The 102,798-nt window shown below is 43.5% G+C and overlaps 3 protein-coding genes and 1 long non-coding RNA gene across 9 annotated transcripts; 2 read left to right on the top strand and 2 right to left on the bottom strand.

Annotated features, from left to right (window-relative positions):
• Positions 1 to 4,162: 4,162 nt before the first annotated feature.
• ZCCHC4 (zinc finger CCHC-type containing 4) lies at positions 4,163 to 23,976 on the bottom strand. Of its 2 annotated transcripts, none has more exons than XM_079989770.1 (13): positions 23,778 to 23,976; positions 18,542 to 18,660; positions 15,980 to 16,062; positions 12,865 to 13,140; positions 11,820 to 11,900; positions 10,386 to 10,458; positions 8,511 to 8,661; positions 8,131 to 8,231; positions 7,181 to 7,302; positions 6,424 to 6,499; positions 6,056 to 6,107; positions 5,271 to 5,427; positions 4,163 to 4,589 (listed from the first exon to the last, which is right to left on the bottom strand). In XM_079989770.1, exons 1-13 carry the CDS (start codon positions 23,854 to 23,856, stop codon positions 4,442 to 4,444), a joined length of 1,518 nt encoding a protein of 505 aa, XP_079845896.1. In that variant the 5' UTR covers positions 23,857 to 23,976; the 3' UTR covers positions 4,163 to 4,441. The 2 variants fall into 2 exon arrangements, with proteins under 2 accessions (XP_079845896.1, XP_079845897.1); XM_079989771.1 differs by having other exon boundaries at positions 4,163 to 4,538; positions 23,778 to 23,973.
• A 3,271-nt stretch (positions 23,977 to 27,247) lies between these two features.
• PI4K2B (phosphatidylinositol 4-kinase type 2 beta) lies at positions 27,248 to 46,908 on the bottom strand. Of its 5 annotated transcripts, none has more exons than XM_079989763.1 (10): positions 46,521 to 46,908; positions 44,196 to 44,362; positions 40,117 to 40,317; positions 39,426 to 39,557; positions 37,764 to 37,917; positions 33,854 to 33,921; positions 32,582 to 32,681; positions 31,458 to 31,591; positions 31,133 to 31,192; positions 27,248 to 29,329 (listed from the first exon to the last, which is right to left on the bottom strand). In XM_079989763.1, exons 1-10 carry the CDS (start codon positions 46,891 to 46,893, stop codon positions 29,156 to 29,158), a joined length of 1,563 nt encoding a protein of 520 aa, XP_079845889.1. In that variant the 5' UTR covers positions 46,894 to 46,908; the 3' UTR covers positions 27,248 to 29,155. The 5 variants fall into 5 exon arrangements, with proteins under 5 accessions (XP_079845889.1, XP_079845890.1, XP_079845891.1 ...); XM_079989764.1 differs by having other exon boundaries at positions 46,578 to 46,908; XM_079989765.1 differs by having other exon boundaries at positions 44,196 to 44,353; positions 46,578 to 46,908.
• Positions 46,909 to 55,110: 8,202 nt separating this feature from the next.
• Positions 55,111 to 98,182, top strand: SEPSECS (Sep (O-phosphoserine) tRNA:Sec (selenocysteine) tRNA synthase). The gene is made up of 11 exons (XM_079989768.1): positions 55,111 to 55,269; positions 58,462 to 58,616; positions 63,020 to 63,138; positions 66,896 to 67,054; positions 68,214 to 68,367; positions 77,448 to 77,550; positions 84,495 to 84,624; positions 84,746 to 84,837; positions 94,496 to 94,589; positions 95,167 to 95,257; positions 97,823 to 98,182. The coding sequence occupies exons 1-11, from the start codon at positions 55,156 to 55,158 to the stop codon at positions 98,094 to 98,096; spliced, it is 1,485 nt and encodes a 494-aa protein (XP_079845894.1). The 5' UTR covers positions 55,111 to 55,155; the 3' UTR covers positions 98,097 to 98,182.
• On the top strand, positions 92,256 to 93,377 carry LOC307223966. The gene is made up of 2 exons (XR_013842354.1): positions 92,256 to 92,564; positions 92,939 to 93,377. It is a non-coding gene; the product is annotated as an uncharacterized lncRNA (long non-coding RNA).
• Positions 98,183 to 102,798: the final 4,616 nt, after the last annotated feature.

Raw genomic sequence — 102,798 nt, 5'->3', positions numbered from 1 at the left:
AAAATATGGTCTGAAGCTCAACATCAAAAAAACAAAGATCATGGCTACTGGTCCCATCACCTCCTGGCAAATAGAAGGGGAAGAAATGGAGGCAGTGAGAGATTTTACTTTCTTGGGCTCATGATCACTGCAGATGGTGACAGCAGCCACGAAATTAAAAGACGCCTGCTTCTTGGGAGAAGGGCAATGACAGGCCTAGACAGCATCTTGAGAAGTAGAGACATCACCTTGCCAACAAAGGTCCGTATAGTTAAAGCTATGGTTTTCCCAGTAGTGATGTATGGAAGTGAGAGCTGGACCATAAAGAAGGCTGATCGCCGAAGAATTGATGCTTTTGAATTATGGTGCTGGAGGAGACTCTTGAGAGTCCCATAGACTGCAAGAAGATCAAACCTCTCCATTCTGAAGGAAATCAGCCCTGAGTGCTCACTGGAAGGACAGATTGTGAAGCTGAGGCTCCAGTACTTTGGCCACCTCATGAGAAGAGAAGACTCCCTGGAGAAGACCCTGATGTTGGGAAAGATGGAGGGCACAAGGAGAAGGGGGCGACAGAGGACGAGATGGTTGGATAGTGTTTTCGAGGTTACCAGCATGAGTCTGACCAAGCTGCGGGGGGCAGTGTAGGACAGGAGTGCCTGGCGTTCTCTGGTCCATGGGGTCACGAAGAGTCGGACACGACTAAGCGACTAAACAACAACAAAACATTGATGGAAGCAAAGGACAACAAAAACAGCAGGGCAACTGACGGACTCAGCTAATAAAATAGTGCATAATGTTTTATTAGGTTTTTGTATATAGAGTGGCTGGGGCAAGGCAGCCAGATGAGCAGGGTACAAATAAATTATCATTATTATTATTATTAGTCAGATGGGTGGGGTATATAATAATATAATATTATTACTAAAAGGTAAAGGTAAAGGTACCCCTGCCCGTACGGGCCAGTCTTGACAGACTCTGGGGTTGTGCGCCCATCTCACTTAAGAGGCCAGGGGCCAGCGCTGTCCGGAGACACTTCCGGGTCACGTGGCCAGCGTGACATCGCTGCTCTGGCCAGAGCCAGAGCCAGAGCCGCACACGGAAACGCCGTTTACCTTCCCGCTGGTAAGCGGTCCCTATTTATCTACTTGCACCTGGGGGTGCTTTCGAACTGCTAGGTTGGCAGGCACTGGGACCGAGCAGCGGGAGCGCACCCCGCCGCAGGGATTCGAACCGCCGACCTTTCGATCGGCAAGCCCTAGGCGCTGAGGCTTTAACCCACAGCGCCACCTGCGTCCCTAATATTATTACTATTAACTGCTAAAAACATAGGGTGGGAAACAATGACTTAAAAAGCAGTTAAACATTAATAGGATTGATATTCTATGTACAGTCATACATGTGTTTTCTCGGGTTGCGGATCGCCAAAACACGGAAGTACCAGAATGGGTTACTTCCGGGTTTCGGCGGTCACGCATGCGCAGAAGCGCTAAATCGCGCTTTGCGCATGCGCAGATGCACCGCTGTGGGTTGCAGATGCTGTGGGTTGCAGACGTGCATCCCGCACAGATCACGTTCGCAACTCAAGCCTCCACTGTATATATCTAGAAACTATTATAAACATCCAGTTTCCACAGAAACAGCACAGCACTAGGCAAGAAGGTTGTTTACCTGTGGGCAGAACAGCAAGAAGGGAACCAGCCGAACTTCTCCTGGAAGTTGTCAGAGCAGCCACTAAGGACCTCTGCTCCCATCGAGCTACAGTGGTACCTCGGGTTACATACGCTTCAGGTTACAGACTCCGCTAACCCAGAAATATTGCTTCAGGTTAAGAACTTTGCTTCAGGATGAGAACAGAAATTGTGCTCCGGCGGCGCAGCAGCAGCAGGAGACCCCATTAGCTAAAGTGGTGCTTCAGATTAAAAACAGTTTCAGGTTAAGTACGGACCTCCGGAACGAATTAAGTACTTAACCCAAGGTACCACTATATCACTGACTTGCTGTTTTTTATCCCCATAGGTAAATGTAAAGGACCCCTGGACGGTGAAGTCCAGTCAAAGGCGACTATGGGGTTGCGGCGCTCATCTTGCTTTCAGACTGAGGGAGCCAGCATTTGTCCACAGACAGCTTTCCGGGTCATGTGGCCATCATGACTAAACCACTTCTGGCGCAACGGGACACCGTGACGGAAACCAGGGCGCATGGAAACGGCGTTTACCTTCCCACCACAGCAGTACCTATTTATCTGCTTGCACTGACATGCTTTTGAACTGCTAGGTTGGCAGGAGCAGGGACAGAGCAAGGGGAGCTCACTCCGTCACAGGGATTTGAACCGCCAACCTTCTTATCAGCAAGCCCAAGAGACTCAGTGGTTTAGACCACAGTGCCACCCACGCTTGCCACTGCAAGAAGGGTGCAGTGGTAAACAGGATAAATATGTAAGGAACCAGCCTAAATCACATCTAACAACGTGGATCTTGGAGGTAAATCAAGTGGAGGGCAACAAATGAAGGAAATGCAACAGACGCAGGTGGCGCTGTGGGTTAAACTACAGAGCCTAGGGCTTGCCGATCGGAAGGTCGGCGGTTCAAATCCCCGCGATGGGGTGAGCTCCTGTTGTTTGGTCCCAGCTCCTGCCAACCTGGCAGTTCGAAAGCACATCAAAATGCAAGTAGATAAATAGGTACCGCTCCGGCTGGAAGGAAAACGGCGTTTCCGTGCGCTGCTCTGGTTCGCCAGAAGCGGCTGTCATGCTGGCCACATGACCCGGAAGCTGTACGCCAGCTCCCTCAGCCAGTAAAGTGAGATGAGCGCCACAACCCCAGAGTCGGTCACGACTGGACCTAATGGTCAGGGATCCCTTTATCTTTACCTTTACCAGAGGAGAGGAATGCCTTCCCTAAATGGTTCCTTATTCCATGTTTATCCATGTAAATATGCTGTGTGAATAGACCATTTCAGATCTGCATTTGTCCAGTCCTGTAAAGTGCTTCTGTCTTGTTAATAAGACTGAAAGTTGACTAGCTTACCATGTTCATACAATCGTGGGAAATTAGTTCTGGAGCCATTCTGACTACAAAACTTTCTATTTTAAATGAATAATCCTTAGGAGAATTTTAGTGTTCTGTTATCTCTGGTTGATTGGAGGCACCAAGTTCCATATCCATGGATACCGAATACTTGAATGGAATTCCTTGCTTAAGCAATTATGTTTGTTTTTAAAAAAATATTTTATTTTGACAAAGTAATAATAATAAATAAATACGAATAAAAATGTGCACCCCACCGTCGAGACCATTCCATTGTAACTACCCAACCTCCCAAAATTTCAATACCTCTTGCGATGATTTGCCCCCTTTCTGTTTTAACAGTAGAAATTCTACAAACACCTTCCATATCTCCTCAAAATCATTTCTTCTGCATATTCCCCGTCTTACCTTAATGGCCCATGTTAATTTATCATTAATAGCTATATCCCACACCTCTTTATACCATTCTTCCATTTTGTATTGTACTTGCCGCTTCCAATTCCTAGCTATCATAATGCGTGCAGCTGTCAATAAATTTGTGAGCAAGTCCTTCATAGTCTGTGAACCTTCCACCCCATCGTAAATTGATAATAAAGCTACCTCTGGACTTTTGGTCAGCTTTAAACCAGTGATTGCCGTAATCTCCTTAAAAACCCTTTGCCAAAAAATTGTACATATATACACCCCCACCATATGTGAACATAATTCCCGGTTTCCTGACATCCCCTCCAACATAACACCAAATATTCATTGTTTATTTGATTTAATCTGACTGGTGTTAAATACCATCTCCAAACTAATTTATATTTTTTTTATTCTATGCAAGTAGATAAATAGGTACTGCTGCGGCGGGAAGGTAAATGGCGTTTCCATGCACTTTGGTTTCCGTCACAGTATCCCGTTGTGCCAGAATCGGTTTTGTCATGCTGGCCACGACCCGTAAAGCTCTCTGTGGACAAACGCCAGCTCCCTCGGCCTGAAAGCGAGATGAGCGCCTCAAATCCCATAGTCGCCTTTGACTGGATCCTTTACCCTTTACCTCTTGCAATTCTTGATGTGCATCCTACTGCCTTGCTAGCTGCTTTGAAATATACTTTTTAGTAAGACATGAGCACAATCATCGAAGTCTCCAGAAAGGTAAGGAAACAAAGACAAAGTTTCATTTTGCAAAAATATATTAATATTTATAAAATATTAACTCAGTTACATTGTTGTGCATTGTTGAAAGTGTATATACACAGTGTGCTAAAAAGACTGTAATATTGAGATATATATATATATATATGTTTCCACACATTTAGCGCATCAGCAAGAGTTGGTGTTTTGGTGACATTTGCAGAGTTGCAAAATATAGCCTCCAATTCAGTCATATTCAGTATCCAGATTAATATTTGGAGAACACTGAATGAAGGACTCGTGCAAACATAGCCCATAATTTATACTGCACTTCTCATCTTCTTTCCACCTATCGTTTTCGTAGCATTCGCATCCACCAACTTCTTCTTCTTCTTTTGCCTTGACTTTTTCCTGCCTCTGCAAAGCAAGGCAAATAATCTTGAGCACTGCATTTTCAGATCTATAGAACTGGTAATGTGAATTGCAATAAATAGCTGCCGGAGGGAAGATATTAAGAGGGGAGGTTTAGAATCCCTCCCCTTAAAAATATATATATTCAGAACCTTTATGGATGTTGACACTGTAAGTACACATTAGATAATGGTAGGATGTCCGAGACCTGGGAGAAGAAGCGATGGAAGAGAACTGGAAGAAGTTCAAGAATCATCTGCAGAAACACTGTAAAGTGTATGAATGCTAAGATGATGTTTGGATATGAAACAACAGGGCATCAGTGGTACAGTGTTAAAAAATATGCAAAAAATGTAATAGAAAAAGGGCGAAAAAATTAGGTTATATTATGTAAAAGTAAATAATATGTTAAAGGTGTTTAATTATAAGGAGGAAAGATTGGAGACATAATAGAAGTGATTACAATAATTAGAAATGAGTTTTGAAGAAAGGTAAGGATTTGCCGTATCTGATTGGACAAAGAGGAACACAAAAAAGGGAGGCGTGAGGAGGTCAAGAAAGAAGGTTCTGTAAACATGAGGCTGAAAACTGGAGTTTTTGTTTTTAACTTTCTCTTCTTATTTTTTTAATTTGGTGTACTGTTTTTGCTGCGTTGGGTTGTTTTGATGTTTCTTTTGTTCTTGGAAAAACAAATAAATATATTTTTTTTAAAAAAAGATAATGGTAGGATAAACTTACTGGTGTATTCTCCTAACCACATGTAAATTAGGGCATGTGGCGCGTTTATGGTCTGTCGCTCCACAAATGAAGCATCCCGTCTCAGATCCAGCGTCAGCATTCTTACAAGAGTGACTTGGCAGGGCACAGCGACCACAAACGCTGCAATGAATCCAAGCTGTGAAGGGCGAGAAAAGTAACAATGAAAATGGGTAAGTTGTTAAATTCTGTGAGAATTCTAGCCGCTGGGATCATTTCCTGCAACCCTTAAGGGGAATACAGTGGTACCTCGGGTTACATATGCTTCAGGTTACGTACGCTTCAGGTTACAGACTCCGCTAACCCAGAAATAGTGCTTCAGGTTAAGAACTTTGCTTCAGGATGAGAACAGAAATTGTGCACTGGCAGCGCGGTGGCAGCGGGAGGCCCCATGAGCTAAAGTGGTGCTTCAGGTTAAGAACAGTTTCAGGTTAAGTATGGACCTCTGGAAAGAATTAAGTACTTAACCCGAGGTACCACTGTACCCTGTTCAGGTCTCTAGTCAGGCTAGGAAAGAGTGGGCAACAAAATTCAAAAGGAGCCATGTTCTTCCACAACACAGAAGAAAACTCTGGGCTGTAGAATCTTAAATTTGGAAGGGACCCCAGGGTCATCTGGTCCAACCCCTTGTCAAAGTCCCTTATTGATTAAGGGTATTTGTTTAGAGTCTGTCTTGTTGAGTATAGCTGCTTAACATTTTTAATAGTTTGAGCTTGATCTTTTTATTGCAAATTTTATGGTAAAAAGTGATCATTTGTAATACTTACAGGGTTTTACACATTTTTTGCAAAGGGAACAATGCGTCCATCGTCTCCCATCCTATTTGGAAAAAATAAAAGTTGTATAGTTTAAAAATGGAAAAATTTAGCCCTCCAGTTTTTAATTCCCCCCCTCCTGCTTTAATACAAATGTCCCCTTTTCCTTGCACACATGGCATATCTTCCTTGACTAGAAGAGCAAAATTTTATTTTCTTTCTCGATATTCCTCTTACAGGCCACATCATTAGAAAGAAATGTGCTAACCCAAAGTGGGCAAGTCTGTATCCTCTTGCAGTCCCACAAAAATGCTATTCTGCAAGATACGTACTAAAGTTTGGGACCAAGTCTTGCTAAAACTCTTTCTAAACACACTTACTTTTGATGTGCATGAATCACAGATTTCACAGTGCTGGTTGTCTGAACTAACGTACCGCTGGCAGATGGAGCAAAACCTGGCAGACCCAGAAAAAACAATTAAAATTCTTAGGCGGCTGTAAGGAATATTCACGATACAGCGCTACAAGTACCGTATTTTTCATCCCATAGGACGCTCCGTCCCATAGGACGCACCTACTTTTTTTTGGGGGGGGGGGAAATAAAGGAAAAAAAATTTTCCTTTATTTCCCCCCAAAAAACCAGGTCGGGGAACAGTGGGATGGCGGCGCTGCGCCTCCCCGCTGTCCCCCGAGCTTGTGGGGCTGGCCGATGTCTGTCCGGCGTGCGGGGCGCTCTGCTTCAGGGCGCCCTGCCCGCTGGGCAGCAGGCTGCGGACACCTGCGCGAAGCACGGGGCGTCCTCCAAAGGGCGCCCCGTGCTCCCGGCTGCCGCCCGCAAGTTCCCCCGGGCACACAAGGCTTGCAGATAGCTTCCTGGAGCCTGGAGAGCGAGAGGGGTCGGTGTGCACCGACGCCTCTCGCTCTCCAGGCTTCAGCGAAAGCCTGCATTCGCCCCATAGGACGCACACACATTTCCCCTTCATTTTTGGAGGGGGAAAAGTGCGTCCTATAGGGCGAAAAATACCGTAAGTAAAGAGATTTCTCAATAGGCCACACAAACACTTTGTAAACACTATTTTTTAATAAAGTAAAATTCAAAAACCTTTTAGCTCCACTCAGGTTAAACAAAAGCTGTACCTGTATCCTTCTTCCACAGGAAGCACTATCAAATGTGGTGAAATGTTGGTAAATATACGAACTGGGGACTGTTTACGACCTGTTTTTCCGTGCTTATAAAGGGCATGATTATCATAGTCCACCTAGAAAATAAAAGACAACAGAGTTGAAACACACTGAATAGCTTTTATCAGCTAAATTCCAAGTCAGGAAAGAGTCCTCGTGTACATTTTCAATCTGTTCTCTACCTATGCTTATAATATTTAGAAGTCCAGTTCCCCAAACACAAGAAAAGAGCAAGATTAGAGTGCAGCTGTTTTCATATTTCAGTCCATCAGTAGCTCCACTGAAAAGCCTGTCCAGAATGATAACGTGTGTGACTTTGGAGAGAGTGAAATATTCTGTATACCAGTAGTCTCCAGCCTTTTCAGAGGCTGGATCCACCTTTACCCCAAAATAGATGGTGGGACAAATTATTTTTTAAAAAATTACAATGCATTTTTATAGTGGGTTCTTAAAGACCATTGCTCTACAGTGGTACCTCGGGTTACAGACACTTCAGGTTACAGACGCTTCAGGTTACAGACTCCGCTAACCCAGAAATAGTACCTCGGGTTAAGAACTTTGCTTCAGGATGAGAACAGAAATCGTGCTCCGGTGGCACGGTAGTAGCAGGAGGCCCCATTAGCTAAAGTGGTGCTTCAGGTTTAGAACAGTTTCAGGTTAAGAACGGACCTCCGGAACGAATTAAGTACTGAACCTGAGGTACCACTGTACATTGCCTCCCATTGCAGCACAAAAAGCATCATTCAGAACAGGAAATTCAAAGTGCCCTGACAATGGGTTTCATCTCAACCTAGCCAACACAAAGTAAATTACCAGATTCCATATCCACCAGGAAATGACTAGCTTTAGAAAAAAGAATCCTTTTTTTTTTTTAACTTCACAATACTACTTCTCTGGGCCCATACCTGATAATCCAGCATACTGAAATTTGGAAAAAATTCAAGAATGCGTGACTCAAAGAAGTATGGAAATATCCAAAGTATGGGTAAGTTGTTGTCAGCAAGATCTAGGAAAGCAAAAGAAATAAAAAATGTACTTTTCATCACATAAAGGAACAGGTAATAAAAATCTACAAGCGCTGCCTGACAGCACATAAACCTGTAAACAGTTTTGTAATGGCTGTTGTCCCTTGTTCTTCAGATAAAGCTTTAACGGATGAGTACAAATGGCAAATATCGCCTGCATTGCTGCATTCTATTTGTCCAGCAAAGATATACCATTTGGAATTAGAAAAGCTGCCTTCATTTTTCTAATATCAAATTGATCGGAATTCAGAAATAGTTACCTGCACCTCCTGTTTGTCTCCACATTGCAATCAGCTTTTTGAAACTAAAAGCCAAAGCTTCAACCAAGCCTCCAAAGGGAGGATCAGCGACCATGATGACGTCTTTCCCATTGTCCTCCTGCAAGAACTTCTCACATATCTTATAAGCAGCCTGCAAGAGATCAGAGACAACTTCCATTTCAAACTAAGTGGTGATCTGTCAGTTAACCTATAGGCATCACTTTGTAATCTCAGAAGTAGTGAAAAATGTTTCTAAGGCATGAATTTAAACGTATGATATCCCTATACATTCTATTTACATGCAATTATGGCTGATCGCCGAAGAATTGATGCTTTTGAATTATGGGGCTGAAGGAGACTCTTGAGAGTCCCATGGACTGCAAGAAAATCAAACCTATCCATTCTTAAAGAAATCAGCACTGAGTGCTCACTGGAAGGACAGATCCTGAAGCTGAGGCTCCAATACTTTGGCCACCTCATGAGAAGATAAGACTCCCTGGAAAAGATCCTGATGTTGGGAAAGATTGAGGGCACAAGGAGAAGGCGATGACAGAGGACAAGATGGTTGGACTGTATTCTCGAAGCTACCAGCATGAGTTTGACCAAACTGTGGGAGGCAGTGGAAGACAGGAGTGCCAGGCATGCTCTGGTCCATGGGGTCACGAAGAGTCGGACACGACTAAACAACAACAATAAGGACGCGGGTGGTGCTGTGGTCTAAACCACAGAGCCTAGGGCTTGCCAATCGGAAGGTTGGTGGTTCGAATCCCTGCGATCGGGTGAGCTCCCGTTGCTCGGTCCCAGCTCCTGCCAACCTAGCAGTTCGAAAGCACGTCAAAGTGCAAGTAGATAAATAGATACCGCTCCAGCGGGAAGGTAAACGGCGTTTCTGTGCACTGCTCTGGTTTTGCCAGAAGTGGTTTAGTCATGCTGGCCACATGATCCAGAAGTGTCTGCGGACAAACGCCGGCTCCCTCGGCCTATAGAGCGAGATGAGCACCGCAACCCCAGAGTCATCCGCAACTGGACCTAACGGTCAGGGGTACCTTTACCATTTTATGTGTAAGCATACATAACGGCTCTCTAGTGTGTGGATTAATTTTATCTGTTTTACACCTGCATTTTATTTGAGAGATATTTTTGCACTGTATTTTTCTTAAAACATTTAAGCTGCAATTCTATACATGCTAACCTAGGAATAAGCCCCACTGAACTCAGCTGGGCTTCCTTCTGAGTAGCCATGTACAGGGCTGCACCTTGATGAGACAGGAGAAAAATGGAAAGAACAAACAAATGTCCATTGCACTGACTACGCAAGCCTTTGAATCCCCAATGAGCAGGTCCCCACACAAAAGACCGCCTCTTTCCATATGAACCTACCTGGACCCTGAGATCATCTTCCGAGGCCCTCCTTCGTGTGCCTCCTTCTCGAAAGGTCCGGAGGGTGGCAACACGAGAGCAGGGCCTTCTCTGCAGTGGCTCCCCATCTGTGGAATGCTCTCCCCAGGGAAGTTCGCCTGGCGCCTTCATTGTGCACATCTAGGTGCCAGGCAAAAGCGTTCCTTTTCAAACAGGCCTTTGGCTGATCCGATTTACATCCTATGTCCTTTTAAAATGTGGTTTTTTTTGGGGGGGGTGCTATTGGGCTGTTGTTTTATTTTTATTAGGTATCTTGTGGTTTTATATCTTGATTTTATTCTGTGAACCACCCTGAGACCCCCGGCTATAGAGCGGTATACAAATTCAATCAATAAAATAAATAAGTAACAATAAATATCTGCTTAGCTCCTAATGTTCATTCAAAGAAATGAGATAAGTACTAGGTTCCACAAGTAGTATTCATAAAAAATTTCCCAGTATTTGGCTAAGCCTTACCTCTCCAGCAAAGAAATGGTGGTTAAACATGTTGTAATGGCAGAAGTCCTCCTCTGTATAAAACTGGGAGTACCTGTAAATTAATTATTCCCATTATATTCAAAAAAGAAAAGAAGTCTGCCAAAATTGACTTGTTGCCTCAAGTCAGCATGTGAAATGGCCTCCGTTTCCTGTCTTCTCTGGCCACCTAGACTTCCATCAGGTTCCTTCTTCTCAGTGCCTTGTCATAGAATCACAGGTTTATAGAATTGGAAGGGCCCAGGAATCTCAACACGTAGTCTCCCATCCAATTTGAAACCACACCAGACCCTGCTTAGCTTTGCAGATGTGCTAGCGGTTCTATTGCTGCATCACTAGGACTTTCTGCCCTTCTTTTCTCCCCTCCCCTGACCTCCAGATACCTCTTCACTTCTCAAGGTCTATTCCTGCTCCTAGGGTCCATGTGACATTCTCAAAAGAGCTGACCGTTTCCCCATATCTCATAGATCAAGTCTACATCTACACAGCAGAGGGGAATAATCATTTATAATGAGTCGTAGCCAACTGCTGCACAAAGCAAAAGAATGCACATTATCAAAGTTGGTTGTTTGACAAAGTTGTGCAAAGAAGAATCAGTTGTTTCACAACAAGCTTCTGCTAGCACAACTGTTGCATTTTATTCCTTTTTTTTGCACAGCCTTTAAACTCTGCCACCTGCTAGCACAAGAGCTCTTCCGCTGGCAAACAGAGAACACTGACCACGGCCCATTGGCTAGATAAAATAAGCTTTGTGGTGGTTTTGATCAGAGGGGGGAAATAACGCGGCAGCTAAAAAAGCCAATGCAATTCTGGGCTGCATCAATAGGAGTATAGCATCTAGATCAAGGGAAGTAATAGTGCCGCTGTATTCTGCTCTGGTCAGACCTCACCTGGAGTACTGTGTCCAGTTCTGGGCACCCCAGTTCAAGAAGGACACTGAGAAACTGGAACGTGTCCAGAGGAGGGCAACCAAAATGGTCAAAGGCCTGGAAACGATGCCTTATGAGGAATGGCTAAGGGAGCAGGGCATGTTTAGCCTGGAGAAGAGGAGGTTAAGGGGTGATGTGATAGCCATGTTCAAATATATAAAAGGATGTCACACAGAGGAGGGAGAAAGGTTGTTTTCTGCTGCTCCAGAGAAGCGAACACGGAGCAATGGTTCCAAACTACAAGAAAAAAGATTCCACCTAAACATTAGGAAGAACTTCCTGACAGTAAGAGCTGTTCGACAGTGGAATTTGCTGCCAAGGAGTGTGGTGGAGTCTCCTTCTTTGGAGGTCTTTAAGCAGAGGCTTGACAACCATATGTCAGGAGTGCTCTGATGGTGTTTCCTGCTTGGCAGGGGGTTGGACTCGATGGCCCTTGTGGTCTCTTCCAACTCTATGATTCTATGATTCTATGATTCTAAAAGCTTACCTGAAATCAATATCTAACAAAAGGCTCTTAATGCGGATTTCCTGTTCCTGCGATGTTTGGAATTTGATGAATTCATGCAGCCTGGAAAGATTAACATGAACCATTTAAATGTAAGATACGTGAATATCAAGACAATACACAATGATACAGAATGTTCTATTTAAACATGCGAGGACACCACCTATTCCCCAACCCCAAATAAAGCCATGAAGCCCATTACTATATAAGTAACAGGATACAAGCAATTCTTTACGTAACTGGAGGGATACGTAAGTGGAGGTACGACTGTACAATCATTTTAAGGTTTTGTTTCATTAGCATCCAACACGGAATGTGGGAACATCCAGTGGGCTCTGCTAATGCTTCTGGCAAGGATCCAAAGCCACTTTTCCATTACTCAAGAGAAAGAAGGTGCTATTTACTTCAATGAAGTTGTTTTAGAAATAAGTCACAGTCCGTTATCTGTTTAAGCAACGCCAAATGTCTCAAGACTACGGAAGCGTGCAGCTTCCGGGTCATGTGGGCGGCATGACTAAGCTGCTTCTGGAGAACCAGAGCAGCGCATGGAAACGCTGTTTACCTTCCCGCTGGAGTGGTACCTATTTATCTACTTGCACTTGGACGTGCTTTTGAACTGCTAGGTTGGCAGGAGCAGGGACCGGGCAACGGGAGCTCACCCCGTCGCAGGGATTCAAACCACCGACCTTTTGATCAGCAAGTCCTAGGCTCTGTGGTTTAACCCACAGCGCCACCCGCGTCCCGTTTTGAACCCTAATAGGTACCAATTTCCAGGTCCCACTGGAACCAATACAGTGGTACCTCCAGTTGCGCACGGGATCCATTCCGGAGCTCCAGTCGGATCCCAAGGAATTCACAACCGGAGGTGCCTCTTCTGCACATGCACACGGTGCGTAACGCGCTTGCACGCATGCGCAAGCAGCGAAACCTGGAAAAATACTTCTGGGTTTGCCATGTTCGCCTCCTGAAGGATACGCAACCAGAGGTGTGCGTATCCAGAGATACCACTGTATACTCACTGACTTACCTTGGGGTGCCAACACAAAGCACCCTTTTAAAACCCAGTGTTGTGATAAGGTCCAGCAGGAACTGGCAGCTTCTCTCGGTGAACAGGTATTGTGCGTTTGTCTTCTTATTCTCCAGAGGGATGAGGAGCTGGCTGGGCCTTTGCAGATGGGCAACAGAGACCTCACTAAGGACCTGATGGCCCAGGTGTCTTCCCCACTCGGATGGCAACAGCAGCAGCTGGCATTCTCTGCAAAACCTCCTTTCCGACTGTGGCAACGCTACATACTCCTTGTACCTTATATTTGAACACAAATTGGAAATCCATCACAGAGCTGCAACAGCATTTGATTGCCTTCGTTCTCTGTTAGCCTCACTTCCAACTCCTTACCCTAAGAGTGTCTCTCCACCCATCTAGACCAGGGGTAGGCAAACTAAGGCCCGTGGGCCGGATCCGGCCCAATCGCCTTCTCAATCCAGCCCAAGGACGGCCCGGGAATCAGTGTGTTTTTACAGTAGTAGAATGTGTGCTTTTATTTAAAATGCATCTCTGGGTTATTTGTGGGGCCTGCCTGGTGTTTTTACATGAGTAGAATGTGTGCTTTTATGTAAAATGTATCTCTGGGTTATTTGTGGGGCACAGGAACTACCGCACAATTTCACTCATTTCACACGCTAGCAAGGTTATGCTTAAAATTCTACAAGGAAGGCTCAAGCAGTATGTGGACCGAGAACTCCCAGAAGTGCAAGCTGGATTTAGAAGAGGCAGAGGAACCAGAGACCAAATTGCAAACATGCGCTGGATTATGGAGAAAGCTAGAGAGTTCCAGAAAGACATCTACTTCTGCTTCATTGACTATGCAAAAGCCTTTGACTGTGTCGACCACAGCAAACTATGGCAAGCTCTTAAAGAAATGGGAGTGCCTGATCACCTCATCTGTCTCCTGAGAAATCTCTATGTGGGACAAGAAGCTACAGTTAGAACTGGATATGGAACAACTGATTGGTTCAAAATTGGGAAAGGAGTACGACAAGGCTGTATATTGTCTCCCTGCTTATTTAACTTATATGCAGAATTCATCATGCGAAAGGCTGGGCTGGATGAATCCGAAGCCGGAATTAAGATTGCCGGAAGAAATATCAACAACCTCAGATATGCAGATGACACAACCTTGATGGCAGAAAGTGAGGAGGAATTAAAGAAGCTTTTATTGAGGGTGAAAGAGGAGAACGCAAAATATGGTCTGAAGCTCAACATCAAAAAAACGAAGATCATGGCCACTGGTCCCATCACCTCCTGGCAAATAGAAGGAGAAGAAATGGAGGCAGTGAGAGATTTTACTTTCTTGGGCTCCATGATCACTGCAGATGGTGACAGCAGCCACGAAATTAAGAGACGCCTGCTTCTTGGGAGGAAAGCAATGACAAACCTAGACAGCATCTTAAAAAGTAGAGACATCACCTTGCCAACAAAGGTCCGTATAGTAAAAGCTATGGTTTTCCCAGTAGTGATGTATGGAAGCGAGAGCTGGACCATAAAGAAGGCAGATCGCCGAAGAATTGATTCCTTTGAATTATGGTGCTGGAGGAGACTCTTGAGAGTCCCATGGACTGCAAGAAGAACAAACCGATCCATTCTTAAGGAAATCAGCCCTGAGTGCTCACTGGAAGGACAGATCGTGAAGCTGAGGCTCCAATACTTTGGCCACCTCATGAGAAGAGAAGACTCCCTGGAAAAGACCCTGATGTTGGGAAAGATGGAGGGCACAAGGAGAAGGGGACGACAGAGGACGAGATGGTTGGATAGTGTCTTCGAAGCTACAAACATGAGTCTGACCAAACTGCGGGAGGCAGTGGAAGACAGGAGGGCCTGGCGTGCTCTGGTCCATGGGGTCACGAAGAGTTGGACACGACTAAACAACTAAACAACAACAACACCACATGGTCTGAGGGACAGTGGACCGGCCCACGGCTGGAAAAGGTTGCTGACCCCTGATCTAGATGAACTCTGCTTGTGCATGCTAAAGTTGAGATTCTTTGCGGGGAGCCGGTGATCTACCAGTGATCTACCACAGACATCCAGTAATCTACTGGGTAGATCACGATCTACCTGTTGGACGTGCCTGGTCTAAGATAAAATTATATGGAAATGATATATCAATGGTATCTAACACCGAGGAAGTTGGCAGAAATGCATAAATCTAAATCAAATAAGTGTTGGAAATGTAATGAGAAAGAAGGTTCTTTCTATCATATGTGGTGGCCTTATAGTAAGGTCAAAGCTTACTGGGAAATGATATATAATGAAATGAAAAGGATGTTTAAAATAACCTTTGTAAAAAAACTCAGAAGCTTTTCTTTTGGGAATTATAGGGACAGAACTACCTGAAATGTATAGAAACTTATTCATGTATGCTACTGCAGCAGCAAGAACGTTACAGTGGTACCTCGGGTTACATAAGCTTCAGGTTACAGACTCCGCTAACCCAGAAATAGTGTATCTGAAGGTATCTGAAGAAGGTATCTGAAGAAGTGTGCATGCACACGAAAGCTCATACCAAGAACTGACTTAGTTGGTCTTTAAGGTGCTACTGGAAGGAATTTTTTTGTCCAGAAATAGTGCTTCAGGTTAAGAACTTTGCTTCAGGATGAATAAGAACTTACCAGGAGAATAAGAAATCAAGAAAACATGAATGAAAACGGTTAATTGAATATTTACAGAAAGATTATAAACAGATAAAAACACGGGCAGGATTATTGTAACAACCTGCAGCTTTGTAAGAGAATGTATTTAAAGAAGATGAATAAATGAGCAAATTAAGTTAATTTGGATATGCAGAAGGTATTGAAAATAAATTTAAGGAACCGCAGAAAGAGGGGGATGGAAGTTGAGTTCTGAAATGTCAAAATGAATGTAAAATTAGTGAAATATATAAAACTAGTGAAATGTATAAACTTGAAAAGTACAAATAAATAAACAAAAGATTCCCTGGAGCAAAGAGGGGGAAATTCCTTTCTGCAAGGAGAAATCTCTTGCACTAGGCAGTACAGGAACACCAAATACTACCCCTGGTTTTTTGTTTTTTTAAAAAAGGAATACTGATTCATTCAAATAAAAATAATAATTGTATAGGTACCTCTCTACATTGTCTCTGTGAGATAATAATGGTTGATGGCGTTGGTTGTATATTTCCCGTGCTGAAAGTCTAGCTTCTGATACCTGAGGAAAACATGTATGAAATATACGTAGAAAATTCAATATTTACATATTTACAATACATAAAATATTTATCACAAACAGATACGGTTTTTGAGAATTCAGTCCAGCTCAAGTTTCAAATTTTTCTCTCAGAATCTATGGCCCACTCAGAAATTTTAAAAATCCAAATTTTGCCTCATAGTAGTCCTCAGTACTGCATACTTAAGTGTTTGCTTCATTTGGGAAGAACTACTACTGGGTTGTTTTTGCTTTTATTTGGATTATGTATTTTGTGGCTTTATATTCTGATTTTATCCTGTGTACGGCCCTGAGACCTGCGGATATAGGGTGGTATACAAATTTAATTTAATAATAATAACAATAATAATAATGCAAAATGTGGATTTTTTGCTGAATGACTGAAACATGAATTCAGATGTGCACATTCACTCTGGTTCTCTCTTCTAAAATCTTCAGCCGATTTCCCCCTCTTCTGCCCTTCTTTTATGTCCATCTCTGCCAATGACACACAGCTTAAAATACACACCACTGAGCAATGCTTTTTTCCTGGGGGTACGCATACCCCTGAACCTTTTGTGAATCTAAGTTTGGCCTCATTGAGGGGCAGTATTTCAATATGAGTAGAAAAATGAGAGTACCCCTAAACTTTTTTTTAAGAAAAAAAGCACTGCCACTGAGTATTCTTTAGCGTACCTAGTTCTCATATGGACACACTACTATAGTATGAATTCCTGCGGTTCTGCAATATACCGTACTTTTCGCACCATAGGACGCACCGGACAATAGGACGCACCTTGTTTTAGAGGGGGGAGAAGAAGAAAAAAAAATTCTCCCCCTCTCTGCCCAGCGCCCCTTCAGCGAAGTGGCAGGAGGTGCTGCGCAGAGAGGGGGAGAATTTCCCCCCTCTTGTTTTCCCCCTCTAAAACAAGGTGCCGTTTAAGATGCGTTCAGTCGCCTTCAGGCGGCTACCTTGTAAGCCTGGAGAGTGGGAGAGGGATCAGTGCGCACCGACCCCTCTCGCTCTCCAGGCTTCAGGTTCCTTTCGACCTGCTCTTTGGGGCTGGTGGGGGGAAGCCCCAAAGAGCAGGTCGGGGAGCAGCGGAAAGCTTCTATGGCTTCTTTAGTCCCGCACGCACTCTCCCAGCTGGAGAGGTGGCACGCGGCTAAAAAGGCTCCTGCCATAGCCGCGTGTCACCTCTCCAGCCGGGAGAGGGTAAGCGGGGCTATGGCGTCTTCGCTCCATAGGACGCACACACATTTCCCCTTCATTTTTGAAGGGGAAAAAGTGTGTCCTATAGAGCGAAAAATACGGTACTTAACTGTCCAGCTATACTGGTGAACAAAATTCCAGCAATATGTAGATACCAATATATAAAGATACCAGCTATATATCACACCTTAACATTTATGAGGAAGTCTCTTATGAGTTGGATCCAGAATGCAATCCTAATCCCATTTAAAATCGAGCTGTTCTTAATGCTTTGAGAACACCTGTTGAAATCAGTGAGATGCCTCAGTCGTGCCTACCTTAAATCACATTGATTTCAATCAGGGTGACTAAAAATCAATGATTTTCTTTAAAAAAAAAATTTAAAAAATGGATTTTTTAAAAAAATTAAATTGGATTTTTAAAATAAAATGCTTTTGGAGGAAAAATCTTTCTAAAGATAGTTTTCTATTTAAGTTACATTATAGTCCAAAGGCTATTCATCAGGAAATAAGGATTTGTTTTAAGTTTTTCATGTGAGCTAAAACTCAGTCTAAGTTTAAAAATAAAATATAAAATTAACTACATCAGTTAACAAACATGGATGTTGTTGTTGTTGTTGTTTAGTCGTGTCCGACTCTTCGTGACCCCATGGACCAGAGCACGCTATAATGTTAATGTTTTAGTTAAATAGATTGTTATTAAGGAAATGATTATTTTTCCCCTTTCAATAAAGTACAGCAGAAAAGTTGTCAAACTATAAACAGTTAACTTATTAAATCTCACAATAATTTCATAGTTATCTATGTATTTCTAATAGTATAGCCAAATCAGTAATTTTTGTTATAACTGTAAAAACTGCTCTGAAAATTTATTATTCCAAAAATGAAACCTACATCTGGTGTAAATACTAAGCTTATACCATCAAGAATGAGTCTTTCTGTAAAAAAAATGATTTAAATCAAGTCTTACTGACTACTGATTTAAATCGTGATTTAAATTGATTTATTTTAAATCAAATCCACCCTGATTTTAATGGGTCTAAGTATGATTGTATCTGGATCTCACCCTACGATTCCACTCCTTAGCAAGCTCTTTGCTCACCAGAACTCTACAAACTGAGAATACAAACCACAGTTAAATACTGTGTGTGCTTAATCCTCTAACGGAAATCAATGCAATTTAAGGGTGTTCAAATTTGGTGTTTGGACAACGTTCTTGAGGATTAAATGTATCAACCGTACTGTTAAAACCTTTATTCTTTCGATATACCTTTTCATCTTCCCACTGAAAAAAGTTACAGTCTCTTCTTTCTCTGCAAGCAGAGCAAGCGTAAAATCTTCTTCCCTCTTCTTTCCCTCGAACAATCTTTGCAAACAGAAGGGTGGGGCCTAAAAGAGAAAAGCATTGAAAGATCTATATTGCGAAAACACTGGAATTATTTTTTTCGGGGGGGGGGGGGGAGATAATAGAATCTTCCAACAAGCAATTGCAATAGTCAATGTTTGACACTGATAACAAACGGCATTTCCGTGCGCTGCTCTGGTTCGCCAGAAGCGGCTTAGTCCTGCTGGCCACATGACCCAGAAGCTGTACGCTGGCTCCCTCAGCCAGTAAAGCGAGATGAGCGCCGCAACTCCAGAGTCGGTCACGACTGGACCTAATGGTCAGAAGTCCCTTTACCTATTTCCCCTTCGAAGGAGTCTTAATACATTTTTGTTAAACCTTCAAATTACCATCTGGAAGCAGAGGAGAATCTCAAGAGGTTTAATCATCTCTATGGTGGACCAGAAGCATCTTGGCTAAAGTGAGCAGTTTCAAAGCTTTAACAGTTTCTTAGCATTTTCTTAAAGCAGTTTCTTAGCATTTTCTTAAAGCGATAGGCTATCCATTTTGGGGGCCCTTGGGGACCCTACCAGAAGGAGAACCTCCAGAAAAGCACACTGTGGGGCAGAGTTTCCTGGCTCCCACTCAAAGAAGAATTCCAGCTCAGGTTGCAAATACCCAAATTTTTAATGCTCAGATCTGTGTGATACATGGGCAAAATGCCATAAAAAGGCACAGCAGGTGCTACACTCAGCCAAGCAAACAAAGACATTGATCCAGGAATGACACATACCCCAGTTTAGGAACTATCTCCTCTTGAGCCCCCCCCAAAAATATTTTTCGGGGGCGGGACCCCCCAAAAAGTTGATGGGCATTGCCATTTAAACGGTGTGTGTGCCAAGTCATGTGACTATGCAGGGCAGGGCTTACCGCCCCCTCCCAATATTTTATTCAAGTTGGCACCCCAGCAACCTTGTTATTAGGGAGTGGGGTGGGCACTAATTTCTCACCCATGCGCAATGATCCTATGCTGAAAACCAACAAATTTGTATCCACTGTATTAATGCGCCGAGGGACTGTTTATGTGCCATTATGACCAACAGGTGGTGGAAGGAGCGAACCAGATTCTAGTGAGTGAGACTGTCCCTGGCTATAATACTGGTTTTAGCCCTCTCACTGGTCAGAGCTGAAGTTGTTATTTGCAACTTTAAAAAGAGATACAACAATTTTTCACTTGTGATCTCCGTAGTTGACAATTTTAAATGTTGCTTGGGGAGAGAGAGAGAGATCTTAATTCAGTAACTCCCTAAAAAGTGTTAGGAGAGGCGATACATTTTAAATTAAAAGGAAACTGAAAGAAAAACAGAAGACCAACAAAGAATTAATCCTAATAAAACAGGGAGAGTGAATTGTGGACAGATGATGGACTTTGAGAAAGCCCCCAAAAGAAAACTTAGCCAAGCAAAATTTAAACGGAAAACTGATAAAAATACCAAGATGAAGTTTTAAGGAGCATCAAGAAAAACAGAAATACCTGATGACTAGAAAAGCCAAGGGAAAACCAAGACAAATGAAAGGACGTGAGGGACGAAATCAAGTTTATTTACCTTTCAACCAACAAGTCTTTGGATGTAAAAAGGAGTACAGGAAAGGGTAGGCGGACATGAAGTCTTCTTCAAGCAGAGTGAAGAATACAGAAAATAGAAGGCTTTTCTTTTAAAAGGCAACTGGAGAAGCCATTTAGTAATGGCTGGGGTTTCTGTTGCCGAAGTTAGAAAAAGCAAGATTGGGAAGATTTTAGCACAGGTGAGAGTTAGAAGTGAGAAGGCCATGGGGATCCATGTTCGGGCTGGACGATGGGGGTGGAGACACTCCGTTAGGTATACTAGACCAAGTTTAGGGCTTTAACGGTGAGCACCAACACTTTGAATTGTGCTCGGAAACGTACTGGGAGCCAATGCAGATCTCTCAGAACCAGTGTTATGTGGTCCCAGCGGCCACTCCCAGCCACCAGTCTAGCTGCCGCATTCTGGATTAATTGCAGTTTCCGGGTCACCTTCAAAGGTAGCCCCACGTAGAGCGCATTGCAGTAGTCCAAGTGGGAGATGATAATAATAATAATAATATCTTTATTGTCATTGCCCCCTCAGGGACAACGAAATTTACTTCTTGTTCAACTTCTTCAACTAGCTTCTTCAACTTCAGTCCTCCAGATGTTTTGTACAACTCCCATGATCCCTAGCTAGCAGGACCAGTGGTCAGGGATGCTGGGAATTGTAGTCTCAAAACATCTGGAGGGCCAAGGTTGGGGAAGCCTGCTTTACTCCTTGGAAGTCACATTATAAATAAAATGAGGTTCTGCCCATTAGCAAAGGAGTTTATCCATAGTCCCCAAGAAGCTATCACAAAATGGCCTCAAAGCATTTTTGACAACTTGGCAACCTGAGCTAACACGAAATTAAAAGGAACTATGTTGTCTTCTCCCCTTCTACTTTGCTCTTTATCAAATGCACAGCCTTCTTTCCCGCTGGATCCCCCTGCCCTTCTCACTTCTAAGTCTTACCTGTGTTAAAATCTTCCCAATCTTCCCAAATCTATATATTTGGGAGGGGGCTCAAGAGGAGTTAGCTCCTAAACTGGGGTATGTGTCATTCCTGGATCAATGTCTTTGTTTGCTTGGCTGGGTGTAGCACCTGCTGTGCCTTTTTATGGCATTTTGCCCATGTATCACACAGATCTGAGCATTAAAGATTTGGGTAGACCCTGCAACCTGAGCTTGAATTCTTTTCGGTCTTAAAGGTAAAGGTAAAGGTACCCCTGCCCGTACGGGCCAGTCTTGACAGACTCTGGGGTTGTGCGCCCATCTCACTTAAGAGGCCAGGGGCCAGCGCTGTCCGGAGACACTTCCGGGTCACGTGGCCAGCGTGACATCGCTGCTCTGGCGAGCCAGAGCCGCACACGGAAACGCCGTTTACCTTCCCGCTGGTAAGCGGTCCCTATTTATCTACTTGCACCCGGAGGTGCTTTCGAACTGCTAGGTTGGCAGGCGCTGGGACCGAGCAGCGGGAGCGCACCCCGCCGCAGGGATTCGAACCACCGACCTTTCGATCGGCAAGCCCTAGGCGCTGAGGCTTTAACCCACAGCGCCACCTGCGTCCCTCTTTTCGGTCTTACCTGTGTTAAACTCTTCCCAATCTTGGTTTTTCTAACTTCAGATGTTTTTGGCCAACAACTCCCATGATCCCTCGCTAGCAGGACCAGTGGTCAAGGATGCTGAGAACTGTAGTCTCAAATCATGTGGAGGGCCGAGTTTGAGGAAGCCTGCTCTAGCCTACCTCGCAGGGCTGTTGTAAGGAGGCGCAAAGCTGAAGGTTAAGCCGCCTTGGTGAAAAGCTTCTGGGAGATGATATATAATGAGATGAAAAAAATGTTGAAATATACATTTATAAAGAAACCAGAAGCATTCTTATTGGGCATTGTAGGAAGTGATATAAATAGAAAGGAATGTAAGCTGTTCTTATATGCAACAACGGCAGCAAGAACGTTATTGGCCCAAATATGGAAGCAAGAAGAATTACTGACGAAAGAAGAATGGAGGATGAAATTAATGGACTATGCAGAATTGGACAAACTAACAGGAAGGATTCGAAATCGGCTGGACTAGAAATTCACTGAAGACTGGAGTAAATTTACAGATTATTTGAAAAGTGTTTGCGGTGACCAGACTACGTTTGCAGATTTGCAAGAAGTTTTGTGAGGAGTATTATTGGAATTATTGCAAAAATGGATAAGGGGGAGGAGGATTAGTTATGATCATTAAAGGTAATAAGAATTTAAGAAATGCATAAGAAGTGGTTAAAATGACGGATCATCAGAGGTGCTGAGGGAAGTCCAAAAAAAGATTGTATAAATGATGAAGCTTTGTGGGGTGTATGATAATTTATATGTTAAAATTAATAAATATTATTATACATAAAAAAGAAGGTGAAGCCGCCTTGAGCTCCTGCGGAGGAAAGGCGGGGTGCAAAGGCAACAATTATATGTACAGGCGAGATCTGCCCGGGGTGGGGGAAGAAAGCAGAAGAAAAGTGGGGTGCAGCATGCAGCCATTGTTAAAGATGGGGAGAAATAATAATAATAATAATAATAATAATAATAATAATAATATTTATACCCCGCCCATCTGGCTGAGTTTCCCCAGCCACCCTGGGCGGCTCCCAATCAAGTGTTAAAAACAATACAGTGTTAAATATTAAAAACTTCCCTAAACAGGGCTGCCTTCAGATGTCTTTTAAAGATAGGATAGCTGCTTATTTCCTTCACATCTGAAGGGAGGTGTTCCACATGGTGGGCGCCACTACCGAGAAGGCCCTGTGTCTGGTACCCTGTAACCTCACTTCTCGCAATGAGGGAACCGCCAGAAGGCCCTCAGAGCTGGACCTCAGTGTCTGGGCTGAACGATGGGGGTGGAGACGCTCCTTCAGGTATACTGGACCGAGGCTGTTTAGGGCTTTAAAGGTCAGCACCAACACTTTGAATTGTGCTCGGAAATGTACTGGGAGCCAATGCAGATCTTTCAGGACCAGTGTTATATGGTCTTGGCAGCCACTCCCAGTCCCCAGTCTAGCTGCCGCATTCTGGATTAGTTGCAGTTTCCGGGTCACCTTCAAAGGTAGCCCCACGTAGAGCGCATTGCAGTAGTCCCAGTGGAAGATAACTAGCTTCCTCAAGCTCAGCCCTCCAGATGTTTTTGGCCTACAACTCCCATGATCCCTAGCTAGCAGGATCAGTGGTCAGGGATGCTGGGAATTGTAGTCTCAAATCATCTGGAGGGCCGAGTTTGAGGACGCCTGCTCTAGTCCAGTGTTTCCCAACCTTGTGCCTCCAGCTGTTTTTGAACTACAACTCCCATCATCCCTGACTAGCAAGACCAGTGGCAAGGGATGATGGGAATTGTAGTCCAAAAACAGCTGGAGGCACAAGGTTGGGAAACACTGCGCTAGTCTACCTCGCAGGGCTGTTGCAAGGAGGAAACGGGGAGGCGCAAAGCTGACGGTTGAGCCGCCTTGAGCTCCTGGGGAGGAAAGGCGGCGTGCAAAGGCGAGGTGGGGAAGAAAGCGGAAGAAAAGTGGGATTTGCAGCATGCAGCCATCGTTAAATAGGGAGAGAAAGGGCGACTCACCGTGAGGGCAACGGGGAGCTGGGCTGGAGGGGTCCCGATCCAGCACCACCGCCACCCCGGGGCGCTGCCCGTCTTCCATCGCGGCTTTCCCCCCCGGGTGGCTCTTCCTCTCCCCAATTGCAGGCGGAGCCAAATGCAAATGGCCGACAAGCGGCTGATCCCATACTCCGCCCTTTTTGGGTGTGTTTTCCTTTTTTGCCTTCCCCGATCCCCGCCATTTCGCACCCTTTACGCGCGCGAAACACGAACAACCCTGCCAGGGAGGCCAAGGCTCGGACAGGCAGCGACCGCAAGGCTAAGCGGGAAAGAGAGGAGGAGGATTCGAACTCAAGCCTCCCCGAACACCCTGGTTCTTCAGCGCCTTTTTTTAGCGCCCGAGTCGCACGCTGCCACTCCGCCTCTCGGAGGAGGCAGCTCCCTCCGACACAACAGGAAAGATAGTTAGGCTCTCTTATTTTTCCTAGCTCTAGGATTTATTCCTCTCTCTATACTTTGCATATCTCTAGGGTTTATTTCTCTACCTTCTGCCTATCGATAGGATTTATTCTTCTCTCTATACTTTTCATATCTCTAGGGTTTATTCCTCTATCTTTTCTACCCTATCGATAGGATTTATTCTTCCCTCTATATTTTTCCTATCTCTAGGGTTTATTCCTCTATCTTTTCTTCCCTATCTCTACAATATATTCTTCTCTCTCTATTTTTCCTATCTGTAGGATTTATTCCTCTCTCTATCTTTTTCCTATCTCTATTCCTCTCTATCTTTTTTTCCAATCTCTAGAATTTATTCCTCTATATTTTTTCTTATCTCTAGGATTTATTCCTCTCTCTATCTTTTTCCTATCTCTAGGATCTATTCCTCTCTCTATTCCCCCCCTCCCCCAATCTCTGTCTTTGGCTTCCCAGCGAAACCAAGCGTGGGGGTGAGGATGAGAAAAGAAGATTGGTAGATCTCCAAACTAAGCAGGCTTTCCCAAACATAGGGTTGCTCCAGGTGTTGTTGTTGTTTTTTCTGACCACAATTCCCATCATCCCTGACCCTTGGTCCTGCTAGCTAAGGATGATGGGAGTTGTAGTCCAAAAAAAAAAAGCTATAGAACCAGGTTTGGGAAACCCTGGTTTAGATTTGTGTGTGCATGCCCTGCCGCTTAGTTTCCTGCCTGATTTTTAAAAATGCACCTTTTGTTTCCTTTTTCATCTCTCCCCCCGCCCCCGCCCCCCATATCTTGTTGAACTGAAATATTTTCTATTCCTGCCTGATTTGAAGACTGTAGCAGACAGTGGGCCGTGGGCTGCTTACACCCAGCAGGAGCCAGAGGTGGTCAATGATTTTGTTGACCTGGGCTCCTCCATTCACACTGAGAAGTCCTCTTGTATTTAAAACACAGGCACTCAGACCATGAGACCTGTTGCTTTGGGGAAGAGTTAATAATAATAATAATAATAATAATTTATTATTTATACCCCGCCCATCTGGCTGGGCCTCCCCAGCCACTCTGGGCGGCTTCCATAAAAACCAGAAATACAGTAAAATATCACACGTTAAAAACTTCCCTAAACAGGGCTGTCTTAAGATGTCTTCTGAATGTCAGGTAGTTGTTTATCGCTTTGACATCTGCTGGAAGGGCGTTCCACAGGGCGGGTGCCACTACCGAGAAGGCCCTCTGCCTGGTTCCCTGTAGCTTTGCTTCTCGCAATGAGGGAACTGCCAGAAGGCCCTCGGCACTGGACCTCAGCGTCCGGGCAGAATGATGGGGGTGGAGACGCTCCTTCAGGTATACTGGACCGAGGCCGTTTAGTTGTCCAAACAAGGTTGCCAGCTCCTGCTGTCCCATCTTGTCTCAGTCACTAAACAGGTGTGAACATATCACTAGTACTTTCCTCCAGGTGGGTGCAGCTTGATACCTTATTGCAGGCATGTCCAACAGGTAGATGATGATCTACCGGTAGATCACTGGACGTCTGCGGTAGATCACTGGCTACCCCCAAAGAAGCTGAACAACTGTGGCTCCCCTTAAAAAAGCTCAACATTTCACCTCCTCCCTGAAAAAAAACTCAACAACTTTGACCCGAACCCGCCAAAAATGGGCCTTCCTCCTTCCTGAAGCCCAAAAAAGGAGTAGATCACTGCCAGTTTTTAAATCTGTGAGTAGATCGCAGTCTTTTGGGAGTTGGCCATCCCTGCCTTATTGAATGCTGAAAAGTGTGCTGCTTCAGTGAGTGGCACCACAGTTGCCTCGCATTGTTGAAACTGGGTTGGATCCAGACTTTTACTCAGTGGAGTTACACGGGGCACCAGAGCAAAGTGGCAGGGTGGTGGGGTTTTTTTGTGTGTGTCATTTTCTCCTTTTCCTGTAGCCCCCGATTACCTCTCTCCCCCCACTCACCCAGGTAGAGAAACCTCTGGCTCTGCACCCTGAGACTTTACACCCCATGGATGCTAAGGCAGCAATAGCTGAAACCCTGAAACTTTGGTTCAGACCCTCCCGAGATCCAACAACTCAAGTTTTCCCTTGCTCACATGCAGCCCAATTAAGATGTTTGTTTACCTGCAAGCAACTGCTGAGTTGGAGAGGAATTGAGATTTGCACCAAGCATTTCCACGTGTACAGCTTCCTCATTTCATTGAAGATCTTAATTTGAGCTATGCTCATGACTCATCATGAAACCAGTGTGGTGGTGTGGCTAGTGTGTTGGACTAAGATCTGTGAGACCAGGGTTCTTTCTAGTGCCAGTCACCATCTTTCAGCCTAGTCTACCTCACAGGGTTGTTGTAAGGATGAGAAGAGGGATAACCATATATGTCACCTTGAGCTCCTTGGTGGAAAGGTAAATAAAAATAATAAATATTACCATAAACACTCATCCTCCCACCCCCATTATTCTGCCTGTATAGCATAAACTTCAATACCTTGATTCTAAGATATGAAAACTTTACACCAGGCATCCCCAAACTGCCCTCCAGATGTTTTGGGACTACAATTCCCATCATCCCTGATCACTGGTCCTGTTAGCTAGGGATGATGGGAGTTGTAGTCCCAAAACATCTGGAGGGCAGAGTTTGGGGGTGCCTGCTGTACACCATCGTTTCTCACACTTTTAGGGTTGATGACCTCTCCTACGAAGGTTGCCCATGAAAATAAATTTGTATATGCAGCACATACACATGCTATGCCCTTTGGATGCTACGCATAAAGACTAGCAAGTGATTTTGATCTTTGATGCATGGTTACATCATGAATGTAGCCAGTACAGTTGGAAGACATGAGCCAGAAACCGAAATTCGAATCCTATTTAGTCATAAAATTAACTGAGTAATCTCAGGTCACACTTCCAGCAGCCTGAATTAATTCACATAACTGTTGCAAGGATAATAATAATACTAAAAAGTGGGGGGACAGGATCCATGCATACCAGTCTTAAGCTAAGAAGTGGGATACAGATGTAATAATTATGAGACAAAAAAGAGGTACATTTCAGACCATCATTTTTATTGTTTTAAGAGAGCAAAGTCTGGTGATCTTACGCATTCATAAAAAAATTACAAGGGTTGATAAAAACAGAAGCCACAATAAACTTAGAAATGTGACAGTTTGGTTTTTTTAAAAATCCACAGTATGCTTTACATTTTAAGGCTTAGACATTTTATTTAGTATATTAAGTGCATTGCTCTAACATGCTACATTTTATCAACCCCCTCAAAACGTAAAAAAATAAAAAGGCCAATCTGGGGAGTTCAGGAGTATTGCTTAGCAGCTTGAGATAACAGCATGGCTAAAAATTCAAAAAACATTTTTCATAGAAGCAATCTTTCCTACAGATGGTACTTGAGGTCCTCACATTCAAGCGGAACAATGAATGTACAACAGGTGTTACTAAATTCCAAGTTTCTGTAAAATTACCTCTGCAACTGATGTTTTATGCCAAGTTAAACCCAACAAAATAGCTCTGGGTTGCTGAGGAATCTCATGAAGATAAATGGTCAGGAATCCCCAGAATAAACTTCTGATTCACAGGCAGGTTTGGACGGAGCTGCTGTACTGCTATCCAACAATTCAAAGGAGCGGGCTCTTAATATATTAGTAACAGGAGGTTTCCACTTTGGCGTCAGCTGATGGATTTAATGGGCATTGATAACAGTTTCAAGAAATATAATATTGTGATTGATCAATATATTAACCTTTTCAATTCTCCATCTATACAAGTGAACCACAAAGAATCAAGAAAAGGCATAGCTATGCAAAGAGACAAGCTGTATGTGCATTCCTAAAAAATGTAGTGTCACCCTAAATCCTGAACTCAATCTACAAATACACCTTGGGAGACCCTGAAGTATCAATAAAGGACATTAAACATGCCTTCATCTTCTTTTCCCTATAAGGATTTGTTTAAGCATTAAGAAAGTGGTCTGTGGCTGGTTCAACTGTTGCTGGGCAGGGGGGAGAACACGACCTGTGAGTGATTTAGAGAATATTCTCACACAGCCCCACCTGTACCGTTTATAGTTCATCAGCATCCTCCACCTGTTCATCTATTTCCTGAGAGCTTCATATATATTAACTGGACCCATTTAAACAATTTCACTTTTTTAAAAAAGCAGGGGTGAAATCTACACACACAGTGCATGTGGGATGTACATCACACAATATAATTTAAGTATGTGAGGGGCATAAATTGAGGCTCATTCCCATCTTCACCCTCAAAGTGTTGATGCAGAAGGAGGGATGCAAGCCTCACCTTGTAGGGGGTTTGGGTATTCAGTAAAAAAAAACCCCACCAGGGCATAAAAAACTATGAAGTAATTAAGTTTCCTTCGGATTTGCAGGAATAATATGGTCTTTCATGTCATTTATTCTCCAAATTAAGATGTAATGGTATTGGTCCCAGATCTCCACAGTAAACTGATCAAGATATAATTCTGTAATATTTGAGAATATAAACCTGTAAGAAACCCATGTAGATATTTGGTAATTGTTGCAAAAGTTCAAGCAGCTTTCTTGCAGTAGAGGAATGAGAAGGCTGTGCTTCATTTCCAACAAGGAAAATTAGACTTTGATTTCTGACATTTGTATCCAACAGAGCAGTTCTTTCCTACAATTTATGCAAAAGTAGTCTTTGGCATCTGTAAACTTCTTTTCCCTTTTAATGTTAGATACAGAAAACATTAAACTGTCTATAAAAATACAGTATAGGACAAGCGCATTTCCCTGAAGTAAAATTTCACAATTTTAAACTGTAAATGTATTACATTCAAAACACAAAACTTTAAAAAGTTCTGAGGTTTTGGCAGTCCAGCACTTTGTGTACAGCAGAATTACATTATTCTAAAACTTTCACACAACAGAAAGTCTTGCTAAATTGAAGACATTTACGTGTCTCTACCAAGAGGAAAAGAATGGCTTCCGGCTATGGAAAGTCTGTGTAAACGCATTGCTCAGGTGAACAATTCGTCCTTGACTTCCACCATGACTTCTTTCCACAATCACACGAGGCATCTGAACAAGCTGAAGAGGACTTCTTCCATCCTTTAATGCCTGAATAAGATTAAGTATCTGTAGACACAAAAGTATATTGCATCAAACTGCCTATAAAGATAGTATAGTACAAGCTCCTTTTCCTGAAGTAAAATTTGATGTGTGAATGGGACTGCTTTGTGGTGGCACCCTGGCAATATGACATTTGGGTGGCACCCACTTTGTTAGCATTAAGGCACCAGCTCAAAACATGGCTTTTTAACCCGGGCTTTTGTGAATGGTCACTGGTGTGTAGTACCGTATTTTTCGCTCTATAGGACGCACCTGACCATAGGATGCACCTTGTTTTAGAGGGGGAGAACAAGAAAAAAAAATTCTCCCCCTCTCTGCTCAGCGCCCCTTCAGCGAAGTGGCAGGAGAAACAGAAACCTTTCCATTTCTCCTCCCGCTTGGGTGAAGGGGCACTGCAGCTCTCCCTCTCTGCTGAAGCCAGAAGAGTCTTGCTCTCCCGGCTTCAGGCGGCTATCCCTGAAGCCTGCGGAGCGCAGTGCGAGTTCCCGCTGCGCTCTGCAGGCTTTGGGTTCCTTTCGCTGAAGCTGGGAGAGCAAGACTCTCCTGGCTTCAGCGAAAGGAACCTGAAACCTCCGGAGCGCAGCGGGAACTCGCGCTGCGCTCCAAAGGCTTCAGGCAGCTATCCCTGAAGCCTGGAGAGCGAGAGGGGTCAGTGCACACCGACGCCTCTCGCTCTCCAGGCTTCAGCGAAAGCAACGCAAAGCCTCCGGAGCATGGAGGGAGCACTCCCTCTGCGCTTCGGAGGCTTCGCGTTGCTATCGCTGAAGCCAAGGAGCCTGCATTCACTCCATAGGACGCACACACATTCCCCCTTAATTTTTGGAAATGAAAAAGTGTGTCCTATAGAGTGAAAAATACGGTAATTGCTGTGATTTATGCAATTCCAGTGATTTTATGATCTTAGGTATATGGCATTTTATTGAATTTTGCCACAAGCTGCCCTGAGATCTTCAGAAGAAGGGCAAGATGTAAACTGTCTAAATAAGAATTTAACATGTTTAGAGGGGACTTCTAAAAGAAGTTTAGGGGACAGGTGGTTTGCATTAGGGGATGGCTGTTTCCTTGCCATACTATCCAGTACTGGGGCCCCAAGTATCAGAAGTACTATGAGCTGACTTTCTGATCTTTCAAGTAGAGGTATAGAAACTTTTGAAGCAGGGACAGTTGCTAGGAACTAATGTTCTCAGCTGTGGGGCTACCCTAGGATGCAAGGGTATTGGATATTTTTAACTGACCTACTGCTAAATTTTAGGCTAACTTATATTTCTGATATATTTGAAATGAAAATTGTTTCATGATCAATGTTATATCATAGTGATGCAGTATGACTACTGTATTTAGACTTCCATTTTCTATTAACCACTCTGAATACAAATGTATTTGCAGACAATGCAATATACAAATAAATTAGAATGGGCAATACGGCAATAACCATATCAGTCGGAGTGTGTGGTGATCCTTACTAGGTCAACTGCAAGATGATCAGAAAAGTCAAGAAACTATTTGGAGGAACAGGGGGGTTGTTGTACAGACTGACCCAGTAGTTTCCAGGCTGTTTAAGAATAAGAAGTTATTGGTTATGTGGCCCATCAGTTTATAGTACCGGTTAAGTCGTAACCAGATTCAATGTTGTTTATAGCACAATGCTATATACCTCTAATCAGAAGTACCATTAAGTCCTAGATAAGTCTGAATAGGATTACTGACTTTGTCTTTAATAAAGAGCAACTGAGGAATAATTGTTTTCTGCACAAATATATTACAGAAGTGTATTTTTAAAGGATCAGTTACAATGAAAAGCATTCTTACCTGTCCTCTCATCACAGACATTTGCTTTTCAAATGTAGCCTTGTCAAAACCTTTGTCAGTCTTAATTGAAAAAAATGAAAAAGTAAAGTTTCAGAAAGTTTCTTAACTCAATCCAAACTTATCCCCTATGCAACCTGAGATTTATAGCAGTACACAGCATGCTACCTTAAATAATAAATCATATTTTGCCAGGGGTCCAAATTTGTCATAAATATTTTGCAAGCATTTTGCTTTCACAGCTATCGCTAGTTCAGAACATTTACACTTCCTGCCAGGTATCGCACACTACTTTAACTAGTTCTACCGAATATATTTTTGAAATTACCTTAAACAATTCATAAAGATCTTCACAAAGATCCTGTACAAAGTTCATGTCAGAAATACGAGGAAGAATCAAATCTATTGTTTCTTGAGAAAAGGGGACCTTTGCTTGTGGAAGCCAAGCCCAATGAAATGGATCTAGCGGAAGATAGGAAGAAAAAAAGGTGGTTTACATAGTCAGGCTTTTAGATGCATTTGCTGACTTCATGAAATGCAACTTGATATACACAATCCCGCTTACAACCTTGTGCTAAAAATTAACTAAAATTAACCTGTTAACTGACAAGTTGAAAGACTGGGGAAAAAATGCAGCTGAGAAGAGCAATTTATGCCAATTTAGTGCTTAAAACACAATAAATACAAAATACAATAAATATAAAACAACCAGCTACAAGTTAATAATAGATAACATCGTTCTCTTTCTTTTCAAAAGCAGTTATAAATAATGACATTCTGCTAAGATGATGAAAGCTCAAAAAAGTGGGGGAATAGTGAACTTCCTTTGAAAGGGTTTTTCAAAAGGATGGGTAAAAAGGTAAAGGACCCCTGACAGTCAAGTCCAGTTGTGAACGACTATGGAGTTGCAGTGCTCATCTCACTTTACTGGCTGAGGGAGCTGACGTTTGTCCGCAGTTTTTCAGGGTCATGTGGCCATCATGACTAAGCCGCTTCTGGCAAAACCAGAGCAGCGCACGGAAACGCCATTTACCTTCCTGCTGGAGTGGTACCTATTTATCTACTTGCACTTTGATGTGCTTTCGAACTGCTAGGTTGGCAGGAGCTGGGACTGAGAAACGGGAGCTCACCCCGTCGCAGGGATTCGAACCGCCGACCTTCCGATCAGCAAGCCCTAGGCTCAGTGGTTTAGACCACAGCGCCAACCGCATCCATATAAAATGCCCCACTATGCACCTTTGCCACTACAAGAGACAGGATGCAGAGTCTTGCATTCCCAGGAGACCTTAGTGCTTAGGGAGGTCTCTCAGATTTTACACCATCTATGAGCAAAATACATAATCACTATGATGAACCACTAGACAAAAAAGTTATTTAGAAAGAGATAGTCACACATATGAAAAGTAAATACATTTATTCAACTTCTTCTTGTTGTGTTTTTTTTTAACTTACATGCTCTCCATTCATCAGGATGTTTGAAAGGAAAAGCTAAACCATTATCAATTGCTGCAATTTTAATAATAGGTTCTTTTTTATCAATCCACTGAATATCCTGCAAGAAAAGTACTTTTAGTTTTAAAATTATTTTTATTCTGAATAGTCACAGAAACAGGATTATACAATAAACAAAGATACTTATAATGCTACATAGATGAAAAACAACTCAAAAAATATCAAATATATTAATTACTGGTTATAACATGCTCATTATCACATTCACAAGCTCGATCCAACAATATAAAAAATTCCACGTTGTACATATATTCCACCACTGGATAGAACTTAACTCTTGCCTTATTGCAACACTAGCTTAGTGTTTTTATTAGTCTGAGAGGGCGTGCTCACTTGTGTTGCTCTTGGCCTAATGTAATGGGATGATAAAAGGTAAAGGTAAAGGTACCCCTGCCCGTACGGGCCAGTCTTGACAGACTCTGGGGTTGTGCGCCCATCTCACTTAAGAGGCCAGGGGCCAGCGCTGTCCGGAGACACTTCCGGGTCACGTGGCCAGCGTGACATCGCTGCTCTGGCCAGAGCCAGAGCCAGAGCCAGAGCCGCACACGGAAACGCCGTTTACCTTCCCGCTGGTAAGCGGTCCCTATTTATCTACTTGCACCCGGAGGTGCTTTCGAACTGCTAGGTTGGCAGGCGCTGGGACCGAGCAGCGGGAGCGCACCCCGCCGCAGGGATTCGAACCGCCGACCTTTCGATCGGCAAGCCCTAGGCGCTGAGGCTTTAACCCACAGCGCCACCTGCGTCCCAACGGGATGATAGTTGTTATCAACTATTTGTTCTACCTGCAGTAATTCACATAACATTAATAATTTTGAATGTAACATGTGGTATTGCATAGTAAGTGTAATCTGTGTGGGGGATAAAAAACACTCCAAATATGATATCTGACATAACAACAAAGCTTTCATATTTGAATTTAGGGTTTAGGAAACATCACTGCAACATAGCTGTGTGCCTGTTATTTCATTTCTCTCCAACTGTCATCTATCAGCAGCCATTATATGAGGTTACAGCTGAGAGACACACACATGCATATGGGGCTTCAGGGCTGAGCTGAGAGATCAGCAACCTTTGGCTCCTCCTCTTGTGGAACTCTTTCAATTTATTCTGGTTGTTACAAGAACTAAGAACTACTGCCTACGCCTGCTATTTTCCTCCTCCCTCCCATTTCCTTTTCCTTTTGTCTCATGGCATTTAGATTTGTCTTCTTACCTTATCAGAAAGTTCACTCTCATCACTCTGCTTTTCATATCTGACTAGCCAGTTGTCATTGCCTCTATCTTCAAATAAAATAAGGGGGGGGGGGCAGAATCAGTGAAATGCATTAGAATAAAGCATATATTTGAAATGAAAAATTCCAATATAATTATCATAAATGTATCATTTTTAGAGAACTGGGATAGTTAAATAAATAAAAATTGCATATAAATTACAATGCCACTTTTTTCATGAAGCAGCAATAGTCAGAAAATGCAATCCTCATGATATAATTCATATTCTGAATTGCATTATATGGGGGGGGGGTTTGTCCTCCCTGCCCGTTTAACTACAAGGGGGACTTTATTTGTGCTGAGGCAGAAGTTCACAAAAATATTTGGGTCCCTTTTTCAGAACAGTAAGAATCCTTTGCTTATATACTCCTTTACTTATAAAGGAAAAAACAGAACAAATTCCTCCTCTGCTCACTAAACATTTGAGGAAGCTACAGCAGAATGGAGTTGGACATGGGCCAAGATTCAGCTAAGATAAATATTGATAAAGCTAAAGGAAAATGTTTATTAAAAGCTATACCAATCTAACACCATGCTGATCAAGTCACATATATCCAACTGTGCAAAACTGTTTCTGCAAAGTCAACGGATCTCTTTCAGATTTTATACTGTACACATATTTTGACACTGTCCAATAATCCAAACAATTTGGAGGACAATTTGTAATTTCATTACAGAAATAATAGTGGATCCAATACCATATGACCTTAAAACACTACTATTATGTTATCTGAAATATACAGTACTGGAGGGGGATCTGGAAGTAATACATTACCTCCCAGCTCTGAAAATATGTATTGTCAAAAGCTTGTAAAAACATGATGGGACCATTAGTTTCAGAAAGGCTGTGGAGAATCAGGGATGTTGTACTAATGACAAAATTAATGTACTACAGAAAAGCAAGCAATGAACAAAGTTTCTTAGAACGATGGTCTTTATTTATTTTCTTTTGGAATGAAAAATTCCAGGACAATATCAATATAACCTAGTCCTATTATAACACTGTCTTATGAACTGCATCATGTGCATGTCTGGGTTGTTTTTTTAAATGATAAAATACAGTGGTGCCTCGCAAGACGAAAAGAATCCGTTCCGCGAGTCTCTTCGTCTAGCGGTTTTTCGTCTTGCGAAGGAAGCCCATTGACGGCTTAGCGGATTAGCGCTATTAGCGGTTTAACGGCTTTTAGCGGCTTAGTGGATAAGCGGCTTAGCAGCTTAGAAAGGGGGGGGGGGAGGAAAAAAACCCCGCAGGAACTCGCAAGACATTTTCGTCTTGCGAAGCAAGCCCATAGGAAATTCGTTTTGCGAAGCACCTCCAAAACGGAAAACTCTTTCGTCTAGCGAGTTTTCCGTCTTGCGAGGCATTCGTCTTGCGGGGCACCACTGTAAATAGGCATTTGAGGAAGGAGCTTCCTTCTACCTATCAGAACAACTGGTGGGACAGTTTTTGGAGACTTAAGAATATCAGAAAGAAGAAACAGGAGCTGGTACCCAACACTAGTTAATTCTCCTCTGCAGCTGCAGTTGCCTTTTAGAAGCGACATTTTCTAACAGGAGCCATTTCCCGCTGACTATGTCAAAGTAGCTGCTGAGAGATCAAATGGGAACCTTAAAAAAGCTATCCACAAGTGTAAGCATTGGGGAGTCATAGAATCAGAGGATTGTAGAGTTGGAAGGGACCACGAGGGTCATCTAGGCCAACCCCCTGCAATGCAGAATCCTTTCGCCCAGCGTGGAGCTCAAATCCATGACCCTGAGATTAATAAGAATCTCATGCTCTACCAACTGAGCTATCTATCTTCAGCTGAGTGTGAAGGTCAAACATCTCTGAAGAACCACTGCTGCAAATAACACTACAGTGTATATCATTTTAATGGTCCCATAGATAAATCTCACAGTGAGGCAGTAGATCAGAGCTTTCCAAACTTTTCATGTCAGTGGCACGCTTTTCAGACATGCATCATTCCACAACAAAGTAATTCAGCTTTACAGTGGTACCTCGGGTTAAGTACTTAATTTGTTCCGGAGGCCCATACATAACCTTAAACTGTTCTTAACCTGAAGCGCCACTTTAGCTAATGGGGCCTCCTGCTGCCGCTGCACCGCCGGAGCACAATTTCTGTTCTCATCCTGAAGCAAAGTTCTTAACCTGAAGCACTATTTCTGGGTTAGCGGAGTCTGTAACCTGAAGCATATGTAACCCGAGCTACCACTGTACAGTGGTGCCCCACAAGACGGAAAACCCGCTAGACGAAAGGGTTTTCCGTTTTGGAGGTGCTTCGCAAAACGAATTTCCTATGGGCTTGCTTCGCAAGACGAAAATGTCTTGCGAGTTCCTGCGGGGTTTTTTTCCTCCCCCCCCTTTTTCTAAGCCGCTAAGCCGCTTATCTGCTTATCCGATAAGCCGATAAGCCGCTAAAAGCCGCTAATAGCGCTAATCCGCTAAGCCGTCAATGGGCTTGCTTCGCAAGACGAAAAAACCGCTAGACGAAGAGACTCGCAGAACGGATTAATTTCGTCTTGCGAGGCACCACTGTACTAGCAAACTGGAGGTTACACTAACCCCTTTCCAACCCCAGGAGGAGTGTGGGGAGCGCTTGCGCAACACACTGCAGCCGATACACTAACGGTGTTGTGACACACAGTTTGGGAAGTTCTGTGGTAGATAAAGCCACAGCTATTCTGTTACATGGGCCAGTTATGATATTTTGCTGCCCACATCTTTAAAGGATCACCAGCTAAACTACTGAGAGAACACTGATGAGGAAGCACTTGAACACAACCATCTTGACTATGATGTGACAGTTTATGTTTGGTTTAGCCCACACTTTCTCATTTGTTCCTAGGAACAAATATGAAAACCTGATGATGATGATGTTTGAAAACCTGATGATGATGAAACGGTAAAGATTTCTACTCCCCTACGAGCAACAAATGAATACTGCTGCTGCAAGAGACAAACACAGCTACCCTTCTAGAAAGGGTTTATGCATAAATGAGCTACCTTTTATAATCTCAGGAACAGAGAGAGATGCAAGTATCAGTCCAACCCAAACATTTGACTGGCAACAACTCTCAGAAGCCCTTCTCAAATTAACAGTATGAGAAGCCTTTCCTCTAAAATGCAGAGGAATGCCTTGCTTGATTCATAGTACGTCATTAGTACATCACAGCAAAGAATGGACATTCATAGCAATTGCCCTTTTTTGGGCACAGAGATAGGACCCTGGGGCCAAATGCAGCCCTCTGTCTGGCCCTTGGGACTCTTCCTAGGCTCACCAGCCCTGCTTTGCACCCTCCTTGAGTAGTTTTGCAAAGCTGAAATATGACCCTGGATTCTGATAATGCTTCTTGTTTTCCCAGCTAGGGGATAGTCTACTATACAAAATTAAAATTCACATCTATTGTCTGCTCAAGCCTACCACTGCTATGTGGCCTCCAAAAGGTTGCTCAGATGGGAATGTGATCCTTAAGCTGAAACAGATTCCCCATCCCTGCTCTAGCACAGTATAAGCATATTACTTCAAACAGTGTCAAATCTCTCAAATAGGGTTTGAAAACCTCCAGCCAAGGACCTATTGAATACTGGCATGGCTCCCAATTTTATCTGTGAGGCTGTCACCCACAAACCACCGCCACTTGTCCCAGCCCTGACTTCACCTGTGTGGGGGCAGGTACAGATAGGGCTACAAAGGAACAAATGAGAATTTAAGGATCAGCACTAACATGGACCCCCACTCGAATCAGCTGCCCTAGGGAATTTCCCACTGGGAGCCCACCTAATTATTTGTTGAACAGGTATGCCAGAAAAATGAGTATGAGCTATGGAAGTAAGAAAAACTATTAAATACCAGTGTTTCTGATTACGTAATCAAGCACTACCAATCTTTCAAACTGAGACTGAAATTGTTTCCTTGTATTCTCGGGCAAAGGGTCTGTTTCAAATTTCCTGAGCCAATAGTCAGCTTCTTTGTAGCCTTCCACAAATAGCTGAAAGGAGCCAACCTGAAATTTAAAATAAACCCTGCATTAAGAAAAGGAACAAAATTGATTTTTAAAGTACCTAATATCCAAGTAGTGTTCTGTTCTCGATTTGCATGATATCAACTACTTATTTTAAATTTATTAATTTTATTATTTATTTATTTATTTATTTATTTATTTATTTATTTATTTAGCGCCCTGCCTCAAGAACAAATGTAGCATATGAACAAAAGAGCAGCCCTGCTGATTCTGGCATAAATAAGAACATAAAAGAGCCTGCTGGTTCGGGTTAATAGCCCTTCCAGTCCAGCATTCTGTTGTCGCAGTGGCCAACCACAGGCCTACAGAAAACCCACAACCAGGATACAAGTGCAATAGCATGGACCCACTTTCATCCTTAGCACCTGGTATTCAGAGGCATATTGGATAAATAATAATAATAATCATAACCAGAAGCTATTAATAGACATCCTCCAAAACTTTGGACTTGGAATAGATTCAGCCCATGAAACTGATTCAAGCTGAGATCTGAGAGCTGTTAAATTTAAGTTAAAATAGCCAAAAATATTCAAGCATGTGCTAGGGAAAAGAAAACTGAAGCAATAGGTAAGGCTGGGGTTGCCATATTTCAATACCGTAACCAAAAATCCAGACACAAAATTTGTTGAGCTTTTTGGGCAAAAAAAAAGCCATTTTTAAGGATAATTGCCAAAAATGATACTGCCGAGATGGGTTGCCATACATCCGGATTTTCTTGGACATTTCAGTGATTTCCGCCCAGACACTGTTTCTGACAGCCAAATCCTGGCTATGTCCAGAAAATTCTGGACGTATGGCAATCCTAGATAAGTCTGGCAGTTGTGGAACTATTAAAGACATTCCCTGTTATGGACACATTAGAACTCTGAATTTGAACAGCCTGGTTGTGGAGACCTGTGAAAATAATGCAAGTTTGAGATATATCTCTTGATCTGTATTTTTTTGACTATGCTAATCACGGTGGGAGGCATGAACTATGCAGGAAATTGCAGCACCGCCTGTAACAACTGAAAATGTTATTCAGCAATTTTCTTGGCTATATTCTTGTTTCTGTACTTCTTCTGAATTGTGCCAAATGGACAGCTGTGCCTATATTTTCCTAGAGCCTGGATAACTTCTCAGTGTCATTTGTAGGACTCTTTTGAGCAACGGGGATTATACAGAAATCTGAAGATAATAAGAGTTAATGGGAAGTGGCAGCAGTAAGGAGGTAGTGATACCAGTCTTAATAAGGCCAAACAAACAAAGAAGATCAAAGAAAAGACATACAAAACCCACAAAGTATTATTTCGGAAGGAAAGTAAAACCATGAGCATTGGTATACCCAGTGAGGTGTTTGGTTTTCTTTTTACCTTTTCTTGAGACGCAACCCCTACTTTTAAGAATTGGGCATTTGGTATGAGGAGATAAGTGTTTTTTGAATTCTGACCAACAGAAAGGGAGGAAATCCCTTGAAACACTATGGAAATAAAGAATTTCAAAGGGCTTACCTTAGGAGGTAGTCCTATTCGATGAAATTTTTTGCCAACTTTTGGCACTTTTTCTAAAGCATATTTTTTGCCTCTTGATTTAGCACGATCTATTGCACTGTAGTTGAAGGTCTCACTAACAATCCAGATAACCTTAAAACAAACAACATAAAACAGGATTTAGAGTCTTTAGCGTTGGAGACTTTAAGTGTGGACACGTAATATAAGGAATAAGGTGTTGGCTTAGATCACTGGGCCTCAACCATTTTGAACTTCAAAGATTAAAAACACTTTGTCTAATCCAGAAACAACAGGAAGCCAGAATAGATGTTCTGAACATAAGGTAATGTGCTTCCTTCAGCTTAATCCTGTAATTAAATGGGCGGCCTCAGTTTGAACTAACTGAAGTATAGGGTTAGGCTTCAAAAGCAGCCTATGAAGAAAATGCTGCAGCTGTCCTGGTTAGACATTAAGATATGTGCCACAGTGACTTTGGTCATCACTTCCTAGGAACCAGAATCCCAGTGCCCAAGCCCCATTTTGCTCTGGTGCCTTGCATGCCCACATTGCTTTTTCGGGCAGCACTCCCAGTGCCCGCCCTGCACGCTGTGGCTCCCAGTGCCCCCCACCCTCCCTGCACCCCCTAGTTACACAGTTTAGGTTGCAAAGTCTTATTTCTACAGAGTCAACTCCTGGTACAAATCGGTCTTACCTTTGTTTTAGGCACCACTCCCAATCCCAATTTACTGTCCACAAGATAGGCACCAGTTTCAGAGAGATATCCCTGATTAGGAACAAGACAGCCTCTGCCAAAACAGCAAGGGCAACACATTTTGTGAAAATATTTGGTCCATTTTGGATTTAGGTGACCATAAGGCTCTTCAGATTTTGGTTTAAATACTCCAATAGATTTCTGAGGAAAGAAGTAAGTAGTTAGTATTTATTAAAATGCCTTCATTCTGAAAGTAGTCAAAGAAAGTATTATGTCTACCTGGTATTTTATCATCTATGGAACAGTTTGGCTCCTTGGCTAGAGTTCTCACTAGGGCCACACCTATTACAACTCACACTGTGGAATGCAACCATGTTGTTGTGCATTGTGTGATGTGACTTAGCGTCACACAGTTGAAGAGAGCAACAACAAGACTATTTTACTGGGTTTTGTTAAGGTGACTAGCAGCTTTACAAAATCTCTTCTTTGTGGCTCAAGTACAATATAAATACACTTTAAATAAAGGCAGCAAAACAGGAAACAAAACATTAACATCTTCATTTGGTACAGTATAAAACTGTCCACAAATTCTAAATTCATGACAAAAATGGTCCATGAATGTGTAAGCATTCCCTTCAAACAAGTACACACACTTTCTCAAACAGTGTACAAAGTAACACATAATTCACATAGTGCATTTTAAGCGGGAGGAATCAGATTCTGTGCCTTTAGCTTCTGAGTTGCAATGCCTTCACTAAACTACTCAAGTGAGGGGCCTAACAGAATGGCTTAGAGGAAATATCCAGCAGAAATACAACCTGCTTTACCCATAGAAATTGAGTATTTAAAAAATAAAAAGACCAAAGCAATTGCTTTTTGTTTTATCTGGGATCACAACTGATCTATGTTAGAATGGAAATAATATAATGCAATTGTATTCAGCTGAACTCTATTTCTTTTCAGCTGAACTTCTATTTAGCTGAACTCTAGCTCTGCATATGAGCATTGAAAGTGGCAATTTTATTAGATTTACCTTTGCAGCAACCAGAAGTATGCTGAAAGATTGACTATGCACTGAACCTAGTACTAACTGAGAATAATGTCAATTTGACCAATGCTTATTATTATCTATGAGGTTTGCTACACTGAATGACCAAAATAATGATGAAACCTACAGTAAAATACCCTAAGGCACTATGGATAACGACTAAAAATGTGCAAATGGAGTTTTCAAAAGTAATTCATTTACAGCTTGCATCAAAATACTGTATATAATTAAGCTCAAACTCTTTTTAGAAGGAAGCATTCTGCTAAAACATACAATGCACGCTTTGCTGTAAAGTGTGTACATGACTGGCTGCTTTGGGTTGACCAGCTGACAGTAAAAGACCCCTAGAGAGAGATGATAGATATCAAGTCTAAGTCACTGACAAGAGTATGACTGGACCCAGTATCTACTGCTTTATTACCAAGGGCTCATTCATAAATACATTCACCAGTTACACATCCTGCAATCAATGACCTCCATTAGACGTTGTCCAAAGGAATAGTTAAGTGAGAGTATTAGTGAACATACATTTTGCATTAAAGTAGGATTATAACAAAACGAAGAGCATTCAGTCACTCAAAGTCAGACAGAAAATCTTAGGTTGGCAATCAGTATTTGAGTTTATTAGATCAACATTATCTTTCACTTTATTAGACTGCTTTGTCTGCAGCATCCTTCAGCTCACATAAACATACACAACCACTTTCTCAGTTCCAGTTGACTTCCTGACAATGATGGGTAAGTTGTTCCCTAGAGACAATTCTTAAAAATGTAGTGAGAGAGCACCCACATATGGGTGGCCTGAAGATGTGGAATGCAGTTCTACTATTGAAGTTGAGCAGGCCTGTACCTGTAAACTGCTTAAATGGGACAGAACGAGGGAAAGGGGAGTAGTTTAATAATGATTTCTTGTTTTGTGTTGGAACAACATGGCACAGGGGAAACAACTGAACTCACTACTATAGTAGTGTGGGGTATGTCATCTGCATTCTAAACAAAAGAGAAATTTGAGTTCATATTTTAATAAGTATGAGCCAAAAACCCATGTCACAGCAAATCAGCCAGCCTCTAAGGTGCCACAATACCTTTTGTCTTATTGGTTCTACTGCTCAGAACAGTTCTCTTAGGATTTTACAACCCATTAGCCTCTCTATATAATAAAAGTTCTGCTAGAAATCTTCTGTAGGTAAGAAGTAAAGGTAAAGGGACCCCCAAGCATTAGGTCCAGTCGTGACCGACTCTGGGGTTGCAGCGCTCATCTCGCTTTACTGGCTGCGGGAGCCGGCGTACAGCTTCCAGGTCATGTGGCCAGCATGACTAAGCTGCTTCTGGCGAACCAGAGCAGCGCACGGAAACGCCGTTTACCTTCCCGCCGGAACGGTACCTATTTATCTACTTGCACTTTGACGTGCTTTCAAACAGCTAGGTTTACAGGAGCAGGGACTGAGCAATGGGAGCTCACCCCATCGCAGGAATTCGAACCTCTGACCTTCTGATCGGCAAGTCCTAGGCTCTGTGGTTTAACCCACAGTGCCACCCGGGTCCCTCGTAGGTAAGAAACATTAGCTAAATAAGACAAATTTAAAAGGCTCAGAATGTCTGAGTGAGTCCTTGGTTTCTCTTTTGCTACCAATGGTACAGACATGGCATGGCATGTGACAATCCCCCTGCCAATAATCATTAACAAGGTATACCAGAAACTAGATGCTGCCTCAGGGAAATGAGTTTCTGGCTCTGAATATACATTAGCTATTGTCTCTTACAGCTAATCATATAGCTCCAGCTAAAATGGTTGCTACTAAGAACACCTGTGCCTGCTAATCAATATTCTATTTTCTGACCATACTATCTTATCTATAGCCCTGTGTCTTCCCCCTTTTTATAGCCAGCCCTGTATCGGGAAGTTTTTTAATGTTTGATGTTTCATTATGTTTTTATATTTTGCTGGAAGCCGCCCAGGGTGGTTGGGGAAACCCAACCAGATGGGCAGGGTATAAATATCACTATGACTATTACTATTACTGAAGTACGGGTTTCCAGAAAAACTCCCAGTGCCCTAAAGTCAACTGGGATCTTGATTTAACACAGTTCATTTATATTCAGCAAACCAAACTGAAATAATACACCATTTTAATAGAACTGTAGAATGCAGAAACATTTGATGTTAATTTGATGTCCATATATAAATATATCAAATGCTTTTCAGAAGTCAAAAGTTGCTGAACTCAGAAGTTCTGCTGAATTAAATGGGGTATACTCCCAGGTAGAGTGGAGTTAGGATTATAACCTAAACCTGTGCTCACCCACACAATTCTCCAAACTATCCCTAAACAAAGACACAAGCCACACGAGTTACAACTACACCCTGGCACTCCTGATGTATTCTGGAACATACTTTGGCAATATAGCTGTTGCAGACCTCTCACTTAGATATTGCATGTGAATACAAATGAGTTGAGAAAGAGACAAAGATTTGCTTATTGCCACAGCTAGTAATGAGAAAGTCACGGAACTGGTTTGAAATACAATGCTGCAACACAACAGATTTCATGTTAAAGCTGTTTTACTTGAATTCTTCAAGCTCAATTTCTTCACTGAAGTTGAAGAGACCACGAGACCATGGCAAGAAATAAATATTTTCTGCCGCTTTCTGGTCCACATTTTTCAAACTCCTTCTCAAGGATGCCATGCTGGATGAAATCTTCCTGAAGTCTAGTTAATATACCAAAATTTATTGTAAAGGCCATTACAATTTCATATAAAACTTGTTCCTTTGTCTTTAAGATCTTACGTTATAAAAGTAAGCAAGTGTTTTTTGACCCTTTACCATCATTTTAATATGATCATTATTGGAGGGGGGTGTATTTTTTCCCAGGCTCTTCATTTCACCTGCAGAAACCGTAGTGTGGGATTAACAAAACAAGCCCCAGTGTGATAATGTGTACTTAACTTTGCCCATTAGTTCAGCATTCCACCTTTTTAAAAAAAAAAACGATCAGGTATACACATGTCTGGGAACCAATGCACTCACTCTCTTAGGATCTTTGACGAAGTAGCTCCCACTGGATCCCTGTGAGATTCTTTCTGGAAAGACTCCACTTTCTATGGCTTGTTCTGCTTGCTGCATGATTTCAGCAAATTCTGGATCATCCAAGAAGAAGTTCATTTCTGCAATACTTCCAACATTTCCTGTATGTGCTAAATAAAACAGTTTAAATTAGGACTGTCAACTGCGTTTTATCACTTACCAAACAATCCTATGCATGTCTTTGCAAAATTAATTCCCATTAGGTCCCAACATAGAGTCTACTTCCAGGTAAGCAGGCATGGGATTGCAATAACAGTTATAAAGCACCTGTATTTCCTAAGTGCTATAGGTAAAGGTAAAGGGACCCCTGACGGTTAGGTCCAGTCACAGACAACTCTGGGATTGTGGTGCTCATCTCGCTTTACTGGCCGAGGGAGCCGACGTACAGCTTCCGGGTCATGTGGCCAGCATGACTAAGCAGCTTCTGGTGAACCAGTGCAGTGCACGGAAACACCGTTTACCTTCCTGCCAGAGCGGTACCTATTTATCTACTTGCACTTTGACATGCTTTCGAACTGCTAGGTTGGCAGGAACAGGGACCGAGCAATGGGAGCTCACCCTGTTGCGGGGATTCGAACCGCCGACCTTCTGATTGGCAAGCCCTAGGCTCTGTGGTTTAGACCACAGCGCCACCCACGTCCCAGTTCCTAAATGAAATACAGAGATTAAAATACGAGGTAGCCAGCTGCTGCCTGAAGGTTCACAATCTAGCATATGAAAGAAAGGCATGGGAGAGAGAAAAGCAAACTAATTCAGGTCTCAATTCAGGTTATCTAAACTTTGTACCTATTAGCAACTGTTCACTATGATCGCAAAATAGAATATCTGTACCTACTGAAAAAAACATGTCTGTTTGCCTGACACGAGGGCCAAACAGTGCTTTCATGCACTGTTTTGCTAGCATGCATCTGACCAGCCATATCATCAGGGTGGACTTTTTGCTTTGAGACAGAATGGCATTTCTGAATTGGGGACTTCTTGGTTCACAACTCACTTCTACAAGGAGCTCATGGAGTAAGCAAAGACAGATTATTAATCCTCCCCTTCATGTGCAATGTACAGATAGCAGCAGTAACCTACTTTAGGGAGTTGTTCCAAGGATTACTTAAGCTTGGTCTGAACATGCAAAAGAAAGAATGGCATGGTGGAATATACTATAACACCTTAGTATTCAGGCGAAGGGTTTGTTGATAACAGAGTTTAAGACTTGTGTTCATGGCATTATCCCCATAATAACCCTAACGAGGTGGATTAGACTGAGGCAGAGTGACTGGCCCAGGTCATCCAGTGAGCTACCAGGCCGAGTGGGGATTTGAAGCTGGGTCTCCCCAGTTGTGATCCAACAGCAAGTAATGTATCCAATTGGTCCAATAAAATATTCCCAGCACGCAAGTACATGGGGGTGAAAGGCTCCAGCCCGGTCTCCTGGCTTCCTACACCTGCAAGAAGCTTCTTTTTTAAAAAATAAAAAAATAAAGATTAGCAATCACAAGCAGCCAGCACCTGCCACCTCATTCTGTTGCACTAGGTTTGCGGACCAGGGGGAATTAAGCACTTGGAAAGCTAAAAACAACAACTACAGTGGTACCTCAGGTCAAGTACTTAATTCGTTCTGGAGGTCCGTACTTAACCTGAAACTGTTCTTAACCTGAAGCACCACTTTAGCTAATGGGACCTGCTGCTGCTGCCGCGCCGCCGCTGCACAATTCCTGTTCTCATCCTGAAGCAAAGTTCTTAAACCTGAAGCACTATTTCTGGGTTAGCGGAGTCTGTAACCTGAAGCGTATGTAACCTGAGGCACCGCTGTATTGACGGATGCTAAAAATCAGGAGGACTTAAAGAGGGTCGAAATGCGGATGATACGCATAAACGTCAAAAAGTAAAGGCGGGTGGCAGCAGACAGAAAAATGTCAAGCAGAAAAATAGCCTTTTCCCTGCTCTCCACCCCCCCAGATTAACCTGACAAGAGAAGCCACGTCCTGTTTTCATTGGAGGGGGGGAGGCAAGGGGCAAGGTTACACTCGAGGAAGCAAAACGGACGGTTCCATTTCAGCTGGGGGGATGTGGGAAAATTCATATACTGGGGGGGTGGGGGGAGCCCACCGCCTTAATTAAGTGAAAGGGGAGGAGGGAGGGGTCCAGCTCTAACCCCCTCCCCCTCTATTATTAAAAAATAAATAAATTAAAATACTCAGAGGCCCCGGATGACAGCCCGACCACCTCCCCCCCCCCCCACACACACACCTGGGCGCTGCGAACTCGCCTCACCGTGGAAACGAGCAAACAAACCGGGGCAGAACCCGGGCGCGCGGAGGCGGCGCTGACCTGTGGCGCTGCGGCGGCGGCGGCCGCCCCTCCGTCCCGAGCCCAGCAGAGGCTCCTCTTCTTCGTCGTCGTCGTCGTCGTCGTCGTCCTCCGCGTCGCCGGCTCTTCCCTCGTCGTCCGGCCCTGGCGCCGCCGCCGCCCTGCCGCCCCCGAGGCTGACCCTGACGGCGCCTCCCGGAGCCCCCCTGGCGGCCCGGCTGCCGGGCGCCGCCTCCGTCCCCAGCTGGAGCAGCTCCTCGTCGTCAGCCTCTTCCTCCTCCGCCGCCTCCCCGTCCTCTGGGCCGAGAACCGGCTCGGCCCCGGACGACTCCGCCATGAGGGGAAAGGTCCGGCTGCCTCCTCTCGCGAAGTTGAGGGGAAAGTCAGGGCAGCATTGGGAGAGCGAGTGGGAGCGCGGGGGGGGGCCTACTGCGCGTGCGCAGGGGAGGAGGCAGGCAGGGCGGAAGCGCCTTACCTGAGGATTTAAAGGGCCAGCATCCCGTTGCTACAGGTGGTGTTGGAGGAAGGCGTGTCATCGCCCTGGAGGGGAAACTCAGTTTTATTATTATTCAGTTTTATTATTATTATTACCCCCAAGAAATGTTTAGGAGTACTCTCATCCTCGATGAGGCTGTTGCAGGAATTTATGTATAGGTTGGGGGGGGGGGTTTGCCCCTCCAGCAGATATCATGCACATGCACTAGAGTGAAGGTTTTCTGGGAAATGATTTATAATGAACTGGAAAAGGTATTTAAGTATACCTTCCTTAAGAAACCAGAGGCCTTTCTCTTGGGCATTGTTGGTCAGAGTGTGCAAAAGAAGGATTGAACCTTTTTTATGTACGCTACAACAGCAGCAAGGATACTCATCGCTAAAAGCTGGAAAACTCAAGAATTACCCACACTGGAAGAATGGCAGATGCAACTGATAGACTATATGGAACTGGCGGAGATGACGGGCAGAATCCGAGACCTGGGAGAAGAACTGGTGGAGGAAGACTGGAAGAAATTTAAGGACTATTTACAAAAACATTGTAAATTGTATGATTGTTAAGAAAGATGTAAAGGTAAAGGTAAAGGTACCCCTGCCCGTACGGGCCAGTCTTGACAGACTCTGGGGTTGTGCGCCCATCTCACTTAAGAGGCCAGGGGCCAGCGCTGTCCGGAGACACTTCCGGGTCACGTGGCCAGCGTGACATCGCTGCTCTGGCGAGCCAGAGTCGCACACGGAAACGCCGTTTACCTTCCCGCTGGTAAGCGGTCCCTATTTATCTACTTGCACCCGCAGGTGCTTTCGAACTGCTAGGTTGGCAGGCGCTGGGACCGAGCAGCGGGAGCGCACCCCGCTGCAGGGATTCGAACCGCCGACCTTTCGATCAGCAAGTCCTAGGCGCTGAGGCTTTAACCCACAGCGCCACCTGCGTCCCCAAGGATACTCATCGCTAAAAGCTGGAAAACTCAAGAATTACCCACACTGGAAGAATGGCAGATGCAACTGATAGACTATATGGAATTGGCCGAGATGACTGGCAGAATCCGAGACCTGGGAGAAGAACTGGTGGAGGAAGACTGGAAGAAATTCAAGGACTATCTACAAAAATATTGTAAATTGTATGATTGTTAAGAAAGATGTAAGATTAGCAAAAACATGGCTTCAACAAACTAGTTATAAAGAATATAAATTTAAATTCAATTGGAAGATGAAAAGATAAATTTGGGATAAGTAATTTATGATTAAGCTTCAATAAGAGTATGTTAAACCCCAAAATTAAATTAAATATTGGAAAATTATATTATATGAATTAAATTAAGTTAATAATTTGCTGGTACAATTTATGCTTAGAAAGCAGGAACAAGAGATGTGAGGAAGTCCAAAGTTGAGAATGAAATGTGGATAATGGAAAATATTATGTTATTATGTATGTTTTTTATTGGTTATACAAAATTTAATAAATATTATTATAAAAAAAAAGATATCATGCACATGCAGCCCACTACCAAAATCAGCACCATCACTTTTGTGACTTTGGTGATTTGATTTTTTTTTTAATCATTTTATTTCGTCAAACATTAAAACAAACAAAAAAACACATACATAATACATACGCACAGAAAAGACATACATAAAGAAAGACAAATAATAACAAGAGGGGAAAAAAGAGAAATAAATTTCCTAACATACGATACAAATTAGCTTACATTTACTAAATAACACACAACACCAATTGACTTCCCTTCATCTCGGTTTCAGAATATATTATATGATTTTTTATCTGCAGTTTCTTTTCCTCAGAAAACTCTTTACATCACAAGTGTTACATCGCACCTACTATGATTTTTAGATTTTTTACCTCTGTTTCCATATATGTCATAAATTTATTCCAATCTTTGTTAAACTCTATGTCTTTTTGATTTCTTATTTTCTGTGTCATTTTTGCCAATTCTAAATAATCAAATAATTTATATTGCCACTCGTTTATAGTTGGGATTTTTGATGTCTTCCAATTCTGCGCTATTAGAGTTCTAGCAGCCACTGTCGCGTACTGAAAGAGTGTTTGATCTTCCTTTTTGATTTCCTCTCCAATTATTCCAAGCAGAAAGGCTTCGGTTTTTTTTATAAAGGTATATTTGAGGATTTTTTTTAGTTCATTGTAGATAGATTCCCAGAATTTTTTGATAGACTCACACAACCACCACATATGATAAAAATCGCCCTCCTTGATCTTGCATTTCCAGCATAATTTATCACCAGTTTTATATATTCTTTCCAATTTTACGGGCGTTACGTACCACCTGTACATCATTTTATACATATTTTCCCTGAGTGTTGTGCATGCTGAGAATCTCATACCTTTATTCCATAATGCTTTCCATTTGTCAAACTCTATGTTGTGTCCGAGATCCATTGCCCATCTCACCATTACCTCCTTTAGTGACTTTGGTGATTTGAAACTTCATCACAGTTTCTTCCATAGCTGTCAACTTACAGATTTGAAAATAAGGGACCAGCAGCCTCAAAAATAAGGGATCAGCAGCCAAAATAAGGGATTTTAGTTGACCACCTGAAATACAAAGTTCAAAGGGACCAGATAATTTGGGAGAGCAGCGCCGGTTTTTAGCCCTTCGTTTCCACAGGTTGCTGCTCAAGCTGATGAAACACTGCAATTAAATAACTACAAGCAGCAACCACTTTTCGCGCAAAACGAAGTCCAAGCTACAAAGATGCTACCTTAGGCAGAGACGCTCAGTTCGGCGGCCGCAAGGAGGATGGTGGCGGAAGGGCCCGAGGCTCCCGCCAGTCCCAGTGGGGAGGGGCTCCCAGGGGCCGAGGCTGGTGAGAGGAGGCCAGAGGGGGCGGGCCAGGCAGCCAAGCAACACAGTTGGAGCCTCCCTCCTCCCTGGCCGGCAGAGAGGGAGGGAAAGGAGCTGCTTCCTTTGAAACCCGGGAAATTTAAGGGACATCATCAATAAGGGGCAGCAGCGGGACACGGTGCTGGGATAAGGGAGTTTCCCGCCAATTAAGGAACGGTTGACGGCTATGGGAGGTAGGCTTGTCATCGCCAGGGAGCACCCCGAAATCTTTAGGGGTACGCTCATCCTTGATGAGGCTGTTGCAGGAATTTATGTATAGATTGCGCGGGGGGGGGGTTGCCCCTTCAGCAGATATCATGCACATGCAGTCCACTACCAAAACCAGCACACTTTTGTGACTTTTGAAACAGTTTCTTCCTATCTATTCAAAGGGTCTTTGCTGCACGATACCAAATGTAAGAATTCACTGATAAATGTATCTATGTACTGGCTCACTGGGAAAACTTCAGAAATTCATATAGACATGTGAGTTCAGCTACTCAGCAGCCCCTCTGCCTGAGTGATAATCCCTGGCATCCTGATACCTGAGTGCCAGACAGGTAGCCATTCCAGAAATAACAAACCCAGATGAAGACAAAAGGGTGTGATTAACTTTGGCTGGGAAACAGGGAAATGTAAATATCTTTTTTGCTACACTTGATGGGTGTTTGGTGGAGGGCAAGGAGAACCATGGGGCAGGGTCCAGGATGCTCAGATTACTGCCACCAGATCTCCCCTTTCATGATGTAACCGTGATGTATGAGTGATGTAGTTTTTTGGGGGGTGTAACATGGGGATTAGCAGCTAATAAAAGTCTGGGGGCTCTTTTGTTTGGGGCTTCCATCTTGTTCCACCTTGAGGCAGGTGGAAGTCCTGTCATGACAGTCTTCAATAAAGACCAAGCCTACTGGCTGCTGTTTTGCTCTGGTATTCCTGGCTGGTGTCCTTGTTTTTTGTCCAAGGGAGCCCTCAAGATTTCTCCGTTCTGGTATTCCTGGCTGGTGTCCTTGTTTTTTGTCCAAGGGAGCCCTCAGATTTCTCCATTAACAAGGCCAAACTTAGATTCACAAAATGTTTAGGGGTATGTGTACCCTTGCGTACCCCCAGGGAAAAAAAAGCAATGATTATTATTACTATTTATACCGTGCCCATCTGGTTGGGTTTCCCCAGCCACTCTAGGCGGCTCCCAAAAGAATATTAAAAACACGATAAACATCAAATAAAAACTTCCCTAAACAGGGCTGCCTTCAGATTAATACAGTGGTGCCTCGCAAGACGAAATTAATCCGTTCCGCGAGTCTCGTCTAGCGGTTTTTTCGTCTTGCGAAGCAAGCCCATTGACGGCTTAGCGGATTAGCGCTATTAGCGGCTTTTAGTGGCTTAGCGTCTTAGCGGATAAGCAGATAAGCGGCTTAGCGGCTTAGAAAAAGGGGGGGGAAAGCCCGCAGGAACTCACATTTTCGTCTTGCGAAGCAAGCCCATAGGAAATTCGTTTTGCGAAGCACCTCCAAAACGGAAAACCCTTTCGTCTAGCAGGTTTTCCGTCTTGCGAGGCATTCGTCTTGCGGGGCACCACTGTAATAATAATAATAATAATTTATTTCTACCCCCGCCCACTCTGGGCGACTTCCAACAAAAGGTTAAAAATGCAGTACATTAAAACATCAGTCATTAAAAACTTCCCTAAACAGGGCTGCCTTCACATTCCTTCTAAAAGTCAGATAGTTGTTTATTTCCTTGACATCTGATGGGAGGTTGTTCCACAGGGCAGGTGCCACTACCGAGAAGCCCCCCTGACTTTTCCGCAAATGTCTTCAGTGACTGGGGCAGGGGGCTCCGGTTTCTTAAAAACACATTCCTTCTGTGCCTGAGGAATTCATATCTGCTGTTATTTCCATGGCTGGGAGACTGTTTAGCTGGCGAGCCCCCGTTTGATGGAGAAGTGTGAAGTGTGAAGTGCATAGCCTAACTCTCACAGTTCTTGTGAGGATGAAATTGGGAGGAGGAGGCCATGTATACCACCACCTCAAGCTCCTCGGAAGGAAAATAGGTTGCAAATAAACTGTAGCCCACCCCCTTGCAATGCAGGTAGGGGCAGTGGAAGGCAAATGGGGAAGTGTTCCATCAAGCACAGTATAATCCATGGGTAGGCAAACTAAGGCCCGGGACCGGATCCAGCCCAATCACCTTCTCAATCCGGCTCGCGGACAGTCCGGGAATCAGCATGTTTTTACATGAGTATAATGTGTCCTTTTATTTAAAATGCATCTCTGTGGGACAAGGACAACTGTGACTTTAAGAAAGAATGGGAACTTTTTACAAATTATCTAAAAAGACAACAAAATGAACTGGACTCTGTGGCAGGTTTTGAATAAACATACACAAATTTATCGGGTGATAACATGATAGATAGACAAGGCAAGGATATGTATAATTTTATAACATGCAGAGAATATAATATGTGCAGAGAAATCAGAGAGAGGAGCTGAGGGAAGTCCCTGATGGGGGGGGGAGGGAGGGAGGGATGGAAGTGGGGGAGGAAAAAAAGGGGGGAAATAATGTATGTGATTATATGATTTGATAATTTGTTATGTTGAAATTGCTTAATAAAAATACTTATAAAAATAAAATAAAATGCATCTCTGGGTTATCTGTGGGGCATAGGAATTCTTTCATATTTTTATTCAAAATACAGTCCGGCCCCCCACAAGGTCTTAGGGACAGTGGACTGCCCCCTTGCTGAAAAAGTTTGCTGGCCCCTGGTGTAATCTCAACCAGCCGCCACTTGCCTACCATCTTACTTATACCCAATCCAAGGGGTGGCATATTCTTCCCTTTGGAGAATTCAGCAGGGAGGAAAATGAAGACAAAACTAGAAGTTGGCTCCCCTGCCTGTCATTGACTTCCTGGTGACCTTCCTGCCTTCTGTCCGACCAGTTCCAATAGTCACCAGCCACCACAGGATATGAGTAATGCACAGGATTGCATTGAAATTAATGGACATGCCCTAGGAGTAAGGAATGGAATGATATACCTGTAAAATAGAAATTTTTATTAGTTGTATTTTAAAAGCTTTTTTTCTGTTTAGTTATGGAAGATGCTAGAGGTTTTGAATAAAGCATTCCATGGAAATGAACGATGCAGAAGTTTTGTAAACTGTAATTTTGTAAAAATTCTACCCTTCCCTTTGTCCTAAAGAAGCCCAGGATGGCAAACAGCAAAACACTGCATTAAAAAAAATGATAATAAGACATTAAAAACTCTCAAATACCCCCACAGCTAATGTCGCACTTGCACACTTAGTAATCAGTAAACAGGAATATTGCTAAATTCCTCCTGAATTTCAATAATGAGTGAGGAATATTAATACTGAGATCAACAGACATATCACCACCAGGGATGACATGCCATAAAGCAGGAACCACTACCAAAAATCATGATTCGGTAATTGGTAATAGATTAATTATATGTATTCTTACATATATAATGCATTTATATGACTTAAAGGAGATTTCATGCTTGTTGTTTAACTTGTTGTACCTAAAAGATATGTCAGCTTTTCTCTCTTTCTTTAGCCTTGTGTTCAATCGTGGCTGTAGGAGGATTAAAGGCAATATAATGAAAATAAATTAGTGTGTGACTGAGTTGTATGATGGCGCCCTCTTGTGATACATATTCAACACACACTGTAGGCGGCATTTCAGAACAGCATCATGAAGCAAAAATATCTCCTGTTTGAAAACAAATATATTTACATCATTAAATTCTGAGCACATTAATTCCACACGATACGTTGTCAAATTATTATCAGAGCCACAGATCTTCAAATTCTAAAAACAAAACTTTGATCCCATGCAAGAAAACAAGGTTAGGACAACTTTAAAACTCAATTTTAATGTCCAGTCGTTAAAAATATAGCAAAACAGGGAGGGGGTGCACAAAACTAATAATTAAAATGGGGGGGATGGAAAACCTTAGCATCATGGGTGTAGCCAAGGGGGGCAGAAGGGTAGCTGCCGCTCCCTAAATCAATAAAAATCAATAAAAATAACTCAGGTTCTGCCCCTCCAACAAAAGCCTACCCCCCCCATAAAAATCATGGCTACTCCCATAAAAGGTAAAGGTACCCCTGCCCGTACGGGCCAGTCTTGACAGACTCTGGGGTTGTGCGCCCATCTCACTTAAGAGGCCAGGGGCCAGCGCTGTCCGGAGACACTTCCGGGTCACGTGGCCAGCGTGACATCGCTGCTCTGGCGAGCCAGAGCCGCACACGGAAACGCCGTTTACCTTCCCGCTGGTAAGCGGTCCCTATTTATCTACTTGCACCCGGAGGTGCTTTCGAACTGCTAGGTTGGCAGGCGCTGGGACCGAGCAGCGGGAGCGCACCCCGCCGCAGGGATTCGAACCGCCGACCTTTCGATCGGCAAGTCCTAGGCGCTGAGGCTTTTAACCCACAGCGCCACCTGCGTCCCATGGCTACTCCCATACTTAGCATCTTTTAAGGATTCTGTCCACATGATCACTACACCCTGGGCACTTTTTGCTCATTTTGACGACCTGCCCAGACTCATTAACTTGACTAAAAGCTCCTTGACAAAGTTTTCATTCAAATACTGTACACTCAAAGCAAGACTTGGCGGCACCTTTTATCTGCAGTACTTCCTTCTGTTCTCTGTCCAGCCTCCTTCTTTAAAATGTTTGGCCTGAGAAGGAGACCTGTGAAATCCGAAAGGCTGCTCACTCCTGGTAACTTTGCCCTGGGCAAGATATAAAGCGACTAACAAATGCGATAAATTGCTGTGAACTGCCCTGAAATCTACTGATGAAGGGTTTAATAAATGAAATAAATAATAATAGTATTGCTACTGGAGTTTCTCCGCACCAGGGCTAAGGGAACCAGCAGGAGGGACCCACTGGCTCTCCAGATGTTGTCAAGAGACTCCAAGGATGAAGATACTGTGGTCCAACATCTGTAGAGCCCCATCACTGACCTAACTGCGCGTGCGCAGAACGAAAGCCGCGTTCTGTGGAGCGGCGCCGTTCGGAAAGTACCCTCCACCTTCGTCCTCCTCTCCGATAGGGGCCGCCAGTCGCTCACGTTCTTATAACGTCGAGAGCGCCCTTCTCTCTCACTGTCCTTGAGCGGCGAAAACGTCGCGCGCGGAGTGCGCATGCGCGTGGAAACCCAGCCCCCCCCCTCCCTCTCGGCAGAGAGCGCCGGCCTCTTCATTCCCTCGCTTTCCTCCGCCATGAATGCGGAGAACTTCCTGGCCAGCGAGAGGCTCGTGAACGCGGCCTACGTGCGGCAGGGCTCGCAGGGGCGCCGCGCGCACGAGCTCCGCTTGCGGGCCTTACTGGAGCAGGTAAAAAGCCGGGCCGGCGGGGAGTTGCTCGTCTTTTCTTTCTGAGAGAAAGCGGGAGTGGGGGCGTGGCCTCGTCTCCGGGAGCCCCGCCCACCAGCCTGCCTGCTTTTACAGGCCACGCCCCCCCGAGGTGTCATTCTCCTCATGGAACAGGCATAAGCAAACGGCCCTCCAGATTGGACTACAACTCCCATCATCCCCTGACCACTGTTCCTGTTAGCTAGGGATGATGGGAGTTGTAGTCCCAAAACAGCTGGAGGGCTGAGTTTGCCTATGCCTGTCATGGAACACAGAAACAAAAAGCAAGGTTCTAGTCCTCATGGTCTGAATAAAAGGCTAATTTAAGGAGGAATATCTGACTTTTCTGGGACACGGGTGGCACTGTGGGCTAAACCACAGAGCCTAGGACTTGCCAATCAGAAGGTCGGTGGTTCGAATCCCCGTGACAGGGTGAGCTCCCGTTGCTTGTGCCAACCTAGCAGTTCGAAAGCACGTCAAAGTGCAAGTAGATAAATAGGTACCGCTCCGGCGGGAAGGTAAATGGCGTTTCCATGCACTGCTCTGGTTCGCCAGAAGTGGCTTAGTCATGCTGGCCACATGACCCAGAAGCTGTACACTGGCTCCCTCGGCCAATAAAGCGAGATGAGCGCTGCAACCCCAGAGTCGGCCACAACTGGACCTAATGGTCAGGGGTCCTTTACCTTTTTTTCTGACTTTTAGAAGACAGCCCTGTATCGGGAAATTTATTGTGTTTTTAATATTCTGCCGGGAGTTGCCCAGAGTGGTTGGGGAAACCCAGCCAGATGGGCAGGGTATAACTAATATATTATTATTATTATTATTATTATTATTATTATTATTATTGAGTCATTTAGTCCATCTAGCCCAGTATTGTCCACACTAACTGGCAACAGCTCTCCAAGGTTTAGACACCACCTGGAGGTGCCATTGGGGAACATGGCAAGGCAGGCTCTCTGCCACTGAGCTATGGCTCTTATGCAGCTCTGGGCGTAAAAGGACACCCCACCCCGGCCGTTCTGTTTCTGAGTTTGGTTGTCGTGGGAGCGCCTCTGATTTAGTGATGTAAAACCCTGGAGGCCAATAATAATAATAATAATAAATTTTATTTATACCACGCCCTCCCCAGGCAAGACCGGGCTCAGGGTGGCTAACAACCAATAATAAAAACAAGTTGATTAAAATACAATTTAAAAAAGATTAAAATACAACGTTAAAACATTAGGATGCAGCCGCTTCACAGGAGGAGAAAGGAAAAAAAGAAAGAGGGGGAGGGAATCAAAGTGATTCTAAGCCAAAGGCCAGATGGAACAACTCTTTCTTACAGGCCCTGCGGAAAGAAATCAGATCCCGCAGGGCCCTGGTCTCATGAGACAGAGCGTTCCACCAGGCCGGGGCCAGTGTTGAGAAGGCCCTGGCTCTGGTTGCGGCTAATTAACTTCCTTAGGGCCCGGGACCTCTAGGGTGTTGCTATTTATGGAACTTAAGGTGGCTTGTCCACATAGCAGCAAGGTCGGAAGCTTCCCACTGGCGCCTTGGTATGGTTTTAGCTACTGGCGGCCTTTGTCTCTTTGCAGTTAAGGGCCATTTACTCTGCTACACCTCTGAATGCACTTTAAAGTGCATCCAACACACATTTTAAGTGTGCGACCCCCCCCCCCAAAAAAAGAACGCCGGGAACTGTAGTTTTTTAAGGGTTCTGGGTCTTGTAGCTCTGTGAGTGGGCAGCTATAGTTTCTCAGGGCTCTTTGGGGGAAGTCATGTGTTTTAAATGCTTGTTGGGTGTTCTTAAAATGTATGGTATGGGTCTGAGAATTGTCTACTCATAGAAGAAGAAGCACACTATAAATAGTGATGAGTTTTGTATCATATATATTTTGTGATTTTCCATACCTAGCCAGGCCCATCAAGATGCATAGGAGGAAAGGCAGGAAGTAATAATGCCTTATTTTTGGCAGAGCTATCAGAAACCTTTGTTCTTCTGACGTGTTAGTTACATCTGTTAGGTCCGGCCAGCTTAATACGTAACCTAATACTATTGAGTAAGCATTCATAGAAAGTCCCACTGAATTTCTTTGCTTACTTTCTACCTATTTAAGACACTTTACTGAAGAAAATAACCTTGGATAATTTGCACAGTCTTTTTTCATCCTCAGAATAATGTGTGATCTACATATGCACACCTAATTGTGAACATAGCTTGAGATAGTGTTAACTTCATCCTTCTGCTTCTGGACTAGGTTTCCCTGTTAGCTTTAAAATTCAAGCAAAAGTGGTAGCTATATTGCAGGCACATCCAAAAGGTGGATTGTAAACTACTGGTAGATCACTGGATGTGTGTGGTAGATCACTGGCTCCCCTCAAACAAGCTGTACAAGTTTTGCTCCCCTAGAAAAAGTTCAAAATTGGCCCTGCATCCCCCAAAACAGGGCTTTCCTTCCTAAAAAAAGCTCAACAATTTTGACCTGAACCCCAAAAAGGGGGTAGATCACTGCCAGCAGATCGCAGTCTCTTGGGAGTTGGCCACCCCTGCTATATTGGAAATGGTGCCTCAGTTCAGACAGTCTTTCACTGTTTTCTAAACAACTAAACTAAACTAATCTAAACTGTAATTGAGATTGGATATGTGCACTTACTCCTCTTGCATGTGATTCCCCCCCCCCCTCTTTTCTACGTTTTGCTTTAATTAAGCCTTGTGGTTTAGAGCTTACCAGGATTTGGGAAGAAATTGTGATTTCAGGCAATCCTGCTCAACTATTGTTTTTAGCCCCAATGAAGATGTAACCCTAAACTGTGGTTATAATGAGCCATAGAAGGGAGTTCGAAATTTGCATTTGAGAGGGGGAAAGGAAGTGTGCAACCCTGCTGCATGTTCACCTCCAAACCATGAGTACAGCACCAGAAGTGAGCCAATGTTGCAATCCTGCAAGGCAAATGGTGTGAGTTTGAACCCCTTGATATTTTTCTGCATGAAACTAAATGACAATGGTGGGTATAAAAAGAAGTTTCTTTGCAGTAATAGAGTACTTTTCAATTAAAAACATGTGGTTTTTTCAAGTTACAGTTTCATTTTTCCTTATTCTAGTTTAGCTTATCTAAGAAAATGAAACAACAACAATGTACTTTATGTATGTACTTTAACTGTACAGTATTTAATTGTACTGTTTTCTGAAGGGCAAATGTCCTGAAGATGGATGGGATGAAAGCACTATTGAACTTTTTCTCCATGAACTGGCAATTATGGACAGCAATAATTTCCTAGGCAACTGTGGTGTGGGTGAGAGGGAAGGAAGAGTGGCATCAGGGCTAGTAGCCCGCCGACATTACAGGTAAATATGGCATTTTTAATATGACAAGTGACTTATTTCTCTTTTTACCTGTTTATGTGCATAACTAGGTAACAACTAGATTTTATATTCCCCAAAATGAGGGCTCAGCCATTGTATTCCTATGTGTTTATGGGTGCTAAAATTTACCGGTAATTAAGGTTTGGGGTGTGAAAGCTAGTTTTCTTGGAGGTGATACCCAGTGTGTATATAAGCCAGGGGTCTGCAAGGTTTACCGGTCATGGGCTGGATCACTCCCACAGAGATTATCCGTGGGCCAGACCAGTGCAGTGCGACACCGAAAATCACATCTGCGCATGTCCGTGGCGCCAGAAATTGCTTCTGCGCATGCCCAGATGCTGAAAACCATGCCTGCGCAGAAGCGATTTTCAGCATCTGGACATGCGCAGATGTGATTTCCAGTATCTGCGTGTGCGCAGACACGATTTCCAGTGCTGCTCAGCGAGTCTGGTTTAGCAGTGTGCGGGTGACTCAGTGAGTGGGCGGCTCGGTTCGGGGGTGGCTCGTGGGCCGGTAAAATGGTCTTCTTGGGCCGCACATTGCCAACCCCTGATCTAAGCCATGTGTTGGACCTCGTTAAGCCAAGTATAAAAGCTGACTAACTCAGATAATTTCCTTTTGAGGTGTTAGCCTAGGGATGAACCATTTAGGCAACACAAAGGATCGAAAGCATATCTCACTTGGAAATGAGTGGGTTTCCTTCCTTCCCCAAAGAGGTTTAGTTTAAAAAACAATGCTGGTGTTTTCGGAAAGGTTAGAGTTTAGAATGGCAGTTAGGAGTTACTAAGCAGTGGACTGGGGAGAGAGCCAGAAAGCAGGATTCTGGTGTCTTAATCCAATACTGACTATGGAGAAGCCATAACCTCTTGCATTGTAATGCTGAAGATCCCTCTATGGTAGTCTTAGGTTGTAAATATGTGTAAATAAACCATATATCATAAGGACAACACAGCTTCTGCTGCTCTACGTTGTTCAAAAGGAAACTCAGACCCTGGATAAGTGTAGCTGGTATTCCTGAAATCTGGAATCTTTCACTACTCAGAAGTAGGGGCAGCAGCTAACAGTATGTTCCTTCTTCCCAGCATCCTTCAGTGCAGTCTGAAACCTCCCTAGCACATAAGAGTTGTTTGAATGTTGACTACTTCCTCCCATGTTCCACCTTGAGCTCTTCAATCTTAGTTCCATTGTTTAACAACTGAAAATTCAAAAATCTTCACAGCATTTTCTGACATTTTGATTTGTTTAATAAGTACCACTATCATCTTTAGAATGGTTCTTATGGGTTATGATAGCTAGCTCTACTTTTTTGCTGCTTTTTCAAGTTGCTTGGGTTTTTTTAAATACAGATATTGTGTTTAAATCTCCTTTTTATTTTTTAAACAAACAGTGCAACAAACTCAGTACATATCACTTAAACAAGAAGATTGGCACTTTAACCTGGTTTATTGGCCAATTCCAACGCTTACTAGAGTAGCAAATATATATGGAATGGGGTATACTAGTTTGCTTCACCATTACTTTCTCACGAAACATGGCGTCACACTAATGTTTGTTTTATTTAGATCATTAGTATACCACATTAGATTTTCTTTAAAAAAAAAATCTTAAGCAGTTTACAGCATACCTTAAAATATTTGAAGTAAAACATTACTGAATATCAGAATCGATTTTCAGATTTATTTATATACAAATTACAAATCGTATACAAAAATGCAATAGTAACCCACATTTAAAAACAACATAATCACTGTTGAAACAAAATATCCTCTTAAAGATTACAAAAAAGAAGTAAAAATCAAATAGAAAAAACATTAAAAATCCTGCATCTTATAAAACATTATTAGCAACTAAACAAAATCACTGAAGTAGAAGTTATACCCATGCTTTCCTTCACAGTAATGTCTCCTAAACACATCCCTAGTACTCTCTAACATACAGATCTTAGCCATTCACACCAACCGTATCCATAATGCAGATATCTGTTGCAGACAGATAACAGTATTGCAGTTGTGTAGCCCTGGTCCAGTTTGTGGATTGCAGGTAGATTCTCATTACGCTAACTTACGGGTTTGGGTTTGGGTTTTGTCCATTTGCAAATTTCTGAATTTGCTTATACTGTACATTTATAGCTTGATATTGTGTTATGAGCAGAAATAATTTTCATTATTCCAATATTCCCTTCATCCAAGGCAAAAGAGTTAAGAGTAGGATGGGAGATGCATACAACACTTGGGGGATATATTCATGGTGCTTCTCGCACCATGTGTGCATTACTTAACAGAAGGTCAGCCAACTATAACAAGTAGGTGCAGCCTTCTGCTTAGTACATCTTTCTTCCAACAGAGTTGGTTTCATCTTAAGGACATAAGGACAGGTATTTCAGTTTAACTGTGTACCTGCTCTCTGTCATCCTAAACGATAACAGTAGGTTCATGGTTCCTGAAAAGAGAGACCACAATTATAAAAAGGTCCTTTTCTCAGATGTCATGTTCCTAATGCGAATAGAATGCTTGTATGAGCAGGTTTTTATATCTTTTTGAACATATGAACCCCTGCTTGGTATGCTAAAAATGTGAAAATAATTTCTTTGCTGCTATGTTAACAAATATTAGCATAGTGAAATTGAATTTTTGGATGAAGAAATAAATGATGTATTCTTCTCTTCCACTTCAGCTTAATTAGTTTTACAGTGGAACATTTACCATTCACCAGCACACTAATCAGAATTTCTTCTATCCCATATATTAAAACAAAAACATATTAAACATCAGTTACATGCATATATTGAATTATGGGAGTTGCATTTTTAAATGACCCTTATGACAGATTAATTGCGGCTAGCATGAACAAAAGCCCATTAAAAATGATTTTATTCAAATGAAGCAGAGCTTATGGGCAAACTCAGCTTCTAAGGGCCTAAAGTCCCAGGTCATCTGGCACTCGATTGGGCTGTTGTATAATTTACAGCCAACACATTTTTAAATATAAGCTTACTTTGCTGCTCCAAACAGTATGCATTTGTTGTTCCAGCTGTCATTATAAGTGACACTCTGTCACTTACAATTATTCCAACACTGTAAGAATTATAATTCTTACAGTGTTGGAATAATTGTAAGTGATAGAATGACAAAGAGCTCCAGGTTTTTTGGCATGCCCACTCCTTATATGTGGTTGCCACCTGCCCCTCACCTAAATCTTCTGTGTGTGTTAAAGAAGTGGGGAGAATGGGATCAATATGTCTCTCTTCCTGCTTGGCTTAGCAGAAGGCAGAATCAATGCAGAGACCTATTTTGCTTCTGTCCCTGCAAGGAACCTCCATGTGAAATGGAACCATCCTTTGCATTCAGGTCCTCTGGCATGCACAGAGGACTTCGACAGAGCTCAGAGTCTTGTTTTACCTTGCCCAGCTCCTTAAGGAAGGCAAACATTGGGTTGAGGGGCTTGTAATGTTTGGAATGTATTGAGGAACCATCAAAGGCAACTGCAAGAGCATCCTGTAGGAGAGGGAGACAGGGAACCTAGACAGTTCGTTTCATTCTGTGTCATGTAACCATGGAAGAGATATTGGCCACAGATCATGGTTAAGACAAAGAGACCTTAATCATAAACCTTGACTCAGCTGCCAATCCACTCTGTGCTGAAAGGACCGTCAAGTAGCAAAGTGAATGCAAACTCCTCTACTGGAGTCAGCATGTTCACGTGGTGCAGGTAAACCAGAGTTTAGCATACCATGATAATGCAAACTAGGTCACTGGGGCCTTCCAGGGGCTCAGCATCCCCTCTTGTGTTTGCAGGGTAGGCAGCAGAACTGGCTAAATTGCCATCCTGCCATAGACAGCTGTTGGCTGCCTTCAAGTTGGTGGGTCACAAGTTTTGTAGGTCTACATAGCGGTAGATACAATAACTGAATTTACAGTAAGCCACATAGGTAAAGGTAAAGGGACCCCTGACCATTAGGTCCAGTCGTGACCGACTCTGTATTGGCCGAGGGAGCCGGCGTACAGTTTCTGGGTCATGTGGCCAGCATGACTAAGCCGCTTCTGGCGAACCAGAGCAGCGCACAGAAACACCGTTTACCTTCCTGCCGGAGCGGTACCTATTTATCTACTTGCACTAGTGTGCTTTCGAACTGCTAGGTGGGCAGGACCTGGGACCGAACAACGGAAGCTCACCCCGTCTCAGGGATTCAAACTGCCGACCTTCTGATCGGCAAGCTCTAGGCTCTGTTGTTTAACCCACAGTGCCAAGTAACATATTTTGAAGTAAATGCCAGTACAATTCATGAAATTGGTTCTCACTAAGTCACGGTGCAAAACTCTGTATCTGAGTATCTATTTTTCTGTTAAAAGTTGCATTTCCCTCCCAACCTTCTGTTTCGTTTCCAGGTTGATCCATGGGATTGGAAGGTCAGGCGATATTTCTGCTGTTCAGCCAAAAGCTGCAGGCTCCAGTCTCTTGAACAAACTTACTAATTCAGTTGCCTTGGATATCATAAAACTTGCCGGTAAGTGTGGAGCCAAGCGCATGTGTGTTGGGAGGACCGCTCCCTTTTCTGCCAACTCCATCTGGCCTAGGGGGCGGGGCCTGCACTCGCACCCACAGCATAAGAGGCCTGAGAGAGGCCTCCGGGACACGACTGCTGCTGCTGCTGCCTGCGTGAGTGTTGGGAGGACCGCTCCCTCTCCTGCCAACTCCATCCGGCCTAGGGGGCGGGGCCTGCACTCACTGCCACAGCATAAGAGGCCCGAGCAGCTACCGGCAGCAATGGACAAAATGGTTTTAAATGTTTTAATCGCTTCTAATTTGCAGCACTTTAAATGGTGGTTGTTGTTTTTTATAATATTATATTATCTCATTATTTTATTTTTGCTTGGGGTGGGATAAGCACTGAGTCAGCACTATTGTTCCTTGTTTTGCTTTGTTTTGTTTTGTTTTGTTCTGTTTTGTTTTATTATTATTATTATTCTGTTAAATTATTATATAGTTTGTATTTTGCCTTTTAAGGGGGAGGGTCATGGCTGCCTGGGAGTGGGCCTCAGCCAATAGATTGGGTGGGGCAGGTCCCACAGGGGGAGATGTATTGGGACACCCGATCTCAGTGATCACGGGCAGGAGGAGGAGTTATGCTAAGACCAGACCATGTCATTACCGAGGAGGCAGGTTTAGTCGTTGTTTGAGGACTATCCCTGCCTCCAGGTCTGGTCCTGACCGGAAGGATACAGTAATCAGCAAGGGAAACCCACATGACCTGAAAGTGTTGCTGTGCAATGCCAGGTCAATGATGAATAAAATCACTGCCATCCACGACCTGATTGTGGATGGAGGATTTGACCTGGCATGTGTGACAGAGACCTGGTTGGATGAGGCAGATGGGCCTGTCCTTGCCGCTGCTTGCCCACCAGGTTTCTCTTACGCACAGCAACCCAGGTCATGTGGGCGGGGAGGGGGGGTTGCAGTGATTTTTAGGAAGTCATTAGTCTGCACCAGGCGTCCTATTGGGAAGACCCAGTTTTCTGAGTGCATGTTCTGGAAGTTGGGCAATAGGGGCAGTACAGGATTCCTACTGGTGTACCGACCTCCCCGCTGCACCAAGGATTCCCTGCCCGAGCTGCTTCAGGTCGTGGCGGATATGCTCCTGGAGACACCTAGCTTGGTTGTCCTGGGGGATTTTAACATCCATGCCGACACGACCTTACAAGGGGCAGCTCGGGACTTCGTGGAAAGCATGGCCTCCATGGGGCTGTCCCTGAATAAGTCTGGCCCAACTCATAGCCACGGACATGCCTTAGACTTGGTGTTTACCTCTATGGATGTTGGTGATCTGACATTAACTAAAAGCGAAACAAAAGAAGTGCCATGGTCAGATCACTTCCTGGTGCAACTGGACTTCTCCGCAACCCTTCCCCTCCGCAGGGAGGTGGGACCGATTCGGATGGTCCGCCCCCGCCACTTAATGGATCCAATTGGCTTCCAGAGAGTGGTAGGGGATGCTTTATCCCAAGTTGATGGCCTTTCAGCTGATTCCCTGGTGGCACGCTGGAATGCGGAGTTAACCAGGGCTATTGACTGTCTGGCTCCGAAGCGCCCTCTCCGATTGCATGGAGCCCGGACAGCCCCGTGGTTCTCCCCGGAGCTGAGGGTGATGAAACAATCGTTGAGACGGCTAGAGCGCCGGTGGCGGAAAACTCATTCTGAATCAGACCGGACACGGGTTAGAGCTCAACGTCGAGCCTACCAAGTGGCAATGGCGACGGCGAAGAGGGCCTTCTTCGCCGCCTCCATTGCATCTGCAGAAAACAGCAGCAGGAGACTTTTTCAGGTGGTTCGCAGTTTATCGGAACCACCTGTACCACCGGGGCCTGGTAGGGACCCCAAGATCTCCTGCAATGCTTTTGCAAAGTTTTTTGCAGATAAAATCGCTCAGATTCAGAAGGAAGTAGACTCCACAGTGGGAGCAGGGCCAGGGCGGGAGAGTGCTAGAGTTCTGTCTGGTCCTGTTATATGGGATCAATTCCAATCTGTTACCTCCGAGGATGTGGACAGGCTGCTTGGACGAGTGAAACCGACCACCTGTCTTCTTGATCCTTGCCCATCCTGGCTGATAAAAGCGAGCCGGGAAGGGCTGGGCGATGGGCTTTGCGGGGTGGTGAATGCTTCCCTCTGTGAGGGAGCCTTCCCAGACCCGCTAAAAGAGGCGGTCATTAAACCGCTTCTTAAAAAAACATCTTTAGACCCGGCCAATTTGGCCAACTATCGCCCAGTCTCAAATCTGCCATTCTTGGGCAAGGTGATTGAGCGGGTGGTTGCTGAACAACTCCAAGCACGCCTGGAGGAAACGGACCATTTGGATCCCTTCCAATCGGGATTCAGGCCTCACCATGGGACTGAAACTGCCTTGGTCGCGCTGGTTGATGATCTCCGGCGGGCTAGGGACAAAGGTGAGAGCTGTTTCCTAGTTCTGCTGGATCTCTCAGCGGCCTTTGACACCATCGACCATAACATCCTTCTGGACCGTCTAGAGGGGCTGGGAGCTGGGGGCACTGTTATACAGTGGTTCCGCTCCTTCCTCCTGGGCCGTGTTCAGAAAGTGGTGGTGGGGGATGAGTGTTCAGACCCTTGGGCCCTCACTTGTGGGGTACCTCAGGGTTCCGTCCTCTCCCCCATGCTTTTTAACATCTATATGAAGCCGCTGGGAGAGATCATCAGGGGGTTTGGACTGGGTGTTCATCAGTATGCAGATGACACCCAGCTCTACCTCTCCTTTAAATCAGAACCAGTGAAGGCGGTGAAGGTCCTGTGTGAGTGCCTGGAGGCGGTTGGAGGTTGGATGGCGGCTAACAGATTGAGGTTGAATCCTGACAAGACAGAAGTACTGTTTTTGGGGGACAGGAGGCGGGCAGGTGTGGAGGATTCCCTGGTCCTGAATGGGGTAACTGTGCCCCTGAAGGACCAGGTGCGCAGCCTGGGAGTCATTTTGGACTCACAGCTGTCCATGGAGGCGCAGGTTAACTCTGTGTCCAGGGCAGCTGTCTACCAGCTCCACCTGGTACGCAGGCTAAGACCCTACCTTCCCGCGGACTGTCTCGCCAGAGTGGTGCATGCTCTGGTTATCTCACGCTTGGACTACTGCAACGCGCTCTACGTGGGGCTACCTTTGAAGGTGACCCGGAAACTGCAATTAATCCAGAATGCGGCAGCTAGACTGGTGACTGGGAGTGGCCGCCGGGACCACATAACACCGGTTCTGAGAGATCTGCACTGGCTCCCAGTACGTTTCCGAGCACGATTCAAAGTGTTGGTGCTGACCTTTAAAGCCCTAAACGGCCTCGGTCCTGTATACCTGAAGGAGCATCTCCACCCCCATCGTTCAGCCCGGACACTGAGATCCAGCGCCGAGGGCCTTCTGGCGGTTCCCTCATTGCGAGAAGTGAGGCTACAGGGAACCAGGCAGAGGGCCTTCTCGGTAGTGGCGCCCGACCTGTGGAACGCCCTCCCACCAGATGTCAAAGAGATAAAGAATTACCTGACATTCAGAAGACATCTTAAGGCAGCCCTGTTCAGGGAAGTTTTTAATATGTAATGCTGTATTGTTTTTAACACTGATTGGGAGCCGCCCAGAGTGGCTGGGGAAACTCAGCCAGATGGGCGGGGTATAAATAATAAATTATTATTATTATTATTATTATGTGTTCCTTTACAGGTACTTGCAATATTTTAAGAGCATTTGTTTTTGACATCTGATTTTTGTCTTTTATCTGCAGGTGTCAGGACAGTGAGTAGCTGCTTTGTGGTCCCCATGGCAACTGGCATGAGCCTGACATTATGCTTCCTAACCTTGCGGCACAAGAGACCAAAAGCAAAATACATTATCTGGCCCCGCATAGACCAGAAATCCTGTTTCAAGTCAATGATCACTGCAGGTAAAATGGTTTGTGTGGAGTGCTGGGGATTCTTGTTGCTTGCTTAGCACAAACTTTGAACATGTTGTTTGATTCTTGGTAAATCTCTCGCTGTTGATGCCTTCCTGGGACTGCAATAAAAAGGGGGAGCTTGTCAAATACCTTGCAATACATGACTAGAGGTTTTGTTTTTGTTTCTTGCATGGTAGGTCGGAAATTGTGTAGGCCTGCAATATATATAACTTACTGGAAGCCTGAAACAAGCTATGATTTTAAGTAATTACTGTATATGCAAAATTCAGTTTCCTTCCTTCTCTTCTTCTATAGTTTTCTGGCTTCCCAGTTATCTTTGAAACACACAGTCTCTTTTGTCCCTGGGTCATGTGAGGATTTTTCTAAAGCCACACAAACCTTACATTTCTCAGCAGAAATCGTACTGATTTTCAATATTCTATTGCTCACCTATTTGAAGAGTGAGAATATGTGTGAACATTCTGTAGCATCCTAGCAGCTTGTCCAGAGGCTGATTAAGAACTTGCAGACAAGCACCTGTGGTAGAGATCCACAAAATCTGCAATAGCTTCTAAGAAGGAAAATAGCCAATAAGCTCCTGAAAGGCAAACTTACAATAAGTTTGTGAATTTTTTGAGATTTACGTCAAGTGTGATGTATGCTGCCTCAACACTTTTACTATATTCTGCAGCATTTCTTTTCAGAGTGTTCAAACCACTGTTGACACACTTAGAATATTATGTCCATCTTCCAGTTTTTTTTACTGGAAGCTGGATGTTTACTCCATCTTGCAGGACGTTTTTGCTAGCAATATTTTAAATTGAGTCTAGAGAGAGTAGCCCTGTCTGCTTTTTCTTATTTTTGAACATCAGGTCTTGCTCTTAATTTTAATTTTCCATGGGATATTGTATGGCGGGTGCCAGTGAGATAATTTCTTGGACTGATGGTGCAATACCAGTTTATTTACTGATATCCATAGTGGCTAATATTAAAGTTTAATACTAATTTTAATAGAATAGTCTCTGTAATTTTAAATAGAATAGTTGTCTCTGTAGTAAGCAATGAGAATAAAATCAAACAAAGGAGGCACACTGGGGACACAGTGAAGATTAAATTGTAGGAGAATCCAGGATGCCCACTCATACATTGTTTTTGTTGGCTGGACTAGGTTTTGAGCCCGTGGTGGTAGAAAATGTATTAGAAGGTGACGAGCTGCGTACAGACCTCAAGGCAGTGGAAGCTAAAATCCAGGATCTTGAGGCTGATAATATACTCTGTGTTCATTCTACCACATCATGTTTTGCTCCAAGGGTGCCTGACAGGTAAATAAAGCAACATGTAAACTATTGGTAGCTATAATTTATATTTGACTTTGAGGGTAGTAATGATACTACTGCCTGTGATTGACTAAGTTTCCCTAATGTCCAAGAGCAGGCATAGGCAAGCTACAGCCCTCCAGATGTTTTGAGACTACAGTTCCCATCATCCCTGACCACTGGTCCTGTTAGCTAGGGATGATGGGAATTGTAGTTCCAAAACATCTGGAGGACTGGAGTTTGCCTATGCCTGTCCACGAGGGATCAGATAATGGAGAAGGGTCTCTGGCTGTCGTTGGTTGAGCTTCTCATGTCCTAGAATGAGTCACCGCAGGCAGAGGGACAGGAGGGCATAGAAAATAGAGAGACAGGATCATGAGCAGGCCTCAAACTAATGGAAGCATTGTAGGGGAGATGGGGATGGGAACTAAGAAAGAAAGACTGGGAATTGTCCAGAGCTGCCAGAAGGACCAAGGAACATACTTTATCGAGGAAGGAAAGTGGGGATAAAGTTGGCAGAAACAAGAGGTTCACATGGCCAGGAACTCAGGAAGGAGGATGTAATCAACACAGTCTGCCAGATATTTGATGGAGATCTATGACTGAGATACATTTTATGGTCTGGTTTTAAGCTGACTGTATCCTTGCTAGAGTAAGAGTTCAACCACAAGACTGGGGGAATCTCTTTGTACAGCTCTTACGATACTACTCTAGACTACAGGTAAGGAATTGTATGTTTGAATGCTCTCTTGTATTAAAGCGAAACCTCCTACACTTAAAAAACTAGCATTTTATAGGTAAGGTTCTGTTGTGCTGGCTTATTTGCGCAGAGAAATCTTAAATGTCGGAATATTTGCATGTTAGTATTCAACAATTCATGGAAAGACAGGAGGGAGTTCCTGATTAGGATATGAATATTGCCAGGTGGAACAAAAGTCAGACAAATGATTTTTATCATACCTGCTTTAGATTAATGATCCTCCACAACTGTACTTTGGAGTAAAGTTATTCTTGCAAATTGCTTTTCCTGAGGGCCTCTAATTAGGATGGATATCATCTTTAGCTGCTGGAATTATTGATAGAAAAACAACTTCTTTAACGTCTAATGTTTTTGCTACCTCTCTGCTGATGTTCATTTGATAAGCTTATAGGAAGTGTTGACTAACTGTGCAATCCTAATCGTGCCTACTCTGAAGTAAGTAAGCTCTGTTGAATTTAGTGGGGCTTACGCCCATGTATGTGGAACTAGGATTGCAGCCTAAACCATTCCATTCCGAGCAGTTAAAACAAAGGTAATTAACAAAATTTTAAATTCCCTAAAAATGCATCACTATTCATTTTGTCAACTCTTCATCTGTGGTTGTCAGCAAAAATTTGTTTGGAACACTTCTGAACTCCACAAAATGTAACACTTCAAGTCTGCTTTTCTATTCAAAGTTGAACCATATTCCAATTTTGTGGGTAAATGATTTGGGCTTGTGGATGGGAGACAAAGAGTCGGCTGAGAAACTAATAAATTGTGATTGCGGTTGCAGAGGGTAAGAAAATTTATCCTCTAAATTGGATTGTCTTTCAAGTAGTGGTGGTAAAAATGATCTGTAGTATAAACTGTGTAAATAACTTCCTTCCTGCATGCAAATATGTATCTGCAGTTACGTAATGAGGAGCACAGGCAAGAGTTTTACAGGTTTAGTGATTCCTATTAGCACATTTACCACTGTCACATATTATAGCAATGGCCAAAAGCATCTCCTAGCGTAAGATAGTCTTCCTCTCTATTTTTTAGACCTTTATCTTGCCTTCCTTCTTCTTTTTCCTTCCTCATTTCCATATTACCTTTTTGTATTTTTTAAATTCATTTGTTTCAAAAATGGCAGATCCATAGGATTTTGCATCCTGTGATCTTAATCCAGAGTGTTCTGCATATGATCCTTGACCTAGCTGTATATTATGGGGTAGATAGGATAGTAGTTTTAGACAGAAAGCTAGTGGAAGGGATATTCTCCAGCGAATGTATCAGTAATGACTGACAGGTTTCCCTGCAGAACAGCTTGTGTGCCAGTACGCATCTTCTCCCATGGGACATGGGTGTGTGGGTGTCTGGTATGTCCAAAATTTCATGGCAGGCAAGCTAGCAAAGTATTTCCGAAAGGCGAAAAGTTTGAAAATTACTGATGTAGGGGAAAGATGATCTAGATCAACTGAAACAGCAACACACACACACACACACACACACACACACACACAGACCCCAGCATTGAACTGTTGGATTGTGACCTCAATGTCAAGTACTAGCTGGAATTTGCAGTCCTCCTCTAGAAGTCTTTGCATTTAGAAATATAAAAAGGTAAAGGGACCCCTGACCATTAGGTCCAGTCGTGACCGACTCTGGGGTTGCGGTGCTCATCTCGCTTTATTGGCCGAGGGAGCCAGCGTACAGCATCCGGGTCATGTGGCCAGCATGACTAAGTCATTTCTGGTGAACCAGAGCAGCGCACAGAAACGCCATTTACCTTCCCGCTGGAGCGGTACCTATTTATCTACTTGCACTTTGACGTGCTTTCGAACTGCTAGGTTGGCAGGAGCAGGGACTGAGCAACAGGAGCTCATCCCGTCGCAGGGATTCGAACCGCTGACCTTCTGATCAGCAAGTCCTAGGGTCTGTAGTTTAACCGACAGCGCCACCCGCGTCCCTTCTTTAGAAATATAGTCACATATAAAAGTTGAACTTCTGAGTAAGAATCTTTTTTTCCTTTTACTGTAAATTAGTTTCGGCTAGACTGAATTGGTTTTTTTAAATATATTGTTGATTTATTGATTTAATGCACGTTTGTACAAGTATGTGGTAAAAGGATATAACGTTGGTCTAATAATTCTGTCTTTGTGCTGTGAATGTTGTCTAAACCGAGTTGGAAAAAAATTCTGAATCGAACCAGGGATGTGAAAATAAAAATAACCTAATCTCAGGCCATTGCAATTTGCCGTTCATTTCTCTGCCGCCAGCTTTGTAGTCCTGTACACTGTTGTGCGCTGTCTCATTCCTGAAACTATGAATTTAAAATATTCAATGGCATTTGAAGGGCCTTTTTTTATTAAAGGACTGCTGTCAACCCCTGAAGGTCACACATTTATCTTTTCAACGGGATTGCCCCCAATGCTGCAACCTTAGAAAATATATTTCAACTTTGCTATAACATTTTGTCTAGGTATCAGATGAAATGGCATTTTCCTTTTATAACTTTTATGTGGTCATTTCTTCCAGCACTATTCCTTTGCATGTAAAGACTATTCGAACTCCCATGTTAGGGAGCCCTTCCCGAGGAAAGTGCAGGCATAATGGTATTCCTTCCTCCAAAGTTTCATACTTCATATAATTATTTCTCGGGAGCACCTGTCTCCTCAGCCAGCTCCCTTGTTCTACCCTTAGTATAATCCTATACTCACTAACTTAGGAGTAAGCCCCATTGAACTCTTACTTCTCGGTAAGCATTTGTAAGATCACGCAGTTACAATGCAAACCAAACCAGAAATAGGTGTGCACATTGATTTGAGTGGTTTTAAATGCACCTATCTGGGACGCAGGTGGCGCTGTGGGTTAAAGCCTCAGCGCCTAGGGCTTGCCGATCGAAAGGTCGGCGGTTCGAATCCCTGCGGCGGGGTGCGCTCCCGCTGCTCGGTCCCAGCGCCTGCCAACCTAGCAGTTCGAAAGCACCTCCGGGTGCAAGTAGATAAATAGGGACCGCTTACCAGCGGGAAGGTAAACGGCGTTTCCGTGTGCGGCTCTGGCTCGCCAGAGCAGCGATGTCACGCTGGCCACGTGACCCGGAAGTGTCTCCGGACAGCGCTGGCCCCTGGCCTCTTAAGTGAGATGGGCGCACAACCCCAGAGTCTGTCAAGACTGGCCCGTACGGGCAGGGGTACCTTTACCTTTACCTTAAATGCACCTAATAATAATAATAATAATAATAATAATAATAATAATAATTTATTATTTATTATTTATACCCCGCCCATCTGGCTGGGGCTCCCCAGCCACTCTGGGCGGCTTCCATAGAAACCAAAAATACAGTAAAATATCACACGTTAAAAACTTCCCTGAACAAACTTCCCTGACTGCAAGAAGATCAAACCTCTCTATTCTGAAGGAAATCAGCCCTGAGTGCTCACTGGAAGGACAGATCCTGAAGCTGAGGCTCCAATACTTTGGCCACCTGATGAGAAGAGAAGACTCCCTGGAATAATAATAATAATAATAATAATAATAATAATAATAATTTATTATTTATACCCCGCCCATCTGGCTGGGCCTCCCCAGCCACTCTGGGCGGCTTACATAAAAACCAAAAATACAGTAAAATATCACACGTTAAAAACTTCCCTGAACAGGGCTGCCTTAAGATGTCTTCTGAATGTCAGGTAGTTGTTTATCGCTTTGACATCTGCTGGAAGGGCGTTCCACAAGGCGGGTGCCACTACCGAGAAGGCCCTCTGCCTGGTTCCCTGTTACCTCACTTCTCGCAATGAGGGAACCGCCAGAAGGCCCTCGGCGCTGGACCTCAGCGTCCGGGCAGAATGATGGGGGTGGAGACGCTCCTTCAGGTATACTGGACCGAGGCCGTTTAGGGCTTTAAAGGTCAGCACCAACACTTTGAATTGTGCTCGGAAACGTACTAGGAGCCTTACTTGTTGATTGGATTGCAACCTGTTTTTCTAGCTGTTGTTCTAAACCAGAGAGATGGCAAATGCCCATATTCTTAATATTCTGCCAAATTTCAGTAGCCAGATCTACCTGACTCCACAACTGGATATCATCAGCAGTGTCTAGGCAACACGATGACCATATACATACGCAATAGACAATCTTTCTAGAATTCTAGAATTATAGAATTCTCAAAGTCTCTGAAAATCTTTCAATGACTTTGAGACTAAAGATTTCATTTTGTACTTGTTACAGTTTGAAGGAATTCTATAAAGATTGTCTATTGCATACGTGCCATATTTTTTGCTCTATAAGACTCACTTTTTCCCTCCTAAAAAGTAAGGGGCAATGTTTGTGCGTCTTATGGAGCGAATGCAGGCTGCGCAGCTATCCCAGAAGCCAGAACAGCAAGAGGGATTGCTGCTTTCACTGCACAGCAATCCCTCTTGCTGTTCTGGCTTGTGAGATTCAGATTATTATTTTTCTTGTTTTCCTCCTCCAAAAACTAGGTGCATCTTGTGGTCTGGTGCGTCTTATAGAGCGAAAAATATGATATATGGTCATCGTGTTGCCTAGATTGCTGACGTTCTCTTTGCAGCACAGGGTTTGTTTGGTCCACAACCGGATAGGCAGGCTCTATAATAAAATTAATATTTCGCAGATACAGAGCACAGGTACTTTGATTGTATGAAATGATTGATTTGGGATGAAGAGAGAAGGATGAGGAGGTGACCTGTTTCTGGAAAAATCTTGAGGGGATTGGCACTGGTCCCTTTCCTTTTCCAAATACTTGTGAGATAGCAGTGCAGTGGCATACATAGGAAATACCCACAATGGCTTTTTTAAACACTGTGTCGTAACTGAGCAAATACTTTTACCACGACGTCATGTCACCTTTGTTAGGACCACCATGAATAAAATGGTCTTGAGGGCTGGATTTGACTCAGGATTGTGAGCTAGGCAGCCCTGTTTGTAAACAGTGAACTGGGCCTGTGCATTATGTATGCAACAGGCTTAAGAAAGGCAGAGAAGGAAAGGAGAGAAAAACATTGCTGTAGCTCTTATGTGGCACATCCCAGTTCAATCACTGAGATCATCTGGCAAAGCAGTGTTTCAGAACCTCAGCTGGCTTCACCTGGAAGTTGGGCATTTAGTATTGCTGGTCCCACACTGTGCAATTCTATTATAGCAGAGATTCATCTGTCATTCTCACTGCTAATTTTCAGGCAGCTTTTGAAGACGTTTTTATGCCAGAACGCCCGTTCAGTTTTTAAAACATTTTCAATATGAGCCACTCATTTCTATGCTTATTTTCTATTGTTTTGATAGTGCTTTATGTTTTATTGTACTTGCAAATACTATTTAACACCACCTTGCTTTCTGTGTGGGTAGTGGTGGTCTATAAATATTTTTATAAACAAATTAAAGGAGGTACATATCTATATAGGGACACGGGTGGCACTGTGGTCTAAACCACAGAGCCTAGGGTTTGCCGATCGGAAGGTCGGCAGTTCGAATCCCTGCAATGGAGTGAGCAAGTAAATAAATAGGTACCACTGTGGCGGGAAGGTAAACGCCATTTCCGTGCACTGCTCTGGTTCACCAGAAGCGGCTTAGTCATGCTGGCCACATGACCTGGAACCTGTTTGCGAACAAACGCCGGCTCCCTTGGCCTTTAGAGCGAGATGAGCGCTGCAACCCCAGAGTCACCTTTGACTGGACTTAACCGTCCAGGGGTCCTTTACCTTTACCTTTTACATATCTATATAAAATAAAGCACACAGCAGATGGTTTTAAAACATTCTTTTCCTCCCGCATTTCACTTTAAATACATTTGAGAGTGGCTCTTTGAATCTCTTTGAACTCTGGCATCTCTTGCTGTTCAGAGCTCCTGCAACCAAGAGCAAAAGTAACTGAGGTTCCTGCAAGGAGGACATCCTAGTCTATAACATCAAACTTAACGATTGCTGCCTGAACTCCCAGACCATTAACTGTTGAGGAGAGTGGTGGTTCAGTTGCTATGCAGCATCCTACCTTGCACTGGCTCCTGAAGCAGGGCATGCTTAGTAAATGGGCTGTAACATTTTTAAAAACAATCATATTTGGAATGGTTTCACTTGGGGTTGGCACTGGTTTGTAGGCAAGCACTGATCACCTCACACTTTGGGAAAAGGAGGAGGAGGGAGCAGGCATGTGAACCCTGCAGCTTGTGTTTGCTCATTGTTAAACTGCCATCATACTGCAGTTTGGCATTATGTCTGAATATTATTAGGCTACAGTGAGCTTCATAGCTGAATGAGGATTTGACCCCAAGCCTCTCTGATACATGTTCAACATGCTATCTACTGCACCAGTATTTCCCAGGTTTATAATAATCGTATATCCCTTTTGAGACTTTAGTCTTATCGGTGTACCTCTTTTTGGGCAAAGATAATTTGGGGGGTAGTTTTCATAATACTATTTTATCTCTGATAGAGAGAGAGTGTGTGTGTGGCTGTGTACCCTTTGAAACCTTTTATTCTACCCCCCACTGGTACTTTAAATAATAACCTGACTTTTGCAGTTCAGGCTTCATATTCCTCCACTTGCTTCACTATAGTAGTAAAGACCTACTTCAGAATAGAGTGAACTTTGGATTAGTTGCTTGTGCACATAGATTACCAGCTCATTTAAACTAAGGCTGTAGGAAGAGAATGATAATTTTAATTGCTGCCAAATTAACTTGGATTGGATTTATAGCTCAGAGGCACAATTTTTCATCTCTTGGGCCAGGGTGGATTAAAAATGGATGATTTTATATAAATGGATTTTTGAATAAATGAAATTATACCAAGTGCTCCCTAAAATAACTCGGTTTTAAGTTGTATCTGAGTTTGAAAAAGCCATTAGAATCTACATTTATATTCTCTTAAAACCAAATCCGTTATCCCCCTGTTAAATATAGTACATTGAACCTAAGCCTGATTTCCTATGTTAAAGAATGAATGAGAAGCAAAAAAAAAGTGTCATGAAGTTGAGCATTACACAGATGACACAATAGGTTATGAATCATATTAATTATTGTGAACATTGTACATATGTAGGCAGTCCAGTAGACAGGAATACTGTTCTTGGTAGCGCTGCAGCTGTACAGTGAATCAGACAAAAAAATTGGGACTTCCCTTTTCTCTCCTTCTCCTGTGTAGAGGGCTCCCAGGGGGCTGGAGGGGTCAGGAGAAGAAGCATGATTGGATATGGTCCTTAATTTCACAGCTGTTCCTGTAACTAGACCTAGATTCTGTAGTATAAAAGACATGGGAGCTGCACCCTAAGATCTTTGGATACTGTTCAAGTATTTTAGCTGTTCTAGCATTCAATTAGTAGGCATACTGCCCCCCTGCCCCCCAAAATGCCCTAATCAGAAAGTTGGATTTTTTGGGTTTAAATCATTTCAATATGTCCTGAACTATTTAATTTTCACAACAGACATTATATCAGGCATAGGCAAACTCGGCCCTCCAGATGTTTTGGGACTACAACTCCCATCATCCCTAGCTAACAGGACCAGTGGTCAGGGATGATGGGAGCTGTAGTCCCAAAACATCTGGAGGGCTGAGTTTGCCTATGCCTGCTTTATATGTTTGGTCCCCATTGAAGTCGAAATCTAGATAGATGGGAAGGTTGTGATTTAAAAAGAAATTGAATGCCTCTAAATAATTACAGCTATGTTTTCCACTACAGTGGTACCTTGGTTGTTGAATGACTTGGCTCCCGAACAAATCGGCTCCCGAACGCCGCAAACCCGGAAGTGAGTGTTCCAGTTTGTGAACGTTTTTCAGAAGCCAAATGTCTTCCGCAGCTGCCGATTGAATGCAGGAAGCTTCTGCACTCAATCGGAAGCCGCGCCTTGGTTTTTGAACGGCTCCGGGTGTCAATCGGACTCCCGGAACAGATTAAATTCGACAACGAAGGTACCACTGTATTGGACCGTAAAATAAGTGCTTTTTAAACTGAATTCTTAGTCCAAATACACATTAGAAAAATAGATAAGAATGCAACTTTAGCTAACGTCTAAATAACTCTTGAACTAATACCATAGTCTAAGGGCTTTGGTCTCGAACAGCATGAAACTTAGGAAGTTGCAAAAGCTTTTGGTGATATGCTCTTCTGTTCAAAGTCAATGCCAAATATGTCACCGGGTTTCCATGATCCCCTTGTAGGTTATGCAGCTATTTGAACTGTTTGAACTGTTTCTATCCCATCTTAAGCAGTAGGAGGCTAACTGAGATACTCAGCTTTGTTTCCCTTACATTTCCTTTTAATTTATTTCAGTCTTTCCTCCCAGGTTCCTTCTATTACTTTTCTGTCCTTGACTGTGTTTGCCCAAATTTCAATTTTATATTTGCAGGTTGGAAGAATTAGCCGAGATTTGTGCAAGATACGACATCCCCCACATTGTCAATAATGCATATGGAGTCCAGTCCTCCAAATGTATGCATCTCATTCAGCAGGTAAGGGGCATTTACCTCTATCTTGGACGTTGTGTCTCTAGATTAACTAGAGTTTTACACCAGACTTTGAAACTTGGAGCTTTCTAGCTGGCAATACTGTGTTTCCCTCTGTTATTTATCTATAATAATAATAATAATAATTTATTATTTATACCCCGCCCATCTAGCTGGGTTTCCCGAGCCACTCTGGGTGGCTTCCAACAAAATATTAAAATACAGTAGTCCATCAAACATTAAAAGCTTCCCTAAGCAGGGCTGCCTTCAGATGTCTTCTAAAAGTCTAGTAGTTGTTGTTCTCTTTGACATCTAGTGGGAGGGAATTCCACAGGGTGGGTGCCACTATACTTACCTTAATCTATACTTAACTCTCTTACTAGTCACAGATTTTCCTGAGAGAATGGGAGTGGAAGGAGCAGGGACAATAGCTGCTAAAGAGAGAGAAGATAAACTCAGAATGTGGGGTGGTAATTCCGCGATCCACACCAGTTTTCTCAGCCTTCTGAATTCTGAATTGTCAGAGCCTGACTTGTGTGAGGAGAGTAAAAGGCTCTTGAACTGGATGGGTTAAGAGTGCTCAACAGAAAAGGAGCTGTCATGGTATTTAAAAGCGAATAGGGAAATTAAATTTCAAGCACACAGCTTTGGGAGAATATACTATGCAAGGACTAGATAGTGTGGTGGCTAAGGAAATGAGTTGTGAGCCAGGACATACCTGATGCAAGCCTAGGAAAGCTACAACCTCTCTTTCTCTTACTTGTTTATTTTTTGCAAAATTTATATACTGCTTGATTGTAAGGAAACCTCGATAAGTGGTTTACAAAAATATGAAATAAAACGTTAACATTTCAATAAAAAAGTTATATAAAAAGTATTCAAACAGTGCCCATTCCACAGAGTTAGTCCAGGAGGATGCCATAGTCAGTTGTACTGAAGGCCACAGAGAGACCAAGAAGCAGGAGCAAAGTCACACTCGGTTCTGTCCCACTCTCGGTAAAGGTCATCCATTAGGACGACTAAGGTTGACTCAGCCCCATGGCCAGGCCTGAACCTAGTTTGGAATGGATCTAAACAATCTGTGTCATCCAAGAATGCCTGCAGCTGCTCCTACCCCCCAGTCTTTTCCACGGCCTTCCCCAAGTAAAGGAGTATTGGCAGCTGGTCAATAGTTAATCCACTCCAAGGGGTACAGGGCTGGTTTATTCAGGAGAGGCTGTACCACCCCATCTCTTTCAAGGTAGCAGGTACAACACCCCCTTCCACAATGAAGCTGTAAGCACATTCTGATCCAACCCACTCTTCTAGAATTAGAAAGCCAGGGTAGACGGGCTCAGAGGACATGTAGCTGGGGATATAGCTGAAAGCCCCTTGTCCACGTCAGCTGACTGCATAAGGCGAAACCGATCCCACAACACATCACGGACGGTGGCATTGGATACTTCATCTGCGACTGTGACAACCGCAGAGTCAAGGTCACTCTGAAGTCAAGCAACTTTATCCTCAAAGTGTGCAGCCAGTTGGTCACAGCAAGTCCTCAAATGCTCTAGTAAGTAACTGTCTAAAATAACTCCACCAGTCGGCCACAGTGCAGGCTGCAAAATGAGTCTTCTACACTGCATGATTAGGTGCACTAACCAGGGTTTGTTTGGGTGCAGAGCAAGTCTTGCACCACTTGAAGGCAGCCCTGATTAGGGAAGTTTTTAATATTTAATGCTGTATTGTTTTTAACACTCGATTGGAAGCCGCCCAGAGTGGCTGGGGAAACTCAGCCAGATGGGTGGGGTATAAATATTATTATTATTATTATTATTATTATTATTATTATTATTATTTATTTGCTTCATCTGGCTTGCTTCATATTCTGAAGCTGCCTAGAATACCAAGCAGCCAATGTTCAGGAGCGATTGTGTCAACCGTATTTCATCTCACCATTCCATCGCAAAACCAGGGCTTCTACAGGATCATCAGCTTTCTCCACTGGAAGACACCCTCCTCCCCAAGAATATTCAGGAATCCCCAGTTTCCTGAATCAGTCTCCTGGGGGATGGGGCATCTGAATGGGCCCCCACCCTTGCAGGGAGGAATTGCTGCTACCAGTCCAAGCTTTGTACATGCATGCATGCACCTGCAGTATGATGCTGGGGTGTGTGATGATAATAATACCGACATGAGAGATATTTTGTAAAGATATATGCATGTCTTAAAAGACTGAAAAGGTGGCATATAAATACTAGGTGTTTATTATTGTTGTTTATTAATGTGATTCCTGCATATGAATTGGCATCCATCTAATTTTTCTAAACCAACAGGCAGCTCAGCCCACAAATCAGTTAACCCAATATTAAGGCCATTTCGAGCTCTCGGATATTGTTTCCCCAATTTGGGGGCTTTTGCCACCAGTACTTCTTCGTGCAAAACGGCGTCACTGTTTGTGAAACTTCCTTTGTTGCAAAATTTGAGCTCCTTTAAATTGTTGAGCTGCTCAGATTCGCTACTGTTGTGTCTGTGTGATTGCGCTGATGTATAGGTTATAGATATGCAGCCAGAAGCAGCAGATTGAGTTAACACCTGCCCTTTAGCAGCATGTGATGGGGATCCCTGCTGAGGCAAGAGTCTTGGGCCCCTTTCCAACTGCCTATCTTGAGTATGAGTATAAATACTGTGGAACTTTTCTGTATCAGTAGTCCTTGTCCAGCCATCTGGCTAGTCAGTTTTCATAAGCTTTCTGCTTTCTTGATCTCCCCCCTCCCTCCATTTGGGGGTGACCCCTATGTTAAGATAGGCCAGACTTCTTGGGATTTTAGGAATGTGGCTTAGATTGTTGCTGAAATCTGTTTGTTAAAGGTATTTTAATGGCATACGTAGTTATGGAAACTGAACTTTTAAAAAGCTGCATTTGGAAAGATGCAATTCTTGGTGACAGCAGTCACGAAATTAAAAGGCGCCTGCTTCTTGGGAGAAAAGCAATGACAAACCTAGACAGCATCTTAAAAAGCAGAGAGATCACCTTGCCAACAAAGGACCTTATAGTTAAAGCTATGGTTTTCCCAGTAGTGATGTATGGAAGTGAGAGCTGGATCATAAAGAAGGCTGATCGCTGAAGAATTGATGCTTTTCATTATGGTGCTGGAGGAGACTCTTGAGAGTCCCATGGACTGCAAGAAGATCAAACCGATCCATTCTTAAGGAAATCAGCCCTGAGTGCTCACTGGAAGGACAGATCCTGAAGCTGAGGCTCCAATACTTTGGCCACCTCATGAGAAGAGAAGACTCCCTGGAAAAGACCCTGATGTTGGGAAAGATGGAGGGCACAAGGAGAAGGGGACGACAGAGGACGAGATGGTTGGACAGTGTTCTCGAAGCTACCAGCATGAGTTTGACCAAACTGTGGGAGGCAGTGGAAGACAGGAGTGCCTGGCGTGCTGTGGTCCATGGCGTCACGAAGGGTCGGACACGACCAAACAACAACAACAACAATTCTTGTCCTGTGGCCGATAAAGGCATACGGCAAAACAAGGGATGCATCAAAGTATTTGAAGTGGGGAATTCACGTTGGTGTGGGGTCTGTTTCCCTGTATCCCTTATGTCACAGCACCCATGACACCTTCCTTCCCTAACTGTTCAACATACACTGATATTAACCTACTCCAGCTGCTGGCATTAGATTCCGTTGGATGAGAAAACAAGCTAGCACCAACACACGCAGAACAAAACTAAATTAATACCAACAAGATAAGGGTTGTGGGAATTTGCTTTGGGGTAGGCATGTACCCTCAGGGGTGGATCCTGATTTGCAAAACGTGGTTTGGGGCGGGGCGGTCTTACGGCAGCTGCACCACATAGAACTGAGTGGGGTGGGGGGAATTTTGATGTGCCAAGCCAGAAAATTCCAGAGATAAAGAATTATCTAATGAAAGAACTTGAAGATGAGAGACCTCTGTAACACAGACTTGTTATTAAATTGCCTGAGGAAGGTAAGATCTGGCGCTGGGGAACCAGGTGGGGCTTGCACCCACCCTATCTTTTTTCCCCTCAGGCCTTGAACGCCAGAAATGAGATGCGTGTAAATACAGTAGTGTGGCAGACAATGAACAAGCAATAGGCCGGACAGTCACCACTCTTCCCATCCTCACAAACATATTTTCAGAGCTGGCTGTAGCCAAATTAACATTTGTATTGTGGAAAGCTCCACTGTTACATAGGAACGCTGAGATCAAAATGTGAAGAACAATTTAACTTTCTACATCACCTGTAATGGAAATAATAAATCACTTCTAATGATAGCCTTGTCAAGAAAATACTGAGTAGCACAATTGGTCCATTAGTCCACTGGGTTGCACACTGCTTTCTGTTTTGCTCCTGTTTGTTTATGATTTATGTTAAGACATTCAAAGGGATCACTTTTACTTATATTTTTATATGTTTTCTGCTTTGCATTGCATTATAGTAAACGTGGGTTCTTGGGGTGGTAGTCAACTAAGTTGTACTCAGAGTTGACCTATTAAAATTAATATATAACTTAGTTGTGCTCATTAATCTCAATGGATCTACTATGGTACCTTGGTTTGCATACGTCTTGGTTTGCATAAGTTTTGGATTACAAACATGTCAAACCCAGAAGTGCATGTCCCAGTTTGCAACCTTTTTTTGGATTACACCCCATTTTTTTGGATTATGAACTTTTTTTTTTTTTGAGGCTCCATTGGCGAAAGCGTGCCTTGGGTTACAACCTGTTTTGGTTTACAAACAGACCTTCAGAACGGATTATGGTTGTAAACCAAGGTACCACTGTACTCAAAATAGAGCTGAATGTCACTCTAAAGCTCAATCTAGGCAGGGTGGTAGTTGACCACACCTGGGAAATAAGTGTTCAGACCTTTTTGAATAGATTTCCACTCCTTGAGGGTCAAATTCACAGACTGGAGGTGCTGTTAGATGCAGCACTGGATGGCTCTGTGTGCAATACTACGTACAATTCAAAGGACTGGCTTTACCATAATCTATAAAGCCCTGTGTAGCTTGGGATCAACTCTGAAACAATGCATCCCCTGATGCTATCTGAGATGGTCGTTGTCCTGAGTTCTCCCACCAGATGAAGAAAAGGAGGTGGGGAACAGGAGGACAGGTCCTTTTCTGTGTTGGTACCCTGCTTGTGGAGCACACACCATCGGACTGCACACTTGGTGCCTATAATGAGTTTTTGGCACTAAGGTGGTGGTGGGGGACAACATGTTTATCTGCACAGATGTTTTAACTTAGCATATGTTGTTCTGTTGTTTTATTCATTGCTGATTTTAGGATCTTAGCTGGATTATTTTATTCTGCTGCTGTTCTATCTTAGCATGTTTTCTATTCTTAAAATGCCAGCCGTCCTAAGTCTCCTTGGTTAGGTGGGCTAGAAATACGTTAATGTAAATAAATCTTTCTGTTAAAAGACTCATGCTTCCTAAGCAGTTCAGCGTGAGAATGCAGATTAATTTAGTGATCCTCCAACTGTAAATTGAGATATGCATTTGTGATCTTACAGAAAGATCTCTTAGTGAACAGGAATTTTGTGGCTAAAACCTCATGGCACGTTTTGGAGAAGAGTGGTGTTGCAAGAGACCCGTCCTGTGGTTTTAATCTCTATTGTTTAACATGGTTTTCCAAAACAGTTTTAACAAGGAACAAAGGAGCCCCTGTAAAGAAACCTGGGCACAATCTACCAGACACTTCTCCTGTATCAAGTTCCATTGACGTGAATGGGAATTGTGCAAGACCCTGATAAGAGACTTAGCTGCCTTTGGTTCTTTCCCTCCCTCAACTGTCACTGAGCAGGAGTCATTTTATCAGGATACTGCGGAGGCCGAGGAGGGAAGTAGGGCCATTCTCAGTGTCAGTTCAGTTCAGCTGACAACACACCATAGCTGTCATCCGTCCCTTATTTGGCAGGAAACTCCCTTATCCCAGCGCCGTGTCCCTCTGCTGTCCCTTATTGATGATGTCCCTTAAATATCCTGGGTTTCAAAGGAAGCAGCTCCTCTCCCTCCCTCCCTGCCGGCCAGGGAGGAGGGAGGCTCCAACTGTGTTGCTTGGCTGCATTGCTCACCCAATAAGGAGTCTTAAGAACGACTGGGGGGTGGAGCTTCCATGCCTTGTGCTGATCAAATCGGCCGCGTTGCCTTTGCCTTTGCTCAGCGCTTCCCAGCGGAGAGGTGACGGTGGTTTTCCTTGCTGCATCCCCTTTGCCAGATTGCTGCGCTGTGGGAACCACTGCTTGAGGCTTTGTTTGGCTGCTGGCTGGGCTTTCTGCCTTTGGCTCGGAGGGGCTCAGAAGCCGAACATACCCGTTCTCTGAAAATCCCTTATTTTGGCTGCCCATCCCTTATTTCCGAGGCTGCTGGTCCCTTATTTTCAAATCTGTAAGTTGACAGCTATGCAACACACTTATTTTTGGCTCCTCCTCTCCCAGAACTATTTCCCTTCCAACTGGTCATTCTAAAAAACTTCAAGACATTTAAGAACAAATGCCTGAGTTTCCTTTCTTTCCTCCTCCTTCCCTATCTCTTTTTCTTTTGGAGGCAGACTGTCATTTTTAGTGAGCTGTCTGGGAGCCTTTGCAGCTAAAGAGTTGCTTTAAATAAATATGTGCCAAGAAGGACTGACAATTCTAATTTTCCTGGTAGGCTGTACTGATGCTTAGTGGCTTTGACTAATACTTTGTTCATCCGCCTACTGGGTTTATTTATCTTTTAATTAGCCGGCAAAAGAGAACCATAAAACAAATATAAAACAGATCAAAGACATCAGAAACAAAAGCAATTATCGTAGCAACAGTAAAAATGCAAAAAGCAGTAGATATAAAATCAGTTAAAACTGGGTTTTTAAAAGACCAATTCCTTGTTTATCACATAGATTAAGGATAGGTCACCTTGGTTCTCATCTTGGTTCTGTGTCTGTCTTTTTAGGGAGCACGAAGAGGTCGAATTGATGCGTTTGTGCAAAGTTTGGACAAAAACTTCATGGTTCCAGTAGGTGGTGCTATCATTGCTGGCTTCAGTGACTCCTTCATACAGGAGATCAGCAAAATGTACCCAGGTATATAGTTTTTAAATGGATTATTCTTCAGGAAACAACCCTGAAAGAAACTCAAATAGCTTATTCTCCCCAATGAGAAAAGAAATGATTTATATCTTATTTCTCTCTTCCCCACCCCCAGGAAGAGCATCAGCCTCTCCTTCATTAGATGTTCTCATTACATTGCTGACCTTGGGCACAAAGGGGTATCAACAGCTGCTAAAAGAAAGAAAGGTAATATTTCAAAATTAACTGATGGCAAATTACATCTTAAGTTGTAATAAACATGTAACAAACATTTTTGGAGCCTCAGCTGCAATGGGCACATGAAGCTTTCTTGTTTGGCCTGTAGCTATGTCTTTGTTGTTGTTTTTAAATGGGCTGACAACCAGGGCTCTGTTTTCTCAGTACCTTGGATCCTGAACACCTTGTGAGTCGAAAGTTTTGGCTCCTGAACGCCGCAAACCCAGAAGTGAGTGTTTTGGAACACAAACGTCCGACGTAGCTTCTGATTGGCGGCAGGAGCTTCCTGCCACCAATCGGAAGCCACACCTTGGTTTCTGAATATTTAGGAAGTCGAATGGACTTCCGGAACGGATTCTGTTTGACTTCCGAGGTACCACTGGATGTGCCATATTTCCACAGTGGGCTGGTATGCATGCAAAGTTTATCCATAGTTCAGCAGTACAGTGGTACCTCGGGTTACAGACGCTTCAGGTTACATACGCTTCAGGTTACAGACTCTACTAACCCAGAAATAGTACCTCGGGTTAAGAACTTTGCATCAGGATGAGAACAGAAATCGTGCTCTGGCGGCTCAGTGGCAGCAGGAGGCCCCATTAGCTAAAGTGGTGCTTCAGGTTAAGAACAGTTTCAGGTTAAGAACAGACCTCCAGAACGAATTAAGTTCTTAACCTGAGGTACCACTGTATATGAATGAGTCTCAGTGAGGCTGGGGCACTCGCCCCTCTTCTTGCTTTGTCCCATGTACAAACCAGGAATGCTCAAACCAGGAATCTTGACTTACAACAAACAATGGTAACTTGCCAATCAAACCAACTTCAGATCATGGGTTATGAAAGAAACTCAAATAGCTTATTCTCCCCAATCAGAAAAGAAATGATTTATATCTTATTTCTCTCTTCCCTACCCCAGGAAGAGCATCGGCCTCTCCTTCAGCTTCTTTAGCAAACAGTTGTTTGTTCTAAACCAAGATTCCTTGTTCACAAATAGCACTAAGCTGAGATTCTTTGAAACTAAAAGTTAACTTAGTTGAAGTCTAGGGCTGGATGGTATCCGGTTTTCAACACTGCACTCTATCACCAGCTAAACATTGTGATATACCAATGTATAAAGATGTCTGAAATAAGGATAGAGCTATGTAGAGGCATTGGCTGGCTTCACTGTTATTCTTGCACCATGATTTTTGCCGGCACCTGCTCTTGTGATTCGCTGGCCCCTGCAGGAGGCAGGGGAGAGCTGAGCTGGCAGAGTTAACGGGGGCTGCAAAAACCGAGAAAAGCATTGGCTGGCTTTCCGGTTTTTCCCACATTGTGATTTTTGCATAACACACAAACACACATAAACATCATGATTCAGGTTATATTGCCAGGTCAAAAATTTTGAAACAGAAATTTTATGGACTTCAAAACGGTTTGGGACGATATATCACCCTGCCCTTCTGAAGTCTCCCATGAGAGCCTGGCGCTTTGCTCAGGCTTGCCCATGTAGTTCTAAGTCATGGTTTAGCATTACATTCTGACCAACCTGGTGCCTTCCATCCTGGACGCTGCAGGTTGGTCTGCATGAGTCACAACCTTTAAAGCCCTATATGGCCTTGGACCCTCGTACCTACAGGACCGCTTCTCCTGGTATGTCCCACGGAGGATCATACGGTCTTCAGATAAAAACATCTTGGAGTTCCTGGGCCACAGGGAAGTTAGGCTGGCCTCGACCAGAGCCAGGGCTTTTTCGGCTGTGGCCCCGATCTGGTGGAACGCTCTGTCACAAGAGACTAGGGCCCTGTGGGACTTGACATCTTTCCGCAGGGCCTGCAAGACAGAGCTGTTCCACCAGGCCTTTGGCCCCCTCCTTTGGTAATCCTCATAGAATGCTAGCCCAACGGTTTCCATTAATTTGATTCTGAATTGATTTTAGAATGAATTGATTTTAGAATGTATTTCAATTAATTGATTGTGATTTTATGTAAATTGTGTTACTTTTACTGTTGTTAGCCGCTCTGAGCCCGGCTTCGGCTGGGGAGGGCGGGATATAAATATTTTTTTGTATTATTATTATTATTATTATTATTATTATTATTATTTTATTTATTAAGGCTGTGGGTGCAGTGGTGGTCCTGCCACCCCATTGAGCCCTTCCATTCTGTCTGGGGTTTGAATTATGGTCTTAGACGGTTAGACATACCCAAGACCACCCAATAAGATTTTTCTGATGATAGGATTACCTAGCCCTCTAATTTCAAATTTGCAAGTATCTTTTCCCCACGCTTGCCTTGATTTGCAGTCACCCTGGTTTATCTGCATTAAGTGCCTGACTGCAACCTCAAATGAAACTGTGTGCTGGGTCTACGTGAGACCGTTGGGAAAAGAGAGGTGGATGTGAATGCAGCATGCAGTGGACATGTCTTGATCACAACATGTTTAGGGAATGGGACCTTGCATCAAAAACTGCAAACAACCACCCAGCACTTCCCTGCCAGAAATGATGAGAGTAATTCAGGAACGTCCCTGCAAACCACCACCAAGTCTTGCAGTTGAGATGCCATCACCTTGTGATGAATGAGGCTGCAACAAGGCCTAATAAGATCAATAGGGGATGATTTCCCTTATTGATTCCTAGCTAAAAATAATCAAACAGGTCCACAAGCACAGTCTCAGTGCAACAACCAGCCCTGCACAGGGGAAAAAGAATTGTGAGTGTTGTGATGCACTTGAAGTTGCAGAGGGACTATTTGGTCAACAACCCATTAATCACACCACAACATCTTTAAACTCTAGGAAACACAAAAACGACAGTTGGAAGTACAGTTTTAATTTGGCATTCCTTCTGTGTGTCTCGTTCATAAGAGAATCTCCTAAATTTGTTCCTAACTTTATAAAATTACTAAGACGAGACCCAGCTATATGCGTGTCGCTGCCCTTTCTTGAACTGCAACACTTCAGAGAGTGTGTTTGTATGTGGGAGAGGGTGCTTTATAGAGTGGTTCTCAAGCATTGGGGTTTTTTTAAGGGTCTGTTCTGGGAGTATTTGTAGGCTAACAAAACTTGGGACATCAAAATGCAAGTGGGACCTAGAGGAAGAAGAAGAAAACAAAATGGTAGCCAAATTATATTTGCAAGGTTTCCTCTGCTTTAACTGAAATGCATTTGTGGAAATCTGACTAATCTCTAATAATTGACCTGAATTGGCAGTACATCAACAAATACGGTATCATTGCTTTCCCCCACTTTAGCGTGATGTGAGAGATCTTCTGATTTGCTGATGTAAGGGATTCTTGACAAATGCATGTTACTTCAGTTCTCGCATCTCTGAACTCTTGAATATTTAATATATTATTTTATTGTTTTGCAAGCTTAGAGCTATTCTCGTGTTAGGCAGAAACAAAGTGACTCGCTGCTACCTAAAATAGAAGCCTCTCTAATTCATGCCTAAGACGCCTGTGCCATTGTGCGGTTGCTTTGTGTAAGCAAAACAAAAAAAATCCAACCTGTGGCCTGCAGACAAATGGTTGAACGTGACATGTGGTGCTGCCTCCTTATTTTCTGCTGCAATAAGAATGTCAAGATATACTGTGTCTAGGTCGGTAGTTTCTTAGCAGTGCATGTCACAAGATAACGGTAAATAAGATAAGCGCCATGTGAATCTAGAGTACCCCACATGCATGCATATACGAAGGAAGCCACTCTCTACATCACTGCATGATTCACTGCTTTGATCTTAACTCCTCCCAAAGTGTGTGTGTGTGTGTGTGTGTGTGTGTGTGTGTGTGTTGGGATGTGAGGAAAGCTGATGTCAATTCTGCTGTGACCGCATCAGATGGGATGGGATCTGTCAGTCACTCCTGCTGAAAACACATGGCAGATTTCACCACCATATTCAAGAGGAGGCTGCCTATTTCATCTCTGCATGAGTCATTGTACAGAGTTTGCTTCCTTCGAGCCAGGAGGCCCAGGCAGATCAGTGACTCGTGTTGAAGAAGCAGGGAGGGAAAGCTCCTGCAAGGGCAATATGTTCTTACTCTTACATGTTAAAGGTAGTCAGAGAAGAGGGAAATATACCCAATCTTTAATACAGAAATGTTGAGACTAGTCTGGCCAGAAATCTGAGGAGCAGCGGTCTTAGGTACCAGCAGGAACAGCTAATTTGTAATTGTTCCAGGAAAGTCCCCTAGTGGCACCTTGGCATGAAATGAAGTGAAATTCCTAATAATTCTTCACAAATATACTATTATCATTTAAAAATGAAAACAATTGTACTGTTCCAATCCACATACACACAGGTTTCAAAAGTCAGTCTATACGTCTATAAAGTTGAGGGTTAGATTCATAGTATCGGTACTTAGGGTTGTATTGAATGTAGAGCTGTGGCTAAGGTTCTGTCAGCATAAGGATTTTGCTTGTGCAATGGACCTTTCTCCTCACACCATCCCAAAAAACTATTCAGTTCTGGCTGTTTTCTCAAACCTTCCAAAGAATATCTGGGGACAGCATAGAGTGCACTTGAAGAGAGGAGGAAGAAAGTCCCATTGCACTAGCAGGAATTAATGTGCTGTCTTCTGCCAGTGCAACGGGTCAACTGAATATGGACCACAGATACTAAGGATCATTTTGAATTGCTGGGAACCACAAATAATTTGGCTTTGGTAGATGACAAAGCTCAATGAAGACCATGTATCTTTAAAAATGATTAATATGTCACTCATTTGTTATTGCTTTAGTTAATATAACGAATAAAGAATTAGATGCTAACAATTTTGGTGAAGAAGCAAATCTAAGCAACTCAACCATATATTTTCACTGAAAAAGTAGTTCTGCTCCATAAGCATTATTTTCTAAATGTTGTGAATCAGTTTCTTGTTTCAGATTTGTTGCAGAAATAAGAACTATCACCTTGCTTTTCTTTTTTGTTTAGTGTACTTTGAATGTGTGTGTTCCTGAATGGTAAAATTTAATAGTGGTGGTTTATTGCCTTCTGCTCTGTGAAAGCTGAGGCACAGCTATTATGTTCTCAGCAGGAGCTATTTATAGCTTGACATTGAGTGCTCTTTTCTATATTGGTTCCACTACACCTACTCAAAAAAAGAAGCCAGGCTATTAAAAAAAAATCAGAATAATTTTCTCCCTTTTCTTGCCTTATCCTCATGTCAAATCTTATTGCAGGTTATTTGAGATTGCATCAATAAAGAGCCTAGCCAGTGTCTTGCAGAGGGGAGGTTAATCTCTGCAGCAGAACCTGATAGCTCGGCCCATATTCCTCCTCCCTCTGCATGACGCAAAGGAACATGTTTCATGCTCTCCACCTCCATGAGCGATAAATGGATCCAAGGCCAGAGAAAGTACTGGAGGCTTTCAGTGCATTTGTAATACTGTTGACAAATAAACAGGCTGCCTAGGGGCTAGGGAGTGTTTGCCCTAAGGCAGCACCCGTCCCCTAAAATGGCAATCTATCCTTCTCCCATCCTAGTTATAACCACCCATTAAGCTCCACTACTGAACAGATAGTTGAATGCAGGTATTGCTAGCCCACCTAGCCTTACCCACTGTACTGCACTGCCTATCTTAGTAGTTTTCATGCAACTCTTGTGGAATGGAGGAGCTGTGTAGTGCTTTTCGGCAGGCTTTTCTATCAGTAATCTGTCTTGTCTGGTTGAGATGACGCAGGATCCAAACTCCCCACTTGTCTGTGTGGAATAGTCCTTTCACACCTGCACAGGTGGAGAAAGATCATTTCCTTCCAGCAGCCACTATTATGGTAATGGTGGGGCAATACTTGAAAAGGAAGCAGAAAATACCCTATGGGTAAAAGTAAGGCGCCTATGCATTGCACTTTGGATTCCAACCATTCATTTGCTGGGCGTTTTTTTCAAGCTCCACTTAAGATTTTGCAAAGTCTAGTTAGATGAAACACTAAACCATGTCCACTATTAAGCTCGAGTGAATGATTACAGATGAAAGAAAAAGAAAACTTCACATGTCTAGGGAATTTCCATTCACACAAATCAAGCACAGGCCAAACAGCACTGCTCCAGAAGCTTATTATATATTAAAATGTATGCCACTTTATGAAACCTTCAGGCCCCATAAAGCAGTATGCAATTTTATTAAAAAATGGAACAAGCGCACCATAATTGAAAGGATCAGTACAATTAAACTGCAATCAGCAGAAAAGCCGCATGACATGTAACCATGCAGAGAAAACAAGTTAATTTAGACCAGTGCTTTTTTTTCTTGGGGGGGACGCAGGGGTACGCATACCCCTAAACATTTTGTGAATCTAAGTTTGGCCTCATTGAGGGGCAGTATTTCAATGAGTAGGGAAATGAGAGTACCCCTAAACATTTTTTTAGGAAAAAAGCACTGATTTAGACTAGAGGCCCACCTGTTTTGAAAAGGTTAGTGGCAAAGGGGTTAGACCTGCCTCTCAAGGGATCAATTTCCAGAATCTAAGGGTCACAAAAGCAAAGGCACTTACCTGCCACCCAGAGTTTAGATCATGGGTAGGCAAACTAAGGCCTGGGGGCTGGATTCGGCCCAATCACCTTCTAAATCCGGCCCGTGGACAGTCTGGGAATCAGTGTGTTTTTACATGAGTAGAATGTGTCCTTTTATTTAAAATGCATCTCTGGGTTATTTGTGGCCTGCCTGTTGTTTTTACATGAGTAGAAAATGTGCTTTTATTTAGAATGCATCTCTGGGTTATTTGTGGGACAAAGGAATTTGTGTTTTGTTTTGTTTTCCCAAAATAGAGTCTGGCTCCCCACAAGGTTTGAGGGACAGTGGACCAGCCCCCTGCTGAAAAAGTTTGCTGGCCCCTGCACTAAACCATGGTTGGCATTATGAACATGCACCAGGCACAAGACTCTGGCTCTCTAATCTTGGCATATGGGGAAAGGAGAAAGGCAAAGAGAAAACATTGGATTCCGGTTTGTGGTCCATTGGTTTGCCACTTCATCTAGATAGGCAAACTTTGCCACAGAAAGCGATTACAGTTGTGCCTCGCAAGACGAATGCCTCGCAAGACGGAAAACCCGCTAGACGAAAGGGTTTTCCGTTTTGGAGGTGCTTTGCAAAACGAATTTCCTATGGGCTTGCTTCGCAAGATGAAAATGTCTTGCAAGTTCCTGCGGGGTTTTTTCCCTCCCCCCCCTTTTTCTAAGCCGCTAAGCCACTTATCAGCTGATCCGCTAAGCTGCTAAGCCGCTTATCAGCTGATCCACTAAGCCGCTTAACAGCTGATCCGCTAAGCCGCTTATCAACTGATCTGCTAAGCCGCTTATCAGCTGATCCGCTAAGCCGCTAATAGCGCTAATCCGCTAAGCCGCTAATGGGCTTGCTTTGCAAGACGAAAAAACCGCAAGAGGAAGAGACTCGCGGAACGGATTCTTTTCGTCTTGCGACGCACCACTGTAGAAGTTTCTAATCTTGGCACGAAAAAGGAATGGAAAGGGGAGGGGGAAGTAGGTGACCCCAAAGCTCATTCTCATACTGCCAAACCATGGCTTCTCCGTACATCAGAGTAGCATATGGTTCTGTTCTAACAAAGAGCCAGCAAAAGGCTCCTGAAAATAACTCACTCAACATGTCTACTCACTTGAACTGTGTAACTTGGGACACACACACACATTTGAGAGATCTGTTTTCATTTGTGTGAAAACTGCAATTTGTGAATATCTCTGGGTTACTGGTTATTGAAATCCATACTCAGTTATACTTGTTTAAGAGGTGTGGAGTAGGGACGCAGGTGGCGCTGTGGGTTAAAGCCTCAGCGCCTAGGGCTTGCCGATCGAAAGGTTGGCGGTTCGAATCCCTGCGGCGGGGTGCGCTCCCGCTGCTCGGTCCCAGCGCCTGCCAACCTAGCAGTTTGAAAGCACCTCCGGGTGCAAGTAGATAAATAGGGACCGCTTACCAGCGGGAAGGTAAACGGCGTTTCCGTGTGCGGCTCTGGCTCGCCAGAGCAGCGATGTCACGCTGGCCACGTGACCCGGAAGTGTCTCCGGACAGCGCTGGCCCCTGGCCTCTTAAGTGAGATGGGCGCACAACCCCAGAGTCTGTCAAGACTGGCCCGTACGGGCAGGGGTACCTTTACCTTTTAAGAGCTGTGGATATGCCACACATTTTGGAGGTAACTTTTTTTTTGTTTTTTTCCTCAAATGCTGCTGATCTAGCATAAAGCATTGTTTTCCTTGGCTTTTTAATCTAATCTCTTCACTTCCCCCATTGGAAATTTAGCTGGCATTTTAGTGCTTAAGTTGTTCAGTACTCTTCTAGTATGATAAGATCCTTTTGTGTCTTGAGTTAAATATAGCACTTGCAATGTAGAAAAATCAATGGAATTTGGTTACATTTCTCTTAAGTAAAACTTGTGTTTGGAGTCCTCGTAAATTCTTCACAGAGTAGCCAGATTTTCTAATAGAGGTTAGATATGGATTTGGCCTCACAAAAACTATTGCCGAATACATGGCACCACTAATTTATTGTATGGTAAACTGCTTAGTTAGCTGCTTGTAAGATCTAGACACGTATTAAAATGGGGGGGGGGGGGGGAATAATTCTGAAAGGCAGATCATTTAATAAATCACGGGTGTTTACTGTTTCGTTCCCCCTTGTTTCACCATGTCACTTCAGTCAGCCAGCCACAATTAATTAATAGCTTTAACGTCCTGGTTTTAAATTAGCTGGTTTTACTGCTGCAAAAAGCTCCTAAAAGCTCGGCTCTGAAAGTTGTTTTGTTTGGGCTTCCTTGTGGTAGTCTTGCTTTGGGGATTAGCCAAGGGGTGAAGATTTCTGCCAAATCCACTATCCATGGCGTGTATATTGTTCCTTGGCTTTTGTGAGGAGTTGGACATGGGTTGCTCTTCAGTCCTCATAATGTTGGATCTGTGAGAGGTGGCTTGTCTAATCCCTGCCCAGCCTCCAAAACTTTTCATGCCACTACACTGCCTGAGAAATTAATTTGATTTGAACTCAGGACTCAGGACTCATCCAGACTTCATTTTGTGCTGTGTTTCTAGGCACAAGTCTGTGTCCTAGTGTTTTGTTTTTTTTTCCTTTTCTTTTATTGTCCTGGTGCTTTCCCCAGGAAAATCTGTGTTTTGCTGCTAAATCGGAGCAAACAGCAATTGGGTTTTCTGCCATTTGCTCTGATTCAGTGGTAAAGCACAGATTTCCCAGGGGGGGGAAGCACCTACTTTGGGATACAAGCTTTATCTGGGACCAACTAAGTTTCCCTGGTCTTTGGTTACATCCTTCCAGCTGGTCCCTGTAAAATAATAATAATTTAATAATTTATTATTTATACCCCGCCCATCTGGCTGAGTTTCCCCGGCCACTCTGGGCAGCTCCCAATCAAGTGTTAAAAACAATGCAGCATTAAATATTTAAAACTAATAATAATAATAATAATAATAATAATTCCTGTAAAAAGATGCAGGAAAACACTGCTCTTGGTTTCCTCAATGCTGTTTGATTAGCCAGCAGCGCCTTGTCTTTGTTGACCTCAAACCTGCTTGCTTCTGCTTTTGTTTTAATGGATTAATCTAAATATTAAGTAGGAAATACTTGGTGGCAAACTTGAAGACACAAATTTCCAGTGAAGAATAGCAAAAAAAAAAAAAAAGAACTAAAAGCAGTTGATCCCCCTTCTCTCCCCCTAGGAAATGTTTTCCTACCTTTCGGAGAATGTGAAGAAATTAGCGGAAGCTTACAACGAGAGGCTGCTGGAAACACCTCACAACCCCATCTCCTTAGGTAATTAGGGTGTTGTGGGATGGTTTCATCTGCAGAGAAGAATAGATATCTGTGCTGTAATAAAGCAGAGGGTGATTATATCATGGCAAATGTGGTTTGTGACTTTCACTTCTGAACTGTCCAGGGAAGGTTTTGTTGTTGTTGTTAATGGGAATTACAGTGGTATCTCGGGTTACAGACGCTTCAGGTTACAGACTCCGCTAACCCAGAAATAGTACCTCGGGTTAAGAACTTTGCTTCAGAGTGAGAACAGAAATAGCGCAGCAACGGCGCAGTGGGAGGCGCCATTAGCTAAAGTGGTACCTCAGGTTAAGAACATTTTCAGGTTAAGAACGGACTTCCGGAACAAATTAAGTTCTTAACCCGAGGTACTACTGTATAGAAATGTTTAAAATAAATAAATAGGCTGATTCCCCCCCCCCCCATATGAATGGGACGCTTAGGCATCTCTCTCTCTCTCTCTCTCTCTCTCTCTCTCACACACACACACACACACTTTTCCAAAACTTTCTACTAATGCTTGCTGTAGAAAGGAATTATTATAAATTACAGTAACCTTGTTAACTTGTATTTTCAGCTATGTCACTCAGAGAGCTAGATAAACAAAGTGGGACAGCTGTCACGCAGCTTGGATCTATGCTTTTCACCAGACAAGTGTCTGGCGCAAGGTAAGTACTTCCGTTAACGTCTCAGATTCAAAAACGCATTGAAGCAAATTTTCTGGGCACAAGCCGCACTTCAGTTGGAGCCAGTTTCAAAATTGACCCAAAAGATATGCAGAGCTTGGCAGGACAGAGCTTGCATGCAACTTGGTTCTGTGCATGTTTACTCTGAAGCAAATCCCACTGATTTCAGTGGCACTCGCTCCCAGGTGAGGGCAGCTGGAACCCAAACCTCCCTTATGTGGGGCGTTGGTAGTATCCTGCCTGCAGAAAGTCGCAAAGTGTGGCATTCCAAGGGCAGGGCTGAGCTGGCCCTGGATCAACTGAATCCCAAGTTGGTCTCACAGCCAATGACTGCCAGCATTGGTGGTTGAGAGTCTGGATTGGGCCCTTAGTAGGTTTGCATTCCTTTTGTTGTCGTTTAGTTGTGTCCGACTCTTTGTGACCCCATGGACCAGAGCACGCCAGGCACTCCTGTCTTCCACTGCCTCCCGCAGTTTGGTGAAACTCATGCTGGTAGCTTCGAGAACACTGTCTAACCATCTCATCCTCTGTCGTCCCCTTCTCCTTGTGCCCTCCATCTTTCCCAACATCAGGGTCTTTGAAGGTGACTCGGAAACTACAACTAATCCAGAATGCGGCAGCTAGACTGGTGACTGGGAGCGGCCGCCGAGACCATATAACACCGGTCTTGAAAGACCTACATTGGCTCCCAGTATGTTTCCGAGCACAATTCAAAGTGTTGGTGCTGACCTTTAAAGCCCTAAACGGCCTCGGTCCAGTATACCTGAAGGAGCGTCTCCACCCCCATCATTCTGCCCGGACGCTGAGGTCCAGCGCCGAGGGCCTTCTGGCAGTTCCCTCATTGCGAGAAGTGAGGTAACAGGGAACCAGGCAGAGGGCCTTCTCGGTAGTGGCGCCCGCCCTGTGGAACGCCCTTCCAGCAGATGTCAAAGTGATAAACAACTACCTGACATTCAGAAGACATCTTAAGGCAGCCCTGTTCAGGGAAGTTTTTAACGTGTGATATTTTACTGTATTTTTGGTTTTTATGTAAGCCGCCCAGAGTGGCTGGGGAGGCCCAGCCAGATGGGCGGGGTATAAATAATAAATTATTATTATTATTATTATTATTATTATTATTCCAGGGAGTCTTCTCTTCTCATCAGGTGGCCAAAGTATTGGAGCCTCAGCTTCAGGATCTGTCCTTCCAGTGAGCACTCAGGGCTGATTTCCTTCAGAATAGAGAGGTTTGATCTTCTTGCAGTCCATGGGACTCTCAAGAGTCTCCTCCACCACCATAATTCAAAAGCATCAATTCTTCGGCGATCAGCCTTCTTTATAGTCCAGCTCTCACTTCCATACATCACTACTGGGAAAACCATAGCTTTAACTATACGGACCTTTGTTGGCAAGGTGATGTCTCTGCTTTTTAAGATGCTATCTAGGTTTGTCATTGCTTTTCTCCCAAGAAACAGGCGTCTTTTAATTTCGTGACTGCTGTCACCATCTGCAGTGTTCATGGAGCCCAAGAAAGTAAAATCTCTCACTTCCTCAATTTCTTCCCCTTCTATTTGCCAGGAGGTGATGGGCCCAGTGGCCATGATCTTCGTTTTTTTGATGTTGAGCTTCAGACCATATTTTGCGCTCTCCTCTTTCACCCTCATTAAAAGGTTCTTTAATTCCTCCTCACTTTCTGCCATCAAGGTTGTGTCATCTGCATATCTGAGGTTGTTGATATTTCTTCCGGCAATCTTAATTCCGGCTTGGGATTAATCAAGCCCAGCCTTTTGCATGATGAATTCTGCATATAAGTTAAATAAGCAGGGAGACAATATACAGTCTTGTCATACTCCTTTCCCAATTTTGAACCAATCAGTTGTTCCATATCCAGTTCTAACTGTAGGTTCTTGTCCCACATAGAGATTTCTCAGGAGACAGATGAGGTGAACTTTAAGAACTTGCCATTGTTTGCTGTGGTCGACACAGTCAAATGCTTTTGTGTAGTCAATGAAGCAGACGTAGATGTCTTTCTGGAACTCTCTAGCTTTCTCCATAATCCAGCGCATGTTTGCAATTTGGTCTTCTGGTTCCTCTGACCCTTCGAAATCCAGCTTGCACTTCTGGGAGTTCTTGGTCCACATACTGCTTAAGCCTGCCTTGTTGAATTTTAAGCATAACCTTGCTAGCATGTGAAATGAGTGCAATTGTGCGGTAGTTGGAGCATTCTTTGGCACTGCCCTTCTTTGGAATTGGGATGTAGACTGATCTTCTCCAATCCTCTGGCCACTGCTGAGTTTTCCAAATTTGCTGGCATATTGAGTGTAGCACCTTAACAGCATCATCTTTTAAAATTTTAAATAGTTCAGCTGGAATATCATCACTTCCACTGGCCTTGTTATTAGCAGTGCTTTCTAAAGCCCATTTGACTTCACTCTCCAGGATGTCTGGCTCTTTCCTTTAAGTCACCATAATTACCCCTGAAAATTTCAACAAGTTAGGTTGTTCTGTGTTTTATTTCTGGGTGTATTTCTGAATGTAACTTTTTTTCCTTCTCTCCTCCCCTTTCAGGGTCGTTCCCCTTGGGTCTCAGCAAACGGTGAGTGGTTACACTTTCAAAGGCTTCATGGCCCATACAAACAAATACCACTGTGCCTACCTCAATGCTGCTTCAGCCATTGGAATGACGAAAGAAGATGTCGATGTGTTCTTGAAAAGACTTGATAAGTGCTTGAAGGCTCTTAGCAAAGGAAAGAACAATGAAAAAGGTTCTCCAGCACTGAATGAAGAAGTGGCCTCCAGTATGGAAAAGTGCAATTTAGTCGAAGAAGATGACCGAAAATAGCTTAAGGAAGATGCTTCCCGACTTAGGATGTTCAGCATTTATATCAGGGTCATGTCATGCAACCTGCAGTACAATTAATGGGGGGGGGGGATAACCAAAATGTTAAGTGATGCAGGACACATTCCTCTGATGCATTAATTCCATTTAAATGAATGGGAGGTGTTCAAGTGCACCATTGGTGCTGTTGTGCAGCTCCCATTCATTTCAGTGGGTCTTGCACTGAAATGAATGTTTACACATTCGCATTTCCTTGTGAATGATAAATATTGGAGCGTGGCTTTATTTTCACCTAAGAAACCAGTTCTTTGGTTAGGGAGTTTTCCTTTCTGTATAATGCAGGTTATTCAGTGAAAACAGGTTATTCTCTACCTTACGAGCTCCATTTTGCATGTGAGCGAAAACGGAAAGGGATTTCATTTTTAATTCATCCATAGTCCAATAGGCTTTGCTCTTTTTTTGACTCAACAGACCTCTTACAGATGGAAGCTTTATGGCTTCCCCTGTGATGGTGCCTTGCGTTCTGTTTTAGAGTTCAGGTGAGGCCAGCATGATGTGCAGAGGTTGTTGGACTCCCAACTCAGATCAGCCACAGCCAGCATAGTCAACGGTCAGGGACGTGGGAGTTGTACAACAACATCTGGAGGATGCCATATTTACTACCACTGCTGTAGTGCCTCAAAAGGGGGACCATTTCTCCCCTGAGCTGATTTTAATATGTTATTATGCATTGCTGCTTTCCGGGTATTGGATTCCATATTATGGCAGTAACACCAAAATGCAATTCTGAAGTCTAGAGTTATCGTCATAGTCAGTTAGCATTCCCTCCACTTCTGGGTTGTAGCATTGTAGCACTGCCTACAGTCAGTGAATTTAGAAGGTTATCTCAGTGGTGTGAGATTCAGGCAGAAGGAAATGGTAACCATGGAAGTTGGGTATAAATTTACCCTTTATGTGCTAAAGAATATATGGCAGTAGCTATTCTTGCTTGTAATCCTGTAACACTATACTACGACTGTAGTATATGTTACAGATAGGTAGCCGTGTTGGTCTGCCATAGTCAAAACAAAATAAAAAAATTCCTTCCAGTAGCACCTTAAAGACCAACTAAGTTAGTTCTTGGTATGAGCTTTCGTGTGCATGCATCTGAAGAAGTGTGCATGCACACAAAAGCTCATACCAAGAACTAACTTAGTTGGTCTTTAAGGTGCTACTGGAAGGAATTTTTTTATTGTAGTATATGTGTGATTGCCATTTATGCATAACGGAGCCAGGATACTCAGTGACTGATTCATAACTGTTGCAGCAGCAACAGTACTGAGTTATCGTGCTATTGGCACATGGGGTGCAATGTTTGTTTCTTGTTCTCTTGTGTCGGGAAAAGTCGTCTAGATAACATTTCTGTGTTACGCATCTGTATTTTGCGGTCTGGCATTCAAACTTGGTTATATGGGATGTTATGACATACATAACTACACTCTACCTTATTTGCTGCAACCTTCCTGTTCCATTTTCACTCACACAGCACCCTTAGGTGAGTTTTAAAGTGAAGCATCAACTTTATTATAAGGGAAGCAAGGTAAAAGATGGTGTAGTTCTGCCAGTGAGAACAAGACAACTTCAAAGGTCGCCCACGCACAAGACTCAATACAAGGTTATTATGCATGCTGCAGAACCTCTGAATTCTTTAGAATTAAGAGCTTTAATTCAAATAATTGAGTTTGATTTGTAACGGGTTGCTGTAGACATAAGTAATTACTATCAGTGGATGTTCTCAGGTAAATTTAGGTGGGCGCTCTGGTCATCTTAATTGAATAAATTATAAGTTTTTCCTTGGTTTTTTGTGGTGAATGTTTTCTACCCCTCACCTTGCCACCCACCAAAACTCATTTTTCCCCAATTTGTGTATCATTTGTGAGAGGATGACTCAAAAGACCTCTTCATTTATGGGTGCAATATCACCATTTCAATTGAGAATCCCGTGCTTAGGGCTGGTGTGCAGCTTTTATGGTAATGTGATAGCTCTTTTATATAAAGTCTCCCACGAGGCAGCTTTCACCATCATGGAAGCTGATGACATTATGTGACAGCTCACGCTAATTGTGCAATTTTCTTAAGTAGGCAAATTCCCTTTAAGGCTATGAGCATTTAGGAACTTCAAGCTTCCCTGCTATTTATATATTCATTTATTAGAGTTATATTCCACCTTTCCATCGGGCAGCTCAAGGAAGTGTACATGGTTCTGCTCTTCCTCATTTCATCTCCACAACAACCCTGAAAGGTAGGTTAGGCTGAGAGGCAGGGACTGGTCACCCAGTAAACTTCTTGGCTGAGTGGAGATTTGAACACTGGTCTCCTACGCCCTAGTCTGACACTCATCCACTACACCATGCTGCTCTTTAAGCTAGATCCCAATATTCCCCAACCTGGGGACCTTCAGATATTTGGGAATTAAGCTCCCATTAGCCCTGATTTTTGGCTGTTCCAGCTGGTCCTGATGGGAACTGCGGGGTTATAAAAAAGATGACTGGTGTGGAGAGCTGGAACAACTTCTGGAAAACGTTGGTTCTCCCACCGAAGCTGATAAATGGTTGGGTTAAATTCATGGAGGATAGTTGCATCTATAAATAATCAAATTGCCAGGTGTTTTATTCATGCCGTGCTTAGGAGCTTTCCAGAGACATCCGATGGCTAGCCATAGTTGGCAACGAGTGAGTTGGATCGATCTCAATCTGCTCAAGCAAGGTGATTCTTATTTTCCCTAACCTAATGCACCATTCCCAACCCCAGGCCACCTGAACTGTGTCAGATTGCCAGGGCTGGCTCCAGCAGTAGCAGATGATTGCCTGTGTTGCTGCTGTATACTGGGGTACAGAAGTGGAGATGCGAGGTCAGCAAATGGCAAATGCGCTAGCCCTTCTGGATAGATCCTACATATTTATTTATTTTTTCATAAAATTTATATACCACTTGGTTGTGGACAAAAACTCAGAGCGGTTTACAAAAGGTAAAACTGGGGGAAATTTACAACCCTACTTTGAAATATACAAAAGTTAAAATACAAACCAACAGCTCAACTTTCTAAGCATGTGGGTCGGCTTGTCAACACAGGAAACTTTTATCAGGTGCCTAAAAGGCTGCAGGGAAGACACCTGTTTGATCTCAAGAGGCAGAGTGCAGGTGCTGCCACACAAAACAATCGAATTCTTACAAATGCAGAACGGGTATTATGTGGCGCTTGTAGGAGTGCCAGTTCTGCCAATAAAAGTGGCCAAGTAGCTACGTGTAGGTCAAGGCGATCCCATAGGTAAACTGGTCCCAGCTTGTTAAGGGCTTATATACTAATAGTAACAACTTGAACTTGGCCCAGTAGCAAATCAGCAAGCAGTGCAGATCTCTGAGCACAGATGTTCTATGTTGGCAAGGCCTTACCCTTGTCAGCAATTGTGCTGCAGCATTCTGCACTAACTGCAGCTTCCGGATCAAGTGTGAGGGAAGCCCCACATAGAGTGCATTGCAGTAATCTAGTTTTGAAATGACCAATGCATGATCTACTGTGGCAAGGCTTTCCTGGTCCAGGAATGGCCACAGATGTCAAACCAGCCGCAACTGGTAAAACGCATTAATGTCCCTACATTCACAAATGTGAGTCCTCATAGTCCCAAGGATTATTGGTCATAAGGAGGGTGTTGACTGGTGTAACTCCTCCTAGCTAGGGTGGTGTATGTGATGTGATTCCTGGGAGCTTTGGGAGGAGTAGCACCTGAAAACCTCAACTTCCATCTTTATAAAACAAATTTCTAGTCCTTTATAGCTATGTAAAGGTTAGCACTTATGATAAAGTAGGTGCCTTAATGGAAGTGATGTATGGAAGTGAAAGCTGGACCATAAAGAAGGCTGATCACCAAAGAATTGATGCTTTTGAATTATGGTGCTGGAGGAGACTCTTGAGAGTCCCATGGACTGCAAGAAGATCAAACCTATCCATTCTGAAGGAAATCAGCCCTGAGTGCTCACTGGAAGGACAGATTGTGAAGCTGAGGCTCCAATACTTTGGCCACCTTATGAGAAGAGAAGACTCCCTGGAAAAGACCCTGATGTTGGGAAAGATGGAGGGCACAAGGAGAAGGGGACGACAGAGGACGAGATGGTTGGATAGCTACCAGCTTGAAGCTACCAGCATGAGTTTGACCAAACTGTGGGAAGCAGTGGAAGACAGAAGTGCCTGGCATGCTTTGGTCCATGGGGTCACGAAGAGTCAGACCCAACTAAACGATTAAACAACAACAAAAGGTGCCTTAAACCTGTTAAGCTCTGTTAGGAGATCAAACAACAAAAGCAGTTCCTCGCTGCAGGTTTACAATCTAAAAGGAATGGCACAAAAGAAATGAGAAAGGAATTGGAAAGCAAGCGAATTTAAGCCCCCATTCCTAAAGTTACATTAATTGTTTTTAGGCTACCAGCAGCTCTGGGAGGAAAGGGTTAAGTGTTCTACAGTTCTAATGAAAATAGTGTCCCCCTCGTGCCTGATGAAGATATCTTCAGTATTGCATCTACTTTTGTCCCTATACTGAATAGAAAACCTGGGAATGCAAGGTTTATTCTATGCAAAAAATAATAAAAATGTGCCAACATCTTTCTGGTTTTGGGAAGTTGCTGCAGCACAGAACATTGAGAAGAAATAAAAACCTACCAAATGCAGCGA

The sequence above is a fragment of the Podarcis cretensis genome, assembly GCF_951804945.1.
Source record: "Podarcis cretensis genome assembly, chromosome: 9".
NCBI lineage: Eukaryota > Metazoa > Chordata > Lepidosauria > Squamata > Lacertidae > Podarcis > Podarcis cretensis.
This window is presented reverse-complemented; position numbering and strand designations above follow the sequence as displayed.

What these genes read in the sequence shown, in the direction of transcription:
- ZCCHC4 (XM_079989770.1), bottom strand. Translation starts at nt 23,856, where the DNA reads ATGGAAGACGGGCAGCGCCCCGGGGTGGCGGTGGTGCTGGATCGGGAC. An exon ending in CACAGAGACAATGTAGAGAG is followed by an intron (nt 13,141 to 15,979) that starts GTACCTATACAA and finishes TTCAAATATAAG; the next exon opens with GTACAAGGAGTATGTAGCGT. An exon ending in CTTTGTGTTGGCACCCCAAG is followed by an intron (nt 11,901 to 12,864) that starts GTAAGTCAGTGA and finishes TAATCTTTCCAG; the next exon opens with GCTGCATGAATTCATCAAAT.
- SEPSECS (XM_079989768.1), top strand. Translation starts at nt 55,156, where the DNA reads ATGAATGCGGAGAACTTCCTGGCCAGCGAGAGGCTCGTGAACGCGGCC. An exon ending in TCACAACCCCATCTCCTTAG is followed by an intron (nt 94,590 to 95,166) that starts GTAATTAGGGTG and finishes TTGTATTTTCAG; the next exon opens with CTATGTCACTCAGAGAGCTA. An exon ending in AGACAAGTGTCTGGCGCAAG is followed by an intron (nt 95,258 to 97,822) that starts GTAAGTACTTCC and finishes CTCCCCTTTCAG; the next exon opens with GGTCGTTCCCCTTGGGTCTC.
- PI4K2B (XM_079989763.1), bottom strand. Translation starts at nt 46,893, where the DNA reads ATGGCGGAGTCGTCCGGGGCCGAGCCGGTTCTCGGCCCAGAGGACGGG. An exon ending in ATCTTTATGAATTGTTTAAG is followed by an intron (nt 31,193 to 31,457) that starts GTAATTTCAAAA and finishes TTTTCAATTAAG; the next exon opens with ACTGACAAAGGTTTTGACAA. An exon ending in TGTCTGTGATGAGAGGACAG is followed by an intron (nt 29,330 to 31,132) that starts GTAAGAATGCTT and finishes TTGTGTCTACAG; the next exon opens with ATACTTAATCTTATTCAGGC.